Genomic DNA, 137,111 nt, shown 5'->3' on the forward strand with positions numbered 1-137,111 from the left:
GTCTAAAGGATTATATGTGCACCATCAAACTCTTACATCACTTAGCTAAGATTTCAAGGTTTATCCTGCTATTAATCACTTACTGAGAATCTGCTGTGACAAGAAATCTCTCAACCTTGAGGAGTAACCTTAAGAGGTGTCCCTACTCAAATGAAGATCCTGGCGTGCAGCCTGCTGCCATGCAGGGGAGCTCAATGGGCCCTGGGCTGTCCAGTATTTATGGAGAGGGGCAGCTGCTGGCCTCAAGGAAGGGTGGCTTCAAGATGAAGGAAGCCCACCACTGCCCTGCCCTGCAGTACCTTGCCTCTACCCTATTGCTTCCATGCAGTGCCAGCCACTTCGACTGGACATCCCCTAGTAAGGCTGGGATTCACTGAAGAAGAGGTCTAAAATGAATCAGGTGGTGGAGCAGCAGCCAGGAAGCTGATCCTGATAGTTTACTCTGAAGTGGAGGGTCATACGGATGCAGCAGTGGCTTCTAGGTGAGCATTCAGAAAGTCCCACCTAGGTCTCTTGTTTCATCAGATGAAGGTCCCTTGTTTCACCTCTATTCCTCAGTTGCCATTCTACAAAATGAGACTAGGTCCCCTCTATCCTAAAGGATTTTGTGGCAGTAAATGCACACCTGGATGTTCTGATGAAATGAAGCGGTAAGGAAAGCCACAAAAAATCTTGACAGAAAATTGAATATTTTTGGTTTTCAGAGCAAGTTTTTAAAGTTTTACAGCAATAAGGAATGGGCGTCGTCCACCAAATGGGAGGAAAGCTGATGATAAAAGAGGTCCTGCAGAGGAAGAAAAAGCATTTGATAATGGGTGTGATAATTAAAAACTATGTAATAATGCAGCTGGACAAGAAGTCTGACCTGGGATTATGCAGTGTTTCATTTTTTAGTGCTAGTCTTGCAATTTTAATAGCATTCATTTACTTCTGGCTGGGTACCACACATCAGAGAGTTCTCAGATCACCTAATGATAGAGCATTCACTCCTTAATTGAGCTAAAATATGAAGTAGGGCTCTGCATACGGTGAGATCCACCTTTTTGAAAGTATCTTTTTGTTAAGCTGCTATCAAATACTTTGGAGATTTGAATATTGGTAAATGTATCAGGCACAGAAGTCACTGGTTGCTTCATTGTAGACTTGGGCACCAGGTAGCTCACAAGTACCATGGTAGGGCTGATGAGTCCATCTAAGTTTTACTCATATGTATATATACATAAACAAACACAAACACACGTGCATGCCCTTGAACACACACGAACACACCTATCTCATTATATATGTATATCTCTCACCCCTATTATTTCCTTATATCTCATCATATATAGGTATATCTCATGTATACCTGTCTTGTTATATCTCATTTGCCTGATTCTCTCTCATTCATATTTCAGAGTTTCAAAAGAACCTCAATTATGTTCTCCTGCACCACATTTCTCTTTTGTTTTCCTTCACCATTTCCCCACAGCAGGTGGCCTCTGCAGGTTTAACAAGAGGGCACTCTGTCGATTCCTCCAGATTGTTGGTAAGGATGCTACACGGGACAGGTCCCAGGACAGACCCATGCAGCATCCCACTTGTTAATGGCCTCCAAGGTAGAGCCTGACCCATTAAAACTGACCCTTCAAGTCCAGTCATGCAACCAGTTTTACTCATTTAGCTTTACCCCTATGTAGATCATAGTACCCTAACTTGAGTCATGCCTCTCTTACTCATTTTTCTGTACAGAGTCCTCTGTAACTAATATCAAAAGTCTGGTGTAACAAAGGTGCATACAGGAATTTGTGTTCTCCTAGGAGACAAGGTAAGCTGAATCCTAAAAAATGTCCTTACCATCAAGTAAGTAGTCTTATTAATGTGATGATTGTGAGAATGCGGCGCGACAGAAAAAAATCCAGGTTCACATGGCACAGGAACACAAGAGGACGACAATCATTAGCAGAGATGTTGAAAGGAAAGAAGATGACTTAGGAAAAAGACACTGAATGCTAATTCTCTGCTGCTCATCATTATTTCAGAGAAACTGGACCCTCTCCAAAGCCAGGCACTTTGTGCATTGCTATACAGCAATGAAAGAGCCATCTGGGGTCAGCAGTAACTGTAAAATAAATGGACAGCAAAGGAGTCCCTCATTACTCAGCTTGACTGGAGACAGAAGAATATTTGATGATCACTTTTACATTCTGTCCCCGAAGCTGACCACAATTAAGCCAATCCAAAATGATGATGGCTAATGGGATGCCACTGAGATTCAAATGTAGAATCCCACTGTACGTGAAGTCAAAGCCAGTAGCACATTCCCGTGGTCTAATTAAAAACAATAACGGAAATTTAATGAACACTGTGTTAGTGCAATGGGAGAAATGCGTATTAAAGAAATTGTCCTAACAAGAGAAGATGGATCATTTGTGAGAGCTGGAAAAAAGCCCAGCTGGCCAAAGGATCAGAAGGTCAAAGATATTTCACTATCGCTTTTAGTTTCCTGTCAGAATTATAAACAGAAGGATCTCTGAGGAACCTAGTGCAAGAAAAATAGCTTTAGCAGCACCTGAAACTATAGAGGGCAAAGGTATTTCAATGGCATTCATTGTAGCCTGAAAGAAGAAATTGCTCACTTCTCTGGGTGAAACATATTAACCTCCAAAAGGCAGTGAGTCAATAAAGATGATTTAAGACTTCTTTCTGGCCTTAAACTCTGAATCCATGAATACCAGACAACACCTGTGCAAAGCCAACTGCTTGTCATTCATACCATGATCTTCTTTATGTTTTCTGAAGTATTAAAAGGACAATGTACTTCTTCTCTACCTGACCACTTGTACATCTTAAAAGAGTTTGTAATCATATGCCAGAGACTTTGTGAGTTGTTGCTACCCTCTGGATGACCTACTTGGAAACTGTGAACTTGGGATACGTGCTCAGAATTCCACCTGTGCTGCTATTAGCTCGTGATAAAAAGGGGAATGTGACTAGGTCATGGTTCTTTAATTTTTACCAAATCCTTCGTTATAAACTATGGATTTCACATAAATCCTGTAGCTCTCACAGTTCTGTCAGGACATAAACACCAACAGTGACTGCAGAATATGAGTCCTGGTTTTACTCCCACCACAAGATACAGAAGGCAAGAGCATCTTCAAATGAAACAATTCCCAAGTCATAAAGCTTTGAGCACATAGTAGCATGAAAAGATCTTCCACAAGGTAGGGAGCAAAATATAAACGCCTCTTAGGGAGGATGTAGGAGAAGGAATGGTTTTCCAAAAGCCAAGATGGATGGGAAGGGTGACAGGAAGAGAGAGGAGAGGTTGTTGGGAAGTCCTTTGTCAAGCACTGGTGTTAGGGAAAGCATCCCACATCTCTTCTTGACTGCAGAAATCACTGGAGTGTCAGAGGGGGTTTGTTGCCTGCTGGAGGCCCGATCAGAGGAGTCTGCAATCTGTGCAGTGCCAAGCGCTTTCTATTTGTACCTCTGCTGCTTGCAACACTGCAGTCTGACAGTCACTTCCCTGTGCAGCTGTGCACCTTCATACCCCCAGGGTACTGGGGCAGAGTTTTGTGCACCTTTATCCAAAATGCAGTCATCCTCCCAGCTTTGTGCTCCCTGCGCTGGACCTCAGCCATGGCTTTTGCGTTGGATTGCTCACAAGAAGCGCTTGCTACCACTGTGTGAACCACCCTTTTCGTCTTTCCCTATTCACTCTTTGTTTTGGGGCTTTTAGTGTATAACATTGTGTTAGGGAGCATGTAGTGCCTAGTAGCTCCTAATAGGAGATAGCAGGCTTTTAGGTGCCCAAGAAGCATTGTCTCAGGAAAAAGCTGAGGGGCCAGATAGCATGAGCAATGCTTGTACTCTGAGCAGTATTAGCACAATGAGTAAGGGTGACTAATAAAGAGGTGAAGTGCATCAGGGTGAAACCGTATAGCTACTGTATGAAGAATATCTGTGGAGCATCACCGGCTGCACTGGAGGGGAAGAGTGTCTGGCAATGCACCACCACTGCTTCACCTCCCAGCTAAGCTGACATGAAAGCTTCACTTTTCTCTTTTCCTTTTTCCTTTCTCATATCTCTTTTCATCTTCCTTTTTCCCTTTCCCACTTCCTTTTCCCTTTTCTCTTTTCCCCTTTCTTAAATTTGTGGTTTTTTTAGTCTTTCCTTCAAAATGGCCATTCCCACCGGGGCTGATATCCCTTGGTTCTTCATATCATCAGTCATACCCAGACACACTCTATAAAACATCCATTGTTGGATAAAACAGCTGGGTAATCAGTCACTTCAGTGATTTATTGCTGGTGCCTAGGGTGCCAGGGTTTCCACTTTTAGGTTTGCAACAATTTCTTCTGAATTTATAACGATTTCATCTGAATTAATATCTAATAAGCCTAAAAGGTCTTGCTTCTTCTTGTCTGTTCTTTTGCATTTAAAAACTCTCATCCACAAAATGAGCCAAACAATTCTTCCTTCAAAAACCAGTCCTCTCTTACTTTCATCTAACAGCCTGGAGCACCTACTGGATAGCTACTGTGTCAGGAGTGCTGCCGGTCATCCCTGCAACCTGTTTTATTGCCTGTCTGTGGGAGGCAGCATGCACCAGAAGACAAGGAGGTGTACAAAGACTGAAGACTGCCGGGTCTATCACTGTCTGTGTGATTCCCTTTTCTGTGGTTTTGGCGAGTTATTACACTCCTGTGTCTTAGTTTCTTTATCTGTAGCAAAGAAAGCATTTATACCAGGTTCTTACTGTTATCTGCAAAGTACTTTGACTTTAGAAATGAGAAGGGATTTAGATAAGTATAAGCATTTTTTGTTAGATCCATCTTGTTGACAATTAAATCTTTATGAACAAATAGGCCCTAAAATTAGAGGTCAGCTTATTTCATGTCACCAAATATAGGAACCTGGTGACAGGAGGGAAGCTGCTCGGAGGCGCATGAAAAGGTACCTACCTGGTCAAGTTCTACTGATGTGCTTTTATACACTCAGTACAAATGAAACACTCTGGATTCACAGCTAATTATTACAAATGTGACTTATTTTACCTGTTTTACACATCTAAAAAGTGGGAGTCTGATTCAGACATCTAATTTCCTGCTACAGTTGAGAGGGAGACAGATTCCTTGAAGAGCAGTCCATCCAACTGTTAGGATTCTACCATGCACAATGGCATCTCTAGCTGGTATCTGCTTATCTACTAAGCATACTGTAACTGCAACATCCTAGACATGTACGGTTTTGTAGTTGCATTTCTTTGGTTGCTTGAAGTCTTTTTTGTGAAAAAGTAGCCTGCTGAAACCATTCTTCCTGGTTGTTCTCAAGAGATGTCCTCTTGGGTGACTGCAGAAATTCATTCTACTGTTCTTAAATCCATAATTTGACATTTTATGCTGTTCAATTTTTTTCCCATTTCCACTACTTCGAATCTAAAGATCATCTATTTATTTCTTGTGAGATAGCCTGAACCTCTTCTATATTAATCAGTTCCCATAACACAATGCCATAAGCAATTTTTGTCAGCATGTTTTGACATTTAATCCTAAAATAATGTGAAAATATCTAAGAAATCAGTTACTAGGCTACTCCTTGAGGAACTGCACTCCTGACTTTCCTCCACACAGTACACTGCCCTTCAAAAGCACCCACTGCTGTCTCTCCTCTAACTAATTCCTTATTCACCTGAAATTTCTTCCACTAATTTGCATCTTCTCCAATTTCCCATATGGCATGGTAGTCCAGACAGATAACATCGATGGCATTTCTTTTGTCTAGAAAATGCGTTAGCAAAGAAGGATGTCAGGCTATTTAAATGCGCTACACATTCAGCACACCCAACCTGCAATTTATCTCATTCTTCATTTTCTTCATTGTCTCCAGTTTCTTTTTCCATCAAAATACATCAGGGCCCTGAGGGCACTAATAATCCTTAATTGCCCTGAGCAGCTCTGCCTGAGGCCTCCAGCCATCTCTTCCAGCTCCTCCAGGAACCGCCACCCCTGGCTGTACCCTCACAATGTGTTCTTAAACCTCTCATACCTTTGAGATCAGAATAATAGGCCTGTAGTTACATAAATAACACTTTTAACCATGCTTTAATAATGCCACTGCATTTCCATGCTTCCCCTGACTTGAGCTCTGTGTTGGAAGTACTGCTATTAGACCAATAGCTCTGTGTATTCTCAGGTCTCTTTACAGATGTCTCTGTAATGGAGATGACAGCCTGTCCCTGACCTGAACTCATCAATCTCTCTGACGTTTTTGTGTGCACCTCTAAGATTTATTTCTATACTCTTAATCACAGAGCTGTCCTGCCTTTGCCCATATGTTCCTCATCGTCGCCTTTGGTAACAACTAAGAAGTACAACAACAATCAATGCTTCATCAGAAAACTTCCTTTTGTAGATCTTCATCCAGCTAGGCTGTTAGGTACATGCTGATGTGAGTAGCTCCAGAGGGGGTGCATTCAGCACCAGAGCATGGAGAAAACACAGCGTCCAGGAGTCTTGATCCTGAACAGCAGGAGCCACCAAGGGAGCCCCAAGTCTTTGCCAGGCCTTGCTCAGGAGAGGGCAGCTGTCTGCAGGCATGGTGAGTGGAAAGGATGCAGTAGCCCAGCAGGCTTCAGAAGTGAGCTGCCATAAAAGACAATTAAAAATACTTTTACAAATATATTAACAATAAAAGGAGGGCCAAGGAGAACCTCCATCCTGTACAGGATACTAAGGGAAACCTAGTGACTGAGCATGAGGAAAAGGCTGAGGTACTTAATGCTGCCTTTGCCTCAGTCTTCAATAATCACACCAGTGTACTCAGTTCCCTGAGCTGGATGGCAGAGATGGGGAGCTGGCTGAAGTCCTCATAATTCAGGAAGAAATGGTTAGCGACCTGCTGCTCCACTTAGATGTGCACAAATCTATGGGGCCAGATGGGTTACACCCAAGAAAGCTGAAGGAGCTGGTAGAGAAGCTTGCTAAGCCACTCTCCATCATCTATTAGCAGCCCTGGTCTAGTGGGAAGGTCCCAGGGGATCAGAGGTTGGACAATGTGATGCCTCTCTGCAAAAAGGGCAGGAAGGAAGACCCTGGAAACTACAGGCCTGTCAGCCTGAGCTTAATGCCAGAGAATGTAATGAAGCAGATGATCCTGAATGGGATTATAAAGCACATGTGGGAAAACAGAGGGATCAGGCCCAGTTAGCATGGGTTCATGAAGGGCAAATCCTGCTTGACCAACCTGATCTCTATGATAAAGTGACCTGCCTGGTTGATAAGGGAAAGGCTGTGGACATTGTCTATTTGGACTTAAGTAAAGCTTTTTACACCGTCTCCCACAGTGTTCTGGAGAAATCGGCTGCTCATGATCTGGATAAGTGGATTCTTCACTGGGTTGGAAACTGGCTGTGTTTGAAAGTGTTCAAAAACTGTATAGATGAGGCCTTCACTGATATGGTTTAATGGTGGTCTTCACAGTCCTGGGGTAGTGGTTGGACTTGATGATCATAAAGGTCTTTTCCAGTCTAGCTAATTCTATGATTCTATGCCTAACTTAGAGGCCAGTAGAAAACATGCTTAAACACTTCACCCTGTTGGACACTTGCACCCAGTTGCCAAGCTTGCTGTTACAAGATTAGTGACATTCTACACTTCAGCTCACATGATGTAGTCTTCAGGCATCTCAAGGAGCCGACATAGGTGTCAAGAGACACTTCCCAAGGCTAAATACTGGAGCTTGCATTTTAATACAGTACATTATTACAGGAAAATATTCTCATCTAGCAGCCATGCACCATATGGTTATCTACTTTCAAGCAGATTGCTAACCCCAGACCGCCTTAATGCAAATAAATCATGGCATTCCTTAATATATTGGAGACTGCATCTGCTATCCTGCACCTGTCACTACCACAGCAACAGAATGATTTATGGTTCTAAACTTCAGCTTGTTATGAAATGGCACATGGATAGACACACATGCCCCCCTCAGTTTGGGGGACAGATGGAAATGTAGCTGTGTCATAAACTTCAGACATTATTTCCTGATAATACCAAAGCACTTTGATGGACAGGTCTTTGGAGAAACACCCCTAGAAACTGGTTACTCACCGACATCTATGTGTTTCTTTGATAACTGGAACTATGCTTAACATCTGCCGGTTTAACTTATATGACATGAGGTTCATTTAAAACATTTGTCCACACTGGAGAAATGAAGATCAGTATGTAGCCTTAGAGAAGAGAAGCTCCCCGATTACTTGATGCTTGCAACTCAATTTAAGGTGATTTTAAAGTAACTGATTGTGTGTATATATATATATATATAAGTACACACAACTTAGAGAAAACAGACCTACTACTTGTTCAAGAACCTATAATGAAATATATTCATAACTTGAAACCCAACTATAAACTTGTTTTAAGTTGTTCTTTCTTAAAGATAGAATGAATTTCATGTAACTTTACCAGTCTAATATACACATGTAAGTCTCTTGTGGCTCTATGGACAATGAAGGGCAATGCCTCCCATGGTAAAATACATGTCAATACATAACTATCTGTTAAGTAGGTACAGAAGACTTTTTTTTTGGTATGTGCCAAAATTCAGCCACATAAAAGAAGATCAACGCCAGGACTTTTAAACATTAAATTAGGAATTAGCATGGCTTGCTCAGATTAAGTTATTAATTCATCTGTTTCCCTGTGTTGTTTAGACAAGCTCCTTGCCCTGGCTTCCAACTACCACTTGTCTGTAATATCATATATTACCAAGAAACTCTTACTGATGTGTGATCTTTTCAAAGTGTTTAAACAGAACTGCAAATAATTTCAATTAGACACTGCTTGAACACCATGAAGATAACTCAAGTAGCTTAAAACATTTCCAAACACCTTGAAGACATTTGACCTAGGAGAGCCTTAGGTTTTTCCTATTCTTCCATTTTGGCTTTCGGAGTTATCACACTCTATGCTTGGAGAACAGCAGAACATGGCTTTCTTCATTATCATGTAAGTATAATACCTTGAACAGCAAGATGAGATGGACAAGAAATACTATTTCTGTGTAGTCTTTGTTCTCTTTCATGACCAAATTGGAGTAACTAAATTTCTTCTGCCTAAGAACTTCATACACCAGTACAGGCAGATTATTTCTGATTGTGCTTTTCACTGATACCAAGAATCTGTAAAAGACACCAGATCTGGTCAGTAATTTTCTGTAATAAATTGTTGCACCAGCATCTTTTATTCACATTACTTTTTTGATGGTTGCTTGCCTGGTTTCCTGCCAGCTTGCTTGCTTCCTCAGCAACCACCAAGAGACCAAAAAAAGCTTCAGATTCCTCACCTTTTGAGCTCTGTGACTACAGGGGATTAAACATGAACATAAAATTCACTGTTTCTTCAGAAAATCGCTGGCTGATTCATGAAAGAGAATACACTTGAGTCATTACCTCTACATTCAGGTTATTAAGAGCTTTATCTTGTCCCAAACAAGAAAGCTTGTTGGACCTCCAACCCCAAAACTATCAGACTCTTATAGGCCACAAAGCAACATATTGTGGAACAGGATCCCTCTAGATCCCTGAAGTGTATCTGCAGCTAAATATTGAGATTTTCAGCTCCATTCAAATGTCTGGGGTATTAAACTCTCATCCCAGTTCTCAAAACTATTTTCACAGGTGCAAAACTTGCTTTTTCAGCAAGCTGTGAATGAACAGATGTTATTATACATCTCAGTAGACATCTCACAGCTCACTAGAGTTATATATTTGATGCCATGCTGCAAGATTTTCAGGGGGTTTAGACGTGCAAATTGCAGGTAGGGTACTTAACAGGATCCTCAAAAAGTCCTACAGAAATCTAATTCCACTCATTTCAAATATGCTTTTTAACAGAGAAGTAAATAAAATGTACAGAAGTACATTTGCACAATATACATTGTGCGTCTGTATATTGAAAACAAACATTTGTGAAATGATTATTGCTTCTGTGGCAAATAACTTTGCAACAGAGGACAATGCTGCCTAGATTCGAGTTATTTATAGTCTCTACATATTGTAAGAATTATTGATGTTCTAAGGTTGTGCTTTAGAGCCTCAAAGTTATTTAAAATGCAAAATTCTTTACTAATTGTTAGCAGATTAGCACTCATTTTGAAAAAAAAGAAAAGCAGCAGGCATGGGTTTTCATACCTGAATGGAAACTGGTCTTTGCGAACACACATAAATAAGCTTCAGGATATTGGGCCAAATTCTGCCTTCAAATGAGCACAGTAAAATCTTGGCATTTTACTGAAAATTCCTAGATTGTAAATCAAGAAAGATTTTTGCCAGTGCTGAACAACAGAAACAAACCAGTCTTGGAGGAGCTGTTAAGTCCCAAATTTCATTTTTCTGTTAAAATTGAACTGGCTTAGGCAAACTGCAGATCTCAGTCAACAGCTTCGCCCATATGAGAAAGAAAAAATACTATGCCAAACTTCTGCTTTCAAGTGAAAATACATCAGTGTTATTAGCTATTTAAGGCTGGAGCCAAAGCCGGTGGAAGTCTGCCACTTATTTTAATAGACTTTGATAGGAATCTTTCTGAGTCATAAACAGATTAATAGTAAATAAATAATACTCCAAAAAGCAATCTCAATTCTCCTTCATTGGTTTAGATCTTGTACAGCTGGAAAACTACCCTATGGAATTACATTTCTGACATGTGAAATTACATATGCAGGGGAATCTGCACAAAGAAATGAACATTCTTCATGTTTCATCTCGTTTCCTGCGTTTTATATATAGGCAATTTCAACTTCAAACACAGCAGCCTGAAAGCAAGTGGGAAAGTTAAGATTTTGAATGAAATAAAAAAGACAAAGAAATCATTGCTGTCTTAAACTGTATGGGAGCAAGCTATTTTTAGTTGTGTTCCTGTAGATTACCAGCAATTATATAGAAATATATACAAATAGAATACCAGATTTATATTCTTTAGGAAAATAATGTTACCAATTTTCTAAATTTAATAATTTTCTTATATATTTTTAGTGCTTTTCTTCTAGTTCCAAATTCTTTGGATACAGTAATAATGCAGCAATTCTGGGCTTCATTGGAAACCAAATTAAATTTCTAATCCCTAGAGCTAAAGAGAAAAGAGCGTGCCAAACAGCTAACAAAAAGATCAATTAAATCTGTAGGGTTTTTTAATCCAAAATCATACTTACTGGAAATATTAGGATTTAGCAGCACTGAACTACTATTAAGGATACAAAAAGGATACACTTGCATCATTGGAGGTCTTTTTATATTCTCATTATATCATTATATGATTATATTCTCATTTATTCTATGTTAATCAGTGTAATTTGGGGGTTGAAAGTAGAATTTGGTTTGTGAGCCAATTTTTCTTATGTTGCTGGCAGTCCCTTTATCCCCCTGCTGAGATACATACTGTTCTCAGAACAGACTGGAACCCCAGTCAGTACTCCCAAAGGAGTCAGGTTAGCAGAAACACTCAGAAACAGAGAAATAGCAGTGGTAAGAGACTCAGAAAATATGGCCTGCCATAAGAGGTTGAAAGAATCAAGATTCTTTAGCCTAAATCAGCCAAAAGAGAAAATGTTTGTATTCTTTTATACCAAATATCGCCAAAACCAGGAAAGGACTTGCTCTGCATAACTGGGATGGACAGGATGAGAAGTCACAGGATTAAGCTGCAGGAAGGATCATTTCGGTTAGATATTAGTAAATGCAACTTGATACGTTTTTATAACAGCCTTTTGACCTGTTCCTCATGATCCCTACCACTGATTGTGTGTTAGGGAAAAAGAAGACTTCTATAGAGGACTTTTTTAACATGATTGATAACAAAATATATGGCATTCAACTGTAGATCAGAATAACTACTTAGGTTCTTTGATTGGTAGAAAGTGAAAAGACAGAGAAGGCAGAAAAGTAGAAATTAACTGGTGGTTTACAGCTGCTTTTTCGATATCCTTCAAGGGTATATTTCATTATAATGAATCCAGAATGCAGGATTTCCCACATCCTAGAGGAATCATACCATCATTCCTATTCAATTAAAAAAAGAAAATTAATCAGTCTCTTTTTGAACAACACTAATCCAGTCTCTTTTAAGGCATTAAGACCTAATTTATACACTCAGTCATAAGTTTCACATATCCAGCTGCATTACAAGACTTTGATGTAAAGGGCTCATTATGCCAACCACTGAAACTCCTGCCACATGCAACTCCTCAATCTAACCTAGAAAAATCATGTAGTTACATTTATTTACTCCTTTTACCTGGAGATATCAAAGTGCTTGAGAAACTTTAATTATCCTCACAATCCAACAAGGTAGCAAAGTATTAGTGCAACCTATTTAAAACACAAGAAAATAGAAGGACAAGACTAAGTAATTTTCTTGAGATCGTGGAGAAAAAAAGGAACTATCATTAAAGCCGATTAAATAATTCTTCGTTTCTATTCACGAGATGGTGCTTCCTCTCTAACCATGACAATGTCCATCAGGTGTGACATTTCCACTTCTCTTGTCATTTGCCCTTTGTCTCAATTTTAACATGCAAAATTGGTGTTTCATAATAGTGTCTGATCAGATCAAGCTTCCAGAGCGCCCAATTCACTGAAACGCAGAGGCCGCTAGGTCAGGCAAGATTTGCCCTTGGTGAAACCATGCTGGCTGTCTCAAATCACCTCCCTGTGCCTTATGTGTCTTGCTGACACCAAACACTTCTGCTTCACCCTACACATAAAGCCTTTCAGATAACTGCAGAATAGAACAGATCCTGGTTGCCCATATGAATGTTTTTTGTCCATGTAGCAGAATACATGCAGTAGGTTTTTTCCACCTCTGCTTTGCCTCTGCTGACATTAATTAACGTAAGTAGTTGTATAAAGTTGTATTATTGGATCAGTGGCTTTTGCTGAGTGCTCACCTGGGCATCTGTCCTGGGTTTAGCAGTAGCAGTCAATTTTTCTCCTTCTTAGTAGCTGGTGCAGCACTGTGTTTTGACTTCCAGCCTGGGAACAGTGCTGATAATACCGATGTTTTCAGTTGTTTCTAAGTAATGTTTACCCTGACCAAGGACTTTGTGAGCCTCATGCTCTGCCAGGGAGGAGGGGAAGCTGGGAGGAAGCAGAGACAGAACACCTGACCCAAGCTAGCCAAGGAGGTATTCCATACCACAGCACATCATGCCCGGGGAGGTAACTGGGAGTTACCTGGAAGGACACAGGGTCTTCTGGGTCAGACTCGTTTCTTGGCTGGTGGTATCGTATTCTCTTCCCTTGTTATTTTCTCTTATCATTGTTGTCGTTGGTGGTAGCGGTGGTGACTGGTTGCTGGACTGTTCTTGTCTCAACCCATGGGAGTTGCATTCTTTCAGTTCTCCTCCCCATCCCTCTGGGAGTGGGGAAGGGGAGAGCCCCTGGGGCAGGGGGGACGCTGGCCTCGACTGCTTCCAGTCCGGCACCCCTCACTGCGAGTGAGTGAACGAGCTGTCTGGCTGGGTTTAAACCACGACAGCATCTCTGCACTGCTTCTCAGAGGTCCACTTAAGACACTTAAGCAGATAGATCTCACATGTCTTAACCCTGCTTAAATGAAAAGTATTCAACAAAACACCATTGTCATTAAATTGGATCCATATATTTCTTTGCAGAAGAAAATGCAACAAATCAAATAAGAGAAGTGATCTAGCTCTGTGATATTTTTCAAAAAAAAAATTATATCCTTAAGCACATAATGGTGTTAGCTATTTCATTTCTGAAGTCTTCACAACCTCTTTTTGATATTGAGGTGCCCACAACAGTTCATTGTTGTGACAGCCTCTAATATCTAATAGCCATTTAACATCTCTGTGCACTCTGGCCTCCTGTACCTTTTCACAGTAGGAGCTATATATCCTCCCTGCCTCAAGGGCATAGCTATTCTGTAGCTCTTTTTTATTATTATTATTTTCTTATTTTGCTTACTTTTCTGGGAAGACAGCATGATTTAACATCTCCCTGGAAAATGCCAGGCAGCATTCACTCCTCTCTAGGTCAGCTCTACCAGTTCCCTTTTAAATTTATTAAACCAACCAGTCCTTCTATTATTACCAGCATGATTATTACTCATTAGTTGTACTGCAGAAACACTGCAGCGCTTCATCTTGTTACACACTCCAGCAATAAATAGCAAATAATTGAACCTGTTCTCAAGACAAAAAAAAAGGGGGAAACTGTGGATATGACAAATAAGTGAGAGGAAATGCAAACTAATCATAGGAAATATTCTGTGCCAAATTTGTTACAGAGGGAAAACAGACAACGAATGTCATTCTGGTGACAGGTAGATGAACTGCTCAGTATATGTAATTACAAACAAGATGCTCTCCTCTCCAAAATATGAACAACCCAGTCTGGAAAAGGCAGTGCATGCTGGAGCAAAGGGAATGTGTGACTCCTCTTTCTCTTCTGCAGGCAGGAGGGCTTACAGCAAAGCAGATACACAGCCTCCAACACATTTCTGGATTCCTTCTACCCATTTTAATTACCAGATGTCCGTGCACTCCCAGTTCCTTGGTATTTGGATACTGTGATCTCCTTGAGGGCACAAACAATCCCTAAAATCCCTGATGAAATAAAACTTCACTGGCTTTACTTCTTTTCAGGATTTCACATTTCTTTTATATATGCATTATCATCTGCCTTCTGGTACATTCACAACTCACCTCCAAATTGTGAGTATGGTCGTAATGCTTGAAAGGCAGTAATATTCTGAAAAGAAACCTCAAATGGCACTGTATGGATGCAACCTTTTATTGTCTCCCTGCTGCTTCTAATGCAAGCTGTTTACTTTGGCATATTTGAAAGGCCACACTGCTATTTGTCCTAAAACTTGCTGCAGATTGATTTGATAATCATGCCAAGTTCTTTCTGTTTCTGATGTCTTCAGTCCTAATAATTCAACTCATTTATCAGTGCCGGCAAAGGAATGGAATGCCTCTTGCTGTGCAGCGCTCACAGAAGTACGAGTGAAAGAACTTTTATCAATCTTATGTGTCCAAAAAGTGCTATGAAACACTCAGCATGGTTCCTGTATGTTGCACTTCTGAATTCACACAACTGTAACCATTCTATTTTGTCTACTTTTCTGACTTTCAGTCCTTGACATAGATGCGTTCGGTCTGCTGAGGGCACAATGCTCTAAAGTTCACATTGAAAAGCAGATCACCAGAAACAGAAAGATTAATTTCAACCTTTTGTTAATTAGAAACTTGTGTTCTGCCTTTAAGAAATTAAACTTAAGAAAGACTCAAAATCCTGTGATCTAGAAATCTACCACACATATTTCCTGCAGTATATAAATGATTTTTTAGATGCAATTACCACAAATGTAAATAAAAAGAGTCAGTGTTCCTCTGGAAAACTTGTCTATGTTACCATTTGCATCCACTTTTAAACTTTGCAGCTCCTTGACAAATTACTCTTTATATTGCATTGGACACATTCTGAACCAGTGTGACTCATTTTCCTGTGCTAGAGATCCTGGCATATCACAACACAAGAGCTACTAATCTCAGTGTCAATATGCAGTTAATTTGGAAATGGAAATCAGCTTGCCATGCAAAAAACTTAGCTTGAGGTGTGGATAGAGAGCCTGAAAGAACAAATAGAAAAAAAGGCACTTGATTGAAGAGTGCAGCTGATCTGCAAGAAGCTGTGCAAAGATGAGCCACAAACACCGGTGTTCAAATTCATGGAATTGCATGTCACAAGGACTTTATTACTTTTTTAGGTTTATCATAATGGAAGATAGTTGGTTCAATGCATGAAAAAATAATGCAGCTAGCAAGGTAGCAAGTACACTTCTGTAATTTGGCTACCTTTATATAGGTACTTACAGCTGACGTACCTGTGTGGCAGGGCAATTTCTGTCCTACAAATATGGCAAAATCTTTGTAACTTCAACAAAACTAAAAAAGTGAGAGGAAAAAAAGTAAGTAAAACATGGATGCATAATTGTCTTTATTTTGTATTCCTTACTTTATCCACTCATCAAGTATGGGTAATGATTTTTTTTCTCTGTGCCCTCTAAGCACGTACGCTCATAAACCTGGAAACTGTATCCAACTTTCATAGCACTCTTATTTGTAAAGTGATCAGTGTGCATTTCATCATGTGCTCAATATGTTTATTTTTTCCTTTCAGTCCTACTTCAGTTCTGAACAGAGATCTGATGTACTGATACACAGTTTGGTCCACTATAAACCACAGTGAATAAAGTCCTTGGATATTTTGATGCTTTTTGGACTTAGTGAAAGGAAAAGGTAAATGCATACTAAGGTGATGGGCGTGAGCTTAGATGTTTCAAAGGAAAGCGGAGAAAAGAGGAGCTACCACAGGCAGCAAAAGACAGCTGTCATGTTCAAATACAATGACTACAGGATAAGGATCCCCACAGATCCCTGGGCTCCCTTGAGAGAATTCTCTTTCTTTACAAGCTCAGACTGTGACTACTAATGCTACAAACACCCTGGTTCCATCTTTTGTGTGCAGTCTGTTTACACTCTCTCCTACTGCAAATAAAGAATACCCTGTAATCTGTTTCTTCAACAGAAGCAAAAGCAAAATATTCAAGGCCTGTAATATCTTAGTTTCTTTGATCACAGCTGGGTGGCAATATAGACTAGGGAGACTAATGACTTGTAATGAAGGAATATTCCCCACACGTTCAAACACATTTACCTTTGCTTTTTTCCACCTTCCCCAAGTAACATGAAGAAATGCAGACAGCCTTTTTATTAATAAAAAAGTTGATACAGAAGTGGATGAAACAGGAGCCAAAACCAGCAGGCACCAGGTAACCATGATACTAATTAGCTGTAATTTTCTTTCAAACCTTTATCTAACTCACCTATTCAGACTGCACTGTACCATTAGACTGTCTCTTCTTTCTGTTGGGTATACTTATATTCCAAGCTCTGTAATCCAATGATAAGAAGGTTTTTGGAAGTCATTTAGTCTTTAAGTCATATAAAATACGTGAAGACAGGCAACAAGGACCAGGATGCAAAACTCCTTTCTTCTCATCGGAGTATGTACTCTTCTCACCAGAATACAACTCTCTATTTTGTCCTCTGGTCACATTAATCTTGAATTCTTCTATACACAGTAGCTTGATCAAGCTCCAGTAAAAGTGATAGAAATCACACCCTGCCAGAGACCCTCTGGACTTTGAAAGGGTAAGACCAGGTTTGCAAATTCGGGGGGTTTTTTTACTAAAACTTCCTCAGCACAAGGTTATGTGCAGGAAATATCTCACACCGTTACTGCCGAAGTCCAACCGTTGGCTCTTTGATTCCTGAAAGATATAGGAATCAGACATAAAACAGGCACACACTTTGGTAAAGCCAGGTTCCAGCTCAAATACAGCTCTGCATATTGTGTTTCTTCATGCTTTCTCCAGCTGGGCCCTTCGATGTGATATGAAGAGTCAGAAGACTGTCAGTGGAATGTAAACAAGCAGTTTCAGAGAATTTTCATGCTAATACTTCTGGCAGTGAAGAGAGGCGAATAGTAGCAATAGCATTAAATAAATTATGATGATTTTAAAATAATTCTAAAATCCTCTAGTCGTATCAGTCAGTGGTTTTGTACACAGAATTTCTTCTATCAGAAATAGGAGACAACAAACTATAATCAGAATCTTCAAAATGCCGTAAAAATGTGTCAGCCGTTGAACACAAAAATGTAACAATGGGCCTCATCCCATGGGGTATGGCCCTAGAGAGAAGAGGGGTCCAGCAAGCTGGTTGGTATTCAGGTATTACCATGTCCAAGCTCAAGAAAGATCCATCCCAACAAGCTGGAAATCAAGCAAAGGTGGCAGGAGGCCTGAAGAGGTAGGGAAGGAGCTTCTAACTGAACTTTAGACATAAAAAGAAGTGTACAAGAGGTGGAATCAGGGTTGGGTTAGGATAACCAAGGCCAGCCTGGAGCTGAATTTGGTGAGGGATGTGAAGAGCAACAAGAAAGGTTTCCACAAGTATGTTAGCAGCATAATAGGGAAAATATGGGCCAGCCACTGAATGGGGCAGAAGAACTGTTGACAAATGACATAAAGAAGGATGAGGTTATCAATGTCTTCTTTTACCTCAGTCTTTACTATTAAGCCTGACCTTCAGCAATACCAGACCTCCGAGACCAGAGGGAAAATCTGAGATGAGATGAAGACATACCTTCAGAGGAGGAGAACCAGGTGAGGCAGCACTTAAAACAAACTGGGCATGCAGAAGTCCACAAGTACTGAGGGAGCTGGCTGATGTCACTGCAAGCCACTTTTGATTATCTCTGAAAGGTTATGGCATCTGGGAGAGGTTTCTAAAGACTGTAAGAGAGTAACTGTCACTCTGCCTTCAGGAATGGCAAGGAGACAGATCCAGGGAACCACAGGCCAGCCAAGCTCACTTCAGTCCCTGGGAAGGCGATGGAGCAAATAATCTTCTAAAACATTCCAAGCCCATGAAGGACCAGAAATTGACTGGGACTGAAACTGAAAGGAGTGGATGTTGTTTAACTCAACCAAATTAAGACTTTTGACGCTGACAGTCTCCATGACACCCTCATCGACAAGCTGACACAAGTACAGGTTAGGTAACTGGACAGCAAGGTGGACTGAAAACTGGCTAAACAGCCAGGTCCAGAGGGTTGTGATCAGCTGCAAAAAAGTCCAGTTGGAAGCAAGTCATTAGTGGTGTGCTCCAGGAGTCAATACTTTTCATTAACGACCTGGATGATGGGACAGAATGCACCTTCAACAAGTTCACAAGTAACACAAAAGTGGGAGGAGTGGCTAATAGATCAGATTGATGTGCTGTCACTGAAATGAACCGAAGAGTTTGGAGACATCAGGTGACAGTAATCTCATGAAGTTCAAAAGAGGGAAATGCAAAGTTCTGCCTCTGGGGAGGAGTAACTCCAGGCAACAGTCCATGCTGAGGGCTGACTGACTGAAAAGCGGCTTGGCAGACGAGACCTGGGTGTCCTGGTGGATAACCATGCTGACCATAAGCCAGGAAATGGACTATCATGGCAAAAAAGGTCAAAAGCTGCAACTAGGAAGAATGCTGCCAGCAGGTTGACAGAATACTCCAGACTGTGATATGTGAGACCACATCTGGAGCACTGAGTCCAGTACTCCCCAGTACACGACAGATACAGACTTACCCGATTGAGTTCAGAGCAGGGCCACAAAGACAGTTAAGGGACTGGAACGTTTTCCATACGAGGAAAGGCTGGGAAAGATGGGACTGTTCAGCCTGTAGAAGTGATGGCTCAGGGTGATCTCATCAGTGTTTATAAATGCGTGGTTGGAGGGAATGAAGCCGGACTCCTTAGAGTAGTGCCTTACAGAGGCTGAGAAGACAAGAGATAATGGGCACAAATTAAAAAATATTCAACTCCATCTGCTCTCACTCACTCTGCTTGAGCAGGAGAATTGGACTTGATGATTTAAAGAGGTCCTTTCCAACCTAAATGATCTGTGATTCTATGATAGAAGAGCAATGGAAAATCAACTAATTTCTCCAAAAGTGACAGCACTCATGAATTAAGACATAGTAAAACCTGCTGAATGCCTCATTCTCAGGAAATAAAGTAGCAATTTGGTCTCACGGAAAACCTAGTGTCACAAAAGACTGAAATAAAAGCACAATGTTTCTACAGAAACACTCTGTAGCTCTGGAAACCAAAATCCTCTGTAGAATTATGAGTTTCAGTCATCTTGAATCGCACTAGAACATATTCTTGCAAGGAAAGATAACAGACTGCTAAATCAAAGGAAATAAAAAATCTGCATTGTTTTAAAAGCCCGCCTTCTCATTTAAGAAAGCCTTAGGAAACTCCAAAGCTTACAAAAAGTATTATTATTGAAGTGAAACGTATCTAAGAGAACTGCCAAATGAAGGTCAGGTTGAACACTCTGCTGAAGTATACATTTTTAACACAGCATATCTCCTGTGATGTCTGCCATAAATAAGCAAAGTAAAAAGAATTCTGAATTTTGAACGAGGAATAAAGTCCATGCCTTCTGATTCTGTTTTCACTGCTTTTTGGTTTAAGTTTTAGAGCAGGGATCTCGGTATAATGTCTATTAATGAGGCTTCAGGTCCTGTGTGTATCCTGTAGGAGTCACTACAGTGCAAGTAAGTATAGTTCAGAGAGGACAAGGTGAAAAAGAGGTAGATGAAAGAAATAGTAGAAATAAAATTGATGCAAGGTAAGCACAGACTTTCTGTGTTAAAATAAGTTTCAGGGGAAAATATCAGAAAATAACACATATCTAAGACAATTAGAATCACAGAATCACAGAATGGTTTGGGTTGGAAAGCACCTTAAGATCATCTAGTTCCAACCCCCCCACCATGGGCAGGGATGCCTCACACTAGACCATGTCACACAAGGCTCTGTTCAGCCTGGCTTTGAAAACTGCCACGAACGGAGCATTTACCACTTCTTGGGCAACCTGTGCCAGTGCCTCACTACCCTCACAGTAAAGAACTTCTTCCTTAGGTCTAACCTGAACTTCCTCTCTTTACATGATTATCCCTTGTCTTATCACTACAGTCCCTTTCTAGCCCCTTTCAGACACTGGAAGGCTGCTCTGAGGTCTCCACGTAGCTTCTCTTCTCCAGGCTGAACAGCCCCGACTTTCTCAGCCTGTCTTCACACAGGAGGTGCTTCACCCCCTGTATCATCCTTGTGGCCTCCTCTGGACTTACTCCAACAGCTCCATGTCCTTCTTATGTTGAGAACACCAGAACTGCACACAGTGCTCCAAGTGGGATCTCACAAAAGCAGACTAGAGCAGCAGAGCTTTCTCTTCTAACACTCTTGCCTCAAGGAAAGGGTGTTATAAGGCATAGTCTGAATGGCAAAGGAAAAGGAAAGGAAAGCTGGTGCATGAGCTTCAAGGGAGCCATAGCATGCTGGAACATCTGGGTAAACCATGGAGCTGCAGAGGCCATAATACAGAAGGCCAATGTGATTTTTTTATCCCATTTCCGACAGAAGGAAAATCGGTTCTGTCTGATGAAGACAAGCGGGAAGAAAAAGGTAGGGTTTAGTGCCTAAACACTGATATATGGTACCATAGACACCATAAGGTAATGGAGATACCTGCTAGCATATATCACACATAAAGGAAAATAATCAGGGGCAGAGGAACATGTCTAGATGAGAAAGAAATTAGTGGTGCATATTATTGCATTATTGGTAGCTACAGAGCTTCAAGAAAAAAATAACACAAAGCTCCTTAGATTTCAATAAGCAGTGCAGTCACAGAGGAATAAACATCTGAGAAAGCAGCATGGACTCATTAATTTTGTGCCAGAAGTAAAAGCTAATTCATAATATTGTAGAAACTAATGACTGTTCGATGTTAGAATAATACAGTCAATTAAGTTATGAATCTTAGAAAAAGAACCTAAGGATTTGGACAGAATTACCTAAGCAACTAATTACTGGCATGACTGCAACCTTGGCAAAAGATCCGCCAATAATACAACAGAAAGAGAGTGACTTAGGGACCCTGGCAGCACAGTTGTGATTGGAAATCCACAAGTAATGACATACAGAGAGCAATGAACTGTAGAACTCTGATGGGTTTGTTTCAATATTTACTTTTACTAGAAGTATTCCAAAATCATAAAAATAAGAATAAAACCTTCAGCTTCCAAAGTGAAGTATCATGAATAAAAACCTGAAAGTTATTTTTTATTTAATGAGCATGCATGCCTCAGAGTGAACAAATACCTTCAACAGATAGAGCTCATTGTCCCACTCACAAACCACTGTTCTCTGAGGATAAATGATATTCTGGAAACGCTCATATCTGAATATGATCTATAATATCCAAAGCAACCAATACCAAGTTTGCCAAACACTCCACATTTAACTAGCAATAATTTCCAAAAGCATCAGAAAAGAGTGTGAAAATGACAGAATGTAAAAATACCTGAACAGTCACACAACCCCAACTGCAGTAGTATCTTAATCGGAATTAGTGATGTGTAATGCACCTAAAAAAAACCTTAGAAGTGGGGAAACGTCTCCTTGTCTGCTGTGTAGAAACACCTCAATATAAAGTCTTGGATCTCAAAATGAAATATGTAGAAATAAAATTTCAATAATCAACTGGCTTTGGAGTTCCTGTGAGAGGCTACATCCTCTACAGTTAAACCAGACAAAAACAATATTTGAAAAACTTACCCTTAGAAATGTCACAAGATCATTTTTCAAGATGGGATTAAGTACTTATCGCTTCCTGATCCCCTGCATTCAAACCCGTATTCAAAAAGCAGTAAAGAAAAAAGACAGCAAGTCAAGGAATCAAAATTCTATTAAATCACATTTTTCACTTCCTGAGACATTGTTTTGACAGGTTTTCCTGTATCATTAGCAGCAGCATTTTTAAAGAAAGGAATGTCACATTAAGTAGTAGGGCTCTATATTCAAACTGCCTGTGCAGTATTTGCTGCTATTCTAATTACTTTAGATGGTGGGATGTATCACATTGATGTGAAAAGTGTTGTCTGAGTTTAAGACTCAGTTCACTTAGCTTTAGACATATAATATACAGTTTTCTATGTGAACTAGGCATCCTAACTTCCTTTTATAATTACTGGAGAGAAATAAGAACTCTGAAGGCAAGTCTCATCAACCTAATTTTAGATACATACATTAGGAAGACATGAATTGGGCCTAGAAATGCTTGTCTCTTCTCATGGACTGTCAAGAGACAAAGTCAGAAATTTCAGCTGTAGACAAATACTACGTAGACCTTCATAGTCTTGAGGCTTTGATTAACTTCATTTGACCTAGAATTGTAGAAAGAAGCAGTACTTTTAACCAGGTATTGAGGAATCTGTTGCATGCTTACATGACATGGAGGTATTTATGTTAATAGTAGTTTTAAAGATATAGGTACCTTAAGAAATCTATTTTTATGAAATACATATATCACAAAGTTAATATAATGGAAGTGAAAATGTTGTACACACTTTGTCTGTATTATTCTTTACTTCCTACACATCATTTATCTTAGGTTCAAAAAGCCAGTTGAAAAATCATGGAATATACAGCAAGACTATTATCTCTGCAGACTCTTTTTTCCCCTCCTTTGTCTATTCTTCATCCTCATCTAACTGAAAAAGTCCCTACTCACTGCAGGGTGTGTGTGGATTAGGTAAATTTTAAAGGCCCCTTCCAACACAAGCTATTTTATGACTTGTCTCTTAAATTATAAAATTTCTGTGGGAGGAATCTCTTACCAGAAGCTTCCTTTATTGAGGGCTAAACCAACTCAAATTTATTCCCATTTGTTGCACATCAAGACCACAAAAATGCTGAATTACTATGAAGCAGCTGCTAGACAGTAACTTGTGAAAGTGTCTAGAACACCACTTGGCACCCTGAACCTACTGCTATAAAAAATATATTTAATGGAATACAAATAATGCAATTGAACCTGACTTGACCGAAATAAAAAATGGTCACACAGTTGGCTCCAAAGAACTACAGAATAGCTTTTAAACCTATGTTTGGCCTTGTATAAGTTGAACAGCTACACAATTATTTCATGTATCTCACTGAAAGGCATTATTGAGATACAAAGGGTGATAAGGCCTGGGTAAACCCTTTAGTAGCAACAGGCAATGTCTTTACTGAAGGTAATAGTATGGGGGTTAATGTGTGCAAAATGAAAGATAATAAAAAGGGAGCTGTAATGGGGAACTGCTTAATAAGGAAATAATGTATTAGCATTTGACTAGTGATTCCCTTTTTCAAAGACAGTTGATTAAAATCCTCTTACTGGTTCAAAGATTTCACCTTAGGCTACTTCACTCTGTGTTACATCAACTATGCACACTATAACTTACCAAACTACGCATATACCAAACATATACCAACAATAAATGGCTTTCCAGGCAGTGAGAAGGATGAGGAATTCTAAGCTTGACTACACACTAAAAGTGATAGAAGATATCTCCAAGTCCACCATTTGTACAACAACACATGTCAAGTTTTATAACTATTTAAAAATAACCTACTAGAACCTGAAAAGATACAGGAGGCAGGAATAGAAATGTTTGCAGATTTGGCTCCATGTGGCAGTAACAGATGACTAACCATGTGGCTTGGGAGTCACATTCACTTCCCAAAACTTAAGGAAAGGAGAGCAATGAAGTGAATCCTTTTGGAAAGCAAAATTTGCAAATATAGTTACTCTCTATGCACTGATAAAGAATTCAATACCTCAAAAGAAAGCAAGCTTTTTTGCCAAGGTTTGAAAGAATGCAAAGAGAACACAAAAGTCTTTATCAGCATGTCAGTTGATGCTTTGATCTGTGGATTTTATCCAGCAGAAAACTCTGTGGGAAAAACCCTTTACACTGTATAACAAGAACCATCAAAGCAGCTTAATCTTATACGGTCAAAACTCTCTGCTTTTTAGCACAAAGATGCTAAACTGCAACGAAGATGTTCCCAATGTTTCTAAGCAAATAAACTATTATTTAAATAGATAAATTGAAAAGCATATTAAAAACCTAATTTCTAGACGTGGAAATGTTTAAAAGCCATATAAAAAATTCCAGTATCCCCCTGATTCTGCTAACTGAATGCAATCCTTCTGATTTCAAAACACCTCTAACAGTCATTTTGTAAAATGATCAATGATATGCATTGAACTGCACTGGAAAACAGGATGAGAATGCAGAATGCCTTTTCATTACAGCCTATTAACAGAAATGTTAGTTTGGCTTAGATTTATCTTTCCCTATCATGCAAGATGAAATTTCATTAAACTAATTTTGCTGAAGTGAGTAAGAAGAACAATCTGTGAATGAAGAATGTACATGAATAATTAATGTCATGGTCACTGAGCTATTGAATCCCAGCCAAGAGAATTATTGGATGTAATGGGACCTTGCTAACCAAGCCAAGGCTCTGTTTCCTAAATATTGCATGTACAATAAGTAGGGAATGGTCATTGTGGCAACAGCCAAAGACAAAGGATAGATAGACAAATGAGAATATAATTAATTACAACTATTTTCTGTATCTGGAAATTAATCCAAATGGTTTGCTGAAAAACATATGAAGCCTATGACAAAGTTCAGAGTTAAGTCCAGAACTCATGAGTTCACAGAATCACTCCTTCTCTATTTGCTAAAGGTCATGACTCTATACATTTGGCCATCACAGTTTCTTTTTCTGCAGTAACCATGTGTAAGAAGTCCTAAACTCTACACAGACTGACTGCTTTCAAGCATCCTCTGACACTTTGGGTAATCAGTTATCCCACTGAATAAAGTTCCATTAAGTGCATGGTTTTGGCATGAAGCACAAAATGATTCAGGAAAATTGCAGAAAAATAGGAGTAGCTGATCCCATCTCACTGATCCATACATTATGTAGCAAAAGGAATTTTTTGGGTGGGAGAAGTGAAACTAAGTAAAAGAAAATCTTGGACAAAACCCCCCAAAATACTTACCCAGTAAGCTCTATCTGCCTGTCAAAGAAAATCTCCAGAAGACAGCCACTGTTTCAGTCAATAAAATCTAGCCTGGATATGAATATCATTAGAATTGGCCTTTAAAGATCATTATGGCCTTGAGAGAAGTAATGCAGGATGTTCTCCATAATAATAGGAATTGAGGGGAGAAAGCTATTTTTAGTCAGCAATTTTGTATTTGGGTTTTCAATTTAAACTACTGGGAACGTGGAGAGCTGAAAATATTGCTTTAATATCTCCCCAGCTGCGGACTTTTTCTGATAAGATGGAAAATAATAATATCACCTTATATGTATGTAGCTGCCTTTGTCCCAAAGGATCTTTGGGCATCAATCAGCTATTCATAAGGAAAAGTATATTCACTCAATTATAGATTACAGCAATCAGATATTAGTCAGGAATACAAAACTTGTTAGAACAAAAGATTATACAAGGACACTGGTGTCATATGCAAACCCCTGTGTTTACAGTGTATGTTTAGGCAACCCTGAAAGTCAATAACTTAATTATCCTACAGTTGGATTTGAAAAGTAAGTGGCACCAGAAAGGGAACAAACGTGGAGCCTTTCCTGGGATGGTAGAAGACGGTAGAGGAATACAGCATTTCTAGTCAAGCCAATTTTTTATCTGAATGTTCCGAAAGAAGAATGTGTGAAATTGCTGTGAAGAATTGATATGGAAGGTACTGATATAGAACTAGAATTGTTTTAGGGCAGAGAAAGAATATGCAAGAATGTGAAAGGATCACTATAAAACAATTCCGTGGTAGCTTTCATGTTACTAAATAACAATGTTATTTAGTTACTTAGGAACCAATTAGGTTCTTACTGAACTAAGATCTTCTCTGCAGACCTATGTCCACTGTACCTCTGGTTTCAATGGAATGTTACAACAGTAGCTAATGAAGTTCTGGAAATAAAGCTATATTCACCATTCAGACTTTCTCCTTCACACTTGTTGCAAAAGTTTGAAAGGAGGATTGATTCTCCATCTGATACTTGTTCAGTCCTGTTTCATCTGACCTGTACTCCTTCATTGCTCCAGCTGCAATGGAGCCATGAAAGGCAGTGCGCTTGTATGCATGGTGGACTCGACAATTGCACAACACAGGTACATCATGAAACTGGACCAAATGCCATAAATGCTGTATTATGGATGCAATTTGTCCTTTGAATGCTCCTTTGCCCAGCACCAGTGTGTGTACAGCTAGGAACTAGCATCCCAAACAGCCCCTAATATACAAAGGTGATTTTGGTCAGTACAGGCAGAATCTTATTAATCTTACTTGACAGCAAACTACTGTTCTCTCACCTCCCTTTCACATGTGTGCCCTGTACCCACCCTGTCTGCTCCCATTCCCCTTATTCTTTCATCTACCTAGTCCTTCCTGGTGTTTTTGACACACCATGCCGATGTCTGTGAGGGCTCCTACAGGACCATCTGTTTTCTCATGCCTTGTGTTTCAGATACAAAGAAGGAAGCAGAAAAGAAATCCCTCTGCTCAAAGGCCAGAGATACAAATAAAACTAGGGCTGATTTCTTTCTTGCTTTCTTGCCACCACTTTACAGTAATTGTCTCAGTTCCCATAGTATGCACACAAAAGAAAAACAGATCAAATTGCTGTTTCATCGGAAGGGCAATGGAAAAGGTGACTAATCAGAGGTTGGAGTTCTTGAAATTCAACAGTGATGCTCCTTCTCATGCTACTGAAAAACTGGCTCAAACTATGGCCAGTTATTCACAAGAAAAACATAAAATTTGACAACGTCCAGGTAAAATCAGCCTTTGCTCTCAGTAGCATCAGAAAACCATTCCCTGAATACACACTGTCTTTTCTGTTGGCATCTTCATTGCTTTGCCTTGAGACCTCGTCAAGGTCAGGCTGGAACCAGCAAGTAGCAGAAAGCAGCAGGCTTGAATGTACTAGTGAGGAAAAACACAGCCCCCAAACCAAGAGGGCTCAGCCAAGTTCAGGCAGGGAGGTCAGCCAGAGCAGATGCTTTGAGGAAAACTCTGCCTAATGCCCCAGAAACATCCAGCAGCAACCTGGCCAAGCAACCCGAAAGCTATGAAAAGGCAGAGGTCAGAGTCAGCTGTAGCACTTTTCTTGCCATACCAACTGAGCTGGGCGATTGGATGTTTCAAGAGCCATACCTCTCCAAGAATCTTTTGTCCTGGCCAGTCAATCACCCAGAACAAGTGTAAGGTTCAGAGTGCACATTTGTGTTTGTGTATGTTTGCACATGTGTGTGTCTGCATGTTTCCCCATAGGTCCTAGACATTTTCCCCTCTAATTTGACCAGCTACTCTCAATAAAAGCTAAATTGACTGTGGCTTGAATCTGACCAATTAGTCTTTTGGGCAACAGCATAATGCTCACAATGTAACAATGTGATGCCTTGAATAAAGTTGTAACATGGTCTTATGAGGTGGTGTTGCCCAGGTTGGGAGGGAAAGCCAAGGATTAAGGATCTTCTAGAAAGAAACTTAACTCTATCCCAGCCAAAACCAGAACAGGCTCCTGGCTCCTCTGCTGAAGAGTGCGAGAGCACTCCAGCCCTCATTTCCAGCTTTTAGAAAATGTACTGTATTCCTGTTATCTCAGATTTGACAGGAAAGCCTTGCTTGCTGTTTTTCCAGTAAGTTGAAGCAAAGTTTTCATTGCTGCTGTTGCTGTTCTATATCTGAAGTACTCATACTAGCCAAAGTTTCATCACTGTGTATTAACGATTGTTACACAAACTTGAGGTTCAAGTAGGTGCAGTATTTGCTCAACCCAAACTCAGCCCTGAGCATGTAAATAATGAAGAGCCTGCAGAGGGCAAAGAAAGTAAGCAAATGTTGTGTTACTGTTATTTGCACTCTAAATAGAATGAAGACTCTCAAGGTCAGAAGGGTGAGTTTAGATGTGAGATTGTTGAAAAGCAGTTTTCTGTTTCTAGAGAAAAGCAAAAGAATGGCATAGCCAATATCCAATCTGCCTGTCTCTGAGACCCTAATTCGACTGACCAAATACCCTCCTACATTCAAGTCAAATGGGGGCTTCTCCTTGCCAGACAATTCAAATAGCTCAGGCCTTTGAATGAACTTCAGTAGAAGGCACCACAGCAATACATTTTAACTGTTCTACCACTGTACCCCAATTCTAAAAATAACAGTATTCAGATCATTAGAAAACTAAATGATGAACCCAAAGATAAAATAAATAAAATTAATTATGGCAGAGTACATGATCATCAAAGCATAACCTGAAAATACCATCTAAATATAACCAATATAGTGTTGCATTCTATATGAATACATTCTTATGCAAGCGAGTAATGTGAACTCCCACGTCGTCCCCCCAAGTGCTAACTCTGAAACCCTGAATGACAACTTAAATGTCAGCACTGTTAATTATTTCTCTACAAGTTATTTCAACAGAATATTCACTTAATGTGCTTGAGTCAAAAAAGTAAATCTTGAATCTTTGCAAGATCACAAAAGTTCCAATTATCCACCTTTCAGCTGTCAAACTTAAATGTGGCCAAAAGCAGCTTCTACAATCCTTATCACATTTGAAATGCCATTGAAAACTAAAATGATAGAGATATAAACTAATTAAAATTTAACATGAAACAAAATGCACAATTTGTTTCCTGTCACCCCTTCAGACAGTACAAACTCAAATATATGATTTAGAGAGCTTATATGTTTCTCTATCTTGCCTATTTTTAACTAGAACGATTCTTAATAAATCCTTATGTCAGTGTGGCACAATACAGCAAATGAAGCAACTTGTGGCACAAGATACAGCAACAGATGAAATGCACAATATGAAGTTTAACAGTTTTTTCTTTTTAATTGCAGACAAGATCACAGAAAAGCAGCTACTTCATTTTATAAGTAAAAACAAGATAACCAAGAAATATTGCCTAGCACTAGAAACCATCCCCATACTGCTAAACCATGAAGTAGAATTTTTATGCTGCAGTAGCAATAACTACAAAGGAAAGACCATGCCATTCTAAAAGATGTTTTATAATGCTAAGCATTATTATGAGTTTCCAGAAAATGTCAGCAGAAAGCTTTAAAAAAGAGATTTTTCTTTCGTGCATATATTATCTAGATGAGATTCAATAAGACTTGGTGCTGGGTCCTGCACCTGGGTCGCAACAACCCCATGCAATGCTGCTGACTTGGAGAAGAATTGGCTGGAAAGCTGCTCAGCGGAGAAGGACCTGGGCGTGCTGACTGACAGAGCTGAACATGAGCAGCTTGTACCCAGGCAGCCAAAAAGGCCAATGGCATCCTGGTTTGTATCACCACTAGTGTGGCCAGCAGGGCCAGGGCAGTGATTGTCCCCCTGTACTGGGCACTGGTGAGGTTGCACCTCAAATCCTGTGTTCAGTTCTGGGTGCCTCACTACAAGAGAGACACAGAGATGCCAGAACAGGTCCAGAGCAGGACAATAGAGCTGGTGAAGGGCTTGGAGCACAAGTGTGATGAGGAGCAGCTGAGGGAACTGAAGGTGCTTAGTCTGGAGAAGAGAAGGCTCAGCGGGGATCTTATCGCTCTCTACAGCTACCTGACAGGAGACTGTAGTGAGGTGAGTGCTGGTCTCTTCTCCCAAGTCACAAGTGATAGGATGAGAGGAAATGGCCTCAAGTTGTGCCAGGGGAGTTCTATGTTGGGTACTAGGAAAAATGTCTTCACCATAAGGGTTGTCAAGCATTGGAACAGGCTGCCCAGGGACATGAGTTACCATCCCTGGAAGTATTTAAAAGACATGTAGATGTGGCACTTAGGGATGTGGTTTAGTGGTGGACTTGGCAGTGTTAGTTGGACTCAACAATCTTAAAAGTCTTTTCCAACCTAAATGATCCTATGAGTCTATGATTAATTTTTGGCATCATTAAAGACTGACACAGAAAGATTAACTTGTAATTGTCATAGAAACAGATCTAATGGCACCTTTATCCCCTTTCTGCATTCTCTCAGAGCAATACCCTTAATTTTCATGTTTCCTATCACAGGATAAATTCTTACAATTCTCCACTTTTAGGTAAGGTCCCAGCCTACAGTATGACTTATCAATCGGTTTACCTGGCAAATCCAATTAAATCCAAGCTCTTTCTCTTCTTCCCTTCAGTGATTTCATAAGCTGCTTATGAAAAGAGTAGTTTTCAGTTTAAACTAGAAACAAAACATTTAGAGACATCTAGCTGCCTCTATGTCTGTATTATGTCAGGATTTATCACCTCCTGCCAGTAAATTAGTTAGGCACCTTCAGAATCCTCAGGCAGATTTTATGCATGCCTAATTTTCAGAAACAGAAATCCCTCTTTCAAAGGTTCTTTTTGAAATGTCATTCTTCTCTTATTGCTTATTTCTTAGGGATTTTTTGTAGGCTTTATTGTCTCTCAGTGACTTCTGCATATTTGTTGATGGATGGTTTATGCTGAGCTATTCCCTTTCTTTTCTGTCACTTCCAACAGAGCTTCTGTAAATTAAGTTGCTATGTTCATAAACATCCAAACTAACGTACAGAATGTAATTATTAAACTAATGTACAGCTTCTACGAATCCATCACATAAATACCATTAAACCCATGTGATTTCTATGCTGAAGGAATGATTGTATTTCTTATGAGAGCTACACTGAGCCTACTTCAACAAAATATTCAATCAAATCAGTCATCCAAGATTGCAAGGTGAGGTATGAACATATCCTCTAAATAAAAACTGTATTTAAATACACAAATGCACTTAACTTTTACCTACCATTACATTTTGCACTACAAAAATAACACATCTGGAAGACTTCAGATAATCATCTCTTGGCTGGCTAGCTTTGATGAACCCCAGGATGCATTTTGCCCTCTTTGTTGCCAGGACATATTGCTGACTCTCACAACCTGCTGTCAATCAGCACCGCCAGATCCCTTTCTGCAGGGCTGCTCTCCAGCCACTCCTCCCCCAGTTTATACTCATGCTCACTGTTACTCCATCCTAGGTGCAGAATCCAGCGTTTCAACTTCTTAAATTTATTCCCATTCGTTATACCACAATGCTTCAATCTATCTAGATTTCTCTGCAAGGCATCTTCCTAACTAACTCCTGTTGGTTTTATATGAATATCAATGTTGCAACTTGTCTCGTTTGACATTTGGTCATACTCTCTTGTGTCCCTGCCCTGATCTACCTCCTTTTTTTCTGCAGAAATGTGCTTATAGCTTTCCATTAATTTTGATCTATAAGCTGATTTTACAGTATTTTTCTAGGCATTTGCTGGCTATCATAATTTGTAAAGCATGTTCTTTAAGGCCAACAAAGAAAGGTTTTGCACCTCATAAGACGAGCTCTAATCAAGAGAGGATGTGGATGCGCAAAAGCAAATAGCAAATGTCAACGTTCTGATATGGGACTTCTTTTAATAGAGTGAATGAGGTATTTAAAGACACATCAGGGCATTAGAAACACAACTCTGGCTAATGGCAGTGGATATGTCCTTCTAAAAAGCTTTGGAAATGTTGATATGCAATTTTTTCTGTATATTTTTTAAGTTGCCCACCTCCCCCACTTCTATTTGGGCCTGACAGATGGAAGTTGCATTTCTGAATAACTGATTACCACTGAGAGATGATGAGACAGGGAAGAAATTAAAATATATGCACTGGGAATATGGCTGAAAAGTTCACCTCAGTTGCTGCAAATGAGCAAATGGAAATCTGCTGGCAGTTACATTAAAAATTATCTCTAGTGTATAATACTTTAAATCAATATAAACTTAAGTATTTAAGATAATACAAACTAAATTTCATTTTTTTAAATAGCTTAAAACAGTAGAGTAGAAGAAATTTTACTTGGAACATTTCAGGTTATCAAAAATCAAATGTTTCAGTGAGATTGCTTTGCATTATTTCTATTATAGTAAGTAAATAATGAAGAAAAGTGTAATTAAAGAAATGTAATGCAGAAAATGTTTTCAGGGCTCTGAGTGCAGCAAACAGGTCCCACAACTTCCTTCCCTCTTCCCTAATGACCTCAAGATCAGCTCTGACATGGTGTAGCCATAACCTGGGGTCAATCCTGCTACAAGAAAGAGCAGCAGGGTGCTGTGTGTGAGATGCCCTCGGGTCAGGAGCAGCATTTCAGCTCGGGGCTGTTCCCCTGGGCCCCATCTGAGCAATGCTGTAACTATGCCTGTGTTCAGCACTGCACCTCACTCTCTACTTTTGCTGGCTTGCCTTCCAGAGTCACCTCAGACCTGCCCATCACCACGGGCTGTGGTGGACACTGGTTACCATCCCTATCTCTGGCTGGGTGCTATGGGTCTGAGCTGTGCTGGCGAGAGCACTGCCCTACACCTCACCATTAACATCAGATCAGGGCTCGCCTGACCTCATCCTGCAGCTGCTCCTGAAAAGGAAAGATCTGAAGTGTCCCTGGGATATTCCTGAAATGAAATAAAGCCACGAAAATAAAGTGTAAAGCAAAAATAAAACCAATTTTAGTGATCTTTAAGAAAACAACAAGGGAAAATTGTCAATTATCTTCTACAGTAAGCAAACTTTACCAGGAGCTTTCCTGAAACTCTGAATGTAATTTTATTTTACTCTTTCATTTAAAAATACTTTTTTCATAATTCATAGCTTGAAACAGGATTTCTGCTGACATGAAAACCATCTGCCTCAGCACAGCAGGTAGGAACTAAATGAAATAGATTATGCCTTAGAACTGGTATTAAAAATGCAGTTCACTTGGCTAATATAAGTAAACAGTCCAAGCAAAACAAACCAAAAGCACAAAGTTTAGTGTGCATAAATAGACTAGCAGCTCCCAAAAATGCCACATGCAATTTTAGGACAATAAATACAAAGTGAATTGTACTGTCCTGGCAGAAAAAAAATCCCTGGAGTCTGAAGACATCTATAAACCCTAAGTTTGGAAGCACAAATTATTACTGTACAAAAGTTGAAATAGCTGTGATTCTTAAATGTGTTCTATTGTTGAGTAAGGCAGACTGAAGCCAACAAAAGTGTAGAGAAGTGTCACCCAAACCCAGGTCGTGTGCACAATAATCTGGAAAACTGAAGCCATTTTACAGCAGTATAGCTAGTCATGCAGGAAGAAAAGGTTGTGTTGAGCCCTTTCTAGTAATAATAGCATTTTGAAAGAAAAAAAAAATAGGAAAATTTCTACAACCCACAAAAAAAAAAACACACCCTGCCTACTGAGTTCTTGAATGATGTATAGAATATATAGTATGATATACAGAATCATAGAATGGTTTGGGTTGGAAAGGACCTTAAGATCATCCAGTTCCAACCCCCCTGCCAGGGGCAGGGACACTTCACACTAAACCATGTCACCCAAGGCCTCCTCCAACCTGGCCTTGAACACTGCCAGGGATGGAGCATTCACAATCTCCCTGGGCAACCCATTCCAGTGCCTCACCACCCTCACACTGAAGAATTTCTTCCTTATATCCGAGATAAACTTCCCCTGTTTAAGTTTTAACCCATTATCCCTTGTCCTGTCACTACAGTCTCTAATGAAGAGTCCCTCCCCAGCATCCCTATAGGTCCCCTTCAGATACTGGAAGGCTGCTATGAGGCCTCCACGCAGCCTTCTCTTCTCCAAGCTGAGCATTCCCAACTTCCTCAGCCTGTCTTCATAGGGAAGGTGCTCCAGTCCCCTGATCATCTTGGTGGCCTCCTCTGGACTTGGTTAACGTTAACGCAAACTACATGTTCTTTACCCTGGTGCTGCTTCCTGAGGTGAAATTCACTCCACCTTCCTTCAAATCCATGGGCGGCTGGATGGACTCAGGGCCCTGCAGAGGACACGTGTGACACAGGGGTGCCTGCGGCAGCTCCCTGCGGCCCCGCAGGGTCCTCTCGCACGCTCCTTCCCTCCGCAGCAAGCAGCAGCCGCCCTGTCCCTCCCGAGCCCTCCGGGCCCTGCCCCAGCCCCTCCGCCTTCCCCTCAGACCCCGGAAGCCCTCGCCGCCACTCCGGCACCCATCCGGAGCCTGTGGCAGCCCCTAACCGAAGCCTGCCTTGCGCCGTGGCCGTCCCGCCTCGCCCTAGCCGCCCTCCGCCTTCCCGCCTCGCCCTGCCGCCCTTCGCGTTACTGCGGCGACGGGAGAAGCCGCCCGGCACCGTCCACAACGGGCGCTGGGAGCGGCGGGAGCCGGGGCGGGAGGGGGCAGCGGGGGAGACCGGGCTGCGGAGCCCATCCCGCTGCCGTAGCGACATCGAGGGCGAAAAGAGCGACGGGGGGAGAGCGGCAGGTAACGGGAGGGGAGGGGCAGCCGCGGGTCCGGGACGTGCCGTGAGTGCCCCGGGCTCCTCAGGTGCCCGCCACAGCCAGGGCTGCTTCGGTTCCTGTGCTCCGTGGAGCCGAGGGTGGTGGTGCTGTGGCAGTGTCACCTCCGGTGCTGGGTGCCCTGTTAGAGCCATGACTGCCCTGTGGCAGTGTCACCTCTGGTGCTGGGTGCCCTGTTAGAGCCATGACTGCCCTGTGGCAGTGTCACCTCTGGTGCTGGGTGCCCTGTTAGAGCCATGACTGCCCTGTGGCAGTGTCACCTCCGGTGCTGGTCCCTGTTAGAGCCATGACTGCCCTGTGGCAGTGTCACCTCAGGTGCTGGGTGCCCTGTTAGAGCCATGACTGCCCTGTGGCAGTGTCACCTCAGGTGCTGGGTGCCCTGTTAGAGCCATGACTGCCCTGTGGCAGTGTCACCTCCGGTGCTGGGTGCCCTGTTAGAGCCATGACTGCCCTGTGGCAGTGTCACCTTCGGTGCTGGTCCCTGTTAGAGCCATGACTGCCCTGTGGCAGTGTCACGTTCAGTGCTGGGTGCCCTGTTAGAGCCATGACTGCCCTGTGACAGTGTCACCTTCGGTGCTGGGTGCCCTGTTAGAGCCATGACTGCCCTGTGGCAGTGTCACCTTCGGTGCTGGTCCCTGTTAGAGCCATGACTGCCCTGTGGCAGTGTCACCTCTGGTGCTGGGTGCCCTGTTAGAGCCATGACTGCCCTGTGGCAGTGTCACCTCCGGTGCTGGGTGCCCTGTTAAAGCCATGAAAGCCATGACTGCCCTGTGGCAGTGTCACCTCTGGTGCTGGGTGCCCTGTTAGAGCCATGACTGCCCTGTGGCAGTGTCACCTACGGTGCTGGGTGCCCTGTTAGAGCCATGACTGCCCTGTGGCAGTCACCTCAGGTGCTGGGTGCCCTGTTAGAGCCATGACTGCCCTGTGGCAGTGTCACCTTCGGTGCTGGGTGCCCTGTTAGAGCCATGACTGCCCTGTGGCAGTGTCACCTCCGGTGCTGGGTGCCCTGTTAGAGCCATGACTGCCCTGTGGCAGTGTCACCTCCGGTGCTGGGTGCCCTGTTAGAGCCATGACTGCCCTGTGGCAGTGTCACCTCCGGTGCTGGTCCCTGTTAGAGCCATGACTGCCCTGTGGCAGTGTCACCTCCGGTGCTGGGTGCCCTGTTAGAGCCATGACTGCCCTGTGGCAGTGTCACCTTCGGTGCTGGGTGCCCTGTTAGAGCCATGACTGCCCTGTGGCAGTGTCACCTTCGGTGCTGGGTGCCCTGTTAGAGCCATGACTGCCCTGTGGCAGTGTCACCTTCGGTGCTGGGTGCCCTGTTAGAGCCATGACTGCCCTGTGGCAGTGTCACCTCTGGTGCTGGGTGCCCTGTTAGAGCCATGACTGCCCTGTGGCAGTGTCACCTCTGGTACTGGGTGCCCTGTTAGAGCCATGACTGCCCTGTGGCAGTGTCACCTCCGGTGCTGGGTGCCCTGTTAGAGCCATGACTGCCCTGTGGCAGTGTCACCTGGGTGCCCTGTTAGAGGTGCTGGGTGCCCTGTTAGAGCCATGACTGCCCTGTGGCAGTCACCTCCGGTGCTGGGTGCCCTGTTAGAGCCATGACTGCCCTGTGGCAGTGTCACCTCCGGTGCTGGGTGCCCTGTTAGAGCCGTGACTGCCCTGTGGCAGTGTCACCTCTGGTACTGGGTGCCCTGTTAGAGCCGTGACTGCCCTGTGGCAGTGTCACCTCCAGTGCTGGTGCCCTGTGGATCCAAGGCTGCAGTGCCATGTGGCAGAGTCCACACATCTGTCTGTACTGGTATCCATGCCTTTGAGAGCCCCTCTGCTAACCACCACGAGGAATTAGGGCTTTAATGTGTTTGGTTCCTGTTCTTGCATGCCAGGCTTGCCCCACGTCCTTGTGTGCAGCTGAACCCACAGAACTGGAGTGGCCCCAGCAACAGTCATGTTCTGATCTTTCTGCCAAAGTACTTGTGTCTGCTGAGTAAAGGAGTGAATCGTCAATAGGAGTCCAAAATTGTGTTGGAGAGCAAGTATAGCCTGGGTATAGATTAATTGGGGTGTGTTGATGAATGCAGCCGTAGGTCTGGTACATACTTACATTTTTATGTTCCAATGTGTCTTGGCAAATCACTGACATCACACAACAGAGAATGACCCAAAGCAGACTTCCCTGGATGGAAATCCAGGGTTATCCTCAAGCTCGCACCTCCTCTAGTATCTCAGTGCTGCACTGAGTGCAAGAGTTACTGACACTGAGCTGAGCTAACTTCAGAAGTTTTCATCTTGCCCATTCCAGCCTGTAATTAGAGCTACATTCCCCTGTTATTTGCAGTGGAAGAATCACAGAAACTGAAAGGAAAGCATGGAACTACCCAGTATGCACTACTTGCCCGTGTAAATGCATGCATTTAAGTATCTGAATGATGTAGTTTTGTTATTTCAACAGGTTAAAACAATTAAGAATAACATGGAGCAGGACTTAGAAGCATTTCAGGAACAAGCTGTCACTAAGTAAGTAATGACTTAGTGTCTGGGAGTTGAATATACAATGAGATTGAGTTATGAGGGTTTATTAAAAAATGTGAAATATAAAATATTACTGATTTTAGAAGCAAACATGATTATTTTTCAATTTCTCCTGCTGCTTTCTATGCAAACTGGAGAGATTAGTGATAATTAAGACAGCAAACCTTACTGCTTTAGGCAATAATCTACTGACTGTTAGTTATTTATTTCTTTTATATATTCATACCTGAACCAAAGGGGGAAAATGAAAGTTATGTGGGGTTTTATTAAGATGTTAAGAAATGGCATTTGAAACTGTTTTTAAAAATAGTTGAAGTTGCTGGGCTACAGCAGCTCTTAAAGCATTCAAAAATCTTAAAAACAAGGCTATTGATTGCTAAAACCCTGGTCTTATATTGCACAGGTAAGAACCACAGAAGTTCTTCCTAATTATTAAGTGCATTTTTCATCGCACCATGATCATCACTTTTGACATAATCCAAGTTTACTTATTTTAGTGCTATCTAAAAAAACATTAGTACAGCAGATCATCTTTCTAAAGAAGTGTAAAAATGGGTGAGATTTGATATAATACCTCATCCTGTCCAGACTGATCAAGGAACACAACAATATAAAAAGTACTTCCCCATATAAATATAATACTTAGCTATTATAATTTGTAAATAAACTTATTACCCATTTTTCATATTAAATAGTTTAATCTATCATTATTACCCTGAAGCAGTCCAAGATAATATGACAATATGACACATACTAAGTGTAAAGTCTTTCATTAAATAACAGAAATACATGTTCTATCACATCTTATTCTGGACCAAGAAAGCTTTAATAGGATTTGAAAGTGTGCTCTGTTGTACTGAAGAACAATGTGTGCACTTCTCATGATAGGAAAAAATTGCTGCAGTAAAATATTATATTCTGAACAATGTGTCCCTATTTATGGCTCTAAGGGACATTCTTTTTGTTAGTGAAATGACTGGTAAATACAGTCATATAAAAACTTGAATTTTAAAAATAATCAAAATATCGCTATTCTTTGGGTACTATTTTAACACGTCAGAAGCCAGTTTCAGGAGTTCAGACTCTGCCTTGCCTTTGTTGTAATTGACACATGGGAAATTTCAGGTTTTTGCAGATGAATCTAGAAAGTGATTTGTCTCATCCTAAACCAGCTATTCTCAGTAGCTATTTATTTCAATGAACTGTAAAACGAACCTGGAAGAGTAGTTTGAAATACACATCTAATAGCAGGAGATACTCATTTCAGTCTATGCTGAGAGTATTCCAGAGATAATGCAGATAGCTTTACAGTTTGGGAAGGTGGTAGAATAATGCTGGTGGAAATCATGACAATTACATCCCAGCTGCAAGAACTCATAAGTCACAAATTATCCATCCACAGCTGTGTGTGATTCTGTATGGCTGAAAATTGTTAAATAAATTTGGTTTAATTCATGTAATGGAATTTTGGGATAGAAGATTCTAAAGGACTATTGTATCACAAGAGGTTTATATATTTCCTATTTTTAAAGCAAGTTTAAAGAATATAAAATGAATCAATATTGGTCTAGAAACTGGGTTAAGGATCAATGGCAAGTGAATGAACGATGTAAGATGGAAATCTTTGTTAATGTTGTTCTGCATAAGTTTTGCTTGTTTAGCCTAAATATGGCCATGCATATTTTCCTATTTGTCAGCAAACCTGAGTAATAAGGGAGGAAGGCATGAAAGAAAGACTGACAGCATGAACCAAACATTTCTTAGAATGTCAGTTTCTGAATTACAACTTTATTCTAGAGTGTATGGACAATAATAATCTTTCTATGTCTTTTGAGAAACAATCAGAAAAATACTGATCTGTGCAGAACTCCAAAGAAAAGGACAGATAAATAGAGCTAGAAAGGCCTAACTAGTGCAAAATCGTTTGTGATAAAGACTCAGAGATGGCAAAACTTGTTGCCTGGATTTTGGGTTGTCTAAATTTGGAAGTATTTAGATTTTACATTAAGATAAACAGTCATTAATGACAGCAGAATATGAATAATCTCTATTTTCACCAATTTGGAAAGAGAATAAAACAAATCTAAGAGCTTGCCTACATCACTTTAAAATGGAGATACCTGTGTTTTCTGCTGTTTCAAAGTAAATGCAACTAAGCAAAAAAGAGCTGCCACTTGCTTAAGTGCAATTCATTACTTCCATGTATGAAGAATCCATTTGATGTATGCCTTCAGTGAGGTGGGAATGCTGAATGCATATGAGTAAAAGACCATAAGCATACTTCTTCACTTTATGGGAATACTTGTTCCTTTGTGTGTTTGTTTACCTGATGACATATTAAACAAAATATATCAGTTTTCCATGTTTTCCACATTCCACATCCAGTGATCACAGAATCATAGAATGGTTTGGGCTGGAAGGGACCTTAAGGTCATCTAGTTCCAACCCCCCTGCCTGTAATTAATAATTACAGCAGCTAGTAGTATCTCTATGCTAGTAGGTGGGGATAACTGCCAAAGACATCCCTATGCAGATCTATTTGTAATACCACAACCACAATACAGAGTAGTTCTGGTAGTAGAACAGCAGCAGTAATCGACAGCTTCGGGTACAGCTTTCCTTTTTCAGCTGCAGCTGTACCTACAGGATCTAAGTAAAGAATTAGAGAGAGAAGGTGAAGATAGACTGAGAAGCTGTTTTGGAAGGGTTTTTTTCTTCAACACTACTTTTTATATATTGGTGGTTCTATGTTTAAGAAGCATGCAAGAGTTGTTGAGAGAAAATTTTCTAGCCACAGCTGCAGGACTTGCTTTCTTCGGGATGATCTGAAGGAGACAGGTGAAACTGAAGAGGGAAAGATGTCAGCCATGACATCTGAAAGGGATTTGAAAGGGTAACCCGATGATCCATGCTAGAAGTTGCATTTCCACTTGCATAACAATATTTAGATGATACATGTGACATGTAATAAGGTGCCTGTTTCTGAAGGATAAAATTAGATAGCTGAGTCATTGCTAGTGGTTCACCAAAGTGTTGCCACCTGACATTACATAAGGCTGGAAGGGCACATCCTTAGAGCAATATCAAAGAAAAGGTAGTCCTGATGCATTGTCACTTCATCTTCTGTTTTCAAAATGCCATTTTATATTGCACCCAGAGGGAATCCAAGCTTGCTTTATCATTAATGCTATTTTGAGATGAGTTTCAGGCCCTCAAAGGGGGGGCATTTTTGTTTTGTGATCCGTACATCACAGTGTAATACTTGCTTGCACTTTGGTTATTATCATTCTGTGACTCATATTAAATTTTTAAGATGGCATTGCTAACAGTTTTAACATTAAAAAGATATTAAGATTTATATTTGCATTTAAAAAGCCTTTCCAAGCTTAGCATAATGGTGAAGTTTTAAGGCTTTGTTGATGAAAAAGTTTTAAAGAATTTTACGATAGAAAATCATGTTGAGTTTTAATTATAATACTGTAAATCTAACAAATTTGCTCCATTTTCCTGTAGCAATTATCAAAACAAGCAATATGCACCACTTAAGAACAAAAAATGTATATTCAATAGACACCTATCCATGCTAAGGAACTCTTTTTTTTAGTGTAGTGCATTCAGAAGTTGAGCATGCAGGGTATGAAACGCAGGGTGTATGGGACCAGTGCTTGACCCAGAGCACAACCTACAGACAGGGGATTTCAACATGGGCACGAGAAGGGCAGACATTTGGAGAGCTGGCTTCACTGCTGCAATATGAAACATTACCACAAAAGAAAGGAAACATTTTCATGCTAGCATTCACACAAGATGGTGGTATCAACTACCAGGAGTAAAAGCAGCTGCTTACATGAAGTCTTGGTTTGCACAGTCACTTAAAGTGAGGAGCACGTTAGCTGGCTTACATGTTCTTCAGCACTGTGCTGGCAGCCTGCTCAGCAGTTGAAGACTCACTGGCAAGAGGGATATAGCCTCTGAACACATGGCTCTGTGTTTGGTTAAGTGCAGTTCTGCTAAAGTAGAGCTCCTAATTGCTTGGCACATTCTCTTTTGTCCCCCCAAAAACATACGCAAGATTGCAATGTTCGTGACACAAAATGACATTCTGTGCTACTTTTGGGTACTGAAAGCCTCTCCAGCACTTCCTAGGATGGAGCAGATACAGGCACACTGCTGTGCTTTTTATCATTAACCCTTTCCTAGGTTCCTGCTTCATTATTCACATGCTGCATGGTCTTTTGTCACTGTGTGACTGTCTCTATGGCAATTATTTCATAAAATAATAGCTATGCTCATTTTAAGGAAATAGCTATGCTCATTTTAATGAACCATTGTGCCACAGAGATATTACAATGGCTGCAAACTGATTAGTGATCAGAAAGGCACTTCTTGTGCACATAGAGGCACACAGAGGTGTGTACTGTCAGCAGTCAAGAGAATACATACCATTTAAGTTTTTATAAATGAAAGAACCAATTCAATTATAGCCAGTGGCCATCACTTTTACCTTGGGGGAAAATGCCAGTGAGATAAGTAATATTATTAAAAGGAAAATGGAGCATGTCATAACTCAAAATGATGTCACAGCATCCTGAGACCATTTTAAGTGAAGAAACTCATTTTACAGAAGGCTAAATTTATTATCACAAAAAGTAATAGGTTACAATACATTTTTTTGCATCAGTTTAGCTATCAAGAGGGATAGTTGATAAATTTATGAAAGAATACGATTGTTGGCTCTATCAACGGGGAATTCAATACAGGATTCTAATCAAAACCAAAAAAGAATAAGAAGAGACTTGAAAATTATGCAACAGTATCAGGAAATAGAAATGTAGATTAAACTTCAGTTGTACAATGAATGCTGTGTAACCTGCTCTAGGTGGCCCTGCCTTGGCAGAGGGGTTGGACTGGATGATCTCCAAAGTTCCTTTTCAACCCTAATGACCCTGTGATTCTGTGAATACACTGTGACAAATGCAAAAAGGGAAGATAAAGCGGATGTACCACTGACAGTTTACTAACAGTGTAACTGGTTGAGATAAGGGTGAGAGAGTTGACAGTGGGGAAACAACACTGACTATATTTGTACTTTCATTTAGATACAGCAGTAATTGGATACACTAACCTCTAAATAGCTGCAAAGGGAAATATGCAGAAATTTGCACAAAGATCAGATCATACCATTGATAAGAGTAATTTTAAGATTTTAAATGGGAATAATCTTTTTCATGGCCAAGATGTAGTTGCAATGACTAAAGAACATGTGACAAAGATAAGATAAAAGTATGTCTTCTACAAAAATTAATCATAGAATCATAGAATCATAGAATAGTTAGGGTTGGAAAGGACCTTAAGATCCTCTAGTTCCAACCCCCCTGCCATGGGCAGGGACACCTCACACTAAACCATGTCACCCAAGGCTCTGTCCAACCTAGCCTTGAACACTACCAGGGATGGAGCATTCACAGCTTCCCTGGACAACCCATTCCAGTGCCTCACCATCCTTACAGTAAAGAACTTCTTCTTTATAGCCAATCTAAATTTCCCCTGTTTAAGTTCTAACCCATTACCCCTTGTCCTATCACTACAGTCCCTAGTGATGAGTCCCTCTCCAATAATAAAGCTGTAGATTAAGGTAACATAAATAGAATCTCTTATTTAGAAAAAAAAAAAGTAAACCAATTAAAACTAGAACAGGTAAGGACAAAGGTATTAGAAAAGCTCTAAAAAAGAAATGAGAAAGAAGTTGAAAAGTTTATAGACAGTTAACTCATGAGAACAGGATGTGCAGGTAAGAGATTGTAAAACAATTGTGTGGGAACTAAATGTTTACAGAAAGTGAAATGAAAGATATGCTACCCCTCAAAAGTTTAAAACTCAACACATTAATCCACTGGTTAAAAACAGTCAGGGAAAGGTTTTCTTTTGCTCCAGTGAGATACGTGCTTAGTATAAAATTATCTACAGCCAACGTTCTGTGTATGACTTTTCCAAAACCAAATTAAGTTGATAAATGACACAAAGCAAGTGATACAGTAGTAAGTCTGCTAAAGACTTTTATCAGAAACATTGTCTGAACTAATTCTGATATAGAATTAATATCTCAATTTAAGTAAACTGAGATTAAATTAAAGTCTTCAGTGATTGAGAAATAACAGATTGGGTTTGGTGATGTGTAATTAATCACAGCGATACAAAATAAAGTTGACTTTTTTTTCCAAATGACTAGATGGAAATAAAGTTTTATAGAAAATTTATGGGCTCCTATACATAGTGAAGCAATTTGTTCAATAGCTCAGCCTTCTTTGCAGCAGTCCAAAAGCACCTCTGAATGTTAATGGAATAAAATTCCCCTTCTTTATTTTATGGGGAGGAATTAGGCAAGAGTGTACATTGTCTCAAATATCATTTTTCCCAAACTCTAGAATTCCAGGTTAATTCAATAAGAAGCAGTAAATTAGGAAAATAAACAGGAACATTTCAGTAAACATTTTTAATTATGACATAAAAATAAAATCAAACTGGAATTTTTCCCAGGAAGATGAACAGATCCATGAGTTCTAGAAAGAGTCTGACTTTTAAATAAATAATTGCAAATGTAAAATGCCAGCTGTAAATGTAGAGGTTGAGAGGAGCTACCAGCTCATAAAACAATTGAGCTTAACTGGGCAATAAACTTCAGTAAAGAAATGTCATATACCCCAGAAAGACTGTAACATTTTGATGTGAAATTGTCATTTTCTACAAATAAAATGTTCTAGAGAGTAGAAAGAATTATACAATCTCTTGCATAAAAAAGCATCCAGAACCAAAGTTTCTATAGTCTGTATCTTTCTTATTTCATTTTTTTTATTTCTATTCATCATCAAATACAAAGTTGGTATCGAATGGATTTAGAATAAAGAAATCTCCATGCTAAAGTTCAGATACTTTGTGTATATGCGCTAAATGGTATACATCAGCTGATTTAAACATTGCTTCACACTGTCCAAACAAAAGCAGTTTCTAATATAGCATAAATTCACCATACATCATTATTCTGCTACTTAGGATACATCATATTCTAGAAGCAACAGAGTAAGACATTGCCTATTATTGATAATGAAGTTGTAATGCAGGGGGTGTATTCCAAATTTAACCTCAGAACTCTGGAAAAAAAATAAAATGTATATGTTGCAGATATTATACAAACCTCTATGAAATCCACCACACAGTCCCCCAAAGAGAAGTTCTTTTTCAAAATGCACTTCTGTGCTTTGTAGTAGAATAAAACCTTCCTATTATTATACAAGTCACCTTGTTATGTAAGTCCATTTTCCACATACAAAATGGGAAAACAGTGTAGAATTGAACTAGCAATTAAGTATTGTGCTTCGCTTTAAATCTGGCTGTTTAATAACAAACTGCTTTCATCCTTATATACTCTTACTGGGAAGTCCTGTGCCCAGTAGCAACTTAATATTCAGCTCCTCCAGCTTTGTCCATTGAGGTTTGGGCCTGGATACTTTCAACTTAACTTACGCTTACATCACAGTTCATCCCTGAAGGAGTAAAAGGATATCAAACAGCATTTAAGCTAGACAAATAGTTCAGAATATGTTAAATACTCTGATTTTTACTTTAGGCAAACTAAAGATGGATGAAATGAGATTCTACCTGCATTTGAAGGCATCATTTAATGTTCCCATTTCTTTCTTCCTGATATTGAAAAAGTAATTATTTCCATTAGAATTAAAATAAAATCTTAGCAATGTAACTAAAAAAATTGTTTTCTCCCTTATTCTGTATTTGAAAAAATAAATCTCTGTTTTTTACATTATTAGAACTTCTGCATGTGAAACTGAACTTCCGGAACTAGTGCATCAAATTGATATTGTGGTAAACAGCAAGAAAGTGGAATGGGAAAGGAAGATGAAAGTTTTAGAAGCAAAGATGGATATCCAGAATCAAGAATTAACAAGTGCCCAAAGCGAACTGGATCAAAAAGGTCAAGAGGTATTTAAGAATATCACATTCTATAAAGAAAGTATTTATTCTGGTGGTTAGTTAATAGTGTGCTCTAAATGCTCTGTAAGAAGATGTGTTTGTTCTAGCATGTAAAAATACCAAACACCCTCTAAAGGTCACTAATTATCCTTAGTGTTATGCCTTAAAGTGTGCTTCTGTTCCAAAAAGTGATTGTAAAAATGTCATTGAAAGTCTCATATTCCTTCTGTTTCCCTAAAGACTAAATTGAATATCCTCAGTTTACCTGTAAAAAGATAACGTGATGTTTTTTCTAAATGCCAACACTTCTAGTTTCGTCAAAAATTTTAAATAGAAATGTACAGTTCAAAAAGTTTCAGAAAATTACATCTTTGTATTTCCCGTTTACACCTGATTTTTATTATTTTACATGATATACTGTCTTTGTATGATAATTTTATTATTAAGAGTGAAGATCCAAAGTGTATCACCACTTAAGACTTGCTTATCAAACTGACAGCCACAGTGTACCTGATGTTGCCTGTACTTCATAGTCTTGTCTTCTGAATATTCATTTAGAAGCATCAGTAAATCCTAGCACAACATTCAGTTCTAGTTCAAGACATCTGAAGTTAGGTGTTTACAGTTGGGCATCATCGTGTGAGCTAGGTATCTTGAACTGCCAGAGGGAGCTTTGAAAATGAAATAACTCTCCCTAATGAGCAATTATGAACTTGCCCTTAGTCACTGCAGCCAGAGAAGCCAAGAGAATAATTCATCTAATCCAGTCCTTAAAGCATCAATTTATTTGCCTGTATGGAGATGTTACCTGAAATATTTTTGCATATTCTACCTATCTTCCAGCTGCTCTCACCTGAAAAATATAGATGTCATGTATGCTCTTTGTCATATTTCTCAGGTCTCTGTCCAACTCAGGTAATTCAAGATTTCTCAAATGGCACTTTACTTAGGGAGCTGAAATGAGACTACAGTATCTCCCAACAATTTGAACATAACTAGTTGAAAGTCATTAATAGGATTGTGTAAGCCATTCAAGCAAAACTTGCTTAATGGAGCACAGCAGTTCATAAAGTTGGGTCAGAAAAACTGCATTAAATGGTCTTTCATGACAGGCTCATACAGTATTATCATTAAGTCATAGCATAAGCATACAGTGAGACTTTTTACTATAAAATCCCTAACTTGATTTTGACACAATGTGGGTTCGCGGTGTCCAGTTTTGTTATTAAGTTACTGAATGAGTATATATTTTTAGCATCTATCTTTTAAGCACATGCCTGCTTTCAAGGTTTCAAATTATTAATCCAAAAATGATATACTTTGGAACACTTCAGAAAAGGTAAGTTTGAATACTTATTGTAACTGTAGGTGAGACTACTTCAACAGAAACTGGAAAACTTACAGAAAACTAAATATGAAATGGCTCAGAATTATGAAATTCAGCTTCAAGAACTGAGATCTGAGGTAAGAAAACTGTCAATTTCATGATTTTATGATTGCACTATAAAGAACCTAATGCCTAATGGTATAGATGTACCTTTATGGATTTGGGAAAGATGAATCATGTCATACAAATGATAATGACTTCAGCTTCTTACCAGGCTCCAGTGTCATTTCTGTAGTGACATGTCCAAATTCTTTTGATGGATTTTGATGTGATTGCAACATCTGTTATAAAGGCAGATACTTGATGTCCTGACTAATAAACCAAAACCTTGGTGAATGAATAAAATACATAATTAGATTCAGCTCAGTAAGATTCTGATGCACATCAGGAATATTTAGACTTAAACTGCTCTCATCATGTCTTTGCCACAAGTTTTTCTGGGTTTAGTTTGCCTGATTTACAGGGATTATTGATGTGGTCTGATAGCTCTCCATAAGGGAACATAGTATCAAAACTAGAGTAACTTGGACTATTAATGCTGGGAATTTGGTTTGGCTTTATTTATTTCAGAGTGTACTTGCAGCCCAAAAAAAAGTAACCATGTTCTGAGCTGCATCAAAAGACACATAGCCAGCAGGTCAAGGGAGATGATTCTCCCCCTCTATTCCATGCTTATGAGACCCCACCTGGAGTGTTGTGTTTAGCTCTGGGGTCCTTTGCACAGGAAAGACATGGACCTGTTAGAGCAGGTCCAGAGGAGAGCCACAGAGATGATCAGGGGACTGGAGCATCTCTCCTATGACAAAAGGCTGAGAGAGTTTAGGCTGTTTAGAGTGGAGAAGAGAAGGCTCTGGGAAGACCTTATTGCAGCTTTTCAGTACTTAATGAGGGCTTATAAGAAAGATGGGGAGAGACTTTTTGCCAGGGCCTGTAGTAACAGAAGGACCAAGGTTTTTAAACTGGAAGACAGGAGATTTAAATTGTACATAAGGAAGGATATTTATTTCTTTTAAATGAGCTCTCTGAGGCGCTGTTACAGGTTGCCCAGAGAAGCTGTGGCTGCTCCATCCCCTGGCAGTGTTCAAGGCCAGGCTGGACAGGGCTTGGAGCAAGCTGGTCTAGTGGAAAATGTTGTGGTCTAGTGGAAGCCTGTTGCAGGGGACTTGGAGTAGACAATCTTTAAATGCCCCTTCCAACTCAAACCATTCTGTGATTCTATGATTCTGTGACTGTCTTTGGCTGTGTTTGTCCTGTGTCTGTACTTTTGTCTCTTCATTATTTTCCACTTTAATCATGAATCTAAATTCTTAGCAAACTTCAGTCTATTCTGCTTTGCAGATTTTAACAAGTTAACGTGCACAATTCTGCATTGGTTTTTTTTGTTTGTTTTTCCTTCTATTCTACTGTTTCCTTCACTAGATTCTCCTACCAGGGGTTTAGTGTTAAAATTAAAAATTCCCAGTCATTAAACTTACCATGGAGTCATTGGATTGCATGAATTGGATATCATTATATTCATTTAGAGGTGATAACACCACCCAAATCCATAAAATGAATAAATGTATAGCTTACTTTTAAGTGCATGTTCTCTGTTATTTTTTTTATATATGGAAATTGGTTTGGCAAACAGCTCTGTGTGTAAGCAGTAAATGCTTTGGTTGTTATATAATTAACACTTTAAATTATTTTGCGAAGTACCTAGAAATAAATGCTGTTTTATAATTGACACAAATTACAGGAAAAGAAACAGTATTTTAGCATGATCACTGAGAAGATAAACACCATACAATGAAAAACTGTGACTTTTTACATGGCAGTTGTAAAGTACTCTTAGCAATGCAGAACTATCCCCCAAAATACAGCAGATCTGTTTTCTCATCCTTTTTCACATTTGCTGAAATATTTTTCATTCAATTTTTATTTATCATAAGCTAAAAATGGGTTTATGTTATGTGTTATTGCTCAGAACTTCACTGAAAGGGAACTTTAGGAAACTGTAACTTTCAAAATGTTGATTGTGAAGCTGTTCATTACCTGTAAGTCCTTTCCTTGGGTCAGTACAATCTGTTTTCTCTGTGGTTTTGTTGTTGTTTTTTTTTACCTTGGGTCAGTATGATCTGTTTTTTCTGTGTTTTTTTTTAACAGTCTTATACCTCCTAATCCACAAGCTTCTCTCTGTAAACCTGGTTATAGTTCTTGCCAGGCTTCTGCATTTTACCCATCACTCAGACAACCTAACCTTTCTTTGAATTTTCTGATTGCTTCTTCTTTTATCTTTATGCAACAAGTTTGTATTTCTAGCTCTTAAGAATATGCATCACTTTCCCAGTCTATGTGTCCAAATATTTCCTTTCTATCAGTCATTCTGTTTATTTTACCAAAGGTTCCTGCAGTGATGCCATTTGCATTTTTTTTTCCAATTCCCATTCGTCTCCTTTCACCATACCACATTTCTTCATGAAATATCCATCCCAAAAAGTGCCTAAGTTAGGAGGCCTGCCTAGATTCTCTATGTGATGAACAGAAAACTTGCCTGTCAAAACAATTCCAGTTCATTCCAGAAAAATTCCTGTGACAGACAGTAGGTCTATTTTGCTCTGCTCCACCAGCTTTTGCCACATCTCCTTATTCAGTTTCTTCCTTAAATTACAGTGCTGTGGTGTCTACAATAGAATGACTTCAGTTTCCCTGACTCTGAGCTGCACAAACTCATACCTAAAGTCTCAAGCTTCCCTGACAATATCAAATTTCCTTTCCCTTTTGGTTCTTACCCTCACTTGAAAGTTAGACCTCCTTCTCTGCTGTATAACCTTAAAAGCTAAAATTTAGTGTGTTACTATTTACCAGTAACATCGTATTTTTCTCTGCAGATGTATTCTTAAAATCCTTCCCAATTTTCGTTCCTTCCTAATTTTGGTACAAATAGGATCTCTTTTTCTCACTCTCAGAATGCTAGCCTATTCAGAACAAATCTCTCTGTCATACTCTTGCTTCTGTGGTCCTCTGTGCTTTTTAACCTTGCTCCTGATAAAAGCAGCTATTTAATAACCAACATTCCCACTGAATTGTGTGTCTTTTGAATGAAGAAAAATCAGTGTTTTTCTTGTATTGGGGAAATAATTTCTGATATGTTACCTGAAGCTCTTAGGGCGCACTGCTGCTCTCATGCAAATATACAACTCTTTCATAATTAAATAGCAAAAACTTTAGGGGCTTATCTTCATTACTTTTCTCCATATTTTTTTTTCAATATTGTTTGGTAGTTATTCTCCTTCTGAAAATGACAGAAATTCTTCAGCAAAAGAATAAGAGTCCATTCTTGCTCTAAGCACTTTGGCAACTAATTGCCTCACTTACACATTTAAAAGCTAGATGGCTACATCTGAGCTAGCTCAGGCTTCCTTTAGTATCAAGGAAATAGACACCCCTAGAATATAATTTATGTCAGTTTGTGACAAGAATTTCAGATAACTGAAATGACTAAGCTTTTGAAGGCAGCTTTTCTAATGCAGAGTAACTCAGGCTTGGATGGCTACTAAACTTAGATAAAGTCTTCCACCCCAGAGCTCACTAAAATGCCAGAACTCACTTGTGCTCTGTGCAAAAAGAACAACTTGGATGTAATTTTTAAATCAAATATCTAGCATTAAATTGAAGGAATCTTGGATTTTAGTCTAGTTACTGGTCATGATAACATCCAGACAATAATGTGTGAGATATCCTACTTTCTTTAATTTAATATTAAAATAATTATATATTATCATTTTGGATATTTGTCCTGGGTTCAGCAGTAGCAGTCATGTTTCTCCTTCTTGGTAGCTGGTGCAGTGCAGTGTTTTGACTTTCAGCCTGGGAACAGAACTGATAGCAATGTTTTGGTTTGGCCAAGGACTTTGTGAGCCTCATGCTCTGCCAGGGAGGAGGGGAAGCCAGGAGGAAGCAGAGGCAGGACACCTGACCTAAACTGACCAAAGAGGTATTATTTGCCCCTTACTGCAGGGTTTTCACATGTATTCTCTTCCCTTGTTATTTCCTTTATCATTATTATCATTGGTGGTAGCAGCAGTGATTTGTGTCTAATATATTCTGTTCCATTTTGGACTGGTTTCCTGAAGTGTTGGATCCTGTATTTCCTTACCTTTTCACATGAAGTCTAATAACTTCATGTGAGTTTGCTCTTCCCAGGCAGTTCACATATTCCATGATATTCAAGAACAAAACTACTGTTATTTGAAAAAGGATATATTTCTTCCAGAGTCAATGAGTTCCATGTTGCTTGAACCTGGATACTCTGACCCATTTTAAATATTTTATCTTAACTGTGTTCTCTGGCAAGGTCAACTTCAAATATAGGCAGCTTCCCTGCAAGACTTTTGATTCTGTTTTGAAGATGGTATCTCAGCTCTGTACGTACATGTTACTGGATTTACATTCAGAAATTCTAAGTTGGGCAAATCTGTCCCTGGACCTCCTGTTGTGGTATCATGGATTAAACCCAGCTGGTAACTCAGCACCATGCAGCCACTCACTCATTCCTCCCCACCCCACACACCAGACGGATAGGGAAGACAATTGGAAGAAGGTAAAATCCATGGGTTGATATAAGAACAGTTTAATATTGAAATAAATTAATATATAATGATAATAGAAATCATAATTATAATAGGAGAAAGCAAGGAAGAGGAATAAAATTCAGGAAACCCAAGTGATGCACAATGCAATTGCTCACTACCTGCTGACTGATACTCAGCCTGATTCGCGCAGCAATCAGTCCCTTCTGGGTAACTCCCCCCTAGTTTATATACTTGGTATGATGTGCTGTGGTATGGAATACCCCTTTGGCTAGTTTGAGTCAGGTGTCCTGTCTCTGTTCCCTCCTGGCTTCTTGTGCCCCTCCTCCCTGGCAGAGCATGAGAGACTGAAAAGTCCTTGATTTAGAGTTAAGCACTACCTAGTAACAACTAAAACATCGGTGTGTTATCAGCATTATTCTCAGACTAAATCCAAAACACAGCACTGCACCAGCTACTAGGAAGAAAATTAACTCTATCCCAGCCTCCCTATTTCATGAAACTTTGTAGTCTAGGGCAATCTATCTTCTGGTCATCTTTTCAATTCTTTTTTGCTGTTCCATAGTATGAGTTCCCAAAATCATTTCAAATATCTCTAGGAAGTTTCCAGATGATTTTTAAACTCCAATTTCTGTTCTGTATCTTTTCTGGACTACTCTGACCACTTTTGTTATCTGCACAGATCTCAATTGCTTATTCCTCGTCTGTTTAATAGGATTCAATTCCATTTCCAATTACTTCCTTGGAAGTGATTTCTTTTCCAAACAGTAGTTCACTTGAGCAGTTAACAAAACCACGAGATTTTATGGATTTTATTTGCCTAGTCAAATAACTTTATGTTAGAGTCAGAATTTTTAAGTCATATATACCTGAATCTAAAAGAACATAACAGCATGATTGGTGTTCATAGTTGTCAGCTTTGAAAAGAACACTCAGCATCCATCAAGACCATATCTTAAGTGCTTCCTTTGTCAATATCCTTGATTTTCTTGTTTTTTTGATTTCAAACCTAGATGTACACATCGCTACCAGTATATGTCAGTTTGCTGTGTCAAGCCTGTTAATGGCCATAGTCCCTTTGCTTGTGCAGTATAGCTCACTGCTTATCAGACTGGTTGTTTTTCTGAAGAAGCTGGTACCTTCTGAAGAGAGTGGTACTTCTACTGGTCCCCTTCCTTCTCTGCCTCTGACTCTTTTGCCTCTGACTCCCAAGCCTTGCTTCCATGGTAAGATCCATAGGCAGAACTTAGTGTCTAATTCCCATAGACACTCTTTGGCACTTAATGATTCAAGAAGAATGCAGTCATCACACATATAACATTTCAACTATGTTCATGATAAAAAACATTCAAGTTTAAAACGCATTAATGCTAATCCTTCATCTGGGTAGTGAAGCACCCTTTAAAAATGTCAACACAAGATGGCAGTAAACAAGTATGGAACATTCCATATAGACGTAGTGGAGGAAATGACACTGTGGGTAACTGTGCCATAAAGGACTTCAGGAGAAATAAACAGCTGTCAGATTACCACATGTGAAAAGTTAGTTAACATTCATATGAAAGCTTACTTTTGTTCATCTTTAATAAATTAACTTTATTGATGGACTGCCTCTTTGTTACGCTGATTAAATATTTAGAATGCTGAAGCTGCAGTTGGGGATTATAGTTTAAGGAAAAATTTGGCAAAGTGGTTACCTTTGATAGATTCTGCATGTTTAACTCTGCTTTCATTTTAGCTTTCAAAGTTGACACATAGCTATGAAAAGCTACGGTTACATCAGTTAAAACAAAAAAAGGTTGAAAGTAGAGAAAAATGTGAGGAAAGGATAGAGACACCATCTGAACTGAGCAATTTATACAAGAAACTGCAGGTAAGAATACTTTGTTATTATATTCTAATCTTAATGTGCCTTTAGACTAATTTGTGGCTTACAGTTATGAACTTTAATTTCCTGATAATTGTACAAAAATTTTATCATTTGCTTGCTCTAGCAAGAAAAGGTGCATCATTAATATTCAGGTTTTGTTCTTTTATCCAAGTTTTATTAGTTTTTTTAATAGTTCTATGAATTCATACAGATAATTTTCTTCATAAATGTAATTATAAATTGATTTTATTTTTTCCTGATTACTGGATATATTATCCTGGATTTATATTATCCTGTACTGGATGATATAATCTCTTGAGGCATGAGATCTTTTACATATGCAGGGTACAGTCATGTAATTCCTACCATTAATTCAAGTTTTATAGATCTCAGGACAAACTCAACCATGTAGGGCTAGATAAGACAGTATTCAGTATTGGAAAACTGTTTGTTACACCCATTTCAGTACAGGCTGGGGGATGAAGGGATTGAGAGTACCCCAGAGGAGAAGGACTTGAGCATACTTGCGTGTCTTCTATGTTATTCCACAAGATACAGGACTAACCTCTGCAATCTTCAGATGACTTTGCTACATAACAGGACACATCCTAGACACATTCTAGCTTTACGTAATGTTGTTGTCTCTTCCGCATGGAAGAGTCCTTACCATCAGAAGAGCTACTACACTTTGGACTGCAGCGCAGCGGCCAACATCTGCTAATACAAGAATAATAAATGGGTTATATATCTATCATTGACAAAATATATCACTACTGTGAAGCTATCTGATCCAGCTAATTTGAGAATAACCTTCGTCAAAATTAAGATGTGAAAATAATGTAACACAATGCTGTAATTTGATTAATTATGCAGGATGAAAAATGTGTGCTTGGAATATATTCAGCGAATTCTAGTATTCACAAAATAATTACCATGTTGAAAATCTACTAAGCTCAGCAGTGCCTTAGTAAGGCCTTGAACCAGCCATCCTCATTAAAGAGTCTGAAACTCCATTTGTATCGCATCTTGTAAAAAAGAATGATATATATTGGTTTAAAATGCCAAACCGGATATGAGGAAAGCTGTAAGAGAGGATTTGTATTAATATATCATAGAACCATATGTTGGTTTGTGTTGGAAGGGACTTTAAAATCATCTGTTTTCAACCCCTCTGCCATGGGACACTGTCCACTAGACCAGATTGCTTCAAGTGCCATCCAACCTGACCTTGAATACTGCCAGGGATGGGGCAGCCACAGCTTCTCTGGGCAACCTGTGCCAGGGCCTCACCACCTTTGTAGTGAAGAATTTCTTCCTACAGTCTAATCTAAATCTCCCCTCTCTCAGATTAAAGCCATTCTTGTCTTATCCCTACATGCCCTTGTAAAAAATCCCTCTACAGATGTTTTATAGGTCCCCTTTAGGCACTGGGAGCTGCTCTAAGGTCTCCCCAGAGCCTTCTCTACTTGAGGCTGAACGACCACAGCATTCTCAGCCTGTCTCCATAGCTGAGGTGCTCCAGCCCTCAGAGCATCTTTGTGGCCTCCTCTGGACTCACTTGAGCATGTCCACATCCCTCTTGTGTTGGGTCTTCAGAGTCAAACTGAGTACTCTAGGTGGTGTCCCCTATATGTTGGAAAGCAATCAATTTTGCTTCAGCAAATCAATTTCGGACATAAAATCTTATTTTTTTTAATTTGGGAAATACACCAGTACAGAACAATCGTAAAAATTATTTTGGAATCAACATTTCTATTCTGGAAAAGGAAGTTCTTATAACAGATTATAAGTATTACAGTTTTCACTGTATAAAACAGTATACTGTTAATTTGGTTAATTCTTCAAAATAAAAGAACAACAGCTCTAGTAACTGGAGTTCTATGTGGTTTTGTGGGATACTGCCTTTAACATTTATTTGTGAACATAAAAGATCTGGAACAATTTAAGAGCAAATTCAAACACACTGTAAATAGGGATATAAATGCAAATGCAAACCCAGTACTAAATAAATCAGATATGATAGAATTTCTTTATTAAGTTTTTGATTAAGCTAGGTGAACTTGGAACCAGAAGCAGCAAATGTAAAGAGAGCAAGAAGGAAAACTTATTCAAAGTAGCTGCTGTCCAATTTGGTAAAATAACCCTGTACATTAAAGGTCTGAGTTCCTGCTGATTACTCTACTTGACACTGATATAGCTTTAAAGTCACAGGAACTGCCCTCCACTAAAATGGGTGTACTATAGTCATAACTCCAAGATCTACAGCGCTGGAAGTCATTTAAAATATTTTATCATTTTTATACAATTATTAACACCCTTTTTTTCAGATTAACAATCTTTAAGACTTTTTTTTTCTGGTGGGGATGACTGGATGGCTGCTTTGTATCATTGCTCTTTTTTACTCCTTTTCCAAAATTACAGAAAGATTCTGTGTTAATTAAACAACTGGGTTTTTCTTAGAACTATACAAATTGCAAAGTTATTTAGATCAAGATTTTTGCCCTATATTTACTAGCCTTGTTTTGCTGTCTTCCAGGAATTTAAGGCAAAATCAAGAGAATGGGATAAGATGGGGACAATCTGCCAAAATTATCTTGATTATTTAGATGCTCAACAAAAATTATTGTACAAGAAATGTAATTTATTTCAGGTAAAATTCTTATCTTCCTGCTTTAGGAAGAAAATGATCTGTTAGCTCAGCTATGGTTCTTTTATCTTAATCTAAAAAAGTCTGAACACCACTAAACTTACAGTGAATCTGACAATACATGGATATATCGGTAGTGAATACATTGCTTTAGGCAAGGCAGGCCTTTAGGTAAGGCATGTTAATTTTTCCTTTTTAAATATAGCTTGGGGATAATTTTACCTTTTATGCTATTTACTAATATGCAATTAATTGTGATGACAAGTTATTGAAAAGTATCTTACCAAATAAGAAGTGCATGCCATTGCTAGCTTGAATCAAATACAAAGTTCCCTCAAATCTAAGAAAGCCCTCTTTTATTTTTTTTAGGATCGTAACAATATATTAATATCATTTATGCAAAAAAATTTCTATATGCTACTTCAAAATCACAACTTGGAGTTGTTTGTTAGATCACTTACCCCTTTTTTATCATACTTTTCAGTTTGAAGTTATCATTCAGTTGTTGCCTGACTTCCTGATTGTTTTATACTTGCCAATTTTCTATTACTTTTTTTTAGACAGTTTATTGATCCAGCATATTTTTATTTTTTTAATTCCTTCCAATGAAGAACAGAAAATTGATTTAATGATGTCTTGATGACCTATCCTGCTCTAAAATAATATTAGAAAATAACTTACAAGTGAACTGGGCCACAAGACAGCTCAAAAATTAACTAAGGGGAAGCCAATTACATTGCTGACTCGTAATCCTCTTTTCCACTGTTACCAAGATCATTGGATCTTAATCTAGTGAAACACTTTCTTAACAATTCCTAAGAGAATCTTAATGTTTCCAAGGATGGCAGTTAAGGTTTGGGTTTCAATGCTGAAAGCATTATATTGTATCTCTAACTTCCTTACAAATGTGTTAAAGGAGCAAGACTTTGACAAGACCAAACTAGAGGGATGCATGTTGATTATTTAGGTAGACAAGTCAAAGTACAGAATGCTCATTCACATTTTTCTGTTGAGGCTTTCACTGATGTCAGCGAACTTTCTTTGAAGACAGTTTTCTTCACAACTGTAACATAGTACTGACTACTTTATCAAACAGAAGCCTGATGGACTGTTACCCTTTAACTGTTCTGAAAGCATTAACTGGTCCTGTGACTGTCTGAAATTCCTCTTTTCTGAGGTCTTGGATTTCCAGCTGGAGTCTGGCGTGCACTCTATTTTTCATGGGATGTTTTAACAGTTTGGTATGTCAGACTCTGTAACTTGATGTCAAGAGGACCTTAGTTTGTCCACTATAGAAATGAATCTTACCTCCAAATTTCTTTTGGCTTTCATTTGCTATGCAGCCAAGTGGTCAGTTCTACTTGAGTGTTCAGCCAACACAAATTATGGGTACATAATCAAGTACATCAAAAACTGTCTAAAGCATGTCTTTTTGCAGTCCTTGTCAATGACATACAGCGTTTGTAACGCTATTTATTTTTAATACACATTTTCTTGCTCACTTGATCTCTGCATATGAAATATGGTTTCCAGGTTATATTTTATTGTCATTTTTTGGTGAATTCTCAGTCTTCTGAAAAATTACTGCTGCTTGTTAATGTCCCAGTAGAGGGATCTATCCAGATAAGTTTTTAAACAGCAAGCCCAGTTGCCATAGTGATTATGATCCTTCTTGAGGCCTGTGAGTTCACAAATCCTGGCAATACCAGTTTTCTGAAGGTTTTGTCTTAGGATTTTAATTAGTACATGAAACTGAATGGAGTGTGGGACTCTGCAGAACATGCAGATGAATCTTCCCCAAGTTTAAGGATAATGGTATCAAAGTGCAGTTCCTGTAGTAACTGAGCTGTTTATACATGAACTATGTAATGCTAGCCTCTAGTCAAAGGTTAATATCTATCCTGAGGCACACACACACACAACTCCTACCGAGTTCAATGAATCAAAGAAGGATGTTTCTCTCAAATTATTTTTTATAGGTAACTGCTTTGTGTAGGTCATGAGAATCACCTTTTCCACATTTGAGGCTAATTAACATTAAGTACTAGGGAAATACACAGCAGAGGAGAAATATCCTTGAAAAATTTCTGTGCCCTTCAAAGTCTCTGAAACACTTTTTTAACTGAGGACAAGGAACATGAGACTAAATAAAGGAAGAATCCTTTAGAGAAGTTATGCAGGCTGTTTCAATTGTGCCATCTTTTCTAAGCAGATCCTGGTGAAGATGGAAATAGCTTATGTTTTAAATAGGAATGGTCTGGTCCTAGCAATTTACATAGAATTACTGAATTTCATTTAAAAGATTTTCTTGCTCTGTAGAAGCAGACCCAGAATTATCAATTCCAAATAAGCAATAAGAAACACGAACAAGAAGAGGTAATTACCTGTGACCAGTCCAAAAGTGAAATGGATGAGTTGATGATTGAAAAACTGAAGGCAACTGTGAATGAAATAGCAATAAATAAGAATAAACTAGAAGAGGAAAATCTGAAACTCCGAGAGCATCTAAAAATGTACCAAAACCAGTGCCAGGTAATGATGGGTTTTCTTTTCCCCCCTGATGACTGAGGGATTAATGTTGGTTAATTAGTTACTTAGGAATATACTTTAAAAAGTTGTACTGAGATGCCTTTATAAAAGATCTGTACATGAGATATATGATTTACAGGAACACAGAATGAGCTGTGAACAGTACGGTTTTTTAGTGGCACTCAAAAAGAAAACAGAAGTATGTTTGATACATAGTGCTATATTTTATTCTTGTCTGTTTATCTAGGGGTTTTGTAATTTTCCTATATCCATAGCATCTACAAAAACTCAGCCTAGTTCACTTGGTTTATTGTGTATAAATGACTTCTATGAAACCTCTTTATCTGATTTACACCTTGTTGTACACTGTGCCTGCCACATAGCTAGTAAATAAGTATATAGAAACGTGTGTGGTACACTTTATTATTATTGAGGGAAGATTTTGAAGTCAATGAATTTTTAAGTTGCCAACCATGTAAAGAATCCTCAGCTTTTATCTTATCCCTAGTTTACCGTTTTTCAGCATAGCACTGATGTCTGAAGACAGCCATTTGTGCCTCTTCTTTTGGTCTTGATATATGAGTTCTGACAAGCCCACGGTAATACAAGATCTTTACAGACTTTTTTATTAGCTATGTTTGAAATAGATCACAAATGAGATTCTCGTTGCAGTGTTTTTCTGGTAACAAATATAAATTATGCGTTTGCTTATTCATTGAAGCACTTTAAGGTCCAGTAAAGTATTGAGTGGCCTATAGTAACTTCAATACTTTCTGAAGAAGGATAATCTATTTCTGTTTATAGGCAACCTTGCAGAGTTATAACTGCATACGCAATATACTTCATGTGAATTAACAGATATGTTGTGGAGGTTAATTTCAGGTGTTGTCTGAACAGCCAAGTTTAGCTCGTGATGTTCATACATTTCATCTGCACATTAGTATACAAGTTATTGGTATGCAACCAAAAATCTCTGTTTTGAGGCCTGTTAGTCTGCCATCAAAAGTGGTAGGATTAGAATCCGAAGTGGAAGAAATCATGGCAATCGGAGCAGGTGGATAGATGTACAAGAGAGAAAGTAGGTGTTATTGTGCTGTAGCCTTAAAGAAAATCTTCAAGCAAGAGGATTTTTGGAATCGTGTGAATAGAATACAGGAGCTGTAGGAAGCACTGAAGATATTTTAAGTAGCAGTGGAGATAGATGTACATAACATTGTCAGCTAAAGGGCAGAAAGTTGCAGAATAACTGTGCTGGTAGTTTGGAATACTGCTGTGTTAGAAAAGCCACATTTGCAAATAGCTGCAGAAGGAAAACACTGATGTAAAATGCAATTTATGGTGAAAAGGTGTAGCTCAGAGAAGATATATTTTTAGGAATGTCTGTGTGAGAAAGCAGGAAGCACAAGGCCTCTTGTCAGCCAGAAGAAGTAAGCAAGTTTATGTGGAGTGCTACGTGGAGGATGGAAATAGCTGGACCTGATGTGGGTAAAGAAGGGAGAGGTAAATGGGAATCTAGGTGGGGAGAAGGCTGATGGCAATGGCAGCAAGCCTAGTATTGTGCCCCATATATCTTCCCTATACCCTCATGAAGAAGAAGGAGCAGTGGAGACAGTGTGTGATGAATTGACCATAACTCCCATTCCCCATCCCCCTGTGACTGCTCTGGAGGAGGTGGTAGAGAAATCAGGAGTGAAGCTGAGCACAGAAAGAAGGGAGGGGTGTTTGAAGATTTGGTTTTATTTCTTATTACCCCACTCTGATTTGATTAGTGATAAATTAAATTAACTTCCCTGAGTTGAATCTGTTTTGCCCATGTCAGCAATTGCTGAGTGATTTCTCCCTGCCCTTATTTCAACCCGCGAGCCTTTCGGTATATTTTCTCTTTCCTGTCCAGCTGAGGAGGGCAGTGAGAGAGCTTTGCTGGGCATCTGGAGTCCAGCCAGGGTCAATCCACCACAAACAGCTTTGAGTAGTATTAGAACAGGACTTGATGAGGAAACTTTTGAGACTTCCTTTTGATATCAAACATGGGAAGAAAAGAGGATTTTGAAATTTTTTCAGATTGAAACACACTCTTTAAAAACTTGTATTCCATTAAATATTCTCTAAACAAAACCTAAAGTTTTCTGGTTCAAAATTACTTTTCTTTTTGGTGTTTTAACTAGATGCAGGAAGTACCCCCTAAAATAATAAGTGGTACATATCTAAATGATTTTTTTTTTTGCAGTGATGTGTGAAACTCTTGACCTGAAGTTCTGTTTCAGTTATTGCCGTGGCTGCTGTTGTGGCTGTTGTTGTTCCTGCTGTTATTACAATTCACAGAAGAAAATACAGTTTATGTAAATCTGTATGATGACTCCAGTCACATATGGATTCTACCACACATTTGTGCAGCATTCATTCCTCTTATCCACCCCAGAATGAAATCAGGGGGAAAACCCTCCCCCAGATTCATATATTATAAAATAATTGTGACTATTTCTTGAATGTTGAAGTCATAAAGATGATCATAAGCAAGTCTTGCAGAGAATTTTAACAGTTCATTAAGCTTTATTTCACATGAATATGCCCAGACTTGCATTTCAGAGTTTAAAAAAGCTCTCTCAGCCTTATACTAACAAAGGATAAAATGAATGAACCTATATATGCAGCAAAAGCACTTCATATCTGTCTGCAGCAGCCCTTTTAGCCAAAGAAAACCCACAGGCTTCTTGGGAGGAAGGTCATTCTCATATAAGGCTCTAAGGAAAACAAACCTTTGAAGTTCCTTGCTTGCAATGTCATTTCTGGATTCCAGTTGTCTTATGAAAGTTTAAAGACTTTATTTTTGCTTTTAAACATGGAAACTATATTAAAATAAAATGAAGAAACTATGAAAAATACTAACGGATTTAGTGTAATGGTGTTAAAGGCAAAGGATCAACATCCTTGGAAAATCCTTTGTTTTAATCTGGAAGATGCTTTTAGATCTTGGGTGAGAGGAAATAAGTATTCTCTGAATATTATTATTGCAAGAATCTGGTTATTATTGCTACTTTTGTTATTCGTGGGTTATAGTTCAGAGTTCTTGAGTATGTTCTCAGTATATTTGTGGAAATTCAGAGTTTGTGATGCGAATGTAACATAGATCTTCAGGTTGTCTACCACATTCTCAGTCAGAAACTAATGGCAAAATAGAGGTAAGATTTGTGGAGTCCCTAAGAAGAATCTTATAGTTCAATAATTTTGTGATATTCACTTAAATAAGCAGTTGACTCCATGCAGATAGAACTAGTTTTGAAGATGACTGAGCACACACCGTGGCTAAGTACAGATGTCTAGATGGATCTGCTCCAAGCTTCCAGGAAATATTTAATAAAGACATGCACGTAATCCTGCCTTTCTATAGCCTTGTAGTTTTCAAGCTTATAAATTTGGAAATGCCGTTAGGAAAATAGAAAATGGAAGTTACTTGTGGCACTTATTCTTGCATGTGAAGCATGTTCTAGGGTGGAGAACCTGCTGAAACAAGCAAACTATGTATTTTAGATGCATTTAGTACAATGAAGAACTTCTGAATGATGTTTCCTATGATGGTTTCAGAGGCAGATGCATGGGAACATTGCAAGAGCTAACGAATATTCAGCATCTGATTTTTAGATTACATTTCTGGAAAAGAGAACTGACATGAAAGCAGTGTCTTTTGCAGAAATTAAACTTATAATAAAATCATGTATGTCCTTTCATCCAAATTATACAGGTATCGAAACTGATGTGTTAACACACACCTTTTTGAGCCATCTAAATTTATTTAGCTATTTATGTAATTGCTTGTTTGTTTAGAACATGGAGGCAGGCTTTTCAGACATGAGGAATGAGCTGCAGTGGCGGGATGCTCTCTGGAGAAGGATACAACTGGAATGCCAACAGATGCATACAGAACTACAGAAAATCAGAGACTATAAAGATATGCAGGAAATGTACGTTGAAGACAATATTTAAATTAAGAAGTACTTCTGAGCTAATAACTTTTATTTTTACATTTGATATAAATTAAAGCTGTTTTAAGATACTCTGGATTCAAATGTTGGATTCTAAACAATATTAAAATAAACATTTTCATTGGCAATTATATACAACAAAACGGCAGCAATAGATGCAGGCTCTGTAAAAAGGCTTTAATGCTGCCGAGATCTTTACAAATCAATGCATTTAATCTATTTCTCTTTATATGTTTACAGGCTTTTTCCATTTTCTCAGCATTAAAACACTTTGGAAATCGTGTAATTAAGATTCTCCCTAACATCCCTTGAGTAAAACATTCATCTTTTTATGGTTTATCTAATCTACTTCAGCTATTTGAGGTTATAGGAAATACCAGCCTGCAAGAGATTTCAGGATTCTTTCTGCACGCACTCGCATTGTCCTTAATCTCTAGAAATCTCACAAGATCCAACCTGGTTTAGGCCAAATCTTTGATTGTTTTATTTTTTCGTCAGCACACAGCTCTTCCACAGTTTCAGACTGTAGAGAGGATGCTGTAAGGTAAAGGTTATTGAATGTTCTGTTTGTTTCATGTTTTATTTCTTATTTAAAGGCATCAGCCATTTTGTGTACAACTTACTGAGCAACTAGAAAATAAAAACACCAAGTTATTACTATTGGCACAAAGTCAAGAATGCCAGCAAGAAGAGCTAAATGAGGTATTTCATATCATTAAGTATTTCCAGGTCTTAATTGCAATATGGGATTTTTAGAAGAGAGAAAAGTACTGACCTTGGGTATGATCGTATGTAGAAGAGAGCAGGAGATAAATTGTGGGTTTAGGAGAGCATGAAGTTTTCATACATGAGAAAGTTTTCATATATTGTTGCATTTCTGGAGGTAGGTGCATAGCTGTAAAATTGACATTCTGATTCTGTACAGAGCTAGCTACTTCACTGAAGTGAGGGAAGAGACCATGCTCAAGCATCACTGTGGTTCAAGTAATACCATGCAAATAATAAACCCTCTAAGGCTAAAAGTAATTAATAGGCTTTAGGAGGTAAGTAGTTTGTAGGTGGTCTCAAATGTAAGATATGTCAACAGATCAACTGCTACAAGTCAGTAGGACAGATAGCTGCACAAGGGCAAGCTTAGTCAGTCACCTGCTGCACAATCTATGCAGCGCTCTTTAGTTTGAACTACATACCGCATTGCATTGCACATTCCTCAAGTGCTGTGTGCAAGCAGTGGTGGCATAGCACTGTGGACTGGCATATGGCTTGGCAGGCCAAAACACTTTGGGAGTAGAGGATGCTCAGAACATCTTCAGGCATGTTGTGGTTTTGCTCAGTAGCACTCAAAGCAGGAATATCTCTAATTGCATGCAGCTGACTCAGATGCAGCAATTTTGGCATGATAGGCATGATCTAACTCTTAGAGTTTTTTGCATCTCCATCATCTCCATCTATTTGCTTACAATTCTAGTATTTCTGTGTAGTTTGCATAAATAAAAACGAAATGCCATCTGTTACTGATTGTGTACAGTCCTGCAAGGAATTATTAAAATAGGGCTGAAAGGTTGTTTGCTGGGTTATGTAGTTTTGTTTCTTACATAATAAAAAGACCTATCAATCAGTGCTGAATTGTTGGTTATAGTAAAAGATATGAGAACAACCTTTGTGCTGATTCTTTGGAGAACTGTGCACAGGATACAGTGCAGAAAGTTTGACCTTAAATTTTATGTTACAGTAGGAAAAATTCTCATACAGTGATTTACTGTATATGCTCTTTATTTCTAACATAGTTTCTCATCAAAGAGTCTCTAGATTGATTTATTTATATTGCCCTAAGTTAATTTAGGCTGCATTAAACTTATTTCAAGCCTAAATTAACTTAGGAGCAATATAACTAAATCAGACTTAGGTATATTGAATGGATATTTCCTTGGATAGTCTTTGCCATAAATACCAATTTTTAGCATTATTTTTAGTACATTCTTTTTAAATGTCAATTTAAATGTCTTGTATTGTGTTCAATTCTAATACTGAATAGGTAAATGGAAGCACAACAGAAGGGTTAAAAAACCAAACCCATAAAAATAAATAAAGCTATATGCCCTGATTCACGAAGACATTTTATTATGCAATGTCAAAAATCTCTGGTTCAGTTAGAAGAGTTGATACCTTGGAAGCAACAGCAAAAAGGTCACTGATAGGTAGCAAGTGATGCAATCATATATACTGCATAACATTTTTTCTTCTTGAAACCTTTTGCTCCAGATAAGAAACCATGTTTATCAAGAGGAGCAGTCCCATCACTCTGAGAAGGAAAGAATGAAGACGGAAATCTCTGACCTGACAGAAGAGCTTCATCAGGAGATCACTATAGCAACTATCATGGAGAAAGCTAGTCTTCTGGAAAGACATTTAAAAATGGAGTTGGAGATAAAAGACAAATTGTTAGCAAAACAACAGGTATGCAAGCAGGCAAAACCAGTGTAGATCATTTTACTCCACACTATTGGTAATGACATATATTATCTGCGAAAAAAGACATTACATTTCTTGCTGTAGTTTTCATCAGCAGTGCTGTAATATCTGTGAAGTGTTACTAGAGCAGCCAAATTGACACTGGAACAAGAATGCACTGGCAAATGTCAACTGTACATCTAAATTGCAATTCATTCTGACTATTGACTGTAGTTATCATTTTATCATGCAAAAGAGCTTGAAAACTTCAAGTTTGTTGTATTATATGCACTTTATCATTAGAACTGTTTGTTAGAGTATCTAGAACACTTTTTCAGGGATTTTTTTAAAGCTTTTTGAAGAATGTTACGTATCTATCATCTGCTTAGAAAATTCTGATAATTTGAAAGCTGAAAACTGTAAGATACCAGTGCTTTAATGTCAATTTTTAGTATTAAAAACAAATATGTTACCTTCATTACTTGGCTTTGTAAACAAAAAGAACCTTCATATTTAGAGTTTTCTGGGGATCTCTGTTTTTTGAGAAGGTCACTGCATATTGAAAGTTGTATTTAATGTAATACTTCACTTTTGACAATAGGAAAGTTAGTGCTTGGGAAAATGAGACATCTCCTGTTGTGTGGCTTTACCAGCCTATATTCCCTACCATAGCACTAAAAGAGTGGATGTCGTTTCTAGGCTCCATGACTAAGATTTCACCCAGTTTCAGTGGCCTGCAAAATCTGTCTCTCTTTGTATCTCCTAACTGCAAGTGAACTCCCATATTTTCCTAAGTGAAAAAAGGTAACTAAAATCAGAAGCATTGCACCTGTGTATCTTTTATAGGTGGTTTAAGACTTCTTCCTGCTTTAGTATTGCTGTATTTAAAAAACATTGTATTTAGTTTCATAATTATGTATGTTTTGTAAAATTAAACATATATATCTATACTCAGTGTCATTTAAAGTTAACAGTAATGTTCTTGTATTTAACAGAGAATTTAATCTTTTCCTAGTTCCTGGATTCCAAATACAAAGTTGTGAGCTCTGAAAACACACATCTAAAAGAGATGGTGGAAAAGCAGGTGTGTAAAAGTTGCATGGTATTTTTTTTAATCTATGCAATATGCAGAACAGTTACTTATATTTACTGTAAATGTAGATTGAGATCATGGCAGATTTTGAGATTTCTGACCTAAGTAAAATAAATTAATACAGATAAGGTGTGAGACATAATCAGCACCAAGTGGATTTAACTCAGCCTGAAGATGGGTATAGCTAGGAATAATTTTGACCTTAGCTGTAGTAAAGCAGAAGTAAGGTAAATTTTTCAGTAACTGTCTAGACAATAAACAGTTTCTTGGAGCTTATTTATTGTAAGTTACATAACTTATTTCAGAAAATATGTATTTTTAAACAGTCATCATTCTCACAGATATGAAGATATGTCCTAGTTTTACTATATTACCGGTTTCTTCATATGATATTTAAATAACTGTGTAAAAAACAGGCATATATTGCCCCCACCCAGCTTATTTTTGGAGTTCAGCATTTATTTTTCTTCAAACAGGGATTTTTAAAGTTTAATTCATAAAAAGTGTGCCACAAAATCATGTAGTACTGTAGTTTTTATGGGTACAATAAATGTTGTATATGCTGCCTTCCACAAAAAGCTTCAAAATGTCTCCTGTTTACAGAACATCTGCAGTTATTTTATCTATCTCTAGAAAAAACGCTGCAATGTTGCTTGTAAATTGTGCTGTAAATATATCTTTGGGGGATTTGTAGCCTGTTAATTGCCTTACTCTAGACTGACAAATGTATGAAAAAATGCCACATTTTTCCACACCCTTAAAATAGCATATATGTCTGTCAGTGATGTATTACCTATACATACATGTGCACTATTATGGATATATGTATGTGTATATGTGACATTATTGTGGAAACATAGACAGATGTGTATATGCATGTCTAGCTCTTCTCTATGGTGGTATTCTTCATGAAGATTGAGAACTGTCTGAAAAGTATCCTTGTAGATACCATGTCTGTTAAATCTGAACAGTAAAATCCAGTCAGTAGATATACCAAGGTCACTACATATATCAATACATTTATGGACTTAACAAGTCTTTCCTACTTTACTAATGTATTGGGAAAATCTAAACATTAAAGATTGTGAGGTATTTCACGCTAAGATTGCAGGAACTGGAGAGATTTTTACAGATGTGTTTGCATAGTACAGCAGAGCACTACACAGACTCCTCAAACTAATGCTAAGCTTAAGTCGGTGTGGTGTAATGCATCACCAGGGAGGGTTACTTGTTTAGATTTCAAAAGCAATGTAGCTGTGCCATCTCAGTTTTGGGGTACATGCTGTTATAAGTGTACTGCTGACTTGAGAGCTAGTAGTGGTAGTGTGACTTAGTGCTCTCCTTCCTCTGTTCTGCCACTTCACTTTGGAGACACAGCTGAGCCCCTGCCTGCCATCCTTGCAATAAATACTAAATTTCCTTTTACTTTCTGGCACTTCCATGGCAGCTTGGCTCATAAATTTCCCCTAAAATTAGCTAAGTGAGGCAAGGGTTACAGGAAGAGATAACATTAGATCAGATAGTGCAAATAATAGACAAGCTTTCAAGTTGTGCTAACTGTATACTAAGATCCAAATCCTTAATACTCACGAGTTATCAACTTCCAGAAGAATAAGGTAAATCTAGAAATATACGAAAACAAAACTTAATAGAATATTTTGGGTTTTAGTATTCTGTGTATAATCTGGACATGGACCTGTTGGAGCAAGTCCAGAGGAGGCCACAAAAATAATCAGAGGACTCGACCATCTCTCCTATGGAGAGCAGCCTTTCAGTACTTAATCAGCGCTTATAAGAAAGATGGAGAAAGACTTCTTACCAGGGCTCGTAGCAACAGGAGAAGGGGCAAAGGTCTTAAACTGAAAGAGGGGAGATATAGATTATTCATAAGAAAGGGTTTTGTTTGCTTGTTTTTTTTAATGAAGATGGTGAGACACTGGCACAGGTTGCCCAGAGAAGCTGTGGCTGCCCCATCCCTGGCAGTGTTCAAGGCCAGGGTGGACTGGGAGCTTGGAGCAACCTGGTCTAGTGGAAGGTGTCCCTGCTTGGGGCAGAGATGTTGGAATAGATTACCTTTAAGGTCCTTTCCAACCCACACTGTTCTATGGTTCTATGAAATCATTTGAGATTTTTCTGTCAATGACACTGTACTGCTATTGCAGATATACTTACACAATGCAATGCAGTATTATGTAGAGAAGTAGTTTCGAATTAGCTAGCTCTGGTGTGCAGCATAGGCTTTATAGAAAAAGTGACAGGACAAAAAAGGAATGCAGTATCCTGGGTAGTCAACTTCCAGAGCTAATCTCCATCTTCCCTTCTTTATACCTTAGTGGATGGTCCTCTTTAAGCCCTAGTTGCAGAGCAAATGTTGCTTGCACTTTTAGTATTACGACTTGTATACCGTGTGGACTAACCCAGCTGAGAAGCAGGGTTTAGTAACACACAGAGCACTGTGCTAATGTGGCTTTACTTTACTGCTTCTGAAGCTGAAGGTGACTGTATCTTGACACAGATATTAAATTGTGCCTGTAGACATACCCTATATCTAGTAAAGTAATGAACTTCTATAATTTTTTCTTATTATTTCTGGTGGGATTGCTACTGGAGGGAGCAATACAGTCTGCAGCTATAGCTGTTATGGTTTCTTTTATGTCATAAGTTTTACAAAGCAACTGATGAGTTTACAATAATAATATTTTGGATGCATGTTTGTTGAGAAACTTTAATTTGTTTTATTGTGTTATAGAGGCTGTTATTCATTCTTTTCCATTTATCTACAGTGGGTTTTTTTCTGGAGGCAATTCTCTTGGTTTGCTCTAAGTGCTGCATGATTATATATAGTAGCTAGGTCTTTCTTTAGCATAGAACATTGTTTGTGTTTGCTTGTTAAAAATACTAACATCCATTTGTTGTTGAGAAGATAGATAACTATATAATGATGGCTTTATCTTCTTGCACAGAGTATAGATTTATGTAACAAACAACACGGAAATTTCACATCTTCCATTCACAAACCGGAATATGAGAATGTAAGATTCCAAAGTAGTCTTGTTAAACTTCAAAATGACACAGAAACAACACTGCTGGGTCGCATGGGTACATATGGAGAAACAGAGGACAGCTACCAAACCCACTCAAAGATGAAAGAAAAGGAAGAGAGGTAATAGTTAAATTGTCATATATATGAATCTTCCTCTAAGTTTTTTGCAAGCATCCAACTGGGCTGAACTGCTTTTCTGCTGTTTCTGCTCATTCAGAACTCCCACCAACATAAATATCAAACCTAGTTAGTATATTTGTAAGAATTCCCTACATTTTTCTAGGTGGCTGACTGAATTTGGGAATAAATGAAGTCCTAGACATGTTTGATCATTTTTTAAATGTTTTTCACATGAAATGACTTTAAAAACTTTTTATGTGCTGCATAAGTTACTCTTAGTTCCAGGTTTTACAAAACAGGACAGGATGTATTTTTACTGCCAAATAAAAACAAGACAAGGAAAGAATATAAAAACCAACATGAGAGGTAAACTGCTCCACAGGAAGTTATCTTAATAAGCAGTTTGAACTACAGCCCCTGCTGAAAACCTCTCTGTCCCACCAGTTTCATTTGTTGGAAGTTTCATTAAATGTATTTTAATGCCTTGTCTAGTTTTGGTGTTCTTGGGTGACCTGATTTTTAAATGAAACATAATTTCAGGTGCCCTGAATAAATAATTACTACAATAAACTCCTTGTTAGGGAAAAATAATGAGACAAAAGTACTCAGGCTATAGAAAACATTGTAGTGATGCCTTCCTTCTTATTTCCCTGTATTCAGTGAAGCTCTGAATTACCTTCAAACATGTTATAATCATGGCATTGCAGTAATAAAAAGAAAATTAAACCCCATGCTAAACAATATTTCACAGTACGCGAGAGTAAAATTAATAGGAAGCTAAATATTTTGATCATTTGTAAAAAGAACTTACATGGTAACACTAATGTGGATCAGTTGAAGCCAAAATTACACAGGTTATTTCAAGCTCATACATTCAGTCATTGGCAAAATTTGAAGTCATTTTCTTGCTGCAAAATAGAAAGGCATCCCATTATATGTAGCAACACTCTTGCTTAAAACTTCCTTTGGAGTATTTTGTTTAAATATATAGTTTAGTGTTGTAGGTAGTATTCAGGTGTATACAAATACATATATATATATTGTATGTGTGCATGTACATATATATGCATATACATAATACACATATATAGATGGAAATGGCAGGTATGGTTGTTTTCCTAAGTTTCAAATAATAGAATTATAGAATCAACTAGATTGAACAAGACCTTTAAGATCACCAGATCCAACCTTTACTCCAGGACTGCAAAGTCCACCACTAAATCATGTCACTGAGGACCTTGAACACATCCAGGGATGGTGACTTCACCACCTCCCTGGGAAGCCTGATGTTGAAGGTTTTGCCGAAACAAATATTTACAAACCAAGTTACAGAGTATTCTGCACCTCAGAAGGTGCAGGTCTCATAATTTCAACAAAAATTGGTGAGTACATTTTTTGCTCATGCTTCCACTCTCTTTAATAGAGAGAAAGTCAGATTTTCTTAGGAATAAAACTTGCTGTACATGAGGAACTGTGAAATTTCATTTGTGAGAATGTAAGTGCATGAGACAATAGAACTATGCAGATACTTTGCAGGATTCTGATTATTTAGCTATTGAAGACCAACATTAAACCAAAACTGGGAGAGAGAAACCTGGGGAAGAGAACCTTTCTAACAACAGAAAAACCTCAACCACATAACTGAACACAATTTAAAATACAATTCTAATGAATTTGGTGAAACAGATCTATTGAGCCTGGTTTTCAGGATCTGAAACGTGATTGATTTGCTAAATGAAAAGTTATTTAGCTAAATAAATACATACACAAATTCCACATGTAGTGTACATACACATCAGCCAGCCAGTCTCTTTAAGACTGAGCCCTCTCTGTACTGTCAGTTCCCTGTTCCCAAACAGGAACTACCTCAAGATTTTCTCAGAAAACTAAAATTGAATTTTCAACAATCAAATGTGTGCAGATAATTCAGGCAATTTATGTTGGTTGAGTCAAACTCTAGGGTATATTTTATTTTATTGTGAGCATAAACCATGTTATTTCTGTTTTAATTTGCAGTTCTGTTTCCATGGTAATTATGGCACTGAAGAAAGGACAAAACCACTGCTTTTTATAGAGCAAAAGAAGTAGAAAACATGGTGTTTGTGCAAGAGGGGTGTTTGTGTTTTACAGAGCCATTTTCAGAAACTTTACTTTTAGTTTTTCCTATTTGCATTCAGAAACGTAGAAAGGTTTGCACAACTACAAAAAGTCTTTGACCAGCTACATTCCATAATGTTTTTCAGTCATGCCCCTCAACCAGTACTAGAATCCAAGGCATGGGCACCGGCATTAGCTAGATAGGAGACCTCTAGAGAAAACGCAGGAAATTGCAGGAGGTTCTGTTGTTTAGAAAGAGCCCTGATTTCTGCTTTTATTCAGTATGCAGGGAATTTCTAAATATTACAAAGTAAGATACGCAGGAGTGGCATCTATTACCTAAAAAAGCCTGTAGTCACATCCTACCTACAACCACTTTAAGTAACTACTGTTCTCATGTAGGGTAGTTGACCGTTCACAGAAGCTTTCCCCACCCTCAAGATTCCAATCCTTTATTTAGACCTCAGCCACATAGAGTTGATTTGAAGTTTGGTATGGTTGAAGAGGGCTTCCTCTGATGAAGCTGATTTATTTAGCCCATTTCTGCCAAAATTAAAACATGCATGTGAGCTCCCAATGAAAGGCTACTTATTCACCACAAAAATACACACAAAATAGGTAATTGGACAAGCCAAAGTGCTCTTTCATCATCTGGCAAAAGTGAGGGGTAAAGGCTAGGAATGAATGCCCACTAAGGTAGCTGGGGATCACTTAAAGGATCTGTTTTGACAGTGAACTGTGTCTCAAGGAGGTTTTCACTACCTTTTGGAGTTCACAGACTCTTTGTCATGCTCACCACTGGATCAGGTGTTGCAGTAGATAAACTGGAAGCAGTGAAAACAATCTCTTAGGAAAATACTTTTTAACCATTTTTACAAACCAAGCCAGCAGTTACACTTGCCAGGTAAAAGCAACAAATTCTGAAGACATTCTGGTCACTAAAGATCTGTTGTTTTCTTTCTCAAGACCAGGTATGACAACTAGCACAAGCTGTGTAAGTAATTTGTTTTGCACCACTGAAGTCATTGATCACGTAAAGACCAGGCTGATTTTATATATGAGTCTGGAAAAATCGATCCTGTCTATATAAATTCCCTTTGTGAAGACATCATTCTTCCACTTCTTGTCCCATATGTCGCCATGTCCACCGTGATATTATTTTTGTGAAGAATGTAGATATGTTCAATACTCTCTGACAATAAACCCATTGAAAGCACAAGTTTTTCAACTGCAGTTATAGTGTATTTGCATTGCCAGTACTAACAAATGGACAGTTTTGAAAAATTGCAGATATTTACCTACCTTTACATTTGCATTCAAAGAAGAACTCTGTTCTTACATATTATATTGCACTAAACTGGAAGATATTTAAACCCCAACTGTGAAGTCTGTCTGAAGTAAAGGCATAGTACCCATATCAAAGCACCTAAATGTAGATGTCATATTTTTCCAAGATAGCAAACAGCCCCAGCAATGCTATGGATTATAGTAGGAATGAAGTTCCTTTATAAAGTCAGTCCTTTTTTGGGAGGTATCTGATTTTGCTATATAAAAGCCACCAGAACTGTAGGCACCTGAGTCTGAAAATTCTGGTCTTAGTGAAGCAAGCCATAGCATAACAGTAATAACTGTTATTAAATACACAGAGAAGCAGTTCTGGGGGCAAATAAAAAAGAACACAGCTCACAGACTTTACTGTGGGTTTACAGAGAAAATTACTTCAAAAGGGTCAGAACACAAGATGAAAAAATATTTGTGATTTTATTATTCATTCCATCTATCTTCTGTGCCCTTCATCCAAACAATAGATGGAATTGACTTCAGAAGGGGGGGGGGGGGGAGAAAAAAGGCATCTGTGGCCAAAAAGCAGAGTGTGTTTATTTGTTTATTTAAAGAAAAGAATGAATGAAAGGAGGAAACTCTGCCCCCATAAAAGTAAACATTTTAACTGATTAGAAAACTGGAAGGCTGGGTAAATGTTCTCAGAGAGTTTTATTTTAGAATGTATAATAATAATAATACAATAATAATAATATTACAGAATCATGCTTATAATTTGCTTTCCTACAGCATTTGGAGTATCTTTATCACTACATCTTTTATAGCCAGAGAAAAATACGTTCTTCATTAGTTCTGTGAGTCGCTCTGCACAGTCTGTTGATGGAGTGCTCATTTTCATGTTTAAGGCTGTCAGGGTTTAACGTGGCAGGCAGCTGAACACCACACAGCCTCTCCTCACTCTCCTTCCCTCCTGCAGTCAGATGGGGAAAGAATTGGGAAAAAAGAAAAAAAAAGTAAAATTTGTGGGTGGAGATAGAGTTTAATGGTACAGAAAAGGAAGGGATGATGACAATGATAATGATGGTGATAATAATAGTAACAACAACAATAATAATAGAATCAGAATATACAAACCAGGTGATGCACAGTGCAGTTGTTCACCACCCACAAACCAGCCAGCTCCCAGGCAGCGGCCTCCAGCCAGCTTTCCCCCTAGTTTATAGACTGAGGATGACACCATATGGTCTGGAATATCCATGGAGTCAGCTGCGGTTAGCACCCCCAGCCCACTTGCTTTTGGGGTGGTGTGAGGCACAGAAAAGGCCTTGGCTCTGTGTAAGTGCTCCTCAGCAGTAACTAAAACATCCCTGTGTTATCAGCACTGTTTCCAGCACAAATCCAAAACATTCCCATACCAGCTACTATGAAGAAAATGAACTCTACCCCAGCCAAACCCAGCACAAGGGATTAAGTACAAGCAGGGTTCATTAAGACTGCACAGCCACCCTCTCCCAACACCAAGTATTGAAATTAAGATTAGAAAATGATGGTGTGCTCTTTCTGCAGGAAATGCTGTCCTTTCCCTGTGCTTGGCAAATTCTTCTTTATTAAAAAAAAAAGAGCTGTTTTCCTTGGATCTGAGCAGCCCTGCATACTCTTGAATATTTATAACAATTATACTTCAGTGTCAGAGAACTTGTCTTTAAAAGCTTTTATAACTGCATTTCAAATTAGTGAAGTGTTTTAGGATATTGCAATGATGGGATCTTTTCAAACAGCTATCATGTTTAAGTATAGTTGTTACCTCCCAAGACTACAATTCCAATTTTATTATAAGCACAGACCTCACTACAATGGAAATTTTTACATCAGTCAGAAATATTGTAACAGAAACGTAATTTTTTTTGCATGTTTTGCTATATAATCATAGGATCACAGAATAGTTAGGGTTGGAATGGAGCTTAAGATCGTCTAGTTCCAACGCCCCTGCCATGGGCAGGGACACCTCTGCCCTAACACCTCTGACACTAAACCATGACACCCAAGATTCTGTCCAGCCTGGCCTTGAACAGGAGTACTCACAACTTCCTTGGGCAACCCATTCCAGTGCCTCACCACCCTCACAGTAAAGAACTTCTTCCTTATATCCAATCTAAACTTCCCCTGTTTAAGTTTGAACCCATTACCCCTTGTCCTATCACTACAGTCCCTGATGAAGAGTCCCTCTCCAGCACCCTTAGAGGCCCCCTTCAGATACTGGAAGGCTGCTATGAGGTCTCCACGCAGCCTTCTCTTCTCCAGGCTGAAGTAAATACATAATAATAAATACAAGCAAAGATGCAACTGAAAATTAGTCTGATAGAGCAGGCACATGGGCAAGCTACTCTTGGTTTCAGAATTGTCCATGTCGAACAATATGGTTTCAGAATTGTTCAGTTAACTATCAGGAAAAGAAAATATTTTGGATGGGAAGAAAATAGCTTTCTTTTGTTCTGTACGTTATCATTAAATCGGTAGCAAAATCAGTATTGCAGTAAAAATGCAGGATCAAAGATACCTGTACTAGTTTTTTATTCAGCAAAATCCTAGCTATTTGAACATAGTTGTTTAAAGTTATATTAGATCAAAATTGGCTAATTATTCAATCACTAATAATAGGTTTTGTTTCTCATCTCATCTTCATATTTCATTTCCTCTATTTGTTGGCTAAATTCACTCTAGATCCTATCAGACTATAAATTGTGAAGACCTGGCTGAAGACTGCTTACTTAGCTTCTCCCACTGAAAAACTAACAGGGTGATATCCTTTGGCAAAGGATGACCAACAAACACTTAAGGAATATTGGTATTTTCAATACCTGAAGCAGGTTTGTGGTTTAGCTCTTGTCCTGCCATAATTATATGGCAAGGTTATCCAACTTCACCTCCAGTGAATAGGTTTAAATTTGTGTGATTTAAGTCATAGCCGAGGCAGATAGAGAATGCACACTCAGATGTTTACAGCAACTTAGCTGGAAAGCTGCAAAATTGCTGCAGCTTGGTAGTTTTTGATCTGCATGAAGCAGTTTGCACAGGTAAGTAATCAAAATTGCGCAAACAAACAACAGTAAAAACACGCTTGGCTTTGCTGTGATAGCTCAGAGTTCCAACTGGTTTTCATACTTTGATTTGTTTTTCTCTTTTAGAACTTCCCAAAAGAAAGATGGATGGGAAATGGAATGTCAACAGACTGCTGGGTTCACAGGATACCACAGAAACCACAGTCCTGCTTTATATGGCCAAGGCAGTATCACTGGTTCAAAAAGTGATAAGTATCCTTTGGGCTTCAGTGGGATGTTTCTTGAAGAGGGCAGAAGAGGCAGTTTACTGAGCCCTGCTTACAGTGCAGAAGAAATCAAATTATCAGTAAGTAACTATTTTCCTGTAACACAAATTCATCTGTGGACCAACCACAGCCCTGGAGGAGCCAAAAACTAGATCACCCCTGTTGTCATTATTATTTATATAATGCCAGCCCAGCAAAAATGGAAATACCTTAACATATAAAGCAGTTTTTTTCTGGAAATTAAACATCCCCTGCTGGGCCATACCTTTGTTCTAATAACGATGGTGATAATTACCTGCCATTATGTGACTGTGAGAGAGATTTCTACATTTTAGCTTATTGTCTTCTATATTGGCGCACTCCTTCATACTGACTTTTGTAAGGGCACTCTGCTTTAAGTGTATTTCCATAATGCCTGCAAACTAACTGTCTTAAGTGCTGTTTGACAAATCAAGTTTCTACAGCATTCCACTGATGGATGAAATTAGAGGAATTGCAGCAACTATTTTCTATGTGTTAGCTATTGTATTTGAGAAGGAACAGAAATGATAACTGCTGCAATCTTTCTTTTTTTTTGAAATGAAAGAGTAATAGTGCAGCATTCTGCCTTTCAGTCTTCAAAGGCTGAAGGTTACCAAGTTCCATGACAAGTGGGATAAATCTCCCTTTACCTGGGGCAACTTCTTAGGAAAAACTTTCCATAATTCTTTGACTTTAGATCTATCTTGAAAGTCAAGCTTTATCCTCTTCCTTAGTATCTTCTATTCTTCCTGAGGCCTCCACTAAAGGCCACTATGGTTTTCCACTTGAAAATTTAGCCCTTGTTTTCCAGACCTCAAACCATACAACCACACCATCATTAAATAACAGAACTAACAGATTAGTAGGAATAGACCGTAGCCATCTCTCTGTCCAGCTGTGATACATGCATTTTGTACCCAGTAGATCCTGAACTGCAGGTGTGTGGCTGAGCCTTATGGCTTGAGAGTTTTTATCTTTAAATTATTAATCATGACAATAATTGTTTGGACTTTTTCAGCAGAATTTGATAAATACCAGGTCTCCTCCTCTCTTCTGTCGGAAGTGTCAGACAGAGACTCCAGACCAGAGATCCCAGAGCTTCTATTTCCAGCCAGCCCAGGTAAAACATCCAATCCGAGACACTTCTGCAATCTGCAGGGAAACTATTTGCCATCTGGCACTCAGAACCAGGTTGATGCCAAGACTAGATTTAAAGGAAAACACTTTCCAGCTCCTGTGTAGGCAAAGTACAAAATGAAATTATTAAGCAAGGTATATTTCTCGTACTGAATCTAAGTCCAAATCAGTGACATTGAAGCAGGTACAAGCCCAGAAGATCTCCAGAATGAAATCATTATTCAGACTGACACTGGATACCACAGCATTAGTGCAGAGAATACTCAAGTCTATTACTTTGGAGTTCTGTGTTCAAATGGAAAGCCATTGCATCAAGGAGAAAGAGTAGAAAAACATACAATATGTTATAAATAGAGTTCTCTGACAGAACTTGCAGGACTGATGTTTCACCTAAGTGTAATCTCCAATATGTTCAAAATGTCTAAAGATGTTATAAGGGACTATTTTTCTGGAGAATATTTCTAGCACTAACTGAAAACATCAGCATTGCAGGTGATGTCCTGATACCTACCAAAATTACTCTGTCGGTATCTAGGGAAGACAGAAAACAGTCTCTAGGGCTTTATGCAGAGACTAACATCTCTCCTCCCAGTAAGGAATCTTCAGACAACCTTAGCAAATGTTCCACTGGAATCTCTGTCCTTTCACATTCTTACTTAGAGGTTACATATGTAAGAGAAAGTCACCATTACCTTAAAGTAAACTAGAAAGCTGAGCTAGGATTCAGTGGGAATTCACATAACCCCCATACTTCTTGGTTTAAGGCTTTCCAAATCTAGGAAAATACTTTTTCTCTGAATAGTACTTTGAACTGTGCTCTCTCTCTGAAATTAACAACTTCTGAAAATGGTTGCCTGATCTATTCCCAGTTTCTGGGAAGACTATTCCATACAACAGTCCAATGTCCTGCTTCAGAAAATAGATAGATAGATACCCAAAAAGATTATCTGCAGCTTCAGAATACTGCGTTTCTACACAATTTCTCCATTTCAGCAAGCAGTTGTGTACATTGTGCTTCTTAATCTAGAGCTTTAACTTTTAGTCACAAACACCTTCTCATGTTCTCTTCATACAGTGTACAGACATTTTTTGTTCTTGCTTCCGAGGCTTGGATAGACAAGAAAGACTTAAGCTGTAGCAAGGAAAAAATAAATGAGACATTAGGAAACTTTGTAATATTAAGTATGGAAAACCGCTTAATAAATAGATTGCAATGGAAAGTTGTGGAAATTCTGCCACTGGACACTATTAGGACTGATTTTGACAGTCTTGGTCCTACCCTGAAGCATGCTGTGGTCCGTGTGCCCACTCTTAGCTATTGTGATTACTTAGCTGATGAGGTTGCTAGGCCCTCTAAAAGCCTTCCTGTGTTTCTTGGCAATTTCCTAGGCATCTCAATTTTTATTTTCATATATGAGCAGAAGCATGTTGAAGACAGGCATCTATACCTGCTACCTAAGATGTATTGCAGTGTACGGTTGGAGAAAACTACTCCCCAAAGCCCTCAAATGTAGTCACAGCAAGACTAAAATTAGCCAGACCAATTTCTACTTTTGGTGTTACAAGAACTTTCCTGGAAAGCAGAAGAGGCTAAACATCAGGAGACTTTAACACTCTGGGATTTGACCACTCACGATTTGACCACTAAATGTTGCAATATCCTAAACGTTAAAGCTGTGTTGCTGCCCTGCTGAAGGTGCATCCAAGAATGCTGAAACAACTCATGGGGAAAGAAAGAGATTAAGCAAATTAATTAGGCAGTCTGTGAGAGAGAAGAGACCTAGCTTCCTGCAGTGCCACTCCCCAGCAACCCAGAGTTAATTCATAGGCACTTTGGGTGCTTCTTGCTTAAGGAGAAGACATATTTAGCATATATTTCATACGTGGAAGTACACATTTCTGTCAAGTGCACTCCTTCATTTCCAGCAAATCATGAGGCAAAAAGGTGATTACTATTCTTGGTGTACAGCAAAGAAATACGGGATCAGCTGAGTCTGTAGAAATGAAGACATAGAGTCCTTGTTGCCTAACTACCCAGTTTAGGGTGAAAGCTTGCCAATGAACCTATTTCTATTCAGCTTCAGTTAGAAAACCAAAAGACATAAAGAAGTGTTATCTGAGGAAAAGAAATTCAAACCTAGGGACCATGAATCTCAGCTGAGACACGGATTAAAGTAGTTTCTTTAGTTTTAATTCCTCAGGCATCAAAAGTAAAGACAATAAAGAACACAGTGAAAGAACAGACCAGAGGCTTGGAAAGCAAAGTTTAATTGCTAACAAGAAATGTTGCCTTTTAGACCTGTTTAGATACAACCTATTCTCAAAGTGCATAAAACCCAGTGCATTAGGGACCTATCCAAAATGGTAATCGGCGTCTGACCCTCAGGTAGGGAGCTGTAGGGAACCATGATCTGCTTATTCTAAGTGATGAACATTCTTCTCTGATCTCTGAGGAAATTCAGAAATGTCTCGTTTGGAGTTTACAGTGTATTTGAAGGAAAAACCCATCAAAGTAAGTCCCAGTTATAGCAAAGGACACTAGCCTATTAGGAAGATAGCTTGGTCATCGGGTCAACGTGTTTCTAATGACAAGCCAGCAATTGTAAACAGTGTTATAATGAATCTCTGAGAAGCTCTCATAACTTGATGCAACATTTCTCAAGACTCACGCTCATGTAAATTTGCTGTCCATATGGAAAAGCCCAACATAACTTTTTTTCTCTTGACGCCACCTATTAAATTTGCATTTCAGATTTACATTTTCCCAGTTTTGCACGCGTCTCACTGGAAGTATTTTCTTTGCACAGTGCTGAATCAGTGATTTCAGAGCTGGCATTCAGTAAATGAAACACATGGTGATTCTCTAAGTAAAGCCTCCAAATCAGTGTCTTCTTCATAATACAAAAGCCTTCTTCAATACTTCATAGTAGTAGTGCCACCTCTATTGTTGAATCCAAATGTTGCAAGGATAGGTGTGTAATCTAGTCCATGAAAGAATCAATATTCATGTAGCCATGGCATTCAAATTGTCAGCAACAACTCTTCATGTGAAAACACTGATGAGTTATGGCTGGGACATCATGCATGCATCTATAAGGAAAACCAGATCTGCCTCTGGATTTTCTCAAATATTAGAAGATTAACTTTCTTTCTATTCACTGCTAGTGCAGGGATTGGTACAAGAGTTTTGTGGCACAGAGTGATCCAATAGCTTTGGGTTCTTTATACATGGCAGATTAAATAACTTTTTCTTCCCTGTCCTGTTAAATATTTGGAGGGACTGAGAAAAGGAAGATTCTGCTTTATCTGTGAATTTCATTTTAGGAGCCCTATACATCAGAAAGTCTGCCTCACTCTAGAAGGATGGGACTTCATTCAGAATTTATTTCCACCTATCACTTACTTACTCTACTTTGAAAAGAAAAGGGGTTTCTTATGGGAAATCTCTACAGTTTATCTCAAGGTCTGCTGCAAAGAGTGTGGAGAGAATATTGCTTTAAAGCATTTACCTAGTTAGTATCTTTTGGCCTGCAAAAACTGCTAAAGGGCAGTTTTAAACCTGGCTGAAAGCAAAGACCAAATCTGCCTCTAGTTGCTGTGGAAATGGCGAATAGCCGATTCTGATGGACTGCAGCTTAGGATAAAAATGTACAGGCGTCATAGAATTGGCCTTTCCACAAAACGTTTGAATATATAAACCATTTGAAGCCCTTCCTATTTGATGTGCTGACAGAGAAACTCTCTCTTTTAAATTCCAGGAGAAACAAAACTAGAGATTCTAGACTTATAACTCAGTCAGTTATTAAAACTATTTTACATATGGTTTAATTAAGATAATAAATGTCAAACACCCTTCCCAATACATGATCATATAAAGACAGAAAATTATCTCTCTCACTCAGTATTACAGCTCCTATACTAAGTTTTTTTCTCAGTCAACTTAAAGATTCATGTCATAAAACTATTCCTCTATACAAACAAACACTGAATTTATTTAAACAAGCATAATATCTTTAGGCAAAGAAAAATTGCTTCACGTTTCTTTTGATAAACACATTCCAATGAATGCATCTTAAGCATTAGCGAAAGAACTAAGAAAAAATGCTGCTTAAAAATTTAGGACTTGTTCCATCAAAAATTCACTCGTCCTTTGCTTTCTACAACTCTGCATGCCGTGACAACCATTTTAAGACCGATTTCAGTATGGTTTATGTCTCAGTCTACTAAATGCTCATTAAATGGAAAGAAGATTTTTCAGTGAACTACTTGCAGAGAATAAAATCTAGTACACTCTCCAGAATGTCAGGGTCTGAAGTTGATGGCACTGAAATGAACATAGGTTTTCCTCCTTTCCTCAGAAAGCAGCACATCACGGGAGGAGAGAGCTAACATTGCAGGAGGCAATCAGCCATATCCAACGCTGTAATTCCAAGAAACAGATTATTGTCCTCTGTCCTGGTCTAAATTACACAAGTGACTAACATATCCTGTAGCTGATTCAAAGATTCTGGAGGTTCTGAAGCAGCTTAATTCTGTCTAATGGGATTTTTAAGTTTTTAATGTCAAGTCTACATCCTAATGCTGTGGATATCACAGGTATTCAAACATCATGTTCGCATTATGCCTTTAAAAATATATTACTAAATTCATGCTCTCTTGGAGAGCTATAAAGTGTTTTAGAATTATTAGCTGCTCTAGGTTGAAATGGTTTTCAAAGCTACAAACTTGATAATGCAAACACGTTGTAGTACTTGCTGCTTTTTACTAACCATCATTTTCTATTCATTGCTCAGTCCTCCCCTGAGATGTCCTTCCTTGCAACAGCAGAAAAGTTCCTTCAAGAGGAAGAGAAGCACACAAGAGAGTTTGAAGAACGTTTAAATTTGCACCTTGAAGAATTGCAAAGACACTCTGAAAATACCCTCCAAAAATATACCAGGTCACAGCAAAGCAGACACACTTAAGCCAGTCACACAATTAAGGAAATAAAACCAAGTAATCACCCATGACTTTCTTAGAACTAAAATCTGCAATGAGCTGCTTAATATAATTAGGCCCATTGCCAATAGCATGTATTTTTAACACCAAGGTTTCGAGTAAGATAATAATTTTAGGATTTAGATATATTGTAACTCAACTATATTACAAAATACTGTACTCTAAACATATTCTAAAATATACAGGTTGGTTTTGCATCGTTAAATTATGTGCCGCAGCAACCCTGGTGCAGCACTGTGAATTAAGTAAGATACTTCGAATTCTGTGATGTATGGAGGGATAATAAGTGGAATTATTCCCTTGAAAATACAATCAGCCAAAAGAAATTCTCTAGATTGCACAGAACAAGAATAACAGGGGCCTTTAGTCATGTCATAGCTCCTGGCATAAAGAGCTTATCTATGCTCTAGTTATTCTTGGCTATAGAAACAGCCCTTGGGACTCCTGAAATGAGAAGTTTGAGCTCTTTCTTTCTTACCTCTAAGCCATGCAGGTCAGTGAGAGGAACATGAATAGACAAAGCACATTATTTTGAAGCTACCCATATTGCCCCTTTTACCAGACCTATAGCCTTCACCTGGGGCAGAGCATGATCTCAGGTGCTTTTCATGCTTTACAGTAATTCTGTATAATTTTTTAATCCTGTCTTGAAAAACACCTCTTTTGGCAACAGTGTTTTGATGCTATGTTGGCTTCTTGTTTGAATACATTGGAACAGGGAGAAATACTTTAGGCAGCTTGTGGTCAGTCTTAGGTAAGGGGCTAAAGTCTTTATAGTTCTCTACAACATAGGAAAACATTGTAAAACCGAGCAGAGTTAACTGAGCTCAATGTGCCAAAAACCTGCATAATGTTGAGATTCCTTTTATTTGCAATTCATCCTGAACTCTGTTGCTGTGCAAGTGAAACAGAAATTACAGCCGGTGTGGATGAAGCACCGATTTCAGTGAAAGAGATACTGAAGAACTGCCTCCCAGCGTAGACTGTTGCCAACTTCCTGGAAAAATATGGATAAAAATAATACCAGACTGTCAAACAGCTCCAGTTTGTGAGTAAAAGAAGTCTCATTAATATTCAAGACCATAGCAAAAAATGTGAATTGGTTTTGGAAGCTCTATTTCCATTAAGACAAAATACACTACATCACACTTACACAAAATACCAAGATTTTAAATACGGGTTTGGCGCAGTTTGCAATAAAATGAGTAATGAAAATGAGGACATCAAAGAACCTTTTAGAGGAAAATTCAGGAAAATTACTAGACTCAGCTGTAGGAACGAGGACTGAATGAAAAGATGATGGGAAGACATCTGAACAAACTAAATATATATGTGTCCTCAACTTAAGGGGAGATCCAGCTGGGTGTTTCAAAAGAACTAATGAAGAAATTTAAGACCTTCTGGAAAATGAAGCTAAATTTTAAGATGGGAAAGATCTGTAGAAGCAAAAAGATGTCAAAATGTTGTCTTTCAGGGAGGCAAGAGAAAAAAAATACGGGATATTAGCAGTTGGCCAGATTCTGTCACAACTGCACGGTTTAAAAATACAAGAAGACAGTGTGCGTCTGATCTTCAAAGAACCTACATGTCTGAGTCCAGTCCAGGCCTGAGGATCCATCTCATGATACAGGTCTGTGTGATGATACAGAATGAATGAATGAAATGATCAAAAAATGAGAATTTTTTCTAAATCCTTGTAAGATCTCACCAAACTACTATCTTTGGCTAATTAAATAACAGTTAGTTTCAGCCTGCCTTTTCATAGAATCATGGAATAGTTTGGGTTGGAAATGACCTTAAAGCTCACCCAGTTCCACTCCCCTGACAGGGAGAGGGACACCTTCCACTAGAGCAGGTTGCTCAAAGCTCTCTCCAACCTGGGTTTACTCTTATGCCCTGCTTAGAACATACTATGCCACAAATATGCCGAGACAGTATGGATCAAAGTGCCCTTCTCTTTGCTAGCCAGTACCAGCTCATCTGACAACCCCCAAATTAAACAAGTCAATTGCAAGACCACAGCTGGAGCCACGCCACTGGTTCTGAATACTTCCATTGTATTAAAAGGTAGAAACGTGATTGAACTGGTGAGAGGCTCCTGAAGGCACATACATATTCCTAATGTCAACATGGCAAAAATAGTTTGTACAACATGTACCACATTTCAAGATATTTGAAAAACTTTTGAAAGAATGATGGACAGCAGAAATAATAAAGACCAAGAATGATGTACCTTATGAAGACGGGTTGGAGATGTATGAATATTGTACAAAAAAAGAATAACCAGGAGGCTCCAAAGCAATAAATGTCTGAAATCACCAATAAAAATGTATTATTAATTGTACAATCATTTGACAGGACAAGATGCGATATTCAGGAGCTACGGATTACCCAAAACATACAGAGCAACGAAGATGATTAAGGGAGTGGAGCATCTCCCTTATGAGGAAAGACTGAGGGAGCTGGGTCTCTATAGTTTGGAGGAGACTGAGGGGTGACCTTATTTGTGTATATAAATATATAAAGGGGGAGTGTCACGAGGATGGAGCCAGGCTCTACTCAGTGGCAAACAATGATAGGACAAGGGGTAATGGGTGCAAACTGGAACACAAGAGGTTCCACTTAAACTTGAGAAGAAACTTCTTCTCAGTGAGGGTGACGGAACACTGGAACAGGCTGCCCAGGGAGGTTGTGGAGTCTCCTTCCCTGGAGACATTCAAAGCCCGCCTGGACACATTCCTGTGTAACATTATCTAGGTGTTCCTGCTCCGGCAGGGGGATCGGACTAGATGATCTTTCGAGGTCCCTTCCAATCTCTAGAATACTGTGATACTGTGAAACTCGCTATTCTGCTTTGTAAAGAGCCAGGCAATGGAAAATTCTTGTGAGCTGCTGGACTTCTTTTATGATTTTCCAAAGCTTTACCAAAAAGGATGGGTTTGGTTCCTGGTTGAAAGATTTATTTTAAATAAAAAGAACAATGGTTCAGGCTGCCACCACCTTTTCTGGCTTAAGGAAAACCAGAGGTCATGTTCCATGGAGGTATGATATTGAAATACTTGGTGGTATAGGAGCTGCCAAACTGTTGTTGCCCAGTTCACTTCCCCAGACTTACTCTGATGGGGCTGTCAGTAAGTGAACAGAAACTTTGAAAGAGGCTCACATAAACGCTGAGTATTTGGACCATTTTTCTTCCTACTATTTTGTACTCTCTTCCTTTTTGCGTGGGAAATTTAGGAGCTAAATTTCACACAAAGCACCTAAACCCTCCAGTCCCACTGTTCTGGCTTTATCACAGTGTAACTGGTTATAATTCCTGGTTTCACAGGGGAACGGCAGTGCACAGGAACAAGCCCACCACCACTTAGCAATTCAAAACCTGACGAAACACCACCACTGTGAATGAGAAAGAGGTCCTTAGAGACTGCCTAATGGGACGAGCCCCAGGTGATTTTACATCTGTGGAATGGACAGTGGGATTGAGTGTGCCCTCAGCAAGTTTGCCGATGACACCAAGCTGTGTGCTTAGGTTGATATGCTGGAGGGAAGGAATGCCATCCAGAGGGACCTTGACACGCTTGTGAGGTGGGCTGATGCCAACCTCATGAAGTTTAACCATGCCAAGTGCAAGGTCCTACACCTGGGTCGGAGCAATCCCAGGCACAGCTACAGGTTGGGCAAAGAAGAGATTCAGAGCAGCCCTGAAGAGAAAGACTTGGGGGTGTTGGTCAATGAGAAAATGAACATGAGCCGGCTTCAGTGTGCGCTTGCAGCCCAGAAAGCCAACCACATCCTGGGCTGCATCAAAAGGAGCGTGACCAGCAGGTCGAAGGAGGTGATCCTGCCCTTCTACTCTGCTCTTGTGAGACCTCACCTGGAGCATTGTGTGCAGTTCTGGTGTCCTCAACATAAAAAGGACATGGAACTGTTGGAACAAGTCCAGAGGAGGCCACAAGGATGATCAGGGGACTGGAGCACCTCCCGTATGAAGACAGGCTGAGAGAGTTGGGGCTGTTCAGCCTGGAGAAGAGAAGGCTGCGTGAAGACCTCATAGCAGCCTTCCAGTATCTGAAGGGGGCCTATAGGGATGCTGGGGAGGGACTCTTCATCAGGGACTGTAGTGATAGGACAAGGGGTAACGGGTTAAAACTTAAACAGGGGAAGTTTAGATTGGATATAAGGAGGATATTGTTTCCTGTTAGGGTGGTGAGGCACTGGAATGGGTTGCCCAGGGAGGTTGTGAATGCTCCATCCCTGGCGGTGCTCAAGGCCAGGTTGGACAAAGCCTTGGGTGGAATGGTTTAGTGTGAGGTGTCCCTGCCCATGGCAGGGGGGCTGGAACGAGATGATCTTAAGGTCCTTTCTAACCCTAACTGTTCTATGATTCTATGATCTATGAATGTCAGTGAGTCATCATAGTTCTATTTACACATCCAGTTCAGGTGTGTGCTGATCTGTGTTCTGTCCCACCACTTTCTGCCCAGCAGCTCCCAGAGACCAAAGAGCTGGAAGGAGGCTAAGGGCATGGCCAGAAGGTCCTTGGCCTTATCATACAGACGGTGGCTTTACAACCCACAACAGCCAATTACATCATTCCCAACCACAATTTTCCATGTAATTCTATGCAACATAGCTATCCACTAGATTTTACACCTTCAACCTTGTGCTAGGGAAGGTTTTTTTTCTTCTCAGACACCGCAGTCTGTTGAGAAAACACTAGGTGCAAGACGTGTCATAGCAGAGCTCATTTGGATTGGCCAAAGCAATGTGGGAACTCTGTTGTTTTTAACTCACTGCAGGGTTCAGATCTCAGAGTTCACTGTGTCAGAGTTACCATTTAATCACACGGGCCCCCTCAAATCCATAAATAGGCTGTAATTTAATGTACTGCATCTAGATTACTGCTAGTGGATTGAGCAATACCCCTGGACACAGATACACCGCACTGCAGCGTCCCTAAACCAACAAAGCCATTGGATTGTTCCTCTAATCTACTTTTCAGCAAACTGCTAGTGGCTTTAAAACAGATTTATTGAGAATGTTTGTCCAGTTACCTTAAGAGAACATGTCTGAATGCAAAGACCAGTCCTAAACCAACCTCTCACTGGATTCCTGCAACACATGTAGGATTTACTTTACTTGAAGTGAACCCTTGTACAATTCCAGATGGAGCAAGAAATCCTCCAGAAGTCTCCAGGGAGACTTGTAAGTCTTCAGTACCTAAATGGGGATACAAGAAAGCTGGAAAGGGAATTTCGACAAACACAGATAGTGACAGGACAAGGGGGAAATGGCTTTAAACTGAACGAGATTTACATTAGACATTAGGAAATAGTTCTTCACTATGAGGGTGCTGAGGTGCTGGCACAGGGTGCCCAGAGAAGTTGTGGCTGCCCCATCCCTGGCAGTGTTCAAGGCCAGGTTAGACGGGGCTTGGAGCAACCTGTTCTAGTGGAAGGTGTCTCTGCCCATGGCAGGGAGTTGGAACTGGATGAGCTTTAAGGTTCCTTCCAACCCAAACCAGTCTGTGATTCTATGAAGTCCCAGTCCTCAGTATTCCATGGAAGCCCCATAACAAGAAATGTTTCGGTTGAAACTTTTCAGCCAAATAAAGATGGTGCAGAGAAGACAACAGCAGCTGGCAGCTCCACCTGTAGCAATGATGGGGATACTTGACTGGGACATGCATGGCAGGATTTAGCTTGCTCATGTGTGGTGCGTGAACTGGAACCACCTGCCTTGGGAAGAAACTTCTCCAGGTAAGAAATATCTCTGTGGTGCAGATCCAATCCAGAGAATCCAAGTGCAGGTTCCAGTTCACACCCTCCAGAGCTATGGCAGCATCCAGGCCTGTGCATGTACTATCCAGGCACCGAACATACACAGTCTGGAAGAAGAACAGTGTGTTTTCTCTGCTGCCTGTATTTAAAAGCACCATTTTCTGAACATCAGGATGTGAATAAATATTTTCTTGTAGATGGATTGAAGCAGGAGACCAAGAGCCAATTTCTCTGAGCTCTGAAAATATGTGTTGTTCTTCCTTCAGACCATGGGCACTGGCGCTGGCTTCTCTTGCTTGGCTTTGGGGAGTGGGGCCGTGGTTGACACCGATGGGCAAGGATACCCACCTCAAGGATACCTGACACAATTCCACTGTTTTCTTAGCACTTAGAAGGCATTTACAAAACTCCATTCAAACCATGATCTTAAAGTATTTGACTCAGATTTGATTTATGCTTTGAAAAATAGGGTGTAAAAAATTGCTGCTGTAACTCGATTTATCAGAAGTCAACGGCAAGTTTTAATGACTTGACCTGATAATGAGCGCTTACGGAAAGCAAAAGGTACCATAGACACTGCGGAAGAAGTCTCTCAGCATGAGTTTTCTGGTAAAATGCCTGTAATAAATCATTCCATTTTGCCCACGAGCTGCTGTGTGCCGGGGAAAAGTTTGAAATCCTATTTCCAAAACAGTTTTGAAGGCACCTGACAGTCGGAGTAATACGCACCCTTAAAAACCAGAGACGCACTTACACGTTGGGCTGCGAAGGTTCTCAGGAGCTGACATTTGGGCAACTGCCATTAATTTACTTGCCCATTGCTTCCCAGAGATTTTTGACAGCTCCTGTCTACAGAGGCTTCCACCACCACCCCCCCCCCCCACTTCTCCGAATGTGTATTCTCACATCCAGCACTAGCAAAAGGGAATTTGGTTGAAAATGTCAGAATCCAACTTCATTGTTTACTAGAGAAAAATACATTCCTCTTTTTCCTTTGAAGCATCAAAGTGTGAAATCAATTTGGCTTCTGCATAAGGAACAATTCCGAATGTGCAAGTTTTCCTCTCAATTAGCACCCAGTAAAATTGCACATTTCAGGGACGGAAATCAACAGTGCCTCTTATTAGCATTAAGCTATAGTTCATATTAATAAACATTTGGCTCCGAGAAGATTATTATTGTGACCTGAGGAATTCACAGATGACAGGAGAGAAAGGGAGTGCAGAAGAGAAAGCAGCAGAAATGAAACATCTCATTAGAGAAGTAATCTTAAATACTACCTAACCCAGCTGACCTGCTACCTCTTCAGTTGTTACCAGCCAGTTAATTGCTCTTATGTGTCACAGACTCAGCTCTTGCAGAAAATTAAGGGAGGAGAAAATACCTCAGGGCTCTGAACAGCCTTTCCAAAGGCAAATTATTGCTTGTGCTGATAAAACAGCCCTCAGGTGGAAGGGGCTGAAATACACCTGCTGCTCTGAGACGGGAAATCACAGGGACTTTGACAGAGCTGTCAGACAGTACCATGGACTGAACAGGCACAGGAAAACCCTGATTAAGAATCTACAAAGATGAAGATGATAAAGAGGAACCTATAGAAGAGATGGGCAGGAATTTTGCTTCTCTTCTAGACAGCCAAGGTAGCAAGCACCCTGCAGAACACAAGTACCTAACTAAACCACACATGCGTTTGCTCACATCCTCAGGCATAGCTTTATTCAAAACCTCCCTTCAGAAACAGGCAAATGACCGGAGCTCCATTTCATTTTATCCCGGAGTGAGGATAAAATTAAAATAGGACAGAAAGGATTTGGTGCCAGGAGAACAGGAGCAGCTGTGAAATAGCGCAGACTGAGCAATTACTGTTACAGCTGCATCGTTTCAGATCTCTCCAGCAGAAGGAAGCGGCTCCTGTACCAAAGCACAAGTAATTTCCAGTGGCAGTGCGTGGTTTGGTGAGCACATCCCAGCATCACCACGTATGTGTCTTGTTCTGAACTGGGTTAGTTCAGAGCTGGCCAGACTCACCCACGTGATGCCTCAGGGCAAAATCCACTGCAGGGAACAACATGTGCTTGCCTAGAGCGTTTTTACACCAATCTTGAGAAGTGACCAGTGTGCACCTGCGACAAAGAAAGCAAACAGGGTGCTGGTGACACCAACATGGGTATCATCAGCAGAGATGATGATGTCATTGTCCCACTATACTCAACACTGGTCAGGCCAAACCTTGACTACTGTGTTCAGTTTTGGTCCCTGATACACAAAAAGATGTGGACAGCCTGGAGAGGGTCCAGAGAAGCCACAGAGAAAATCCAAGGATTGGGAAGCCATGTGAGGAAAGGCTGAGAGCTGGATTTGTTCAGCCTAGAGAAAAGAAGACTCAGGGAGACCTCACCACCCTGTTCCAGTATTTAAAGGGCAGCTACAAGGCAGACAGTGTCTTTTTACAAGGAGTCACATGAAAAAGACAAGGGGTGATGGGCACAAGTTACACTTGGGGAGATTCCAACTGGAGAGAACAGGAAAAATTTTCACATTGAGAACAACCAGCCACTGGAATAATCTCCCTAGGGAAGTGCTGGACTCCCCAGTGTTGGACATTTCTCAGATTCAGCCGGACAAAGTGCTGGGCCATCTAGTCTAGATCATGCTTTGCTTAGAAAGGTCGGACCAGACAATCCCTGAGGTGCCTTCCAACTTGGGATTCTACAATTACATGATTCAGAGAACAGTTTTGGCTGGCAGCACCACTCACACAGGATCAATACTCAGGATAACGCAGAAGCAAGGCAGCGCTGTCACTGGTGCACATGTGAGGGGCTAGGACCATCCTTGTGCCAAAAGGTAGCACCTACAAGGATGATTCAAGGGGCCTTTGCCTTTTGGCACAGAAACATCCCCTGTTGCGCTTCAGGGCACTGCAGCATCCCATTCTTCCTTGCTTGGCTTGTATTTAAGCAGCAGTCAAGGGTTCTCAGATTTCCTCCCTCAAGTCTGCTGAAGGTAAATGCTTACCAAGTGCCTTGAAATATTTGGATGAGAAAGGGCTGTACAGGAATATGGGATTCTTGAAGCACTTACGGCTTGATCACCTGGAATAAAACTACTCAAGCTCTCCTCACAGCCTCCCTGAAGTGAGGAAGAGAGTGGAATGTCACAGGACAGCAGCTCACTGCAGCAAGCACAGCAGACTTAAGTTCTACCACTGTTACTTTTCCTTCCTTTAAAATAAATCAAATCAAATCAAGGGTTGTATCCAAAATCATCTTTTATTGCCACTTACACAGATTTAAATATTTAACATTCAGATAAACAACTGTCTGTGTTCACATCACTCATTGTTAGTTACTTCCCCATAAACTCATAGAAACCTCCATTTCTAACCTCTGTAAGATTCCTTTTGGCAGATCCTGAAGAATTCAATTGATGTGGTGGCATCTCACAGCAAAAGAAACTCTTTTTAGGGGAACTCTGGTGTGTTTAATGAAAAAAATCACTACACAATGTGGGCTTTCACAATAAGTCACATTCTTTGCAAAATAATTTGAAGATTCCAAGACTTCTCTCTTTTATTCAAAAAATAAATATCTCCTTTCTGAATCAAAGCACTTCATATGACAGTAAGTACAAAGAAGAAATGCACTTCTTTGGAAGTTCTGAAACAGACATCCAGGAGCTCATGGGGGCAACATTATCCGTAACAGTGATAAAAGCTGAAAGCTGATTTTATACAAATTTATAGCAGAGCCCAATTTCCTTTTACAATCTAGAGCTTCCAATGGATTTCAGAAAAACACCATTTTAAAAGTCTGAAAGGCACAAGAACTGACCATAAAACGTACCGGCACGCTCACAAATACGTTTTATGTTACATTCCTAAAGAGGCTCCACAGGACCCTATGAGAGAAAGAGTGAGAAGCTGACAAGTTCCTCTGTGAAGTACTACGGGAGCGGCAGGGAGTTCCTTCTGGCTTTTGATAAAACAGTTAAAACCCCAAGGCTGGGAGTGTGAGGAGCTGCATCACTCTGTTGTGTTTGGGCGAGTGGCTACATACACGAACACAACGATCAGCAGTACTACAATCGCCAGTGTGGGCAGCACGACGGTGGTGATCTGTTGCCGGGCCTCCTGCATTGCCTGTTTCCTCTCCTTTTTATCTTTGGAGGTCTCTTTTTTGGGTTTTCCTCTCAGCTGCCTCATCCTCCTCTTAGGGTCTTTTGTTCGTTGAAATGGGAGAGAGAAGGGAGTTACACAGCAGGAAACAGTCCACAGTCTTTTGAAACAAGAGGTTGAAGAATTCCTACTCCTTCAAGGGGTTGGCTGCACAAGAAACTGCAAGAGAAGGAAAGAAAACAATTCTTTTGAACAAGATCTACATGCATTCCAGTTACGTTCCACAAAGATGCTCCAAGGGCTGGAGCACCTCTGTTATGGAGACAGGCTGAGAGAGCTGCAGAAAGCTCCAGGGAGGCCTCAGAGCAGCTTCCAGTGCCTAAAGCAGCCAACATGAAATCTGGAGAGGGACTTTTTACAAGGGTGTGTAGGGACAGGACAAGGGGAATGGCTTTAAACTGAGAGAAGGGAGATTTACATTAGATTTTAGGAAGAAATTCTTCATTATGAGGGTGCTGAGGCGCTGGCACAGGGTGCCCAGAGAAGCTGTGGCTGCCCCATCCCTGGCAGTGTTCAAGGCCAGGTTGGACAGGGCTTGGAGCAACCTGCTCTAGTGGAAGGTGTCCCTGCCCCTGGCAAGGGGATGGAACTGGATGAGCTTTAAGGTTCCTTCCAACCCAAACCAGTCTGGGATTCTATTATTTATTAAAGCCATTTGCAGCTCCACTTGGTATATCATCTTCTAAAGAATTTCTTCCTAATATCTAATCTAAATCTACCATCTGGAAAAGAAGAAACAATGCCAGCTGCAGTGTTGAACTCAAAACACAGAACAGATTTAGAGAGACCAGAAGTGGTCAGTGAACTCCATAACAGGGAGGTAAGTGGGAACCGGATGCAGTAACTACACACACCACCCATTCCATCTTTCAGTCAAATGGGACCATTTCATTTCTAAACTTTCATAACTGTTTCTTCTCAGCAAATCCTCAATTCTCACCAATTCAGGGCAGAGTCTTTTTGGTATTCCACCTTCTGCGAGCTGTGGGCTTTTGGTTTGGTTTTGCTGTTTTATCACTTCTAATAGCTAACTCTTGAATATCCGCAGAGGCAAAAGAAATCTCTGTTTTACCCTTTCCCTTTCCATGCCCTCTCCTCCTGCTTGGTCGTGAGCTTTATTTTCAAACTCTAGAAAACAACTACTGTGCAAAACTCAAGTTTGATGTTTGCCCTTTTGGGTAATCAGACAACCAGAGCATTTCAGGCTGCAGCGTTTTCCTAATGCTTTCTGTCTCCACTGTTAATGTACGTCGGGGGGGTTGTATTCAGATTTCTCACAAGACCTAAGAAGTGATGGACAGTAAAAGCCTTTGGAACTTCTGTGTGCCACAGTAATGAACAGGGTTGCCATGAAAACTAACCTCTCCAACAATAAATGTATGCCTTGCTCCACACAGCATCACTTGCTACCCAGACATTAAAAACATCAGCATGGTTTTTTAAGTCTCTTTTGAATGAATATTTCATTCTGAAGCAAAATTATACCAAGTTAATTACATACACTAGCTAACATCTGACAGCTCAGAAGAGAAAGCCTTCCTGCAAATGTCAGCACCACTTGAGCTGCGAGCTGATGCTCTCCAGTTTGGGAATCTGGCATCAATCTCCAAGTACATTTCCAGTAGACTGGGTTACTTGGCTTTGCTACTGGCAGAGAAGGACTTGCACAGAAACTGGACCCTAGTTTTCAGAGAGATGAGCCTTAGGGTTCATCTTAACTGAACCATGAAATGGAAGCAGTGAATCTCTGCAAGCTGCTGCCAGGCTCCTGCTGCCGGTATGAGCACAGAGGCTCCTGCCAGGATTAGACAATCACTGCAAGAGACAGCGCTTCCACACAGGAAAGGTCTGGGATGTTGTACATGCTGCTGTGTTCATGTGGGTATGAAACAGCACTTAAAATCCGGTGCTCAGTTACACAAGACGAAATCCTACAGCCCATGTTGTGCAGGCAGAGTAAGAGTGCCACAGGTATCCCCTTCTGCTGCCAAGGCTCTTACCGGCCACCCATGGACTCCACTGGAAGGCAAGTAACTACTGATAGGGGAAAGGAAGAAACAGATCCATGAAGTACAGCAGGCCAGAGCGAGGGTTACACAGGGTCTCAGTCCCTGTGGTGTGCATGGCCTGTGAGAATAAATTAATCTCATGTTACTGAGCTAAATCCTCCTTCAGCCAGCGATCACCCTGCCTGTGCCTGAGGCTGAATCACCTGAAGAGAGAAGGAAATACTATAGCACTGGGATGGGTGTCATTAGGCTAGTTAGCAACGCCCATTTAAAACATCTCCGAGCAAACTGGTTTCAGAAGGGCAATAAGAAAGTGATCTCCTGCAGGTCCTTCAATGTTGTGCACACTCTAACCTTCGTGACCAGCCAACTCACACTGCAGGAGAAGTGGAAACTCACCTTTGCTCCTCAAACACAAGCTTCCCACTCCCAGTCTCCCAGAACAGGAGAGGGCTCATTGCCGCAGACCGCACACATCTCACTAAGACTGATTCCCATTTCTCTTAACGGCTCAGCCTGGGCCAAGCATCTGCCAAGGCTGGAAATTATCAAACTAGGAAAATCAGCAACTCGCTTCACTGGGATATTTGTAGGAATAGCAACAGAAGAGTTTAAGAGGCTCCAGCAGAAGCAGGGTATCTGTAGTCCACAACAGCATGACAGGAGCCTGGCACTAACCAGAGACTGGAACTTCACCTTCCTTCTATGAATTTTGCAATTTCAAATTTGGTAATAGAATTGCCTGGGGTGATGAGATTATTATTAAATTCACTATAGCAAAGTTCCTTCCTCCCCCCCCCCCACCCCCCCGCAGGAACCTTCTGGCTACAAAGAAACCATTCCAATGGTCAAGAAAATGAGTGTTGACTTGATACATGTTTGAAGCATCCGTTTGGCAGAGCCTCACCCTTTCTTCTCTCTAACACTGCAGTGCTCCATCAACAAATCACTAAGAAGTTCCATCTACTGAAGACAAACCTAAACACATCATTCTTCAACACAGTAAAAAAATCACAAATTAGTACCCTGCCTTGACATCCCCTACAGCAATGACATCCCTCCTCACCAATCATCCACCTTGCTTCCTATATATATATAAGCGCTCTTCATTCTACCTTCTGGGTTAAGTCACGCTGAACTGCTTTTGCAGAGCTAACCCCAAAACCTAAAAGCATCAACCAGTGGGCTTGCTGAAGTCACTCATACCAATGCCGAGGCACTTGCCAGCATCTTAAAGCACGTCAACTACGGTTAAGCAGAGATCATTTTGTACCAGAAGGCTGTAGTGAAACCTGGGGGGCTGATACCCTTCAGAACACATCAACCATCTCCCAGCCAGAATTTATGGCAGTCTGGTATAAATTATTGCAATTCTGCATCTCCTTCTACATGCAACACATGCACAGATGATTTCACTTATCTGCACTTAGTGTACTCGTACGTCTAGACATCTAAAGAACTTATTATCACCAGCCTTCCAGCATGAATTAGTGGTGTTAAGCTGAATAATTTTCCTCCAAATCCCAAATTACAAGGGTTTGCAAGGCAATTTGGGTTAACCTGGCCTCATGATCCTGCTGCTGACACTGTAACGTTTCTGCAACAGCAAAACATCTTGAAATTCAAACAATGAATCTGACAAGAATTAATTTTTATCATTTAAGTTTTACCCCCTGGGGCCATGGATGTTATCGAAACATTAAAAATAAACCTAAACAACAAAGCAGCAACCAGGACAGGCTGTGTTCAAACTGCCTGCCAACCGCAGCGAGAAAGGACACAAGACACCTAAGCAGCAACAATTACCAGATTATCTGAGTGTTGAACAGCCCCAAACCCAGCAGTTCCCAATCACCAGCACACACCAGCATCAGTCAAGAACTAAAATGAACAAACTTATCAGCTTTTACCTATTTTTGCTGCTGGGCTGATTGCTTCAGGGAGCTGCAGCCACAGCTGCTGTATAAGAAGAGTCCAAGAGATGGAAAGAGGCAGAGGTGGGGACACCAGGGGCAAAAGGCAGCCTGGTTAGCAGGAACTACTACTCCGTGCTGAACAATCCTTACAACAGGAGCACTCCCTGGCCTGATGGTAAGGACCACGTGGGAACTAGTGAAGCAGGACTGTTCCCTGCTGCCCAAGCCCCGGGGCCATGGGCACAGGGTGCTCTGCTTGCATGGCCCCAGCAGAACAGACACAAAGCCAGGAACAACACGTTGACTGAAGTAGGATCGTTCTTACTTCTACCCTTAATTAAAGCGGGGTCTAAATGATAGATACAAGCTATTTCCTACCTCTGAAACCATGCAGATGTTTGGGGCTTTTGTAATAAATGACTGAACTGTAATACTGTTAAACAAACCCTGGGTACTAAGGGCAAGACTTGTTTTAGGCTACCCCATATTTTTTATCATTACTCCAGAAATGATTTTACCTTGAGGTGAAATGCCACATTTGGATGTGGAATTTTCTTTCCTGCAGCTTTAAGGTCTGGCCATTGCTAGAGCAGCATCAGCAAGGTCACCAATTTCTAAGGTGATTTGGCCAGCTTACAAATGCAGCTAAATGGGACTTTTTAAGAAGCATTTCAGTAGGAGGCTGGGACAGATTTACACAAGAGGAATATTTGCGTACAAAGCTCTTGCTGGAGTCTCCAGAGACCTCAGTTCTGCATGCAGCCTTCATCCATCCATCCATCCATCCATCCATCCATCCATCCATCCATCCATCCATCCATCCATCCATCATGTCCAGCTATGTCCCTTGTTTTTAACCTGGTGTTTCAGTTTTGGTAGGTCTAAGAGAGTACAGTAACAATTCTCATGCCCTCTCTAAAGAACACCTTCACCCTCTTGGGTGTCTGCTACCTGCGTATGATTTGCAGTGAACGCTTAGACCAGTTTGCACCCAACTCCTGTACTGAGACAGAAGCTAAACCTGCTCCTGTGTTTGTGTCAGACACAAACCTGGCTCCAAAGAGGGAGATTTTGCTTTGAAAAGCTTGATTGTAACAGTTTTAATGCAACTGCAGCAGTGGTTGTCCAGTACTATTTCCATCCCATTCAAACACAACTGCTACACTGTTTTAAACACTAAATGTAAAATGAGAGTTAAAAAAATACTTTCATTATTTGACAGGCTCTAAAGGAGCAAAATGCTCTGGGTAATCACTTGTGTGGGTGACAAAGATGGATACAGCAGGGATTTGCCAATTTGACTAAGAGAGCTGAACCCTAAACAGCACGCCTGCCCAGAGGATTAACAGAACGCTTTAATCCCAGCCACATCCTCCTCCCTCCCCTCAAACCTCCCCAGCCAACCCACTTTCAGCAACACAAAAGTGGCCTCATGACAAAGTGAATATTCCAACTGCGGGATGATTCCTTTTGGTCCTGAAGCACAGCTCTGTGCCACCGCTAACAAGGAGAAATGATTATCACCTGCTCAAAAAGGAAATGGCCTCTGTACAAGCCACCCCCTAATGAAACAACCTGCGCACATGAGGGCTCTGCAGGAACAGCCACACAACTAACTCCAGGTTCAGCACTCTCCCATGCTCTGGATCCCCCAGTTTGGTCCTCTTCAACCCAAGTTGCACAGGGGAACCAGTGCAGAGCTGAACGCAAAGCCTGAAGAGATGCTAAACTTGAGATCTTCTCTTTTAGTGACACTGTCCTGATTTCAGTGTGCTAAAAATGAAGAAAAGCATTAAGAGAAAATGTCTCGCTCTGTGAAAAATGGATTTTCACGTTACAGCATGAGGCCAATTCTTATTATCATGAAAATTTACCTCAAGTCTATTTGACTGCAGCAAGAAATTAGGATCAGCAAATCAAAACAACCCTGCTTTCAAGGGTAAAAGCTTTTAATTACACACACAACAATACGGGACTATTAAGATTCTGTTTGAAGTCAGTTCAGCATTATTTTGTAGTGAGGGGTGGTGGCTTTCTTCCTCAAATTACAGACCTGAATCTGAATTGACCCATCATTACTACAACATCACATTTACTGGAAATGTGGCTTATGAAAGTCTCCAAACTACTCAGAGCGCTTGGAAAATGAAAGGCAGCACTGAATGCTGCCATAAAGTCAGAGAGAACAAGGCCACCACAGCACAAAGCTACTTCAATGCGGTTTTCACAATGCTGAGGACTTGGATAGAGCGAGTAATCTGTGTTAGAAACAAAAAGCCACGGATCTCTGCAGCTGGGAAGGCATTGTTAAACAGAGGTGAGGTGACAGTGGTTTTGGCACGCACAGCACTGGAGCGCAATGCTATCTGCCCTGAATGCAGCAAAGAAACCCACCAGAATGCAATTAAAAGGAAGTAAATTAAAGGCAAATCCTTCTGCTCCGCACACAGGTATATAAATAACCTGTATTCCTCTTTGCGGGTGAAGAACCAGCATCAAGCCAACTTGTGCAAACAGGCAGTCCAGTGGAGAAACAGGACTAATGTTTCTTATAAACACAAGGAAAACAAACACCTAATTTGTGTCACTGCATGGATTCAGTTCCTATGGGAGGCCAGAAAAGAAGAGCTTGTCATTCCCCACCCATACCACTACCGAGGATCTTACACATAAATGCAGTAAACTACAACACCTAGGGTATGACCTGATATTATGCGTTTGCTCAGCTGCTTTCTTAAAAAGCAATTTTCTCGGCTGCTCCTGAGACACATCCTTTTGTGTCCTTTGGATACAAACCATCCCTCTTCCCACTGCATTTATGGAAACTCAGTCCGTTTCTAAATAGCTATGCTAAATAAATAAATACAAATGAAGGAGCTGCTTGTGTCAGAGCCCCTCAGAATGTATATGCTGCTTTCCCACACCAACCCCAAGTGTTAGGCATCTACAAGAAGGTGCAGCTAAAGGAAACCAGTGTGAAAGTAACACTTCTGTTCTCAGCGCTGCTGCGTCCAGGTCATGAGCCCCCGAGACCCGGGCTGTGGCTGCTGACTCACACCATGAGCTTAACTATCACCAGAGCTCATCATCCGAGCTGACAATGACCTGGATGGGAAACACTGTTCCTATGATCCACTGTGGGGTCTGGTCATTTACTTCTCCCATTCAAACTACTGGTACAGCATCACTATCAACGTGTTTGAAACAGATCCCCAAGACACGCACCCAGCGGAACACCAGCCGGTCTGAAGCTTCATGTTACAGAATGCAAACAGAAGAGCTGAGGGACTGTCACTGCTCTTTATTATAATTCTACTGTCATTAAAACTGGTGCTGAAAATTCAGGCCAGGCTAAAGCTTGGCTGGCAGAAAAATCCATACCCACAGCGAGAATTGGTCATTAAATCTAAACCCACAGAACCCACAAAGGCAACAGGTGAGCCTGGGGTGTGTGCATGCAGCAAGAAGGGAACGGTGTACACAGGACTGACCCACAGAAAATAGCTGACAGAACAGCTTCTAAGATACCAGGGCAATATCTAGGAACAATGTGTGTACTTCCTGACCAACAGACACTCTGATGGTGCTGGACTCAAACTATTTGTGAAACAGTTTGTTTCTTCAGAAGGCATGAAGTGAAATCTTGCTCTTCTAGTTCAAGACAAACCTGCCACAGGAGAAAGGCAAGATGGATGTGTACCTGGAGTCCTGAAGCCCTCCTGAGACAGGCCTGTAGGGGAAAACGAAGACCACTGCACCAACAGTGTCACCTCCCGTTTGATTTTATGAAGTAACTGGGAGGTATTCACGGATTGAAAGCAAGCTGGATGCAACACGAGAGCACGCTGAGTGAGGGGTTCAGATCACAAACTCACCCCCTTCAGGGCTAGTCTGAAGTTCTGGTTTTTCCAGCTTCTCTTGGCAAGCCTGGTTTCCAGTAGGAGGCTGAGGAAAGCCTGCTGGCACCACGCCTGCCTCTCCCTGCTTGTACACGTGCCAGGGGAGGACGCTGGAGATGAACTAAATCACACAGAAATCAACCCAAACGCAATCGCTGGAGTGGGTGCCTGTGTTACTCCCTTCCTTACTTGTTTTCTAAACAGGGAAGGCGTTTTAGAGCGTATGCAGTGCTGCCATTTGGCAGATTTTATTCCCAACTCTGTTGCCTTCTAGACACTCATTTGATCTGGATACTCAAGGTATGAGTGAATGAAACACACCCCTCCACATTACATTACAACAGCCCTGCAGGTTTAAGCTACAGCTCTTCCTCCAGCAGCCCGAAATCTGCACCTTTCCCAAATTCCTGTCAAAGTACAGAAACATGCTCAGTATGAGTGTGACAACAATGCAATCAGGACACCTTTTCTTGGGGGGAAGATAAGAACTGGGCCTTGCTACACAGGATGGGTGGGCAGGTTTCTCTTCCTATGGCTGGGCTCATTAAAGTCTCATTCTGTTTACTCCCCAGCCAAAAGCTGAGGCCTCATTACATTTCACTAAACAATCCCACATTATAATAAAGCTGCAGGTTTCCTGCCATGATAGGTAGGCTCTGTTTGCGATTATTTAAGGAGAAAGCACATAATTACATATAGCTGGATTAGGCTGATCAAATCCCTGTTAGTGCCTGTCAATATGCACATAAAACAGTGTGACATTAATGTAAACTCATTTAATTACAGAAAGTTTAATTAAGACTTAATAAAATTACAGAGACCGAAAGTTTTGCACAGTCTAACCAAGGAGTTTCCCAGCAAAAACACCTCCTAAACACAGCCTTGTTTTGCTCAATCAGTTCTGCAACACTGGTTCTTGCTATTTATTAGTGCTCCTGTTTACAATCCTGTCGTGGTTTAAACCCTAGCCAGACAGCACTGCACTTTACACCGGCTCAAAGCTCAGAAGCAAAAGCAAATGCTATGGAGCCTTGTGTGTAACAAAGTCCATTATGAGCAAGCTCAGGTAGACAGAGGATGGCTCAGAAGTTCCTCTACAACATTCAGCAAACAGCTACGGATCAATACCATAGTTCAACCACCATGAAGTGCAAGTGACCTTCTCTTGAAGCACTTACCAAGACAAAATGTTACATCCCCCTCCATAACAGTATTCATGTTCTCCCTTCTCATTTATTCCTCCTGCACAGCCTCCCTTTCCACTCGGGTTGTTTCTAAAGCAATCTGCTATATGCACAGTGCTCTCAGTCACCAATGATACACAATCGTGCATTGACCCCGATACGCTTAGTGCAAGGATATCAGCATCATTCTCTGCTGAACAGATCCAAACTATTCCAAGGGTAGTCATGCTCATGCACTGCTTAAGTTGTCTTTTTTGGCTGCCCAGAGAAACTGCGGCTGCCCCATCCCTGGCAGTGTTCAAGGCCAGGTTGGATGGGACTTGGAGCAACCTCCTCTAGTGGAAGGTGTCCCTGCCCATGGCAGGGGTTGGAACTGGGTAAGCTTTAAGGTCCCTTCAATGCAAATGGTTCTGTGACTCTATGATATGGATGCAACTGAATTCCTAACCACAGGTGGAACACATTAAGTGCTCAGTATGGCATACAAGCCACTTGAGCTCCTGTAAGCCCACACATGCAGTGCCAGGGAGATGTGGGCATGGATGCCAGGCGTCCTGTTGGTCCACACGCATTTCCTTCCCCACTTCGCTCTGTGACAATGACCTCCCTTGTTCTGCATGTGGAGGTGTGTTATCTCTATTTCTAACCCAGCAACCTTCACTGTCTGTGTGCAAGAGACTGAGACAAGAAGGGCCAGGAGTGCCACTGCAGAGCTTCTCTCCACCAGCAAGCATGCTTGTGCTTCTCTACGTTCAAACTTTGGCAATTTTTGGCACACAGGGCAATGCACTGCTCCCCAGGGCACCCGTTTTGCCACACTAGGGTTTCCTGGTATGCTCCCTGCCAAATCACATCAATCTAAGGATCTCAAATAAAAGAACATAGCAAATTCTGGTTCATCTTTAATAGTCTCTCTGCCAGTTGAGCCTCCTGCTCTGATCCGGTTTACTTTAAGCTTTGTTTGCTCCTCAGCTTAGCTCCTCTCTGCACAGGCCCTACAGTGTTTCCAGGATTCCCGAAAATGCTGAGATGCCATGAAGGAGCCTCACCAGGCCCTTAGCCAACAGGGCAGAGAAATCTCTGAACGAGTCCATCTCCCAAACATGGATGTTTCCTGCAGTTTTTGTCAATGGGGGGAAGGGGAAAGGAAAACAAGGAAAAACTTGAGGAAATGCAACTGCTAGAAAGCATTACAGTGCAACCCGCTGGAAAATGTATTATAATTCAATGCTGTATTAAAAGTGACCAAAAAACTTAAGCCCTCCCTTGGTCAGTCACATCCCTCCAAAGCTCTTGGAAAAACTCTCCATGCTAGAGACAGATCTCTGATAGATACCATGTTCTGAGCAAGTCTATCACTTACTCTGATTCCTGTCCCCTTCCCTTTGGCAGCACAGCTATTTGCGTCACCCTCCTAACCCAGAGCCTCTGGTAATTTCTCTTCTCTGTTCCACTGCAATTCTTCAAAGCATCATAAAGGCAGATTTAATAAGCACCTCAATTTGTATTGCTTTCTATTTATAATACTGCAAAAGCACCTGCTGCTGCTGAGATCTACACAGGTATCTTTCTTACTTTGTAGAGATTAATTCAGATTAATATTAATAGTTCCACATTTTAAAGCAATTGCAAGCAGCACTGCCCCAGGCTGTTGTGTGGGTTGGTTGGAGGGTTTTTTTCCATCTTTGAGGTTTATATTTTCTGTCTTTGGGGGCTCTTTATTCATTGGTTTTGTGGTGCAGTTGTTTCCCCCCCCCCCCCCCCTCCATTTTTACTGAGATGCTGCTGATCAGCTCTTTAAAACAGGGCTCATTTTGCTTCATTGTTCACATCAGCCACATTCAATAGTATGCGTCCTGGAATATTCAGTAGATCCCTCATGCCAACAAAACAGCAGGCACTCAACAATCAAACCACTTCAGGTTGTACCCTGAATCCATAACAGTGTCAGTCAAGGCAGCACTGGGGCCCATGGATGGTTTGGGAACTGTGGGTGTGCAAAGAAAGGGTGTGTAAAGGCACCTGCCCATGACACAGTAGGCACAGGGTTTGAATCACGTATTACCCGACCTTCTCTCCAAATGGGGATATATTAGTTTTTAATCTCATCAAAGTGCCTGTGAACACCAACTGACAGCTAAGGCTGCACAGTACAGAAGTCCCACATCTGACCTTTCAGAGGGACTCAGGAATCATGTCCTTAGGCATCTCTTCAGAGCCTGTCTTTCACAGCTTACTGACAGAATATTAATGGCTGCACCCAGGGCTGTAGGCTCCTGGTACCTACAACATCCACACCAATTGCTCTTGCTGTTATCTCATTTAACACCACCACAGATGGAAAGTTTAATGCAGTGGGGGGAAAGAAAAACATACATAAATTGTGGTGCAGTGCGAGTAGGTGAGCAAGATGATGAAACCCAGAAAGAGCAGGAAAGCCCCCTCAGTGTGCAAGAAAAGAAGCAGAACAAAAGGAAAGATAAACCAGTGCATGGAAGAAAAGCTGCATGAAGTGAAATAAAGACTGGAATAAGTGGATGGAAGAGTCAATCCATCAGAGCAGACAGACAGCAATGATCAGTCTCACCTCTGCACTGTGTTTATTTACTCTTAGTGGCTGCCAAGTGAGGTTTATACTGCTCATCCATCTCCCAGCTATGTATTTAGGTGTGATGTAGCACACTCCTCCACAACCAGCCAGGAGAGCTCAGGGAAGAATTCACAGGACATTCTGAGTCAATTTCATCTCAAGAGTGACTCTTGATGCCTCAAACTCCTACTCCAGAGGGATGCTGTGCTATTTGCCTCTGCAGTATTTAATATGGGCTTTGCAAGGGTAAGATTTTCAGTGCTCCCATTAAAAATGGGCATCTTTCTGAAGAAAAGGAAGTCTTGTTGCTGTTACTATTCATCCCAACCTTGCCAAGATGAGAAAAGCTGGTCAGAAATACATAAAACAGTTTTGAAACTGGTTTTAATCACTTTCACTGAAAAACTAAGCAAATTTAAAGGCTCATAGACACAGGCAAACATCATTGCATTGTACGCAGTATCATATCCTCCTCTTACTTCTCTGTCAACAACAAAAGCTCAATATAGCCATTACCTTGGGAATTCACAGATTTTAACTTTCTATTAATGTGAGAGAGATGAGGATACAGATTTGGCCAGAAAACAAGCGAGACACAGGGACTTGCATGTCATTTAAAGAGGAAATGCCATCTATCTTTTCAGCCTCTGTCCCAAAACATCTGTAACCTTCATGAGTTCTCATCCTCTTCCACAATTATTTCTTATCATGCAGGGAGGTTTCGAACTTTTGCAACAGCTACATTGAGTACATCAGCTATGGGCAGACATGCTATAGATACCCCAAGCTGATAGCTAATTGTGATTTTCAGTCTTTCAAGCAAATAGGACAACTTAAAATGGCAAACATTACTCTATCTACTCATCCATAAATTAGGAGTGACAATAGCAGATTATTACTCATTCACTCAGAGTGTTTGTTTGGCCCTGAGAGAACTGGCTTTACTCCAAGAGCTGGCAAACACTGGTTAATATACATGTAAATGTTTTATTCCTCTCAGAGTAAGCAATTGCACAAAATGAAATACCGAATGAAAGACAAGCTCAGTTTTTCTGCTGATGCCTGTCTCGGATGCAGTGCTGCTGAAAGCCTCTGCAAGCTTTTTCACACCGAGTCAACAGGGAAAAAGCCACCTTTTCTTTTGAGAGTGAGACAATTTCACTGTGGAAACACAAAAGCTTTTATATAAATATTAATCATCCAAGTTGTCCTGGAGTTAAGTGGATGGAGACTGGCTTACATAAGGTTGCAGTACTGGCTTAGTAATAGCGAGATGTACTGAAATGGTTTTGCAAACACTGCTCCAAACAGGCTGTTCCTCAATACAAGATCTGCAGTGCCAGAAGTAGATTCAGCGACCCCAATATTTAATCTGACAGTACTATAAAATAGTACTTCACTCCCAAGAGTGAAAAGGTGTATTTTGTCCTTTGAATTTGTGGTGCAGGCATAAAGGAAAAGGAAACTGTTATTTTCCTCAAAAACTGTCACTAATTTGAACTGGAAGGAAGCAGGGATACTAACAAAAGGGACAGAGGTTCAACAGAGAGAGAGAGGCAAATAAACCAAGTACCTGGACAGAAAATCAGGCAGTGATTTAACAGAGCCCTTAGTGCAGAGCCTTAACCAGTCCAGAACCTGAATATTCTAAAGCCAAGTGTAATGCACCCATAGCCTTGAGCATGGGCTCTCCAAAACGCAAGAGAATCAACAAGCACATTCTGTGCATTTGGATGCGGGGACAGTATGCATCACCTCCAGCAGGATGCTAAGAACCATCCTGCCTACAGAGGGCTAGAGATAACAGAAGATACTTAGATTTACTTACTCCTCCTATGTACATACAGACCATCAAACATTGCTTACCCCTCTGTCCAACAGTGAGGTGAGATTTACTCCCCCCTCAATTAACCGAGCCTTGAAACTAGAACTACAATCACAAAGAAGGTTTTTAAAGGGGAAAAGGAGAAGCATAGCCTTTTATCTTGGGTACTGCACCATATGCAGCAGCTCACTTTCCTTGAGAGCACACTAAAGCAGGATGGTAGCAACAGGTCAAAATTGTTTATAAACCTTAGACAGAAAGGACACCTATTAAATGTACTTCAGATAGCAAGTTTAGAATGAAAAACAAAACAAAGCAGAAAGCTCTGGCTTAAGATCATGGTAACCTGATGGAATCAAAGTGCAAAAAGTGTACCGCACTTAAAAAACAACCATCAGGACACCTACAGTCAAAATTCATCTGTTCAAATGAAAGGAAAGATGAAAGATGAGCAAACACTGATGGGAAACAACACTATCAGCACAAGGGACCTTCAAAAGACATGGGACTATGTACATGTTGCAAGAGCTGATGGGAAGTTCAGCTCCCATCTGGCTACTTGTTTCAGTTGCTATTACAGTGCTCCACAGGTTTTACCCACGTCTCTCCATGGACACAAATATCTATGGATATGCAGCAGACAGCAGATCTGTATTTTACAGAAATTAATCACAGAATAGTTAGGGTTGGAAAGGACCTTAAGATCATCTAGTTCCAACCCCCCTGCCATGGGCAGGGACACCTCACACTAAACCATGTCACCCAAGGCTCTGTCCAACCTGGCCTTGAACACTGCCAGGGATGGAGCATTCGTAACTTCCTCGGGCAACCCATTCCAGTGCCTCACCACCCTAACAGGAAAGAATTTCCTCCTTATATCCAATCTAAACTTCCCCTGTTTAAGTTTTAACCCGTTACCCCTTGTCCTGTCACTACAGTCCCTAATAAAGAGTCCATCCCCAGCATCCCTATAGGCCCCCTTCAGATACTGAAAGGCTGCTATGAGGTCTCCACACAGCCTAGAATTGCTCTTCTTCAACATTCTCCATTTTATCAGAAAAACAATTTACACTTCACAGGCTGTTACATTAAAGCTACTTTTGACATCTTTCCCTCCCAAAAATTCTGTGGATTTCTTAGCCTGCAAAAAATTACAGAGCTGGTTATGGCTGGAGCAAGCTCACTGACTAGTACCTGACAGTACTTTACCTTGAACCTCGACCCTAACACTGCGCTTCTCAGGGCAGCTTTCACACAAAGCAGACTCTCCCTCTTCTTGTATGCTAGTGCTTACATGACACTTTCAGATCTCACAAGGGGATCTACTGAATGGAAGGGCAACTCAACAGAACAAGACCCAGGCTCAGCACTGAAGAGGATTTTAAAACTTATTACAGGGTATCACTTCGACATTCAGTGTTATACGTGGCTGAAATGAATACACATGCCAGGCTGAGCTGCAAGAGAAGGCACCTCTAGAAAAGGCAACCACACTATTACCAGATAAGCCCCCAGTTAGCACGGATCACCACACCGGACAGAGATTTAACTCATCTAGAGAGCAGACAGCTAATCGGATTTCTTAATGGGCTTCCCTCTGTTTCACTGTGGCTGATGTATACTGCATACAGGATTTTGGAAAGAGATTTTTTTTCCTCAAATAGCACATTCTGCTCTACTACAGCATTCTGTTATCATCTTAGCTTATGCTTATATAAAGTACCAGATGGAAAGCCAAAAGTTACATCAGCAGTCACTAAGAGGTTAATCATTAAATTCAAGGTATGCCAGGGCAGTGACAAAGCTGAACTCTTGAATAAACGGAGCTTGAACAAAGGTAGCACTGATTTTCCTGAAGAGGCTTCACTACTTAACTCCAAAAGTGTGATTTCTTTTGAGAGGATGAAGTTAAGAGTTAACCCAAATGTATTATTTCTTTTCTACCGGAACAGAAACCAACCCATTTACGATGCAGGCAACACAACAGACCTCCCTTCCTTTCACTGTTCTCTCCCCCCGCAAGAGAAACTCAACTTCACAAGACTTCAAATCTGAGAGAAAAAATAGCCCAACAACATGACCAAAAACCTTAAAAAAAAAAAACCCGGTTCATCTTTATCCTACAAGCTTTTCTTCCAGTGCACATTTTCTTCCAACTACTTTCATCTCCGTGTTGCTCTTAATGCTTTCCTAGAAAGGAGTTCCTTTAGCATGCAAGTGAAAAACTAATTTGATGAAGAGACAGGGAATGTCTGGAGCCCAGTGAAGAGACACGAGGAAAATATTTGGATATTCCAGACTTCCTACCATATTTTACGCTTTCCAATTCTGATCTTCCTGTTTCCAATTTTAAAAAGGTACCGGAATCAACCAGCTGACTACTACAGGCTGTACCACTGAACAGAAGAGTTACTCCTTTACCTCCTTCAGGTCTGATTAGGATCATTCAAAAAGCAAAGCGATCTGAGTTTTGATTTCCCACAAGTACTCCAAAACACTTATTGAACCATGGCAATTATGCCCGTGACAAATCCTAGGGACTCAGTGTTCCCTGACTTTCCAAAATCACTGTTTTGACTCACTCACATCTCTGGAAATGTGAAACTTACTTAGATAAGGTTTAAGAAAAAGCAAGAAGATTGGAGAGACCAAGTTAATCAGGAAAAAACAGGGAAAAATAGCTCCCCAAACAAATAACTACATATCTTTCCTGAGAGAAGGGGCATAATTTCTTACTCTCCTATTCTGAAAGCGCTACCTCTTTCACAGTTAAGCAACGTTTCTCCACAGAAGCCATCACTGATTGCATTCATTTGAAATTTTTTATGTAAACAAGTGTTGGAATAGAGAATGAGAAGCCAAAAAAGGATATTAAATTACAGGATGTATACATCCCAGAACGTTGCATGTATCTCTTTGGAGAGCAGGAACAACAACAAATTGGACATGAAATAGAAATAAAAGTAGACAAGAATGCGGAACCTGAAAGGGGTTTGCATAAGGTCCCTCATGTCTTAAGAATTTATTAGAAGATGGTGTTAGAGCACCTGAATTTCAGAGAATTAATTCAGAGATAGCTCCTGTTGCAGCAGTTTCTGGTAGAATATTTTACCCTGGCTGTCAGCCAAATCTCTGCTATGCTGATTCCAAATAAATGATACCCAATTTCAACGACAGATGCTGTTGTGTTGACACATAATTGATACGTTCATATGCAGGGCTCCCTGGAATTCTGTAACAGCAACACTTTATTCGCAAGAAATACAACTGACAGTCGAATTCAAAGGGATTTGCACATAGCTGATGCTGCGACACTGCTGGCACTGCGAGTCTGAAGGGAAGAGATGGCTATCCAGGGTGGTCAGGAGCAGGGGAGGCCATAGATTTTCCAGGGCCATGAAAATACGAAGTGAATGCGAAGTGGCTCAGGCAGAAAGCTCAGAGAAACAGGAAACCTCAAAGTTTTCAACACAAGTTGCATATCCCTTTCCTGCAGAGCTTGTAACTGTGTAGGAGATGGAAGTCATAGAAACGCCACAGCACTGAAGTAACAGATAGGTCCATAATCTCCTCCTCTCTTTGACTTCCTCGGTTTCCTAGGCAGTAAACAGTTTAACAACCTTTAAAAATACACTTAGCAAAGGTATGTTCCAAAGAAAACATTCTGTCCCCACCTCCTTGTATGTTCACTCTCCTGGAGTTAACTTGAAATGAACTTTCATAAACAGTATTTATTTTGGGAAGCAACCATATCCCTCCTCAAGCTTAACAAACCTTCAGCATCTACTGTGATTCTTACAGGGAGAAAACAAAAGACAACGACACTGTGAGATATGCCTGCAACCTAGATTTTCCTTGGGTTTAGTAACACAGCATCGTATTATTTTCACACAATGAACAGAAACATTCACAGAATGAAAATATTCAGAGAAAAACTCATACCCCTTCATTTCACACCAAAAAAAAACCCACCCCAGCAACAACTAACATTTGGCACAAAACCCAGCAGTAACTAAATGCCATATAGCAGAGTTGTCAGTCAGTTATTCAGATAGTATATGTTATTCAGCACAAACGCAATGTGAAGTACCTTGCCATAATGCCCCTTTTTAATTAAAATAACGTTAAGCTTAAAAATACTTTTGAATTGCAGGTGTATGGATTATCAAACACATTTGAAGCTCAGAGATGAGGAGGAATCACTAACTGGAAGTCTTTTCAATCCCTGGAAAACCTATTTTGTTGGCTGTTTCTCAAACTACATTTCAGAACACTGATCGCAGCCCAGAAAGCTTCTGTAGTGTAATATGCTGCTGCTGCTTGTGGGGCCTTATCTGGCTTTCAAATATTGTCTGTGCTTCCCTGCTAGTACCAAAGGGAAGATTTCTTTCTCCAGTCACCTCTTTCCTTACATTATATGAAAAAAAGAACTGATGTTAATTCTTCAGACTCTGCACACGGCGGCTCTTTCCTTTCATTCTTCCTCTCCTGTGCTTCTAAGGGTTGCTAAGGCCAAAACTGTCAGAAGACCTCTCTTCACACTGAGTTTCTCCTTCAGGAGCGCCCAGCAGAGAGTTTAAAGTTACCCAGACAAAAAAACCCCAATGCATTTATCATCAAAGCTTGTAGCTCTCGCAATGCCAAAACTGTCATTTAGTTCAGCAACATGGCATATGTAAAACATCCAGGTTTATATCCTTGCAAAAGCTCAGTGATTGAAAAGGTCAAGGAAGTGCATTAAGCAGGAAAGCTTTAGGGGTTCTTTTCACTCTTACGACAGGCATTGGAAAACCAATCTTTGCCAAGAAAACACATCCAGATATCAGACGTCCACAGGCACCAAGTGCACAGGTACCTTCTTCTGAATGTCCCAAACCCCCCAAACCAACCAACTCCCCTCTCCCCAACTAAAAACAAACCCACCACCACACATACACAGAGACCCCACAGCTGTTTTTCAGAGTCACAACAGCCAGCTGAGACTAACCTCCTTATGGCAGCTGGGCATCCCAGGAACACATACAGAGGGTGGTTAGGCACTGGCACAGGTTGCCCAGAGAAGCTGTGGCTGCCCCATCCCTGGCAGTGTTCAAGGCCAGGCTGGACAGAGCTTTGAGCAACATGGTCTAGTGTGAGGTGCCCCTGCCCATGGCAGGGGGTTGGAACTGGACGATCTTAAGGTTCTTTCCAACCCAAACCACTCTGTGATTCTATGAATGAGGAAAGGAACATGAGTAAACAGTTAAGCCAATTGTCACTTGCATTGATATACCAGAACCAGTCATGGGGCATGACAGGTTGGTACACCACGGGCAGACCCACCCTTCCTCACTCCTGTCCAGAGGATCAGATGCAAACCAGCTCCAGTTCAGAAGCTGCAGTTATTAGTTAGACTGGTGCTCTACCTGAACTAAAACAGGCCAGCCTCTCAGTGCTGCATTTTAAATTGAGCATGGTGTTGAAATAACAATGCCAGAAGGCTTAGAGAGAAGCTCCAACTCCTGTCTAATTATTTGAGAGTGTGGGCAGAGAAGCGCAGGTCAGCTGCAAGGCACTGTATAGCTACTCCCTATCTGTGTTAGGAAGGGCATTATTAGTCCAGAAGGACTGCACCAATTTGAACGTTTGTGCTCCTAAGATTTATTCCTATAGGTTTCTTTGGGTGTTGGAAACTTCCCTTAAGCACACACTAAATTTAATAACTTTCTTTAAAAATAATAAAAATCATCATGTTCAATAGTAATAACCTATCCTGTTATTAACAAAGGCAAGGATTTGAAAAGTCAACAGTAGGAGTGAGAATCAATTTGGCTTCTGCATTTTGTTCGGTTTGGACACAGAACAGAAAAGGTCTCACTTTCTCCCACTCAGGAAGGCACTGCTATAGCTGGAAGATACGGGAAAAGCAATAAGACAATAGTTCTGTTTCTCTTCCCCAATTTATAATGTCATTAAAAAAAAACAACAACCCAAAGCATGTTTGTTGGAGGTTACCGTACAATGAGTTAACATGCTAAATAAATCACAGAATCATAGATAATTCTATTATAATTCTATTACCAGCAGAAAGAAGTAAAAGCAAGTCAGCTTCAACCTGCAGAAATATAAAAGACTTAAAAACAGTTCAGGCTATCAGATTTCAGAGCAAATCTTCCTTTGACAGGCACTGTTTCCCATCCTGTTAAGTATTTCTCTTACCACTGTGGGAAAGACTTAAACAATGGAGGGAAACTGGCTATGGCTTGCTCTGCAGGCTGAAATAACCTCAATTCAGCAACAAGAATCAGCATCAAGACTTCTGAATAACAGTATCAAACCCTAACAATTAGGCAAGAAGTTAACATGCAGCCCTTTCCCCCATGCCAATGTCCCTCACCACAAGGAACTTTAGGTCTCCAAGCCTTCAAACATACCCTACAGCAGTATAACTACACTCCTTTACACAGTTAGGAATTCAATAAACTTGAGTTGTTTTGCACTTAAGATGGATGTTTATCCTTCAGTTCCTATCCTAAACTATGCTAGAGTTTAACTCCCACCCAAAGTAGGCTGCACCATGATGGTACGTGTGCTGGGCTGATAGTGAGACCCAGCCAGCACAGTAAATGTAATAGTTTCTAAGCAAAACCAAACAATTACAGGAGAATTCCCTGAGCCTTTTTGTGGCACAGCTCCAGGCTCAGAGCCACATTTTATACTGGCACCAGTAAGGTCTAATAAAAGCTCAGGGATCTTGAATCTTATTTGTATCATGACAGCCATGTACCTAAGCTATGTTTGCAGGGGCACTTCTATAACTAAAAGCTGTTTGCTGCAGCTTCCCTGAACAACTCCTCCTTTTTGTTATCCTTCTAGTTGGGTGTCAGAGTCAAGCACAAGATCTTTCATGACACAACAATGCTATATAAAGTGCAAGACACTACTGACATCTAACTACCAGTAAGCAGCCACTCTAGGAACAAACACTTCAGAGGCAAAGCACATCAGTGAGTTTCAGTAACAGATTTATGCAGCACACCTCCTCTCCAGACCTGATGCTAAGCACTGTACTGTGGTCAGAGAACTTCTTTCCAAACGCACACGCAAAGCCAAGGTGTTAAACAAAACCAAACTGACACTGGGTAAAAAAGCAGAGACTGATTTATAAACAGAAAGCAGACTGAGGAGATGGATCCACACTCTGACGCTGGGTACATCCAAATCATGATTATCCATGCCTCTAGCATGATACAGAGCCCAAATCAACACGGCCTGAATAAAAGGTTTTTATACTTAACAATTAATAAGGCTCAAGGACCCTTATCAAAGAGCCTATCTGAAGGCAGGTAGTACTTTGAGCACGAAAGCCCAGCCAGGCACCTGCTCAGATTCCATTTTTTTTCCAAGTTTACTATTACACAGCCACAGGACCTCAACTCCTTAACCACAGTGTATCTTTACACTTACTACATGCTTTTAGAGCTGCCTATGGCCAAAAGAAAATAGAAAAAATACAATAAATCACAGCTACACAAGTGCTTGTAAACAGAAGTACCAAGACAATACAGTCCCAATCAAAACGGATTGGGTTTGTTACTGCCAGAGTCTCAGGGGTGCCCACATAAGTAAACAGGAGGCCACATCATTCTGTACTCCCCTCACCAGCTCATTTCAGCCTGGAGAAGTCATTTGTGCCTGCAGCAGGGCAGGCCACAGTTCTACTCTTCAAGTGACAAAGCTGCAAACACATTGGCTTAGGCAGAAGCAGCTTTTGCACTGATGCAGCTCTTTATTTCCCACTCTTTTTGTGAAATACAGAAACAATTTCTGAGCGAAGCCTTTGGGGAAAGAGCTTTACTCAAAATCACTAGTCCTCTGTCTGGCACAATAAGAGCAGAGAATGCAAATGAGCTTCAATAAAAGCAGCTGGCAATCAATACGAAAGGGCTGGTCTCCAAGAGTAAACCGAGTTCCTCTAAGGATAAGAGTTAAAAGGGGAAAAATAGAAGAAGATGGATAAAGGAAGAACAAATGTAAACAACACGGGGGGATGCACAGAAGGAATACAATCTAATGATGCAATTTAAAGAAATAAAATCAGACCGACTGACAAAGAACAGCTTGGAGTAAATAGGAAAGAAAAATACAGATCACTATAGTGCAAGGAAAAGGATCATTAGGAAAAGTCTAATGAACACATGTGCAATCCAAACAAGACAAAATAAGACTCATGAAAGGGAGGAGATCAGAGGCTAGGTGGCACGAAAGCTTAAGGCACCACCGAGTTCATGCTCTAGCCTGATATGCAGCTGATGGTGAGTCCAATAATGAGTTACAGCATTCCTGCTACACACATCTGGCCACTTCACAACACCCTGCACACTCATTCCTCTGACCTTCTGCCATAATGCAGAAGATCAGTACTCACCTGAATGGAGCAGAACCCACCATGCATGCAGTCAGGCTCCTTTTCTAAGTTTCCTTACCTCAGGAAGTCCACAGACACCTGGCAAAGGACCTGCAAAAGCCCAGCATTACTGTTACCAACTGTGTAAAGAAAAAGCATTCCTCAAGACTGACACATTTGCTGACTTTTCCCTATTACTGTGTCTCATTTTGGCTCATTGTGCCTCATATTGGGCTCATATAAGTCCATTAGAGAATACACTGTGGTCACAGCAGCAGCCTTCTCTTGCAGCTCTTATAGACAGTACTCAATACAGAAGTGAAAATACAAGTATTTTGGCACTGTTGGCAACCTCTGCTCAAGAAAAACCCAAAAATCAAGTGTCTTGCATACTCCAAGTCAGCATCACAAATCACCCTCCATCTTCCATCTACAAACCCAGCTTCATTGGCTGGTTTTATCAATGTCCTCCACCAAACACTTGGTTAACATGGAACAAAGGTCCCTATTTCACAAGTGCCATTAATACTGCATATTAGCACACAGGAAGACAAGCAGTTCCTTTGCTCAGAGGATTTTTAGCCCCAAAGAATCCCACCAGCAAACTACACAATGAAACTCCTTTGATCCCAAGAATGTAGCCCTTATCTTCAATAAAGTAGCTGCCTAAATAGCATACATTAATGATACAGGGTGTAAAGTGGTATTTTTCTACACTCCTATGAAACTGCAGGGGAAGTCGTGTCACCACATACTATTTACCTAGATTGTTTTGAGGAGCATACTGATGGCACAGACTTCTCTGTCTAGTCAAGTTGTTAATACACTTAACATTATGCTTATATTTTCAGAACTTTAATAGAGAATAATTTGGAATAATTGAATAATTAAGGAATTCCTGTGAGATTTCTAATGACAAAAATGGTCAGAAACTTTGAGGCACACAGACATCTAAAAGCACAGAACTTGCATTTTAAAGAGACAAATCTGAAGAGGGACTTTTTAAAAGGGGATGTAGCAATAGAACATGGGGCACTGGCTTTAAACTTAATGAACGTAGGTTTACATTAGGCATTAGGATGAAGTTCTTTACTGTGATGGTGGTGAGGCGCTGGCACAGGGTGCCCAGAGAAGCTGCGGCTGCCCCATCCCTGGCAGTGTTCAAGGCCAGGTTGGACAAGGCTTGGAGCAACCTGCTCTAGTGGAAGGTGTGCCTGCCCATGGCAGGGAGTTGGAACTGGATGAGCTTTACGGTCCCTTCCAACCCAAACCATTCTGTGATTCTATGATGAAGTGACTTGCTTCTTTGCAACTAAAATCAGCATACAAGAATTCAAACAAAGTAGGATGGAGAAGACAAAAAAAAAAAAAAAAAAAAACCAAACCAAATCCAAAACTAAACCAGTGTTAGGGCAAAAGACAACAAAGAGAATATTATCACACATTCTCATCCCCGCGCAATATAGATGTGCCTAAAGGGCTCAAAAATACCTGATCTCTGGCTGTTTGCCACATCCAACATACAAAGCCTACTTCTTCAGTTGCCTACAGCAATTACTTTAGGGTTTGTTTTAACAAGTAAAAATCTCTTTCTCAAGAAAAGAAAAAAGTAGGGAGGAGAGGCCTGCACTGCTGCATTTTACATCAACAAACTCAAGGCCTGCCACTACTGCTAAGACAATTACAGCATTTTAACAGCACATTTCCCTAAGGTAGCAAGCAGTTAAGACCTTTATATACTGAAAGAGATGGCCTTTCACATTAGCATGGCCTATTAGCCACAAACAGGATTAAGAGCTCAGCAAATCCTCACACAGCCCACATCTGTCAACATAACTCTTTCCCATAATGGGCAGAAAGGAAGGTAATTTCTCAGCTTTACTGAGCCCTTACTGGAAAGTTGATACTGCAGTAATTTAAAGGAACAAAACCAAAAGGGGAACAAAAAAAAAGGGCACAATCAGGGAGGGCCCTCAGGATCTGTTACCTTGTAGAAAAAAAACATGCCACCTGATTACAGAACTTGTGGTCTTACAGAGCAGCTCTGCCATTGCTCTGGTGTCCCTGTACAGCAAACAACCCTAGGAAATCTCCAGAGAAGATAACAGCCAAGATCTCCTCTCAGGACATTTCTATAAGCGTGATAGGAGTTCCATAATCCATCCAAAACCAGAGAGATCCAGACTGGGATGCTACTGAACATCAACCTGCCCATAGGTGCATCTTGCAGCTCATGACAGAGATTAGTACAAAGACAGAGATAGTTTTATTCTGGAGCACCTGGACCAAAATAGTTGAATCAAGAGATGCCAGATCCATTCTGGAAGGCCCTAGATGGCTTTGGGAGCAGCTGGGACACAGCTGTAACAGTCAAAGCAAAACCCAGCCCGATTCAGTACAGCGAATTGGTGCTCAGTTCCCTCAAACCCTGATGCCACTGTAAAGGATCAATGTGTCTGAGTGCAGTCCCCACAACAGCAGCGCTACCTGCTGAACCAGGGTAGGTCTCCTGGGACTCTTAATGAAGAAATTCTTTCAGCCCCTCTCCACCACTGCTTCTTGGTAGTGTACACCCCATCAGGACAAGTCTCGCTGGGCTTCAAAGTAACAGGCAAAAGAGAAAGATGGTGGAGGGGGAACATTTGTAACAAAAACAAACACAGAAACTGCATTGCATTACATTACATATTAAGTGCTATGGCCGAAAGACTTAGGGTATAGTCCATCTACTGTTCCATAAGCCAGCTCCTACCACCTAATCATCATGTATATCATATATATGTAAAAGCATTTCACTATTTAATGCATGGGAAAACACGATTAAATAATAATAAAGTAAAAGATCAAGATTATTTTGCTAGCACACAGATACAGCAGTGACTGGCTGGCATACAGTCCACTCCTCACTGTTACTGCACACACCTCTAAACAAGCAGCAAGGAAACAGCCATCAGCTGGGGAACAGCCTTGTGCCACCTCACACAGGGCACTGTCCACCCAAGTCTGATGCTCTGGTGCAGCGTTAAAGCTCAGGTGGTGCTTCATGGACAGGAGGTGTGGGAATGCGGCCACTGCTAAATGACCTGATGTCTTGCACAGAGCAGTCCCATCGACCTGTGAACACCAACCACATCCCTGATGGGTGTTAAGTGTGCTAATGACCCATGAGAAGGACGGCTTTCCCATGTCCACTCTGGCAGCACCCGAAGATGCCCAGCTCTGTAAATGGCTTCTTTACCTATGTCTGCAGTGCTGTGCTGTATCACTCTGCATTCGTGACAAACAGCTCTGACAAAACCCCCTGAGGAGCAGAATCTTACGCAAGTCCACCCTGGAAGAAGCACTAAAGAACAGGCAGTTCCTAGAGTTTCCCATACAATAAGGAGTATTTGACAGACGCACACAAAATTCCAGTTGATAGGTACGTCCCTTCCACATTCCCCACAAAGCACGAGGGAAAGCAGCAGCTAACATTGCTGTGACAAGGAGCAGCTCATTTACCTGACAAAGATCTGTGAAAATTCTGTCTACAAAGGCTGAGAACAGTCTAAAATCAGCTTTCTTCTTAACTTCAGTCTAGGAGGGCTCTATGTTATAAATAGGCCACTTAAAGGCAGTTAAGAGAGAGGGGGGGAAGTCATTAAAAATGTACTAATGAGAAACTCATCTCACTTTTTTTAACAGGGCATCAGGGAATTCCTGCAAGGTTTCTGGTTTATTTAAAGGAGGAAATTCCTTAACAAAGCTGAAGACAACTGACAATCAAATCTTTACAACTGAGAGGAACACGGAACCCCCGGAGGTCCCAGCACAGGGTGGTACTGCAGACCCACACCATACAAACCTCAGGCAGGATCGGGACCTTGGAATGGAAATCTCTGTGACTGAGAACATCCAATTCCTGCTGCTTTAAAAGATGGTTTGAACCATAACCGGTTTCGAAAGAACAGAAAACAAACCAATCTCTTATAGGTAACCAGCGATGAGAACCAAAGAACTATGAACCGAACTCGTGTTTGTATGGACAAAACACACACAAATTAAGGCACAGAGGTTAAAATAAGAGAGAAAAGCCACATTTTCACTTTCAGAAGATACTCTCTTTTTTCCCCGGGTCCCATTTTAACGTTTTCCTGAGGGTTCCCCCCCCCCCCCAACCGGTTGCTTAAACACAAGTCTCGGTCGTTCCCCGGTACTCGCGACGGGTGAACCGAAATTAAGAAGGAAAACCAGACCAAACCCTTGAAGTCTTCCCCGAGTCTCCTCAGGAGCTGCCCTCGCTGCGTCCGCGCTCAGCACCGCTTCCAGGGGCTGCAGTTCACACCCCCCAACCCCGCCGCGGCTCCGCTCCGCCACCGGCTCACCTGAGCTCTCCCCGGGCAGCGGGACCGGCCCCGGCGGGGTCCGTGCCCGGAGCGATCGGTGTCAGGGCTCTGAGGCGAGAGGCGCGCTGCGAACCGCCCCCCCCCCCCCCCGCGCTGAGGCGGCGGCTCCCCGCGCCCCGCGCTCGCCCCCCGGCTCCCCGCCGCCCCGCACCGGCTTTGCAAACTTTCCGGTTCAGCCGCGGCCGCCGCCGAGGAGCGCTCGGAGCCGAACTCCGCAGGAAGTTGGCCCTCCCGGGAGCCGAGCCCACTGCTCCCCGGGGCACACCGCGGGCTGGGCTCGGCCCGCGGCCCCCCCTCAGCGCTCCCTGCAGCGCGCCGCCCGCTCCCCGCCGCCCTCCCTCAGGACAGAGGGGCCGCCAAGCGCCCGCACTTGGAGTTGCGCTCACCGGAGGGACGGGCACAGCCCGAGCTGGCCGCCGGCAACTTCCCCGCTCCGCCACACGTGGAGCCGAGGCGCGGGCCGGCTGCCCCGCCGCTCGGCGCAGGAGACGTGGCAGCTCCAGCCCGCCCCGGCCGCGCCGGAGGCTCCTCCCGGCCCCGCGCTGAGCGGAACGCGGGGCGCCCTCTGCCGCACGCCGAGGGACCCGCTGCCCCCGGGCCTCGCCGCGGCTGCGCTGCCGCTGCCGCTGCCTCCTGTGGCGGAGCGCGGCGGGAAGCAAGGAACGAGCTGCAGCCGCCGCCGCCGCCGCCGCTCCTAGCCCGCCTGAATGGAGGCAATGGTGGGTGGGAGGTGAGTGAGTCACAACCTGGGCCCCGCCGGCTGTGCGGGACGGGAGGGCAGCAGCGGGGAGTACGGGGAGCCCGAGAGCGGATCTCGTGCGGGAACGCGTTACTCCGAGCCGTGCCGTGTTGCCTTTACTGGTGAGTGCCCACATAGAACACCAGACTGCTCTGGGTCCAAGGGATCTTAAAGATCATCTCGTTCCAACCCCGTGCTATGGGCAAGGACACCTTCCACTAGAGCAGGTTGCTCCAAGCTCCATCCAGCCTGGCCTTGAACACTGCCAGGGATGGGGCAGCCACAGCTTCTCTGGGCACCCTGTGCCAGCGCCTCACCACTCTCATGGTGAAGAATTTCTTCCTGAGGTATAATCTAAATCTCCCCTCTCAGTTTAAAGCCATTCCCCCTTGTCCTATCCCTACATGTCTTTGCAAAAAGTCCCTCCCCATCTTTCATTGTAGCCCCCTTTAGGTGAAATCACAACAGCAGTTGCTTTCTTGTGTATCAGTAGGATGGAAGCACTTGTTGAGTTGATCAAACTGCCATAATGGGCCTCACACAAAAACAGAGAGAGCAGTGTCCTCCTCTTGAGGACAGCTGAATTTGCTGAGGAAGCCCATCACACCCAGCCCGAACCGCCGTTATCTCTGTGCCAGCAGGACCTCAAAGCACCTGTAGCTGCTTCCCAGTTTCCATGGTTTAGGCTGACTCCACCACAGAGATGTTCTTCTTTCATATTAAGAGACCTCTCGCTGTGTTCCTAAACAGACAGTAGCTGTTTAGGTAGGAAACACCTCAAACATCTATCTGCAGTTCCTTCTGTTCAGGATTGCATGTTTTGGGCTTTGTCATTGCAGAGTGCCTGATGGGGGTTTTCACTATGAAGGTCAGTTGGGAGGAGTCTCACCTTTCCTCCAGGTTAATAACAGCTACAAAACTCTTCCCAAGCTTAATGGTGTCATCTTTTTTCTCACACCTTTCTTAAGTTGTTTCCTGTAAGAGCATTCGTGTCAGGCACCTTAATGTGCCTCCTAATTGAGCGATACTAGAGCGTGGTGTTGTTACCTCCTATTGCTATTGTTTCTCCTGAAAGCATCCATTTCTTACAGTGCCAGGCAGAGTTTTAATCTTGAGGTGCACTGCCAGTTTGAGGTTAGGATCTGACTTTGAAGTCGTAAAGAGGTGCTGTTGCTGATGTTCAAATAACGCTGAACCGCTTCGGGCTAAAGCAGAGAAGAAATAAAACTGTGTTGTTCTAAAACATCTCTCACTGTGGTTATCTCAAAGGGCTTTATGAAGTAATGTCAAGTAAAGGAGCACCTTTAAGTACAGAAGCCATTCTGTGCACAAACGCACCTTTGAAGACAGACATTTTTTGGCATTAGAGCTATCTATACTCATTTAGTGTCTATGTAGTAGGGCTGTTACACGTTTAATGATCACCTGCAAGGCCATGAGAAATGTCCAATAATGGTCACTGCTTAAAGGCATTACGGTAAGATAAAGTATGTGTGTATATTAAATTCCTCCTTGGGCTGACTCAAGGTATGAAAAAGCAGCCCAGGAGATGTAAGGTTAAAGCGAATGTGTGACTCTTTGCTATATATTCCAGTAAAGCTGCTACATTTATAAAGTACATACATTTTTTTGTTATCATGTATTTATGCTGAAGTGCTTCAACAAAAAACTATACCTAAACTTAAATTTGAGCAATAGATCATCTCACATGGGCTGGCACACAGTTAATTGCTACTGTATTCACTCCAGCTTCAGCAATGCTCTCGCAGCAGGACATTGCCATTTAGGAAGCACAGCTTCATTTCTAAGCTTTAAGCAGAAGGCAATATGTGGACCGTATAGGATTTTCCAATCTGCATCTGTCCAGAGGAGATATGATTAAGTGCATTTTTGTTTAGATATTGATTTCCTCACCTGGCTTCCTCAAATGTCAGATATGTGTAGGGGTTTTGTCCAAGAAAAATAGGGCTGTTTGGAGTATTGATTGCAGCAGTGGAGTCTGCAGTACAGCTCAGTAAAAAGGTCTGGTTCACATTTTAAGACATTGCACTGTTCTTTAATAATCCTGCACATCCTTTGGATGTAGATGTAAAATCTGCTGCCAGGATTATATTATAATCTTTATTATGTTATTTGTAATCTAGAAAAAAGGGTTTTCAGGTTGAGCTATCAGCATGCAGTAATCTCCCCTTAAACCTGCTCAGAATTTATACAGGTTTTTATGTGGCACTGTAAAAGGATAAGAAATGCTATTACTGAATTCAGTATTTTTTCCTTTTAAGGAATACAGATGTTTTTACGTGTGTGTGTACGGACAGAAAGATGAAACAGCACACGTAAACAGTAATTGAAGTGCAGCAACTGTGGGAGGAGTTAAAAGTTCAAGTACAAAATGTAATTGTATGGGTGCAAATACGTATATGCTACAAGGGCTTTTCCCTGGAGAATTTTTTCCTTCCATAAGAACCTGCAGTGGTAAAACCTGCCAGACAGTATCATTCCCAACTGTCAAAATATTTCCTCATAGTAAGAAACAAATGTTGCTTGCCAAGGCTCTTTGGATTTGTGATTTTTCACAGACTCCAGCAGTTCCGGACCTCTTTTTCTCCAAAGGGTGTTGGAGCCACAGCACTCATACAGCAAATACTTCCCACCTCTGTGCAGTTCCACCTCTGGGGTTTGCTGTGAACTCCCGTGCTTTCGATTTCTTTTTGGTTCCACAGTTTCAGATTTATTGTGGGCTCTTGCTTCCCTTGTGCTCTGTTCATGTCATACTCCTGTGGGACCTCTCCTGAATCACATCATTACAGTCATCTTTCTGTCATGTTAAATGGAGAGATTTAACATGGAAATATCCCATATAGTTACCGGAAATGCTGAAGCTAGGTAACATTCATCTGCCAAGTTCTGGGTGGGAGGGATGTGCCATGGAAGTGTCTATTTATCTTTTACTGACTATAAAAAGTACATAAAAAGTAAATCAGATTTAGACACTTAAAGCAGGGTGAGATGAACTTGTTTTACGAGACTTCTCTTTTGCCAGTGAAGTCAAAGACAAACTCTGAGTAATTTCAGTACTGAAAGATAAGGCCCAGAACTTTTTTGTCCTGGTAACAATAGCACCTGAGGTGATGGATAACGATTGCCTTCTTTTCTAGCTCAGCAGCTACCTCAGGACACAAGTGAACATTAGTTATTACTATCTGAAAGTAGTTTGGTAGTCTCTGAAAAATGAGGCTCTTAATCTCAATTCTCAGAGATGACTTCATGACAGATGTCCCAGAGACTATAGCTCTCTTTGTCTTCTGGAGAGGAGATCTTCAGAGCTCAATCTAACAGTGGCAGAACAAGTGCATGAAAGAGATGCTTTCAGGAGTGAATCAGCTGTGAAGTGGAAGTATCTGTGTGGAGAACAACATTCCAGGAACAGACTTTTCAGTCTCCCAGGTTAACGTTAAAGCTCAACATAGTCACACTAAGAATGGGATTAAAACCATGCGTGTAAACAAATTGATGGAGTAATATACACCTGGTATGACTTTAAATGTGTCAATACTGGTAATGTCTAAATTGAGACAGGATGCTTACCTTAAAACATTCATACAAGAATTGAGCCCAGAAATCGTGATGACCTCTGTATATACAGAAAGTCAGAGTAAGTGATGGAAGTGCTTTCTTCTGACTTCACAAACTATGGGATAAGTCCTTCAAACAGAAAGCCAGTCCCTATTGTCAAGGTAACAGAAGTGGTTTGCACTGTCACCATCCTGAAGAACAATTCTTTCCTGAACTCTGGGTAGCAGTTTTACAGTCAAAATGGTTCGATCAGGGTAGAATCTAAAATAGCTTTTAGAAGAATATGTGAATTGTGGTAGAAAACAAAAGACTGGATTCATCTGCTGGTATTGTCAGGGAAATTACATTGATTTACAAAAGGAAACATTCTGGTCTATGAACATTTGAAGCTAAGACTAAAACACACCAAGATCCTATCCTTTTTCCCTAGAGCTCCATGTCACAGCAGGACTCTTGGAGTTCAGAATTCCTCTTTCAGCAGGAAGCAATGTGTGATATTCTGAAAGATATTATAGAAGTACGCTGTCGCCAGAACTTTGGCTGATCTTATCTGAAAAGCATAAAAATGTTATTCAAAACTGGCAGATAATTTACATTTAGTATGTTGGATACACTACAATAACTGTTACATTTTTCAGTCTAATTCTGTAGTGCATGTTTAGTCTTTCTGCATTTCATTTGCTGTCATAAGTGATCAAATGACAGATAAAAAATTTACTTGATAATAATTGAGTATGTCATCTGCTTTCAAAGGCTCACAGTTCCAAAGCTGAGAAAGACTGAAAGAAGATGTATCTGTAGCGTTACGTTATACTTTATCTTTCATGTAGCTAAATATTGTGACTAAAAGTCAGATTAGACAGTTACATCTGCACCATGTTTTACAGAAGTGGAAAGATAAGTCATGGACATTGACAAAGTTTTTTTCAATACCCGCTATTGATATAAATGCTTTAATACATCTGCTTATAATTTTTCATGCTGTCTCCTCTTTTGGCAGTGAACTATGTGAGATTTACAAAAGCCACACCTGCAGCTCTCTAAATCACAACTGTTCTGAAAGTTGATGTCTATGTATAACATTTTCACATTCAATCAGCATAAATATATTAATAGTTATGTGACTTACAGTGAGTCCCTGAAGATGTAGGCTTGAGAAAAGATTTTCTTTGCTTCAAGATGTCTTTCTCTCTGAAGAACCTGTCATACCAGCCAGACTTTCAAAATCTCACTATAAACACCATGGTGTAGTGCTGAGCAACTTCCTGCAAGTTACTAAATGCTTTCAAGTCCTATTGATCTTTTAGGAATTGAAGGAAGTGGACTACTTACAGGAAGAGCTGAGACTTTTAAAGAATCAAATGCAAATTAATTCCATTAGCTTGCACATTTGTAGTTACTTTTAGGTATAGTTTGACATTTTCTATTTTTTATTCTTGACACAAAAATATACTTAACTGGCAAACACTGTCACTTCCTTTAAGATTCTCACATCAGCCATCAACTTCTGTTGCTGTTGATGCTATCTTCAGTGTTAGGGGACAAAATGTTTTGAAGAAACCTGAAGTGTAAAAAGCTTTTAGTTCTCACAGTTCATGTGCAGTTCCATGACTTTCAGCAGATAATTTGCTTCCCTTAGGACTATAAAGATACTAATGCTGGGAGCTCTTCTGTAATTTTCCTAAATCATAACAGCCAGATATCCAAATGGCTTATTCAGTTATGGACTTTTCTCTAAACAGTCAGCCTAATTCCATAGCAGAGCTGTTACTGCTCAATGATCTGTTGAAAGAGTCAGTAGCATTTGGCACATAGATATTGTTTACAGCATGTTCTTTATTCTTTCTGGTATGTAACAGTGCCTTCTGCTTCCTCCTGCTTCCCTGATGATCACCTTATTGTGACTGGGGAAGCAAAATAATGGAATTAAAGGGAGCATAGGTATCCCCAGATGACATTAGAAAATCACACAGCAGTATTAGACCACTTTGTGCTTTGCATGTTTAGCAGAGATGAGTCCTGCGCTTTTTTGACATAGATGTCACTATAATTCTTTGTGATGGGTCTTCACATTTGATGACACTGCAAAATCCAAAAGCTTGAAGTCAGAGTGGGATAGAGTCAACCCTGAAATACAGTGCAGTCTGTGAGAATAATTAAACAGTGGGTGCCTTAACAAGGCAGTGGTACATCAGTGTAAATTAAAAGGCTTAAAGTAGGAGTCAATATCTTTTGTACAAAATACATATTAATCATGGGAGAAATTTGCAGCCTGTGCTGAGGTTATGGGCTGGAGACATTGCAGTTCCTTTTGGTCGCAGAAACTATGAATCTGTAAGCATTTCCTTTCTTCATGGGTCATGGTATAGTAAGCAGAATTGTGTCCATAGTCCTTGTGCTGCTCGTAGTACTTGCAGCTCTCTATTAGGCCAATGTCTGTAATTAAATCTCATCTCTCAGGACTTTAGATGATTAGGGGATTACACTCAGGGTTGGGCAGAGGAGTGGAGTAGATTCTGGCTGTATGTCAGCTGGATCCAGTAATATCACTAATGATGTCACTATAAGATGTTTCCGTATATAACATGATAAAAAGTTTGGTTCCTGTTTACCTGCTGCTGAAAAGAGATTTGTAACTGAACCATAAAGACCTTTCCAGCTACCTCACTTCTGAAAGGGTTATATAGTCACAGAAATTGAACTAGGCAGTAAAGTCCTGTCCCTCATAAAATTATGCAAGTTTACTTCCAGCCTAAACCCCTTTTCATTTATTAATACCAGACTTCGAGATTTTAGGAGAAGTGTGAGAAACTCTGTCTTGTATCAGCAGTTCTTTCTGGGCTCAGTTCCAAAGTCCTTCTCCACTTGTATCCGTGGATATAATATCTAATACTGTATCTCTGGATGTTCTTATCAGTTCAGTCCTGTGTATCCCAAAGGCCAAGTCCATAAACTTTCTTTTATTTCCCCCAAGGTTTTAGATTTATAATGCAAAGATATATATTACACTTTTTTTGTAGTATTGCAAGAAGTGAAGGGAGGAGATACTCTTATCCCCTGCTCCTTCACTATAGCTTGCATGAGTAGGTGCTACTCAGCATGAGCAGTGACTAGAGGCGCAATCTCACAGTGACGAGGTGGGCATAAAACTCTGTTTCAAAACTGGACCCACACAGAAGCTCACAGTTGGAGGTGGTGGGTATTTGAAACAGTACATTCCTGATGGCTTCAGATTCCGAGTTCTGGTTTCGGATCTTTTTCCAGTAGAGATAAACATGATTATGCACCCTAGCAATTCCAGTAATCTCTAGTTACATTTGGACTCACTGCTATGTATGTTTCCTCTCATATATTAGGGATTAGTTCTGTTTGCTTCCATCTATGTAGTTGTTTTTTTTTTCTATCAAATTCAATAACAAGAAAAAAATTTAGTGCATTTATACTCACAGAAAACCAGTCATGCAAAGCATTCGCTTATGAAAGAGAGATGGTTACACTGAGTCAATACTAATACAATTACCTACTTGAACAAGCTCAGCTACTCTATGCATTACCTAATTCTGGCTCTTGAGAGTCTTCTTTTTTTTTTTGCTGTAAGGTTTTCTTTCTGTATTCTCTTTCTCTTGTGTTTTCAAGAGCCACCACAAGCTGGAAATGTAGAGGCGCACACTGTTGTCATGGAAAACCTGTCCTATCTATACAGATATTGTACCATCACTGTAAACAAAAAACAGATGCCAGATCTGCAAGCTGTATTTACAGCTCTGAGACACAGTAGTCTATTGGGTAGGATTGGCTGGGATAATCTTAAAATAAGCTTTTCTCATTCCCAATGGATCAGAAGTTTTCCATCTTCCAAGTGGGACAAATGCTTCTCCTTTTTTTTGAAGGGCAGGGAGGTGAATGGGATGAGAATTGTCTCTATTAAATTGTTAATTAAAATTGAATTAATTTGACATGAGTACCTTACCTGTTCCAATATCTTGTTTCAGTTTAGATTTCTTTTATATGAGCTTTGTCACTAAATGGTGAACACTCTTAAAGTTAAACATTTATTTGAAGAATACTGAAAGAGGAAGATTTTCACTATTTCTTGATAGAAATTGATAGCTTTGCATAAACCTCCACTTCTATAGAAATAGTGATTTCCAAAGAAAATTATTTAGATTAAATATTGTGACTGATCTAGATAATCACTGGCTTAAAGGTGAACACTGGTGGTTTGGAATGAGTAACTTTTGTGACCTGCTGAAATCAATGGGAATCTTCTTTCTGAAGATTGGATCAATCATTTTTGCTAAGTGTTATGTGTCAGATCATTTAAAAAATCCCCAGAACAACTGGAAATAGGCTTCACTTCATCTTAGAGACCTACTGAAGGTTGCTATATCCTGACATTGCCCAGCAGTGTAACGGGAACTGATGTAAATGATTGAACAACCCTCAGTGCATCCAAGGAGCATGTAGCTGCCTGATTCTTCTCTAGTTGTAGTTAAAGGAAGTTACTCCATTGCACTACAGCTGTGTGGTTGCATATGATTTGATCCTATAAAATTGTGGATTACCCTGGAGTGCTGCACTGAGCACAGTTTGAAGTCACTTCATAGGGCACCAGAATACAATTGTGATTGACACTGGAGAAGCAGGTGGTAAGGATGCTCCTTTACCACAGCAGTTCACCTCTGAGTCTTGTTATGACCAAATCTAAGTCTGCGTCATTGGGCATTGCCTGCCTAACATTCATCTGAAATTTTCAATCACGTACTTCGTAAATTAAGACTCATTACTCCCTGGAGAACAGACAAGAACCCCCATCCCCTCTCCAGGTGCCTACCTTAAGACACAAGCCATATTCTCTCAGCTCCCTGTGGATATTAATTATTCTGTGCAGAATAGAACAATGTCAGCAAAGGTGGTCAAGAGAGACATTCAGAGTGCTCTGTAACTTGGACATTATGGCACTTTCAGTAGAAAACAAGCTCAAACCCTTAAGGCAAAAGAAGCAACTGGGGCACTTGTGTCTTGGGCTGCATTCAATCTCAGATCCTTATCAGTGAGCTGTTAGATAAGACACTTATCAGAAGCATCCAGCAGGCCCAGCAGAGCTTAGCCATGAACATAAGCTAAGCAGCCTCCTAGCAGAACGCTAGGCACAGGACCACTGCTGACATTAACATGCTTTACTTTGGTGTTAATCATTATTTAGAAGTGATCACTGCAGTATCCTTTCTTTCCACACAGAAGGAATGAGGGTGAAGCATCCTTAATACATGCTGTGCTGCAAGGGAAATGTGAAGGAGTAGCTCTTAGGCAAGCGTGCTGCTGGAAGTCTACATTGGCTCAATCACTGCAGCTCACAACTGTGAAATGGCCTGTTTTGTCGAGCTTGTCAGCAATGTGCATCCTTCAGTTGACAACACAGAAAGCTGTGGTTGGCTCACGCACAACAATTTCCAGTTGACGAGTTGGTTCAATGGATATGTTCACTTGGGGAAATGAAGTAGGAATATTCCCAGTATGAGCACGGCTACACTGCATGAATATCTCCCTCATCCGAAAGAGAGATGATGATTCCGTACAAGATGAGGTATGATTAGCAGGAGGGAAAAGAAAGAGAAACAATGTATGTTTTGGAGAGAATTCTTTAAATTCATTTTTCCTTTATCTTTTTGTAGGAGATTTTATTTCCCTTATTGGTCACGTATCCCATTTGGAGCCAGTGGGAATCTGTACTTCCACCCTTTCCCACATACACTCCACAGCTATGGGTGCAACTTCACAGTCATGCATGGACTGTATTTCTTCTCCCAAGAGAAGAATTCACTGCTTTGTAAATATGGAATTAAAGGCTCAGGAATTAATGACTCTCTTTGACAGTGAAGGAATTGCAGCTGGCCGCAGTAAGGATGTAGGGTACGGAGGGCAAATGTAATCTCTAAAAGAGATTCAAAGGATCAGGAGTTATGGATCAGATAACCAGCAGTAAGCTTCACTCCATTGTATGGATTCTGGTACCTTCTGGAGCAAAGAGGGTTGTTTTTGAAGTTGGCTGATACAGCATTAATAAGAGCAATTCATGGTTCAGCACTGCTCTCCTAGGCAGTACTTCATCATGTTTTTGGTGCAGGGAAAGAAGGAGCTCTTGGCTTTGTGTAAAAATGTGTGGCTCACACAGGAGGAATTCCTCATGTTTTATGTAGTCAGTTGCTGCTAGCTTTTTAGGGCACTGGCATTCAGTCTCCTTCATTACTGCTACACTTGCCACAGGTCTAAGCACATAATAACAAGGCAGTACATGTTAGCAAAAGGATCAGAGTAGCCTCTTGCTATATAACTTGCTGCTAGAGCTGCTGCAAGAACCATTTTCTATTCCTGTTTCTGCTCAAAGCAGAATCTTTCCTGAAAACATTGAAATAAATGTTCCCAGTGCACACCATTTAGTGTTAAACTTTCCCATTTTAAGATGTTTTTTCTCCTTCCACTTTGTACAGGGTGTGTGTCATCGGTAGCCTTACAATCCTGCAATATTAATCAAACCATCCAAACTGTGGGCTTATTTTGTTTCGAGGATGGATACCAATCCTTAATTACTCCGGGCCTGTTTTAACTACCTCAGCACATCCTTATCTGTTTTGCTGCACTTCATTTCATATTACACATTTCCAGTTGGAGACTTGACAGGAGGCAGAAGCAATCAAACCATATTGTCTGGCATAACAGTGGGGAAACTGCCATGTCTCTCATGCAAAAGATTAATAATAGACTGTGTGCTGTCTTTGTAAAACAAAAACATGTCTCGCTTAAGCGGCTTAAAAGTTACATCCTGTGTGATGCTGTCAGTGTGGGGGCCCGATGTCAGACATCTAAAGGAGTTTTAATCTTTGAAGAAGCAGCTTTTTTTCCCCCTCTTGTAAATCATACCGTACGTTGCTGATGATGATCTCGGGCAAGATGCTTACATTAAACTGTTGCTGCAGACTGGAAGCAACAAACTGTTGCTGGGCAGACGAGCGTGGAAAGCCACAAATACCTTAGTGGAGAGGGAATAGCCTGCTATTGCCAGGCGAGGGAGCTGTTCAGGTGCAAACTTGGATTTTAGATCCAGACATCATCTCTGGAATCTAAGGAGCCTGATAGCATTACTGCTGCCTTAAAATACGTGTGAGAGCCAGGCACTTAATTGCTAGGTCTGTAGAAACCTACACAGGTGCTCTCTCCCTCTTTGCTGTGTTTGATCTGAGGAGGCGGGGATATGTCCGGAATTATTAACAGGAAAAAAACAGGAGGAGTAGCAAGATTTTAGATTGGGGTTTAAAATCCCTATTGTCACAATTTCTGTGGAAGTCCAAGGGTATGTGGATGGTGGAAACCCCTTGCAACCTGCGGGACTGGACTAAATGATCTGTAAAGGTCCCTTCCAACCGAAACCATTCTTTGATTGAGCGTGTGTGATTTAAGAGGATGCAACAAAAGTTTCGTAGTGAGTCTTCCTCACAGAGCTGTTAAGAAAGGTTTCAGAAATGCATGAAATCATTCTAGGGATTGATTTTCAATCCAGGAGTGTAACTACTCCATATTGCTGTTTCCGTGATCCATCTTGTCCTGAATACCTGAATTAAAGGTAATGCAGCACAGAAACATGGGATTTTATTAATGTCACCAGAGTACAGAGAGATGGCTGAACATAAAGAAACCTGCAGGTGGTGGGGAGGAGGTAAATGCAAAGTCCTGGTGATATGCTTGCAGGGAATGCATAATCTGCACTAGAAAATTCAGAGCCTGTCTGCTTGGCGTGGATCCTAGCTGTGTAGCAGTTTGTTTAGTGATGATGGAAAGCTCACTCTACATTAATTCCTAACGGATTATTGCAAAATGTCCTGTAATGATGACGTGCTTGAGCTGTTAATTGATTATGAAATGCCTTAAGAGCTTTATGAAAAGCATAAGATACAATTATTATTGGATCATGCTGCTCATTAACTTTAAAGAAAATAAATGTGCTGTAACTCCAACTGGCCCATAAATCTCTTTTGTTTGGAAATAGATTCATGTCACCCCCCTTTTCGCTGGTAATATCAATGTCTGCTGCTTGTTCGAATGGAAACACATTTAGGGAGATTAAGGGCCTGAACCAATGTGACTGAAGTCAACTGGAGCTGTTCCCATTGACTACAGAAGGAGTGGGAGCACTTTTTTGGTCTGTCCACGTGCAAAGGAAAGGAAGGGCTGTGGAAGAGCACAGCAGCCACAAGACTCTCTGAAGAGAGGGGACATGTGAGGATTCTTGTTTCTGAAGTGGGAGCATTACTTTATCCTGGAAGTGTTTCAGGCTCCTGGCCATCTTTTGTTGTCAATATAATTTTGGTTTTGAATTGTGAGGTATAGGGGATTTGGGCCATATTTGTGGAGGTAAAGCTGTGCACATTTCATTTAGCTGCTACTACAGTACTTGCACAAACTACTCTTACAGCACTTCACATTCTGTTTTGTAAGGATCTCATAAAGTAAATCCTGGGTGTAAGCTCAGCTTGACAGCATGCATTTTCCTCTGTTCCTGGAGTGTGCTTTTGAGAGCTGCAAATGCAAATAAGAGAGTGCAATTCTGAAGGAACCAGAAACTTGTATCTCGGTTGAGGATGGGCCTGATCCTGCCATATCCCAGATTGACTTGTCACTTTGTATTATGACAAGCCTCTGTTTGGAAGCAAGCTCAACAGGAGGCTGAGTGCTTTAAATGTGGGTGAATGTAACCCCCAGGTTAAGTTATTCATGCTGTGGATCTGGTGATACACCAACCCTGAATAGGAACACTGTCACCCTGTGACTCTGTGACCAGTGTCAGGGAGAAGGCAGAGAAGGACAGAAGATCCATATGTAAGTTATAGATTTTCCCTAAAGAGAATGTATTTCATTCTCAGTATCTCTGCTTTTAGCATCTATCCCCCTTTGTGTTTTACTAGTGCAGATAATTAAAAATAAAGGTGAATACACCTTAAATAATGAAACATCAGCCAGTGAAACAATTTACCTTCAGGGCTGTTTTGTAATACAGTCCAAGAACCAGGAAATCCATAGGTTTTCTAATTTATTGTACAGAAAGGTTGTTTTTACTGTTCACAAAGGCAAAGTTTCCCACACAAAAGCTGTTATACTTGCCAACATCTTTCACACATTCAAGTGCTGCCATATGAGACAGAGAAAAATCCCACCTGATGATAAACTGTATTAGGGAGGCATCTCTGAGGCATCTCCATAGTTTCTAAAATGCTGCCTTTGATTTGGGGGATTAGTAGGGCTTTCTCAACCTCTCATTCTTATCTCTGCACATTTTTGGAAATGGACTACAATCTCCGGAGATCTGCTAACATCTGAATGGATTTAATTTTCTGGCTCAAAATAGGTCTTGCATAACTGGTTTTCTTATACAGTCAGCTTTGGAAGGTGTTGCATGTGAGTAACAATTTGGGAAGAAGTAAATGTTTTATTTCCTATTTAGATTTTCAGATTTTAAACATTCAAGTATTTTATATCTTCAGAAGCCTGTTAAATCCTATTGGAATATTAGTTCTAATTTCAGCAGACCAGATGCTGTATGAACTTCCATCTGTGTAGTGTCAGTGATATCACTGAACTGGCTTGTAAGTTTTGGTCTCTGACCCAGAAAGCAGTTTTTCAGTCAGCAGATCTGATATTATTTCATCTGGAATACTCAAGATTTAGTTACAGTTACCTTCTCACCTGATTTCAAGGAGTTTGAATTCTTAGGGTACTGTTCAGCCATGGGAAGGGAACTCTGGCTGGTGCATAAGGGCCACTCGGAGCAAGGAGTTACTGAGTGGGACTTCAACCTTGTTTTCAGTGGGGCTTATACAGAAAGCTTCATACTGATCCTCTGTGTAAGGCCAAATTTCATCACTAGTTCCCAGACTTGCAGTGAGTATATTATAACTGACAGTTAAGCATTTTTATAATGGATTCAACCCATGATAGTTGTATTTGTGTTTTCAAGTCATCCTGCTTCAGGAATAATGCTGTTACCACCACTTACCTGGGAATGAACATATACCTTGCAAAAGATTTTCTGGTTTTGCAGCAATAGTGTACACCCCCAATTTCTGCAGAGCACTCTACCTTGAGAAGTCAGCAGAATCCTGCTCTACTCCAGACCTCAAATGCTGACAGGAACCACCAGGACTTTGGAATAACTGTAAGTGGAAATTGAATTCTGGGTATTCATATGTAAATTGAAATAACTGATGTCCCATTGTGCTTTTGCTTTCAAAAAAAAATGAGGAAAAAAGAGAAGAAAACCCCCAAACATAATGAAGCATTTGCATATAAAAGGGCTTTTAACTCACATTCTTTGCTCATTGGTGATCTCTGGAAGCCCATTATTCTTTTCTGCTATAAAATTTTACACAGAAAAACATTCACATTTCTGGACAAGTTGGAGTTCATAAAAATAATTTATTCTCATTCATTTATTTCCATCGGATGCAGACCTTTCTAGACAGGGCAGTTATTTCTAGACACCGGTGGGAGAACAATGTAAGCTTCTGTGGTGGTGTGGGGACTTCTTTACATTACCCTAACTAAAGGTTTAGAGATGCTATTTCAGTAGACAGTCTTATTGTAACAGCAAAGGAAATGAGGATGTCTTCAGTTTCTAATCCTGAGGGTGCAGCTTTGTGACTGGATAAGCAGGAGCAAACGGCTTATTCTTTTGAGGACTAATATTAGTCTTATTTTGTCTGCTGTAAATCTGGAGTAACTCCACAGATGCCAGTGGAGTTTCAATGCTAATCCGATGTTGTTTCCTCATCTGTAAAAGAAGTTAATGAGCTGCTTCTTTCTCGGGGGATCTGGCAAGGATATTTAGTTAATGTTTGACTTCACTCTGTAGAATGCTAATGTATTGTTATTGTTATTCTAAACTTCGTTCTGTGCGGGTGAAAGAAACAGTTAACACACAAGGTACTCATGCTTAACACACTCCGCCAAAGACACATCACGATATATTGGCTTTCATTATAACATCTCAAACAATTTTCCCATGACTGCTTTCATTAGGTAAGGAAGCCTGGTCTGTTCTATGAGGAAAGCAACCAGATGCACGTAAATAAATTAACACCAAAAGATTACAAAGTGTAAAATACACATACGTCCTCCACTGTGCTGCTTGTTTATGGACAGGTCAAAAGGGAGCATTACAAATATAAAATGAATGGCTTCGATTCTACCAAGTAATTTGTTGTTATATGTACCCTGAGAGAAAATAAAATACACACAGACAAAATGGTGGACAGATAACTATTGGCAGAAGTGATGTGTGGCTTTCAAGCAATCCTTTTAACATTTTTCTGTCTCATTATTTCTGTATATAAATGAGAAACGTCTCTGTAAGAAGCAGCAAGGATAGCAGGGCAGGAAAACCTTAGTACATGTCTAAGCAAACAGGAATGTAACTGTTTAATCCTTAGTAACTCAGAACTAGCAATTTATGAAGTGATCATGGCATGGGACACTGTCACAAAGCAAGTAGAGACCAATAAAACTGCAATAACAATATTTCCACTCCTGTTCTGGGGCATATGGTGATAGTTCTCAGTGCATTTTTCCAAAATGGGTTCATTATTCCCATTTTGCAGCTGTTAAAATGATCCCACTAGGAAAAGTGCCTTCCCTAAACACATCAGCAGGTGACAAGGTAGAAGGAAGCCAGGCAGCTGAAAACAGGGGAGAAGAGGGTGGCAGTGGGGCTGCTCCTTGCTCTTGCAATTGGAAAGAGAACCTTGGCCTACCAGCTCCCATCAGCCATCCACTGGCATTAGATGAAAGATAGAAAACCGAAGGATACCACATAAAATAGCTTCAGCGTATTAGAGAACCCTTCCTTGTGAAAGACTGCCTCATGTTTGGATCTTCCTTCTTTTCCCCAAATACCACTCTTCTCAACTGTGTGTCAACACATTTTGCACTGTGCCTCCAACTGACAACTTACCAGTTTGCTTTGTTATCCCTTCTGCTAGTGCTGCAGTGATGAGGAGGTCAAATGAAATCTTTCCTCTGTGTTGTTCTCCTTGCTCTAATCTTTCCAGGGGGTCAGCTGTGTTCTCTTGGATTACATCTGTAGAGCACAGCTTTCCATTGTGGGCCAGTTTGGGTTTGTGTAGCTTGCAAAGTCTAGTACATGGTTAAAGCTTCCTTCTGTCCTAGCCAGCATGACTGTGTTCCAGAGAAAAACATGTTAAACCAGCTCTATATTAATCAAAAATGTTTTTACACTGAACTCTTGAGCTGGCAGTGTTGCTGGAGTAGCTTAGGCACCAGCTGCCAAGTATTTATATGGGATTTCCAGCTGGCTTGTTCAATTCATGCTATGATAGCTACATTGCTACTGGCTCCTCAGTCATCATGCTACTTACCTTGGTTTTATTAACATGATATAAGAATATGCTAGACTTATCTTTGTTGCCAAAACATTTGCAAGAAAAAACAAAGATATTACAACAATCATTGGAAATTACACACTGGAGAAACATTTTCATTCCAAAATAAGGCTTTTGTATATTCATGCGCTAAAAAGAAAAGAAGCAACAATACTTCCTAGGAAGTTTTGATTTAGGAAAGAAATCAATAAAGTAACTTTTTCTGTAGCCTCTGTAAATCAGCAGTAGCACTGGTTTGGCCAATTTGTCCTGAAACTGAGCTCATTAAGTCTAATTGGACACGTTGTACAGCAAAGAATCATATGATAAACCTATGAATTTTATGTCCAATTAGAAAGACACACTGATTCCAGTGGTGGATGTCTGCCAAGATACATTTAACTGAAGTGTGCATGTGGGTTAGATTAATAGATTTTGAGACAGAATCAGCCCTGACAACAAGGAAGTCATCTATTATAGGCAACAACTCAAGATCACAGCAAAATTGCTTTTTAAAAGGAATCATAAACTCTGGAAAATACCAATGTTTATTAACACTTACTAGCTCTGATTTAAATACATGGCTTAGTAGAAGAGATGAGGATTTTCTTAATATTTTGTAACTTTACTGTAGTGAATCAAAATGAATGAGCACATGCCTTGCAAGTAGGAAATAAGGCTCATGGTGAAAAGCAAAGGGAAAATGCACACTTAAATGCTGAAAGGATGAGATCCAGAGTGCCTGTTTGTGCACTTGCAGGCATCACAAAGCCTGGTCTCAACAGGGTGAATCAAAGAACTGAAACTACGTATGTAAGGTCCATGTTTTCAAAGGAAAGAATCAGACACTTCCCAGGGTAGCCAAGAATGCCACACAAGGGCTTGGTGGCTGGCCAGTATGAAATCCTGAGGATAACATGTCTGAGCACTTCTCTTTTCCGGGACTTTAGAGCATCTGCCCACCCAGGATACATAGCACAGAGCCTTATCCCATCTGTAATGGCCTAATCGAACAGGGCTCATTCTTTCTAGAGGAATGTAATGGCTGAAGGACAAGCCTAACTTGGTGTCTCAACTCTCTCATTAGCTTTGAATGTTCATCTCATGATTACCTAATGTAAAATGTATTGATATTTCAGAGTACAGGCAAGAAGAATTCAATCTTTGCCTGACTTCCAGGTCCCTCCACCTTTCCTCCAGAGCCTGGCACTGCCCTGTCTGCTTTCCTTCCAGTCTCATTCCTGGGTGCACAGCAGCCCAGACAGCACAAGACGTGCCTCAGAGAGGCTTTCCTAGCCTTAGAGAGGACATATGCAGGCTAAGGATCAACCCCAAACTTCCACTGCTCTGGGTAACTTCTTTGACCACTAAGCAACAGCACTAAAGAAGCAACAGTAATAGCACTTTTAAATAGGGTAACTTGGCTGCCATGCTTTACACTGAAAAAAACACAGTCCTTGTATGATACAAGTTTATAGCTTACTTAGTCATTCCTGGTTGCATCATCCCAACTTCCTGTCTTCAGGCACTGAAAGAACGTCCCTAGAACTCCTCCTGGCTGCAAGGTATGGATGCCCAGGATGTGTTTGCACACTCAGTGTTGGCTAAAAAGAAATAGCTTCTTGAGACCTTGGCACAGGGTAATGCTTGCATGGAGAATTAGATCTCCCAAACCGGATGGTCGATTGTTGAGATGGCAATGGAGTGACCATTGCAAGGAACAGCACCATAACTGGATCATGGAATCCAGCTTCTTAAACCACTGTTTTGCTCAATTCTCAGATAATTTAACTGGCCAGTGGTGCTCCAGCACATGTATGATCCATTCCTATAGGGGATCTTAAACTCCATATAAAACATCTCCTAACTGTCGTAAGTATCACAAAGAACCTATGTGACTTGTTTTGTATATGTAAGAACAGTTTCTACTACCTGTGTACAAATGCCTATGTAAAGTTTGGTCAGTTCTGCAGCAAGAACCATGTAAGGGAGCCTCCTGACCACACTCTCCACTCAGAATGTCAGTCAACACATGTAGGCACATAAACTGATTTAGGGACAGCAGGAGCTGTCTGGGGAAATCTCTAGAAATGTCCAAAATACCTACTGGAGAGCTTCTGTGGAAGCCAGATTTTAACTGTGAAGGTTGCTAGAAGTCCAGTCAATCACCTTGGCTCAGGTGATTGTTTCAGTCCGTTGTTTCAGATCTGTCTAAATCATAGAGGCAGATGACTGGCTGGGGAGCTCCCAGGGATTTCACGATTGAAGAGCTCTAG

The 137,111-nt window shown here is 40.5% G+C and overlaps 2 protein-coding genes and 2 long non-coding RNA genes across 13 annotated transcripts; 1 reads left to right on the top strand and 3 right to left on the bottom strand.

Moving 5' to 3' along the window:
- Positions 1-34,739: 34,739 nt before the first annotated feature.
- Positions 34,740-84,288, top strand: DEUP1 (deuterosome assembly protein 1). 3 transcript variants are annotated; one of them, XM_062639293.1, is made up of 15 exons: positions 34,740-34,841; positions 37,326-37,390; positions 45,229-45,400; positions 46,760-46,855; positions 53,088-53,222; positions 55,756-55,869; positions 58,186-58,398; positions 62,218-62,354; positions 62,972-63,077; positions 64,638-64,832; positions 65,842-65,910; positions 68,883-69,082; positions 75,646-75,865; positions 76,828-76,926; positions 81,737-84,288. In XM_062639293.1, exons 2-15 carry the CDS (start codon positions 37,347-37,349, stop codon positions 81,905-81,907), a joined length of 1,971 nt encoding a protein of 656 aa, XP_062495277.1. In that variant the 5' UTR covers positions 34,740-34,841; positions 37,326-37,346; the 3' UTR covers positions 81,908-84,288. The 3 variants fall into 3 exon arrangements, with proteins under 3 accessions (XP_062495277.1, XP_062495278.1, XP_062495280.1); XM_062639294.1 differs by lacking the exon at positions 76,828-76,926; XM_062639296.1 differs by lacking the exons at positions 34,740-34,841; positions 37,326-37,390 and having other exon boundaries at positions 45,259-45,392.
- On the bottom strand, positions 65,883-89,545 carry LOC134174383 (uncharacterized). Of its 3 annotated transcripts, XR_009968625.1 has the most exons (4): positions 76,842-77,716; positions 71,942-72,003; positions 69,894-69,990; positions 65,883-66,873 (listed from the first exon to the last, which is right to left on the bottom strand). It is a non-coding gene; the product is annotated as an uncharacterized LOC134174383 (long non-coding RNA). The 3 variants fall into 3 exon arrangements; XR_009968626.1 differs by lacking the exons at positions 65,883-66,873; positions 76,842-77,716 and adding an exon at positions 89,420-89,545 and having other exon boundaries at positions 69,174-69,990; XR_009968624.1 differs by lacking the exon at positions 65,883-66,873 and having other exon boundaries at positions 69,174-69,990.
- Positions 89,546-90,974: 1,429 nt separating this feature from the next.
- On the bottom strand, positions 90,975-118,633 carry SMCO4 (single-pass membrane protein with coiled-coil domains 4). Of its 6 annotated transcripts, none has more exons than XM_062639300.1 (3): positions 118,479-118,633; positions 113,749-113,818; positions 90,975-92,057 (listed from the first exon to the last, which is right to left on the bottom strand). In XM_062639300.1, the coding sequence occupies exon 3, from the start codon at positions 91,923-91,925 to the stop codon at positions 91,746-91,748; it is 180 nt and encodes a 59-aa protein (XP_062495284.1). In that variant the 5' UTR covers positions 91,926-92,057; positions 113,749-113,818; positions 118,479-118,633; the 3' UTR covers positions 90,975-91,745. The 6 variants fall into 6 exon arrangements, with proteins under 6 accessions (XP_062495284.1, XP_062495282.1, XP_062495285.1 ...); XM_062639298.1 differs by having other exon boundaries at positions 113,729-113,818; XM_062639301.1 differs by lacking the exon at positions 113,749-113,818 and adding an exon at positions 116,630-116,821.
- Positions 118,634-132,860: 14,227 nt separating this feature from the next.
- LOC134174338 (uncharacterized) lies at positions 132,861-134,973 on the bottom strand. The gene is made up of 2 exons (XR_009968611.1): positions 134,409-134,973; positions 132,861-133,229 (listed from the first exon to the last, which is right to left on the bottom strand). It is a non-coding gene; the product is annotated as an uncharacterized LOC134174338 (long non-coding RNA).
- Between the last annotated feature and the right edge of the window lie 2,138 nt (positions 134,974-137,111).

The sequence above is a fragment of the Pezoporus occidentalis genome, unplaced genomic scaffold (assembly GCF_034315485.1).
Source record: "Pezoporus occidentalis ecotype Australia unplaced genomic scaffold, CSIRO_AGI_Poc_V1 ctg6, whole genome shotgun sequence".
Taxonomy (NCBI): domain Eukaryota; kingdom Metazoa; phylum Chordata; class Aves; order Psittaciformes; family Psittacidae; genus Pezoporus; species Pezoporus occidentalis.

What these genes read in the sequence shown, in the direction of transcription:
- DEUP1 (XM_062639293.1), top strand. Translation starts at nt 37,347, where the DNA reads ATGGAGCAGGACTTAGAAGCATTTCAGGAACAAGCTGTCACTAA. An exon ending in TATAAAGATATGCAGGAAAT is followed by an intron (nt 62,355 to 62,971) that starts GTACGTTGAAGA and finishes TCTTATTTAAAG; the next exon opens with GCATCAGCCATTTTGTGTAC. An exon ending in ATGAAAGAAAAGGAAGAGAG is followed by an intron (nt 69,083 to 75,645) that starts GTAATAGTTAAA and finishes TTTCTCTTTTAG; the next exon opens with AACTTCCCAAAAGAAAGATG.
- SMCO4 (XM_062639300.1), bottom strand. Translation starts at nt 91,925, where the DNA reads ATGAGGCAGCTGAGAGGAAAACCCAAAAAAGAGACCTCCAAAGATAAA.